General features: G+C 51.3%; 3 protein-coding genes across 4 annotated transcripts; 2 read left to right on the forward strand and 1 right to left on the reverse strand.

The window, feature by feature from the left end:
* The first annotated feature begins 5,114 nt into the window (after positions 1–5,114).
* LOC144949533 (homocysteine-responsive endoplasmic reticulum-resident ubiquitin-like domain member 1 protein) lies at positions 5,115–32,440 on the forward strand. Its single transcript, XM_078879459.1, has 7 exons — positions 5,115–5,337; positions 17,333–17,464; positions 19,261–19,338; positions 20,393–20,574; positions 22,856–22,978; positions 25,228–25,842; positions 26,428–32,440. The coding sequence occupies exons 2-7, from the start codon at positions 17,336–17,338 to the stop codon at positions 26,774–26,776; spliced, it is 1,476 nt and encodes a 491-aa protein (XP_078735585.1). The 5' UTR covers positions 5,115–5,337; positions 17,333–17,335; the 3' UTR covers positions 26,777–32,440.
* A 3,547-nt stretch (positions 32,441–35,987) lies between these two features.
* Positions 35,988–40,259, reverse strand: CFAP90 (cilia and flagella associated protein 90). The gene is made up of 3 exons (XM_078879423.1): positions 40,021–40,259; positions 37,068–37,184; positions 35,988–36,604 (listed from the first exon to the last, which is right to left on the reverse strand). The coding sequence occupies exons 1-3, from the start codon at positions 40,135–40,137 to the stop codon at positions 36,437–36,439; spliced, it is 402 nt and encodes a 133-aa protein (XP_078735549.1). The 5' UTR covers positions 40,138–40,259; the 3' UTR covers positions 35,988–36,436.
* Positions 40,260–42,694: 2,435 nt separating this feature from the next.
* Positions 42,695–107,680, forward strand: RSPRY1 (ring finger and SPRY domain containing 1). Of its 2 annotated transcripts, none has more exons than XM_078879690.1 (16): positions 42,695–42,889; positions 80,727–81,034; positions 82,053–82,321; positions 85,121–85,173; positions 85,898–86,010; positions 86,948–87,074; positions 89,089–89,147; positions 91,089–91,155; positions 92,290–92,421; positions 93,788–93,903; positions 95,473–95,616; positions 97,005–97,116; positions 97,416–97,518; positions 100,785–100,937; positions 101,754–101,858; positions 102,137–107,680. In XM_078879690.1, the coding sequence occupies exons 2-16, from the start codon at positions 80,939–80,941 to the stop codon at positions 102,231–102,233; spliced, it is 1,746 nt and encodes a 581-aa protein (XP_078735816.1). In that variant the 5' UTR covers positions 42,695–42,889; positions 80,727–80,938; the 3' UTR covers positions 102,234–107,680. The 2 variants fall into 2 exon arrangements, with proteins under 2 accessions (XP_078735816.1, XP_078735817.1); XM_078879691.1 differs by lacking the exon at positions 42,695–42,889 and adding an exon at positions 54,968–55,000.
* The last annotated feature ends 36,499 nt before the right edge of the window (positions 107,681–144,179 follow it).

Raw genomic sequence — 144,179 nt, forward strand, 5'->3', positions numbered from 1 at the left:
GACAATAGTTTAAAGCGATTTGAAGCATGTTTTCTTTGGGGGGGGGGCAGAGCTTTGTGACGTCATATTTTTTGGGGGGCTGACTTTTTGTGACGCCGTGTGACGAAGTGGGGGGGGGGGAGGGGGGTAAAAAATCTTCCAAAATCGCGTGACGTCATTTATGGACGGCCCCATAGTAATGTGGAATTTCCACCACTTGCTCAGTGTCTCCCAAGTACAGCACCGTACTACCCAATCGTTCGTCTGAGCGAACATCATCTGACTTTTTAGTTTGAGAACTTACACGAGGAAGTGCCTTCTACGAGGGGCTCTTTAGAGCTTCCTCGAGCAGAGGTCGTTCCGCCAGCAGTGACGGGGGCGAGCAATTGCAGGGCTGCGCCTTCATCATGCTCTTCACCTGTACCTTTACAATACCGTCCATCATACTCTTTACCCAGTGAGTCCGCGCACATCATGTCGCAATATATTGTGACAATTCCACGGCACAGGCCTCCAGGCTGAAAGTAAATCCATATTGTGACAATTCCACGGCACAGGCCTCCAGGCTGAAAGTAAATCCATATTTCTGACGACGGCGGCGGCGGCGGCGGCTAATAGACGAACCAAATGAAATCACGAACCCCCAAAAATGGCACTCGAATAATAATAATGATGGCGACTCTTTGGTTCGGGGCCGTTCATAAATGACGTCACGCGATTTTTGACCTCCCCCCCTCGTCACACGGCGTCACAAAAAGTAAGACCCCCACTCAAATATGACGTCACAAAGCTCTGCTCCCCCCCCCAAAAAAAAATATTAAGCATGCCTCAAATCGCTTTGAACTATTGTCATTGTAGTGCGTATTTAATGTGGCGCTGCACTCTGATGTTGTAGGAGAAAACATTTATTAAAAAGTCTATTTAATCAAGTAGAACGTGTCGTCTATATTTATTTAAAGTTGCGCATTTTGATGTGACGTCACATTTCTCACTCCCCCCCCCCTCGTCACACATCGTCACAAATGTCTGACCGCCCCCCCCCAGGTGCGTGACGTCATTTATGGACGGCCCCTTACATGTCAGCATTCGGGTGATTTCCTGTGGATGATTATTGTCGCGTGATGATGGCACACAAGCGATGCGGTTCCGGAGTTAAATGTCAATCAATTACCATGGCCTGCTGCTGGTCACGACGAGGGGGCTTCACGGGTGAAGAGTTGGTGAAGTTTCGCTGTTTCCCCTCCGTTAAAGGAGTGCAGACTACAGCGGCTTTGCGATGTGGTTCTTTCTTTCTTTTTTACCTACGTGACTTTACCGCAAAAACCAAAGGGTAATGGGACCCCTTGCAGTCACGAAAACTTAAAATCTAGAATTACAGCGGCTTTGCTATGTGGTCCACAGTTTGGGTTGGTTACACACCCACAGTATTGTAAATGGTCCATTTACAATACATGCGGTAAATGGACGTCAATAATTTGATATCGATATGAAATGGAAGTTTTAAAACGAGGATATGTTAAAGAATAGCAAATATTAAATTTCGATTTAAAGCTTTCGTGACTATAAAAATTCATCTTCTTGGTTATTTCGGTAAAGTCACGTAGAAGGGAAACAATAAAATAATAAAAATAAAACATAATAAAATACAATTCTCACGACGCTGTCTTTCCGACAGCCCTGTTCTTCACCTGAGGACGGCTGCTTGCGTTGTGGCCGAAACGTCGTGAGAATTGTATTTTATTATGTTTTATTTTTATTATTTTATTAATTCCCTTCTACGTGACTTTACTGAAAGAACCAAGAAGAATAGCAATTATTTTTTATTTTTGGTCTCTATTCGGATGGCGTAATGTGCAGTGGACACCTACGATGATGACGATGGCATTCGGGAAGTGTTTGTCAATAGACAGATGATTATACTGGGAGTTAGAAGATGTTACAAGTTGTGTCAATACCGGTGGGAGAGATGTGGAGGCTTTGAAATAAAACTAGTTGACTACTTTGCACTAATTATTTTAGCAGTGTACACATTATATAAATATGGATCCGCTTGTAATTTTAAAAGTGTATTTACTTTATCCAGTAAAACTTTACTGCTGAGTCTTAAGATTCCTCTTCTGAGAGATTGCACACGTTTGCATCAGTCGGTTTATTAAACTAGTGTACTGTACTGCGAATACACAAACACGTGTCGAACACGTGGCGCATTTCACATCACCGACTCGCGCGCTGCGTTATCATCCCGGATGTCCCGAGTTCGATTCTCGGTCACGGCCAAGGAGCCGTCCATGAATGACGTCACGCACGGGGGGAGAAGGGGGGGGGTGAGAAATGTGACGTCACATTGAAATGCGCAACTTGAAATAAATATAGACAACACGTTCTACTTAATTAAATAGACTTTTTAATAAATGTTTTCTCCTACAACATCAGAGTGCAGCGCCACATTAAATACGCACTACAATGACAATAGTTTAAAGCGATTTGAAGCATGTTTTATTTTTGGGGGAGGGGGCAGAGCTTTGTGATGTCATATTTGAGGGGGGGTCTGACTTTTTGTGACGCCGTGTGACGAAGGGGGGGGGGTCAAAATCGTCAAAAATCGCGTGACGTCATTTATGGACGGCCCCAAACATCAGAGTCGCGTGACATCTGAACCGGTCCTGCCCTCCCAATATCAATACCCGCCATTCGCCACTAAGTGGGGGCCTGTACCAGGGTAGGTGCGCTTTTGAGGCCACGCGAAGTGTCGAAGGCTCCGCTGCCACAGGTCACGGGACAGACCCAGCAGGTGCCGTGGGTTGACCGAGTGAGGTGACTGGCAGATGCATCAGCTGCGTCGCCTGCTGTGCCAACTCCCACCCTCTCACGAACGCCTGGCACTGACCGGCGTGGTGAAGTATGGTCAAACAGCCACAATGACCGGCAAAGGGGGCTGGTATTTATTTGATGCCAATTCGGGCTGAACATTATTGGCTGCCAAATTCAGATAACAGGAAGAATTAACCATATTTCGCGATCCACTACTGGATACAAATTAAAAAAACTTCACAATCTCACCAAATGTAACAGTTAAGAATATAAGAACAAGTTTTACCCTTTCTGGCAATAAAGCAGTTGTGTTAAGATGTTAAAACGCCAAACAGAAACCTTTTACATGGAATCATGTCTCCATTAACCACATTTACTTGTGAACATGCAAAAAAAATCATGCTCTGATACTACACAGCATTGTGTTTGAAACTGATTGGTCCACACCAGAGACAGCTTTCTTTAGAGCCTCGTCTCAAGCAGCGTCAGACCAGAGGTCAACGCCAAAAGGCGAACAGCACAAAGACAAAGATCCCCCGTGTAGCCTTAGCAGACTGTAGGGGCAAGTGCTGTTAGCGAGCACCTATGAAGGCCGGCACGGCACACAAGGGGGTGGGTGATCAACACCACGCCTGGCCGCCTTTGTCTCCCCAGTGGCGATGTTTATACATCGCACCAGGTACTCATTTGAGGCTGAGCCGACCTAGGGGAGGCCCAGGACCGGTTCAGATCATCGTCACTGGGTGTTACATCAACGGGAGTGGGGAGAAAACAGCGAGTGCGCGTTCACGCGTGTCAGTACGGCGCCCCCAGCGCCCACCAACATCAACGGGGCGAACCCCACCGTAAATACCCGAGGCGAGACGCACACCACACACACACACACCACCACTCCCACCACCACCAAACCACACACACACCACCACACCACACACAACACACCACCACACGCACCACCACACACACACACAACACACACCCACACAAACACACCACCACACCCACCACCACACACACACACACACAACACACACCACGACACCACACAAACACACCACCACACCCACCACCACACACACACACAACACACACCACGACACCACACACACACCACCACCCACACAACACACACAACACCACCACCACCACACACCACCACCACACACACAAACACACCACGACACCACACACACACAAACACCACACACACAAACACACCACCACTCCCACCACCACCAAACCACACACACACACCACCACACCCACCACCACACACACACACCACCACACACACACACAACACACACCACCACACACAAACACACCACCACCACACCACACCACACACACACAAACACACCACAACCACACCCACCACCACCACACCCCCACACACACAAACACACCACACACACCACCACCACACACACAAACACACCACCACACACAAACACACCACCACACACACACACCACGACATCACACAAACACACCACCACACACACACACAACACACACCACCACACACAAACACACCACCACACCCACCACCACCACACCACACAAACACACCATCACACACACAAACACACCACCACCACACACACCACCACCACACACACACAAACACACCACACACACACTACCACCACACACAAACACACCACCACCACACCACACACACCACCACCACTGACACAAAAACACTACACCACACACACACACAAACACCACCACCACACACACACCACCTCACCACACACACACCATCACCACTGACACAAAAACACCACCACACACACACAAACACCACCACACCACAAACACAAACACCACTACCACACACAAACACCACCACACACACACACAACACCACCACCACACACACCACCACACACACACACACAAACACCACTACACAACACCACCACCACCACACCAACACACACAAACACCACTACACCACACCACACACAAACACCACCAACACACACACACCAACACACACTCACACAACACCACCACCACACACACCACCACACACAAACACCACTACACAACACCACCACCAACACACCAACACACACAAACACCAATACACCACACCACACACAAACACCACCACCACCACCACACACAAACACCACCACCACCAACACACACACACCACCACCACACACACACACCAACACACACACACACCACCACCACGCCTCCCTCCCACCACCAACTTCCCCGTTGAGCAGCAGCAGCAGGAGCGCAGCCAATGGCCTCGCTCGACGTGGCTGGCTGCGCCCTCCCCGCCCCGGGCCACCACCACCCACCCCAGCCCCGCCCCCCCAGCCCTGCTGATGAGCACCGACACAGGCGGTGACAGCGCCGAGGGGTTCTCGCGATGAGAGCGCAGTGACTCGAGTCGGCTGCTTCGTTATTGCCCGACTCTGCCGTCTTTGGTGACGGCTCGACGGACCGACCGACCGATCCCCGTGTCAGCAGCAGCAGTAGCAGCAGCAGCAGCTGCGTCAATAAAGGACCCACGAAGAAGGGGTAAGGCCGTCTCGTTCACGTATTCCTCTCCTCCTACTCCTCTTCTTCTTCTTGTTTGTTCCACGGCGCTCGGTTCAATGTCACTTCGCCGGACGAAAGTCGTCGTCCTCGCTCGCTCGCTCACTCGCTCTCGGCGGCGTGCGGGGGGCTGCGGGGCGGGTTTGGCGGCACGACTCACTCCTCGACCGCGGCGCTCCACCGCCGTGGGGTTTTGTTCGACCGCGAGGAAAACTTGTCCTCCCCTCGGCCGGCACCGGCAGAGCTCCGACGCCGCCGATGTCGGCCCCTGGGCCGCGTTTCGGAGCGCGCTGCGCTAACCGCTGCGCCACCGCTCCCCCTCCCCCCGGGGAACCACATGGTGGGGTGGGTTTTAAATGAAAACTAACAGCGAGCCACGACTCGTCTCAACACCCGGGTGAGTAAATTGAGCCGCATCTCGAGGTTTACGCGGATGTTGCCTTGACCCCCCCGCCCCCCCCCCCACCGCGTCTCACGCGTGTGTCGTGAACGTCGTCATCGGCGGTGCTCGATCCACTGCTGGATGAAGGCCTCGACCCGAAGCTGCGGCCGCCGCCTCCTCTCACGATCCTGCGAGGCGACGATCCATCTCTAGGCGCGTTTCATTCCTTGGCTGCTACTCCGTCTCCATCCTTGACCATCGCCCAACATCCATCCATCCCCTCACCATCCATCCCTCCCATCCTACCCATCCATCACCATCCCTCCCATCCCTCACCATCCATTCCTCCCATCGCTCCCTTCCCTCACCATCCCTCCCATCGCTCACCATCCATCCCTCCCATCCCTCCCATCTCTCACTATCCCTCCCATCCCTCACCATCCATCCCTCCCATCCATCCCATCCCTCCCATCCCTCACCATCCATCGCTCACCATCCATCCCACCCATCCCTCCCATCGCTCACCATCCATCCCTCCCCTCACCATCCATCCCTTCCATCATCCATCCAGAATCTGAAGTTTGCTATCCGAGTAAATCGCCCATCGAGCCATGATGCAGCTCTCTTGTCCGAGGGCGACTCGACCAGCAGATCGACACGGCGGCAATATTTACAAATGAGCAAACGAACACGATCTGTAAAAAAAAACATGTAAATAACGTAGTTTAAACCAAACTATCTTGCACAAAACAACTATTGCGTACATTCGCATTTGTGTTGTTTCCACCGCAATAATGTCCGTTTTAAAGTGAGTGCAGAGATAGCGCAAGGGTTGGTGATCACCAGGGAATGAGAGACGGGGGTTGATTTCAAAACTATGGAGCACCAGCTCGACTTAGAACGCTGCTGAATCAAAGTTGCGCACGGAATCTTGGAATCGTCAACAAACGCTCGGGACGGCGCGTCGCAGATTTTTCTCTTCCCTTTTTGATGTTGTAATGGTGTTAATCAATGTGGTAGATAAAGTGCAGCAGATCTTTGGGTAATTCTCGCCCTTTGTAAATGAATGTTGCCCAATGACAACTTTATCTCATCGGCCCCCATCCATCATCCCGTCCCGTTCTGCCCAATTCCGCACTCACCTTCCTGGACAGTTCGGATGATGATGATGCTGATGATGATATCATTAAATGTTTTTTTGTGTGATTATTTTGGTGTCCTTCCGCCGCACCTCCGATTAGCCGTGGTTGGCCATGTACGTTGCGACAAAGTTTAACATACGTTGCATAAACTCGCACAGAGACCCATAGATACACACAGAGACCCATAGATACACACAGAGACCCATAGACTCGCACAGAGACCCATAGACTCGCACAGAGACCCACAGACTCACGCGGAGACCCACAGACTCACGCGGAGACCCACAGACTCACGCGGAGACCCACAGACTCACGCGGAGACCCACAGACTTACGCGGAGACCCACAGACTTACGCAGAGACCCACAGACTCACGCAGAGACCCACAGACTCACGCAGAGACCCACAGACTCACGCAGAGACCCACAGACTCACGCAGAGACCCACAGACTCACGCAGAGACCCACAGACTCACGCAGAGACCCACAGACTCACGCAGAGACCCACAGACTCACGCAGAGACCCACAGACTCACGCAGAGACCCACAGACTCACGCAGAGACCCACAGACTCACGCAGAGACCCACAGACTCACGCAGAGACCCACAGACTCACGCAGAGACCCACAGACTCACGCAGAGACCCACAGACTCACGCAGAGACCCACAGACTCACGCAGAGACCCACAGACTCACGCAGAGACCCACAGACTCACGCAGAGACCCACAGACTCACGCAGAGACCCACAGACTCACGCAGAGACCCACAGACTCACGCAGAGACCCACAGACTCACGCAGAGACCCACAGACTCACGCAGAGACCCACAGACTCACGCAGAGACCCACAGACTCACGCAGAGACCCACAGACTCACGCAGAGACCCACAGACTCACGCAGAGACCCACAGACTCACGCAGAGACCCACAGACTCACGCAGAGACCCACAGACTCACGCAGAGACCCACAGACTCACGCAGAGACCCACAGACTCACGCAGAGACCCACAGACTCACGCAGAGACCCACAGACTCACGCAGAGACCCACAGACTCACGCAGAGACCCACAGACTCACGCAGAGACCCACAGACTCACGCAGAGACCCACAGACTCACGCAGAGACCCACAGACTCACGCAGAGACCCACAGACTCACGCAGAGACCCACAGACTCACGCAGAGACCCACAGACTCACGCAGAGACCCACAGACTCACGCAGAGACCCACAGACTCACGCAGAGACCCACAGACTCACGCAGAGACCCACAGACTCACGCAGAGACCCACAGACTCACGCAGAGACCCACAGACTCACGCAGAGACCCACAGACTCACGCAGAGACCCACAGACTCACGCAGAGACCCACAGACTCACGCAGAGACCCACAGACTCACGCAGAGACCCACAGACTCACGCAGAGACCCACAGACTCACGCAGAGACCCACAGACTCACGCAGAGACCCACAGACTCACGCAGAGACCCACAGACTCACGCAGAGACCCACAGACTCACGCAGAGACCCACAGACTCACGCAGAGACCCACAGACTCACGCAGAGACCCACAGACTCACGCAGAGACCCACAGACTCACGCAGAGACCCACAGACTCACGCAGAGACCCACAGACTCACGCAGAGACCCACAGACTCACGCAGAGACCCACAGACTCACGCAGAGACCCACAGACTCACGCAGAGACCCACAGACTCACGCAGAGACCCACAGACTCACGCAGAGACCCACAGACTCACGCAGAGACCCACAGACTCACGCAGAGACCCACAGACTCACGCAGAGACCCACAGACTCACGCAGAGACCCACAGACTCACGCAGAGACCCACAGACTCACGCAGAGACCCACAGACTCACGCAGAGACCCACAGACTCACGCAGAGACCCACAGACTCACGCAGAGACCCACAGACTCACGCAGAGACCCACAGACTCACGCAGAGACCCACAGACTCACGCAGAGACCCACAGACTCACGCAGAGACCCACAGACTCACGCAGAGACCCACAGACTCACGCAGAGACCCACAGACTCACGCAGAGACCCACAGACTCACGCAGAGACCCACAGACTCACGCAGAGACCCACAGACTCACGCAGAGACCCACAGACTCACGCAGAGACCCACAGACTCACGCAGAGACCCACAGACTCACGCAGAGACCCACAGACTCACGCAGAGACCCACAGACTCACGCAGAGACCCACAGACTCACGCAGAGACCCACAGACTCACGCAGAGACCCACAGACTCACGCAGAGACCCACAGACTCACGCAGAGACCCACAGACTCACGCAGAGACCCACAGACTCACGCAGAGACCCACAGACTCACGCAGAGACCCACAGACTCACGCAGAGACCCACAGACTCACGCAGAGACCCACAGACTCACGCAGAGACCCACAGACTCACGCAGAGACCCACAGACTCACGCAGAGACCCACAGACTCACGCAGAGACCCACAGACTCACGCAGAGACCCACAGACTCACGCAGAGACCCACAGACTCACGCAGAGACCCACAGACTCACGCAGAGACCCACAGACTCACGCAGAGACCCACAGACTCACGCAGAGACCCACAGACTCACGCAGAGACCCACAGACTCACGCAGAGACCCACAGACTCACGCAGAGACCCACAGACTCACGCAGAGACCCACAGACTCACGCAGAGACCCACAGACTCACGCAGAGACCCACAGACTCACGCAGAGACCCACAGACTCACGCAGAGACCCACAGACTCACGCAGAGACCCACAGACTCACGCAGAGACCCACAGACTCACGCAGAGACCCACAGACTCACGCAGAGACCCACAGACTCACGCAGAGACCCACAGACTCACGCAGAGACCCACAGACTCACGCAGAGACCCACAGACTCACGCAGAGACCCACAGACTCACGCAGAGACCCACAGACTCACGCAGAGACCCACAGACTCACGCAGAGACCCACAGACTCACGCAGAGACCCACAGACTCACGCAGAGACCCACAGACTCACGCAGAGACCCACAGACTCACGCAGAGACCCACAGACTCACGCAGAGACCCACAGACTCACGCAGAGACCCACAGACTCACGCAGAGACCCACAGACTCACGCAGAGACCCACAGACTCACGCAGAGACCCACAGACTCACGCAGAGACCCACAGACTCACGCAGAGACCCACAGACTCACGCAGAGACCCACAGACTCACGCAGAGACCCACAGACTCACGCAGAGACCCACAGACTCACGCAGAGACCCACAGACTCACGCAGAGACCCACAGACTCACGCAGAGACCCACAGACTCACGCAGAGACCCACAGACTCACGCAGAGACCCACAGACTCACGCAGAGACCCACAGACTCACGCAGAGACCCACAGACTCACGCAGAGACCCACAGACTCACGCAGAGACCCACAGACTCACGCAGAGACCCACAGACTCACGCAGAGACCCACAGACTCACGCAGAGACCCACAGACTCACGCAGAGACCCACAGACTCACGCAGAGACCCACAGACTCACGCAGAGACCCACAGACTCACGCAGAGACCCACAGACTCACGCAGAGACCCACAGACTCACGCAGAGACCCACAGACTCACGCAGAGACCCACAGACTCACGCAGAGACCCACAGACTCACGCAGAGACCCACAGACTCACGCAGAGACCCACAGACTCACGCAGAGACCCACAGACTCACGCAGAGACCCACAGACTCACGCAGAGACCCACAGACTCACGCAGAGACCCACAGACTCACGCAGAGACCCACAGACTCACGCAGAGACCCACAGACTCACGCAGAGACCCACAGACTCACGCAGAGACCCACAGACTCACGCAGAGACCCACAGACTCACGCAGAGACCCACAGACTCACGCAGAGACCCACAGACTCACGCAGAGACCCACAGACTCACGCAGAGACCCACAGACTCACGCAGAGACCCACAGACTCACGCAGAGACCCACAGACTCACGCAGAGACCCACAGACTCACGCAGAGACCCACAGACTCACGCAGAGACCCACAGACTCACGCAGAGACCCACAGACTCACGCAGAGACCCACAGACTCACGCAGAGACCCACAGACTCACGCAGAGACCCACAGACTCACGCAGAGACCCACAGACTCACGCAGAGACCCACAGACTCACGCAGAGACCCACAGACTCACGCAGAGACCCACAGACTCACGCAGAGACCCACAGACTCACGCAGAGACCCACAGACTCACGCAGAGACCCACAGACTCACGCAGAGACCCACAGACTCACGCAGAGACCCACAGACTCACGCAGAGACCCACAGACTCACGCAGAGACCCATATTTTGTTGTGCTCCCCCCGCTCCTTAAGTTGCACTATGTAGCACAATTTTTGTTCCTGGGTAGTAAGTGTTATTTCGTAATTGCTTATGCTTAAAAAGTACAGAAAATGGCTATTATTCCCCGCAAACTTTGCTTTTGTGACCAGGACAGTGATATTTTGAAATGTACCTATTTTCAATGAGAAAACGGGTGCATTTGTGTCTTTTCGTTCACGTAAAGTCAGAAAAAAACAACATGAATCAAAATTAACATGTATTTATACTAAAGTAATACAAAAATGACTACAAAAGTTTTAGAAGTGAGTAGTTTTTCGAGATTTACGATTATACTGTAAATCACTTTCACGAATCAGCCCCCAAATGTAGTCTCCCATCATGTTCTTGTTATACTGTCCTTGGTAGCGGCGTTCAAAGTCCAGTATATCCCGGTGGAAGCACTCACCTTGCTCCTCCGAGTACGCTCCCATGTTCTCCTTGAATTTATCAAGATGAGCACCAAGGATATGGAATTTGAGGGACATCCTACAGCCCATTGTGCCGTAGTTCTTCACCAGTCTCAACCAGCTCCACATAATTTTCGACCTTGTGATTGCCTAGGAAGTCACGAACCACTGCGACAAAGTTGTTCCAAGCCGCTTTCTCCTTACTAGTGAGTTTCTTGGGGAATTCATTGTACTCCAGGATCTGCTTTATCTGTGGTCCGACGAAGACACCGGCTTTGACCTTTGCCTCAGACAGCTTAGGGAAGAAGTCTTGAAGGTACGTGAAGGCTGCCGACTCCTTATCTACAACTCTGACAAATTGTTTCATAAGGCCCAATTTGATGTGCAGTGGTGGCATCAGCACCTTCCGGGGGTCCACCAGTGGCTCCCACTTGACGTTGTTCCTTCCCACAGAGAACTTGGTCCGCTGTGGCCAGTCCCGCCTGTGGTAGTGCGCCTTGGTGTCTCTGCTGTCCCAAAGGCAAAGATAGCAGGGAGACTTCGTAAAACCGCCTTGGAGACCCATCAGGAATGCCACCATTTTGAAGTCTCCGATGACTTCCCAGCCGTACTCATCATACTTCAATGCATCTAGCAAGGTCTTGATGCTGTTGTAATCCTCTGAGGTGTAGTATGGGTTTCTCTCCTCAGCTCCACCTCTGAAATCTGGATTTACGTCTTCCTCACTCTCTGACTTACTGCTCTCTTCTAAAGACGGCTGCTCTCTCTTCGCCGGAGTGGGTACGGGGAGCTCATGGCAGTGTGGCACCGGGGCGATGGATAGCAGGTGCATTCTTGCCAGTCCGACGCTTGGAAGGGTCCACCATGCAGGAGGAGCAGTTGCTTGAGTGGTCAGTGGGTTCCCGCCAAATTCTTGGGATGGTGAACTTCATGGCTCTTTTCCCCTCTGTACCATCCTACAAAAATACATTTATTTCACCCATGACTAATGTGTAAGAGATTCTCGCAACATTTTTCATACATGATATATTTTTTCAATAACATTGAAAATTGTAAAACATTTAGAAATTTAAAAGTTTAACAAATTTTTTTTACAAATTTAATAACATAAAATTCTGAGCAACAATTGTCCATCTTGCCTTCCAGAGTTTTTTTTTGCATTGCTTGGAGGTGAAATGAGGTGCCCAGGGTTTGTCTTGATCCCCGACAGGCATGCTGAAATATGCCTTATAGGCCTCGCACATCTTAGCAGATGCTTCCACAGAGTACTTTTTTGCTCTTGTCTTGATAAATTGGCCGCAGACGTAGCAAAATGCATCTGCCGGATACTTGCAGCCTCTTGATACCATCTCAGAAAAATGCAGATATGTAACACTTAGGCAGCTGGAACTAAACTGAACTGGTGGGCCTAAGGCCCCTGCATTTATACTACTATTATATTACTGGAAAGTTCTCAAATGTTCTAGAAGTTACTCCAAGTTTACTCCGCACTGAATATATCTGGAATATTCTGGAAACTAGGTACATTTCAAAATATCACTGTCCTGGTCACAAAAGCCAAGTTTGTGGGGAATAATAGCCATTTTCTGTACTTTTTAGGCATAAGCAATTGGGCAATAACACTACCAGGAACAAAAAAAAAATTGTGACAGTCTTATCAGGGTTGGCTACGTATGGTGCGAAAGAAACTCAACATACGGTACATGCGTATATTGACCGTGTGGAACAGGTGTACGAGTGATTGAATGAAGGTGGATGAAGGAATGAATGAACCCAATGTAGTTGGTTGTCGTTCGGTCACCGTGTGGGTGCGGAGTGCGAAGCGTCGAAGAGGCCACGCGGAATCGGCATCTTTATTTTTCGCCGCCTCGCCTCCGATCAGCCCGCGGTTGGCTACGTCCGTAAGTGCGCGAAAGAGGATCAACGTGTACGTACGCGAAACTGCGCACCTTCTCTCATCCACGCCTACCCACCGAAACATCGGTGTCATTCCTACGACCACAGATAGACATCTCTTCCCGTGCGTCTTTTTTTTGCTCGCACTCCACTTTTGCTTCTTTGTTTCCATATTTTTTTTTATCGCGAAGTCAAACTTCTGATTTTGATTTGAAGCGACCGCGTGATTTTGTTTTTCTGAGAACATATGGTGAGCCCAGCGTTGGATGTTTTACTGGGTAGCTGGCACCAATTACAAACAACGCCCCTACCCTCCTCCCAAGCCAACACGTTGCACGCTGTCGTGTGCCTGTCCTTTTAATAGGTGCTCGCAAACAACGTGCTCTGTACGAGTCGAGATGCGCTTGGTTGGTGCTGCGCATGGGAATGTGCGGCTCTACCGTGCCCGTTGTGCGGTGTGGTTAAACGTCGGCACCGGGGAGACAAAGGCGGCCGGGCGTGGTGCTGGCCCACCCGCCCCCTCGTGTGTCGTACCGGCCTTCATAGGTGCTACTCGCTAACAGCACTTGCCCCCAGCAGTCTGTTAAGGCTATTCGGGGGATCTTTGTGCCAGGCTTGACTTGCGTACACACAGCTCGTGGCGATCGATGCTCAACCCGGATGGGGACCTCCTCTAGGTCACCTCGGACTGAAATGCGTGCACGCGGTCGTCGCGCTGATAGATAACAGCGCTTGGATAGTTTCTTGCAGGCATCCGCATGCCGTCACTGTGTAGATATTGTGTGACAGCGTGTGTGTTGTGTGGGTCGTGTAACCCGCATGCTTCTGTTTGGCCGGATGGAGGGGGCTAAACGGGCGCGGCACGAGCTAGAGAAGAGATGGAGTGATGTGGTACGGGAGGACGTGGAGCTGAGTGGACTTGCCGATGACCGGTACCAGCGGTGTCAAGATCGGCCTCTGTGGAGGAGGCTCTTGAAGGACGCTGCTACTGGGCAGTTGGAGGCAGTCGCCCTCCAGCAATAACGGAGGTCGGAGCGACGCTCACAACAACGAGCGGAGCGCCGGGTGGCTAAAGCACAGCAAGTTGGCACAGTAGGGGGGGGGGGCACAGGTGGTGCATCAGCCAGTCATCCCAGTCAGTCGACCCATGGCACCTGGGTCTGCCCCGTGACCTCCTGCCAGCGGGCGTTCGACACTTCACGTGGCTTCAAGGTGCACATGGCCTGGCACAAGCGTCGTGGTGACGTCACCGCCACTTAGTGGCGAATGGCGGTTGTTGTTGTGTGCCGGTACGTGTGTGTGTGTGTGTGCGCGTGCGTGCCGGTACGTGTGTGTGTGTGTGTGCGTGCGTGCCGGTACGTGTGTGTGTGTGTGTGCGTGCGTGCCGGTACGTGTGTGTGTGTGCGTGCGTGCCGGTACGTGTGTGTGTGTGTGTGCGTGCGTGCCGGTACGTGTGTGTGTGTGTGTGCGTGCGTGCCGGTACGTGTGTGTGTGTGTGTGTGCGTGCGTGCCGGTACGTGTGTGTGTGCGTGCGTGCCGGTACGTGTGTGTGTGTGTGTGCGTGCGTGCCGGTACGTGTGTGTGTGCGTGCGTGCCGGTACGTGTGTGTGTGTGTGCGTGCGTGCCGGTACGTGTGTGTTTGTGCGTGCGTGCCGGTACGTGTGTGTGTGTGTGTGCGTGCGTGCCGGTACGTGTGTGTGTGTGTGTGTGCGTGCGTGCCGGTACGTGTGTGTGTGTGTGCGTGCGTGCCGGTACGTGTGTGTGTGTGTGTGCGTGCGTGCCGGTACGTGTGTGTGTGTGTGTGTGCGTGCGTGCCGGTACGTGTGTGTGCGTGCCGGTACGTGTGTGTGTGTGCGTGTGTGCCGGTACGTGTGTGTGTGTGTGTGTGCGTGCGTGCCGGTACGTGTGTGTGTGTGTGCGTGTGCGTGCGTGCCGGTACGTGTGTGTGTGCGTGTGCGTGCGTGCCGGTACGTGTGTGTGTGTGTGTGTGCGTGCGTGCCGGTACGTGTGTGTGCGTGCCGGTACGTGTGTGTGTGCGTGTGTGCCGGTACGTGTGTGTGTGTGCGTGTGTGCCGGTACGTGTGCCGGTACGTGTGTGTGTGTGCGTGTGTGCCGGTACGTGTGCCGGTACGTGTGTGTGTGTGCGTGTGTGCCGGTACGTGTGCCGGTACGTGTGTGTGTGTGCGTGTGTGCCGGTACGTGTGTGTGTGTGTGTGTGCGTGCGTGCCGGTACGTGTGTGTGTGTGTACGAGCGTACTGGCATGTTCGTGTGCTGGCCGTGCCGGCCTTTAATAGGTGCTTGCTAAAAACACTCGTCCCAACAGTCTGTTAAGGCTATACGGGGGGGCTTTGTCTTTGTACATTGTGTTCAATTCCCAGTCAGGGACAACGGTGACAAGTTCTGTCCAAATCTTCTCCTGGACTTCCTCTAGGTCGACTCCGCCTTAAACGAACACCACGGTACAAATGCGTGGTTTACGTTGGCTGCGCCGACCTCAAATAGGTGCTCGCTGACGGCACTTTGCTCAACACGGCCTAGAATAAGGCTACGGGGGTTGGGGGCGGATCTGTGTGCCCTTCCAGATGAGCCGGAAGTGTGCGCCAATAATTATGAATGTGTGTCTGCCGTGCGATGTTCACGCGCTGTGACGTTCATGCACCACCGTGTTGGGGGCTGCCTTGTTCCCGTTCTTGGCACTGTACAAACGTGTGTGACGTTGTTACAGTACAATTAAGTGCTGTAGTCCAGACGTTTTTTTTTATCGTACAAGTGTAAAGACGACTTCGATGCACTTTTCTTGGGAAGGTTTTCTTTTTCTTGGTTCTTTCGGTAAAGTCACGTAGAAGGGAAATAATAAAATAATAAAAATACAACATAATAAAAAGGTATGTCGGAAAGACAGCGTCTGATTTCCGACAGACCTGTTCTTCACCTGAGGATGGCTGCTTGCGTTGTGGCCGAAACGTCGTGAGAATTATTTTATTATGTTTTATTTTTATTATTTTATTATTTCCCTTCTACGTGACTTTACCAAAATAACCAAGAAGATGAATCCCTGCAGTCACGAAAGCTTTAAATCGAACGGTTTTCTTTATTAAGGACCCACGTGCTCGCACTCGGACAGGCGGGGAGACCCCACTGCAACAGCCCCGAGTCTCCCGTGCATCTCCCTTTTATAGGGTCCGAGGCCACGCCCCCATTCCCGAACCTTCTCCCAGGTTCTAGTCGGCCCACTTCACCAGCAGACTCCACCGTCCTCTTCCGTCACCTGGCCACGCTCCTTTTCTCGATCATTCCCGTAGCCACCAGTCCATTCCTATTGCAAGCTGAATCCCCTGTCATTATTTCCCGTGGCCACTAATCCAGTCGCACCTTAGGTTTACTCTACTTTCATTACACATGTACAGCTGTAGATCTTGAATTGTTTGTGCGGGTGGCATTTACGCGTTTGCTATGCATGTGTCATTCCTCACCCGCCTGAGTGAAGCGTATGTATGTTGAACTTCTTTTGCTAGAGTCCAACACCAGTTACGATTATCTGAACTTGTGCTGGGCCTCCCCTAGGTCGACTCGGCCTAAAATGAAGACCTGGTGCGGTGTGTAAAAATATCACGGCCGGCCGTGGTGCTGGCCACCCAATCCCTTGACAGTGACGGCCTTCAAAGGTGCTACTCGCTAACAGCACTTGCCCCAACAGTCCGTTAAGGCTCTACGGGGGATCTTTGTCTTTGTGTCAACCCCACACAGAAGATGCAGGTGACCGTGGTGATACGCGATCCGGGGAGGAGGAGGGAAGATGTCCTCGTGATCTGCGACTCCGCGTGGACCATCTGGGACCTCAAGCAGTGCCTCCACTCGCACGCTACTCTGCACGCCACGGTGGTTATGTCTGTCCGCGTCTTTGCATCTTGTTAATCGATGATGAAACCCACCCTCCGTCGTCGTAACAGAATAATAGTACAGGCCAGGAAAGGTGCGCGAGTTTTTAAACGGCACAACAACACGTACGAAAACCACTCGGCACTTTGGTTTTTCCCTCCACATTTGGAATCCACGTCACGCGTTCAGAGTATTTGGCTGCTATAAATGTCCACGGGGTGAGCCACTTTGTTGAGCTATCATTTGTGACCAGGTCGCTTCCGAAAAAGAGCTGTACAGCTCAGCAGAGTGGGCCTTACCTGGTAAAGTAAAAGATTGTTGAATAGTTTAACAGCCTCAATGTTCCCGTGGAATAAGTCAGTCTCGCCACCTTGCTGGAGAACATGGAGTGGCACTCCCCTCCGTCGGTGGCCGTGACCCAGCAAATTTGGAACGTTGGGCCAACGTTGACCAACCACGTGTCCCAACCGTCGTGGGCACGACGTTGCGCGTTTCACTGTCGAGCCGGCGACAGGAATTCCGCGTTCGCCCAGCGGCGCCGGTTTCTCCGTGGGACGAGCGCTCTTGCTTTCGCGCAAAGTGGTGCTCGTTTTGGCGCCCCCCAGAGCGACGATGATGTGCCCGAGTCGACACCCGACTCTCGAGGCGATCCAGCTGTGGCCGAGGCGCCGTGCGTGGAATACGGCACGGTCCCGTGCGATAACGAGGGACGCAAATCGCGTCATCTCTTCTGTTTGCCTTGCCGTACGGCAAGAGCTTGTGTCAATAGCCCAGACAAACCGCAGCAACAACAGACCACGGAATCCGTTATGTCGCTGTGCGCGTGGCGATGTGCTCAGGAGCTAAATGCCAATGTGGGGATGTGCCGCTAAGCCATGAGAGGGCTGCTGGAGAGAGTTCGTGTAAGTTTTGCCATTCCTCCTCCGTTGAAATAACCCAGTGGATTACTGTTTGGTTTATAGTTTGGGTCGCACGGCTCCACTACTTTTTGCGTTTAGTTTGTTGTTCTTCCCCCGCACCTCCAATTGGGCTATGTACGCTGCAAATGAACTTCGGCATACGTACGTACACACTGTCACTTGTCTTCAGTATAGCTTCACGGGTCCCTGTGTGCGTCTATGGGTCTACCATATGGTCAATGGTTTGGGTTGCGTGGCCCCAATCACCCCGCTGTGGCTCGAGTCTTTAATTCTTCATTTGTAAAGGCGATGTGTCCATCGGCCTGCTGCTGAACCCACGACCTCCTGTATATGTGGCTGATGGTTACACCACCGGCGTCTTGGACGGTGAATGTCAAAGCCAGGAGATGTTGCGGGTCTCGAATGAGATGTTTATTCTGGACGGCCGAATGTCGTAAATAATATGATTTTATTTTTATTACTTACATTATTTTTTTTACCAGGTAAGGCTCACTGAGGTTAATAGCTCTTTTTCGTGAGCGTTGAGCTATCATTTGTGGCCAGGTCGCTTCCCAAAAAGAGCTGTTGAGCTCAGTGGGCCTTACCTGGTAAAATAAAAATTGTTTAGTTTAGAATCGGATTGCGTGTAGTATTTTCATGCTTGGTACACCCGCAGCATTAACCAGGGCTGCCCTGGCTTCGAACCGCAAATCTCTGCCACGTGGGGGGGGGGGGGTGAAGGCATTCCTGACATAGCCTCGTCGCCGGGGGTTGCAGTATCGAGATAAATGGTCAACGTCACGAGCGGTGAAATCATCATCTAGCTGCAGATTGAGAATGTCGGGCGCCTCATCGTTTGCTGCGTCGCACTGGAGCAATGTGACTTTCTGTCGACAGGTTCCCGCCTCTCAGAAGCTCGTTTACCGTGGGAACCTCTTGGGTAATCAACAGCTGCTCAGAGACGCCTTGGAAAAGGTGAGTGTGCTAATCTCTCTACGTGTTAACAGCACCTGTTTAAACTCAACTGTTTTTTGTTTTGCCAAACTTTTTCCACAGGAACATGAAGGCTTTTAAACTATTTTTTTTACTTTTACCAGGTAAGTCCCCACTGAGCTACAGAGCTTTTTGTTCAAAAATAACCTGACCACAAATGATGGCTAAACGAAGTGGCTTATCACGTGAACATTTATATTGGGCAAATGCTCTTAAACGCATGTTGATTCAAAATTTGGAGGGAAAAACCGGAGGACCTAGAGAAAAATCTACGTGACCACGGGGAGAACACGCAAACTCTAAATATACAACAGGTGTCAAGGTTGGGATCGAATCCACGACCTCCTGTATGCCAGGTAAGGTAGTTAACATCTCCTCGCCACCGTGGCGTTATTTGTTACAAAATAAGAGCAGCTCGGGTGGGTACCGCCGGGCGGTTGGAGGTCGGAGCGCTGAGCCGGTGCCACTGAGAGACCCGCGTTCACGTTCAGGCAGCAAACCGCCCGGGGACTTTTAAGCAGGACCTCAACAAGTGCAGCAAGTTCAATGCTTTTTCAGCATTTTAAGGCTTTCGGCTGCCGAATGACCGCACGACAAAAAGTCCCCATCCCAGCACCTTTGGTTGGTACGGTTGGCTACGTACGGTGCGAAAGAAGTTCAACATGCATACACACACACGTACGGCAAATGTGGTTCTCCACTTGATTTGATGTGCTGTATCTCCTGAAACACACCTGTGCCCAGCGGTGGCATTAAACCGGCCAAAGCGTAGGACGGGCGGCACCGCCGGCGCTCCTCGTCATGGCTGGTTAAATTTGTATTATTTAATTATTTAATTTATTAATTTTACACCTCAATGCGAGCCTGATACAAGGCACGAGTCGCCGAACGAAGGAGGGCGGGGACGGGGGGAACAGAAATTCGGCAAACAGCAGCCCCGAGTTTGACGCGACAGGGCCCAGGGGGCAGAGGAAAGGGGGCCTCCTTCACGGCTGTTTTAAGTGACGATGGCCGCGCTCTCTCCCCGCTTTCTCAGAACGAGGAGCGGCACGTTGTGTTCCTGGTGACGGCTGCCCGGGAAACCGGTGACGTCACCGCCGCCACCGCAGCCCCTCCCTCCGGACCCGTCCCACAATCCTGTGCTGCTCCCATGATGCCTCGGGGCGGGGGCGGCACAGCGAGTGCGGTGGCGCAGCAGGCGCCAACGACGACGCTCACGTAAGAAGACGAGCGGCGAAGGCGGCGGGAGTTGTCGCCACCGTGCACGCTCCGCTCGTGATTAACCGATTAACTGCAGGCGAATTATCTATTAAACTAAAACTTAAGCAAACTTATTTTTTAGTTTACCAGGTCAGGCCCACTGAGCTATGTAGTTCCTTTTCACAAGCGACCTGCCCATCACAAATGGTACCTCAACGAAGTGGTATATTACGTGAGAAAATATATATATACACATATATATATACACACGCTTTGTTGGTTCAAATGCAATACTAGACCACTGATAACTCCTCCAGTGAAATTTGGTAATTCGATCCGTAGCTTCTCACTATGTGCTACTACGAGTTACGTGCCAAACTCTAAATAGTTTTGTTCAAGATAGAATTAGCTGTACCATCCTATACGATATTTTCTAGACTATTTTTACTTTACCAGGTTAAGGCCCACTGAGCAGTTCAGCTCTTTTTCAGAAGCGAGCTGGCCACAATTGATAGCTCAACGCGAAGTGGCTTCTCATATGGACATTTACAGCAGCCAAATACTCTAAATGCATGATGTTGATTCTAAATCTGGAGGGAAAAACCGGAAGAACCAGAGAAAAATCAATGCGACCATGGGGGGGGGGGCGGAGAGAGAGAGACACGCAAACTCCAAATATACAGCAGGCGTCGGGGTCAAACCCACGACCTCCTGTATACCAAGCAAGGGAGTTAACATCTCATAGCCACCGTGATGATGATGATGAGAGAGAGAGAGAGAGACGCACACTCCAAATATACAGCAGACGTCAGAGTCGGGATCAAACTCACGACCTCCTGTATACCAGGCGAGGTAGTTAACATCTCGGCACCATGGCGCCTGAATTTATAATCAGGAATTTGCATATACGTTAATGCACATGTATCCCTCGATTTATGAACGGATTGCGATGTAAATCGTCACGGCTTGTCCCATTTAATCCAAAGAATTCGGGATGCGTTCCAACATGACGCCAAAAGGCGCACATCTGGTCCAACACCATGTGAGACTAGGCTCTAAAAAGAGCCGTCTCGGGTGTGAACCAATCAACTTCAAGGAAAGTGCATACATTATCAGAGCTATGTTTTTTGTTTGCATTATGACTGCAGGTATTGTGGTCTATGCAAACATGACTCCTCGTAAAAAAAGGTGTCAGTTTTGTTGCCAGATAAAAGGGTAAAAAAACAATTATCATATTTTTTTACTGGCGAATAAGGCACCAATGATGTTTTTCCCATGTTAAGGTCGCACACGAATAAGTTTGAGTGTTTATGTTCACTGTGCTTGTGCACCACTACCAACGAAGCAGCAGCAGCAGCGGCGGCGGCGTCACCAAATAACGTGTCCGGCGTATCACTTAACGAGGCTTTGGTAAATGGATATTTGGGTGAGACTCTTTAACTAGACACCCACATTAGAGGAAGTCGCGTGTGCAATGGCGGAGACGGTGTTCAGAATCAGGATGTTTTTTTTTGACTGGAGGAATCCGATGAGCTCTGAAGCTCTTTATCACAGATGTTGTTTTGTTGGCCGATATAACGCGAGATTCTTAACTTTGGTACGGTTTTTATGACTGATGGAAGGTTATGGATGTGGTCCTCCTGTAAGTGTATCGTAATATTCCTAACCCTCTCCCATTCCGATGACGCACGTGTACGTCATCGGTTTTTGTTCAGATTCTGTTCCGATGACGTACCTGTACGTATGTCATCGGAATGGAATCGGAAAAGGCCATGCGGGAGGGAATGTGGCACACTTTGGCGCCAGCTATCACAGTGCAGCGGTCGTGTTGCTATAGTTCTCTGCGGTGAGTACAGTGACTTTAAAAACAGCGGCGTTACGCCTTTCTAAATATAATTAACGCTAAACCACTCGCGCGTTCCGAAATTCGGCGGCGAACGGGACACCCATCCTGCAACTTATGGACGTCTCGGAGCGGGAAAGGGTTAAGAGGGAAATACCCAGCTGCATGTCAGCCGCACTAATTGGGGACTAGAGGGGGCTGTGTTCGACCTGCCAAACAACGCACTTTCTCATGTTTAGCGCCACGCTCGCTCGCTTCTCTCACTGCAAGGGCCTCGGCTCAGTCGACACACGTGATACTTTCCGCATCATTATTATTATTACTGGACGACGTCGGACTGCGTGCTACCCACGTGGTTGTCTGCTAGAGCCATGAGAAATGTTCGGCAAACTCTATTTTGTCCCGCCGAGCTTGACGACGTCGCGTTGGTGTCTCCCGTTGCCCCCCCTTGCGCAGGCCGCCGCAGAGTCCGTTCCGCGGGGTGGCCGGGACCGTGCCGGGTTTTGAGAACCACCCGGCATACAGGCAGCACCTGCACTGGCTGCAGCAGGTCTACGCGCGGCAGTACTACCTACGATAGTGAGCATTACCCCACCACGCCTGCCCCTACCACCACCATTAACACTACCACCGCCAACGACGTCGCTGCCACCACCACCACCGTCAGCACCAGCATCACCGTCACCACCACTGACATCAAAGACAAAGATCCCCCGTATAGCCTTAACAAGCTGTGGGGGGCAAGTGCTTGTAACAAGTACCTATTAAGGCCAGCATGGCACACGAGGGGGTGGGTGGCCAGCACCGCCTTTACCACCAAACAAAGACAAAGATCGCTTGTATAGCCTTGACAGGATTTTGGGGCAAATGCTGTTAGCGAGTAATTCCCACCCGTTACTACCACCGCCATCCAGAATCATAATCGGTCTTTATCCTGGAGATATCCGAAGAGCTATGAAGCCCCCTTCCACAGATGTCGACCGCCACCACCACCAACTGCATCACCACCTTCACCCACCACCACCACCACCAACTGCATCACCACCTTCACCCACCACCACCACCACCGTCTCCACTGCCACCTATACGGATTGTCTCTCGTGCTGTGTTCACGTGGTTGAGAGTGATTCGCCAGATTCGTGGGGACTTGTGCTGAACACCGTATCGCTTGCACGCAGTCGTCCCCCATACCAGTGGCTCTCAAAAGGGGGTACGCGGACCCCCGGGGGTAACGTTGCAATCTCCCAGGGGGGGGTAACGTGAGGTGATTTATTAATTGCGTGAAATTCTATCGTACATGAGAGTCATCGGTGAATAAATCGCGTTGTTTGAATCTGCCAATATAAAATAACTACGCTTAAATTAAAATCCATACGGCAACCTAGGACGATATAAAATAAATTTTTAAACGCATTGATCATAAACAATGCGGTTTCCAAGAGTAACCAGCGAGCAGGAACAAACTATGTCACGCGTGCAGAGCGTCCGTTGAACTTTTACATTCGCTCACAGCTACTTGGCTAGTTTTAGGATTTACCTCACAAAATAGACAATCGGTTACAATATTGATGTCCATTATTCATACATTGATTTCTCATAACCACGTTGGGTCAGGCAAGGGGGGGCGGTGGTACAATATTTAACAAGGGGGGATCACAGTACAGTAAAATCTTGGATTGCGAGCATAATTCGTTCCGGAAACATGTTTGCAATCCAAAGCACTCTTATATCAGTTGTGATCACGTGACGCTCGGCAGACAAAGCGTATACACGCGCTACTCGTATTGCAAGACCTCGCTCGTTTATCAAATTAATATTTATTTAAAATTTTTGCTCGTCTTGCAAAACACTCGCAGACCAAGTTACTCGCAATCCAAGGTTTTACTTTAGTAGCCAAACAAATGTTGAGAACCACTGTCCGAGACATCTATCACTGGATGAAGGCCTCCATATGCCGTGTCGTTCTTGGCGGATGTTTGACGATGCTGGGTCTGTGCCGGTTGGCTGGGGATCGAACTCGGGCCACTGGGTTTGCACCGTAGCGCGTGCCAAGCATTGTTCCACACCACCCCACCTCCAATCTTGATTATCTGAGGAAAATCTGAAATTGATGTCAATTCCTGACTGCCATTCCCCTACTCTATTTAAAACGAATTTTTTACATTTAAAATTATTTCTTTAGAACTGCTTGTTGTGTTTAGTTGGTTGTCCCCCCCCGCACCTCCGATTAGCGCCGTTAGCTACGTCCGGTGCGAAAGAAGTTCAACGTACAATCGTACATAATGTTTAAAAATGAATGAATTAATTCTAGATTTTAAGCTTTCGTGACTGCAAGGATTCATACTCTTTGGTTTTTTCGGTAAAGTCACGTAGGTAAAAAATAAAATAAAATAAATGAAAACAACTAAATTAAATCACGACGTTTCGGGCGCAACACAAGCATCCTTCTTCAGGTGGGGACAACGTAGCAAAGACACACTTAAGCGGTTGTGCTTTCGCTACGTTGTCCCCACATTTATTTTATTTTTTACCTACGTGACTTTACCGAAAAAACCAAAGAGAATGAATGAATTGGCTGAGAATATCTTAATATATATAGAGGACTGCAGAGCTAGGGCAATTGTTGGTCGCAAGGGCTCACCGCGTCACTGCTGCCTTCCCGCTCGTCCGTGGTTCCTGCTCTCGCCCCTCCGAGTCGTCCATCTCTCCCTTCGAGAGCGAGCGAATACTGTGCGCCTTACAAGTTGAAGTTCGCATTGTTCTTCTTACCGCACCACCGATGAGTTCGTGTGCGTTGGAGTGTCACTAACATGTGAGATGTTGTCCAGTGGCATGGTCCAGGGTTCATCGGCCGTCAGCCACGACCCCTCGGCCAATGGGGACGCGGGAGACGTTGCCGCCCCCGACAGGGCGGCCAATCGAAATGCGGTGGGCGGAGCCATGCTGGGAGGCATCGTCCAGGTGGGCGGAGTCGACGTGGGCCGGCCGGCCAATGGCAACGTGGCGGCTCGAGAGGGCGCCCAGGCGGCGGCCAATGAAAACGACGCGGCGGGGCGACCGGCCGATGTGGGCGGGGCCGACGTGGGAGGAGCCAATCGGATCGCCGCTGCGGAGGGAGCGCCGGTCGGCGGTGCCAACGCGCGCGGAGCATTGGTCGCGGGCGCCAACGTGGTGGGGGGGGCCAACGTGGTGGGAGGGGCCATTATTGGAGGGGCCATGGGGGGCGGGGCCATGGGGGGAGGAGGAGGAGGGGGAGGAGGGGCGGTGCTCGGGGGAGCTCTGGTGGGAGGAGCCATGGGCGAGGACGATGGAATGGGCCGTGCCGATTGGCTGGACTGGCTGCACTCGCTGGCATGCGGAGCGGCGCTCTTCGCGATCCTCTACCAGTACTCGTCGCTGGGCCGCATGCTCGTCGTCATGGTCACCGTGCTGCTGCTCTACCTGTGAGTGGTCACGTGACGTGCTCGCGTGGTCTGCCCTCCTCGGTGGATTTTCGTGAGGTCCTTGAACTTTCACGATTCTGCAGGTGTTTGCGATTCGATTAAATGTCTCCATTCTGATTCGTCGGTGGAAATTTGAGTGAACGATTCAGATTGTACGTAATTACTTTTGTCCCCATTGCACCATCTCATTTGTACTTAAATCCGTAACGAGAGAAACACCCACAATAACATGAAAAAAATAGTGTAGGGCGGAAGGCGGTGCAATTATTCTGGAAAGGCCGATGGATTTCTGCAAAACGCACCAAGGCCGAGTGTTTTTCACCCACGTTTGCGTGTTGCTTTGCAACTCGTTTACGCTGCATACACCCTGTCTGTTCGTACCACGCCATCTCGTTCGTGCTGTCCGCAGGCACATACAGTTAAACAAGCAAAAAAAGTGAAAATATATCGGGATAAAACATTTCCCTTGGTTGTCTTTACCTCCGATTTACGTATGGTGCCAAAGAAGTTCAACATACATACAGTAAATATAGATTTTTAAACGTATCGCAATTTTTAAAACGTCCCGTTTTTCACGATTTGCAGGCACCATGCTGCCATCTTCCCCTTCCGCCGTGCCGCCCCGGCCAACGTCCCCGCAAACCCAAGACACCAAATCGCCGCCGGCGCCGCCGACAATCGGAACGACGTCGTCGCTCGGCTGGCTCCCGCCGGCGCCGCCGCTGACGACGCCGCCGGCGGCCCTGCGGACGGAGCCAGAGAGACCCCCGCGGCCGTCGACGGCGGTGGGGCCGCAGCGCTGCCGCCACCGCCGCCGCCACCGGTGGGCGCACACGGCTGGACCCGCGCCATCTCCGTCTCCGTTTGCTCCTTCTTCTTCTCGTTTTTCGCGTCGCTGCTGCCCGAGGGCCCGCAGCAGGATGGTCGGAACTGAACGCCACCACCACCTCTTCCTCCTCCACCTCCTCCTCCAGCTCCTCTTGCTGCTGCTGCAGTAGCAAGTTGGGGGGGGTTGTTGCTGTTTTTGCGCGCTCACTTTTGAAGGGAAGAGCGGCCGCGCAATAACTTAAAATAATTTTTCCGCCCCCGATTTTTTTTTGTCGGACGTCTGCTTGTTTTCGTAGTTATCTCAAAATTAGGACGGAAAAAACCGAAAGGCCTGCGCGGGGGTAAGATGATCGCAGGAGTGGCCCAGTGTGTCACGCGTCCAGGTAACAATTAAGATCGCACAAAATGCGACACGTTTTGCGAATATACGCAGGTGACTTAACGATGCAATAATAGACGAGGACGTTTTTGTTGGCAAAAGTTGTTTTTGTTATTTATTTTTGGCGAATGCCCATGCAAATGTAATATCACCGGGGGTTATATTTAAAGGAAGACGCAACCCAGCAATGAACTGGGAAGCTACTAATGGTCATTATCGAAGCGATATTGATCCGGTGAAGTTTGACCGAACATGTGATTTTTTTGTTGTTGTAAAAATAGAACAAATTTGTAACACCCATACTTCCAGCGCGCCCCAGCTTCAGAAATACGCGCTGCCATTCTGGAGCTGACGGTTAACGCGATCAATTTTTTTTGTTATTTCGTCACCTTCGATTAACACGGTTGGCCATGTACGGTGCGAAAGAAGTTCAACATACGTACATCATTCGACCCGTGATGGCCGGTCTGCTACAAATGGCCTACGACGTGCATTGCTGTATAAAGAAAAACAGCGAAGAATTTGCCGTTATGCCTTCCTTTAGATTGTCGCCCGAGCTAGAACCATGGCTTTCATCCAATCGCGAGACAGAGAGATGCTTTCCAGCAGCGCCCACCCTGTTGGAGCCACACAACCACGGAGTGCGTCAAGCCACGATATTTTGCCGCGGCTCAATTCCGCGCTCTGCATCTTTTTTTGGCCGCCGGTCGTAGACTGCTGGTCGCTGACACGCGTCTGGGAAGCCACATCCATAGTAGCGAGGAGGCATCCTGGACGTGGTGTGCTCAGAGTTGATATATTTTCAAGAACTCGGTCCCGGGTCGTCTCCGGCCATAATTACAGGCCCCAGGTTGTGCGCCGCCAAAGGTGGGTGCGGGACGGCGAGAGCGAAATGCACCGAACGGGCCCCCGTGCCGAGGCTGTGCGGACGTAGAAACGCGGCTGACGGAAATCCAGAGATGACGCATCTTCCTTCGCGATGTCGGAATTATCGTCGTCGGCCGTGCCCTTTCACTCGCGAGCCGACGGCGCACAACAAGACGCAGCCACGGGGCTTCGGCTCGGTCGGCGCGCGTCGTACGAAACTTGCTTTTGTGTTTATTTTTGCGTCTTCCGTGTCGCGCACCCCAGGATTGCCAGGCTCGCGAACGTGGCCCTCGCGACACGCCGGGGTTTCCCCATTTGCTCGGTCGCGCGAATAACTCCCGCCATTGATACGAAAGGGAGAAAAATATTCATAGAATCGACGAGATCGATTATAAAATAACGGTTTTAGGTTGCTCCTTCCGCGATCGGAGCTTTGGGCGCTTGCTGGCTTACACTGCGCTCCTTTAACCCGGCACTTTGTAAGCGAGGGTTGGTGGATTGCACAGAGACACACTCGCACACAGTCGTGAAACTCCCTACCCGTGGGCATTGAGGTCGCCACCTTCCGGCTTGTATGTACATATGGTGAACTTCTTTCGCACAGTACGTAGCAAACCGCGCTAATCGGAGGTGCGGGGGAAGAACAACAAACTAAATGCAACATGAAGCGGTTCTAAAGAAATTCGTTTTCAATCTTGCTGTATTGCCATCATACCCTGGCTTTTGTAGCACTACAGCAAGTGGGTTGATTTCCATCTATACGTGGATTGAGTGTCACCACCCTCACACGCGCGGCTTTTTCGCCGCGTGCTCCGGTTTCCTCCCACGTGTATGAACTCTCGTTGATGCAGTTGGCCAAAACATCCCGATTTTATGACACCCCAGAACTTGGGGATATTGTGGACGCCCGTTTTGGCTGCCTTTTGGATCATTCTTGACCATTCCCGTCGTCTTTCTGAGAGCGAACTCCGACTGAGCGCATTGCAAATGATATTATTATCGTCACCAGGCGCAGGCGAATTAAAAAATAACACGTTCTTGGAAATATTTGAACGGTTGTAAAGAAAGTGTTTTCCCGACGTTTGGAGTGATGACGATGATGACGATGTTGTTGTTCCACTGGCCTTCGATATTTCCTGAAGAAAGTCGATTGGCTGACACAAGGGGATATTTATTTCCGAAAATTGACGGGATGAAAACGAGGTACCCCGAGAAATGTCATGGTTTTTTTGAGGCTCTCCAATATCCAAAGCCCCGCCCCAAGGTAAATATCTGCAGGAATTCGGCCACGAAAAAGTCTTATTGAAATTAATCCCTGATTTAAAAAAACACAAAATAACGGGTATTATTTTCAGCTAACCACTTAATAATAATAATTTACATGTATTTGTAAGGCGCCTTCCATTAATGTCTCAGGGCGCCTTTGTTCACGAGATAAAATAGACCACTTTTTCAAAATGACCAGGATATATATATGTATTATATACACATCTCTGCGTGCACGTGATTTGTTTTCGTCAAATTGTATAAACTTACAATGCAGGGAATGATTGGGATATGGGTGCCATGGTGGCTAGGAGATGTTAACTACTTCGCCTGGTATACAGGAGGTCGTCGTGGGTTCAATCCCGACCCTGACGCCTGCTGCTGTATATTTGGAGTTTGCGTGTCTCTCTCTCTCTCTCTCATCATCATCACGGTGGCTAGGAGATGTTAACTACTTCGCCTGGTATACAGGAGGTGGTGGGTTCAATCCCAACCCTGACGCCTGCTGCTGCTGTATATTTGGAGTTTGCGTATTCCCCCTGTGGATTTGTCTCCGGGCCCTCTGGGTTTTCCCTCCACATTTGGAATCGACGTGCGTTTACAGAGAGTATTTGGCTGCGAAAAAAGTCCACACGATAGGGCCACTCCGTTGAGCTATATCATTTGTGATTGCCAGGTCGCCTCTGAAAAACTATCTACATAGCTCGGTGGGCTTTACCTGGTTAAAAAGATATATATATAGTTGAATAATTTCCTTTAATTTAGTTTAACTTTGTTTTCCGAAGAATAATTTCTCCTCCTTGGAATGTATCATGGCCTAGATCCCTCAGATCCGAACCGCAGGGCCACCCTGAGGGTGTGGGGGGGTAAATGGCCTTCGCACAAAAGACGGCCACACAATAGACCTCCAGGAGCCTCTGGGTGGCCGTGCCTCGTTTGAAGTATAAATGGAAAAATATATCCATGAATTACAATTTCTAGCTGCTCCGATGAACTGAGATGGGAGGTCGGGAGGGTGGGCGCGCTCGTCCTTTCTGGCAGAACTAAGCCACTGACGGACATTCCACATTGCTCTGGCAGCTGCCAGTCCATCCACAGCATGCCTCCCGTTGACTTGCCACAGAGCGACGGGGTCTGCTCAAATGCAAAACCTCGTGGATAGCTCTACGTGAAGTCCGCGGCGGTGTTTTGTGTTCGAGTAATCATACTGGGCCTTGCCATAGGTGTGTGGAATGCATACGTAACTCGAGCAAATTGATCTCTCGGGTCGGGAGGTGAGGTACGGACGGTTTACTAAGTTTACAGGCACTTGCCCTTAACGTTGTGTTCTCTACATAAACAGTATATATACACGCCCTCATCCCTGTAAAAATATCAACGTGTTATGTTACAGCACTCCCGTAGCAACTATAATTTGTTAAAATCTAGTCTTGGCTTTAAGCTCCTACTTACAGTATACTTTGTAATTTTTGTAACCATTATATTTCCTTTTAATGTTCTGATTTAAGTTCAAATCATGCTGCTATTTTGCATCGTTTTCAGATTGAGACTTTTTTGTTTTGTTATTTGGAGTTCTAAGCATGGCAGGGCATCGTCACCCTTGCGTCAAAGGAAGTTGATGTACCAGAACTACTTCCAAGGCCCTGCACCATGCCTCTTGTCCTTACGTTCCTCTCGAAAATAGTGTTTGATACATGCCAATCAAATGTACAGTATATATTTTTAAATTCAGCCAAAGCTTAATTATAGTTTTTTCGTGTGTGTGTGGGGGGGGAGCGGTAGTGTAGCGGTAAGCGCGCTGCGCTACGAATCTGGCGACCCAAGTTCTATTCCCGCTCACGGCCAACAAAAGTGACGGGTGTCTGAACCGATCCTGGGCCTCCCCTAGGTCGACTCAGCCTTAAATGAGTACCTGGTGTGGTGTGTAAACATCGCCATTGTGGAGACAAAGGCCGGGCGTGGTGCTGGCCACCCACCCCCTCGTGCGCCATGCCGGCCTTCATAGGTGCTCGCGAACAGCACTTGCCCCTACAGTCTGTTACAGGATACACGGGGGAATCTTTGTCTTTGTCTCAGAAGGCTCTGTGACCGGCTCCAATGGGTTGTGTACAGACATTGCATGATGTGGAGGAGGAACACATTGTGGGTGGAGGGGGGGATAGGAGATGGCGTATTTTTGAAAGGAGGCGGCCGAAAATGATCTTACACTTGGTCTTTGTTTGTGTGCGGTCATTGATTTGGCTGAGAACAATTAACTCATTGCGCTTGAGAAACCCGGTATGATCACGGGCGGCTAAGTTGCATGTTGATTTTGTTGAACTGGGTGAGAGCGCTCGGTAGACCAGGATAGTCTCATCTACAACATTTTGACCTGGGCCACCAAAAATGGCAAAAACAAATTAAACGAACTGCGGCAATAAAAACAAAGGGAAAAAAAAACTTACCTGCGTCTCCATGAGGACTCTAAAATTAGCACGCAAAGTTAAATCGGCTCCAGAGACGTTATAACAGATATATGGGGTGGCTTTTGTACTAATGTGTAAACCGTCGTCAAGGATGGACGATTCGAAATGCAACTTATACAGAGTGAGCAGTTTAGATTCGAATCCAGGATCTCGGCAGCTCTGTCTCTTGACGGTGTTATCCCTCTGACTATGCCACGCGTCTACCGTGGGGATATTTGTCGTTTTCTGTGAATACGATTTACTGCAGAGAGCAGCAGCTTGGACCTGCACCACCACGATGCTTATCAGACGTTGTTTTAGACCGATAGAGGGTGAAGGTGCAGCCTTGAAATTGCTTTCTCGCGCCACTCCTGGCCAAAGGGCCTCGACTTGAAGGTGTTTGTGGCGCCACGGTGGCTAGGAGATGTTGACTCCCTCGCCTGGTATGCAGGAGGTCGTGGGTTCGATCCCGACCCTGACGTATGTTGTATAATTGGAGTTTGCGTGTGTCTCTCCCTGCAGTTGCGGCTGCTATAAATTTCCACGTGATAAGCCACTTCGTTGAGGTATCATTTGCGATTGCTTCTGAAAGAGAGCTATACAGCTCGGTGGGCTTTACCTGGTAAAGTAAAATAAAAAACAGTTTATTTTTAATAGTTTCTTTGGCCTACTCTTCAACATTGGCCGGTCATCGTCATACTTAACCCCACTGCACGTGACCGGCCTGCCGATCGACCGACCGACCGACTGTGATTCCAGTTATTGTTTTCATTTCTTCTTGAGAAGTTGAAGCAACAACAATATTTTTTCGGGGGGGTGGGGGGGAATTTTTGTTGGGTTTTATTTGTTGTCGTTGATTGTTGTTGTTGCACTTTTGCTTTGACTTTCTCCTTCTGATGAGCAAGTGGAGTTTCTGGTCTCGGTTGGGTTGAAGGGGCAACGGGGGAGGCTCCCAGAATGCGTTTTGCCCCATTTTTTTTTTTGCCACGATTTAAATTTTTCATTTTAAGTACGAAAATGGTAACGATGCTCATTTATGTCATGCGGCGGCTCACGCGGAAAGGTCAGGGAAGCGCCGTGCGATGCGTGTGAAAATGTGAACACACGCACAACAGGGATAAACCAGGGCAAACAAGATACTACAAAATATATATACAATTATAGTAAAGAAACACAATTGTGGGAAACAAAATGAGGATAATGTTGAGCTTCGTACATCTGATGTGTACAACAATAATAATAAAACTCACGCCCCGTGAAAAAGCCTCAAAAACAAATTGGCTAAACGACAGTTGTGAAGGGATTGTTATCTTCGAGTGAGAATATAGCCACAGCGCAAGCCTCGCCAACTCGGATATTGTATTTGGGAACGGGCGGAGGGGGGGGAAACTGAGGTGAAAATACAAAATAAAGTATCGCCGCTCAGTTTTTCGATGTCCGCGCGTGTCAAGACGGCGCGGGTCTCACCTCGCAAGCTCCGCGCAACTGCGGACAGTCACGTGTCAAATTCCTAAAATAATAATACCTTACTATAATGATAAACAGGTTTTTTGGGGTTTTTCAGAAGCGACCTGGTCACATAGCTCAAATAAGTGGCTTATCGCGTGGAAATTTACAGCAGCCAAAGACTCTAAACGCAGGTTTCTAAAATGTGGAGGGAGAGAGAGATACACGCAAACTCCAAATATACAGCAGGCGTCGGGGTTGGAATCGAACCCACGATCTCTGGGTTGTAAACAAGAGATGAGTACCACCTCCCAATGCTCATTTTGAGCAGGAAATAATGTGGAATTTACACGGCCAAAGCCATAGTTGGTCACCCTCCTGCGGAGAACACAACGATCACTGGGCTACAGTTGTAAAGTGAACATTTCAGTGGATTATAATATTCCATTAATCTGTTAACCTTGCTGTCCAATGAGCAGATCACCCAGAGAGTGCAGCGCCCTTTCTTATTAGAGCTCAGAAGCTCAGCAGGTTTTGACCCTGGATATAGTTCATGCGCCCAGACCAGAGATATTCACCTGTCGGAACCGCCTGAGGTGACGCCACTTTAGCGGTTTCAGTTTGCTTCACGCGGCCAATAACACTGAATTGTGTGATACCCATTTGATGTCAGACGGGTAATCGAGTAACTCGCTGCAGTGGCGAGATGTCCACTACCTCGCCTGGCATACAGGAGGTCGTGGGTTCTATCCTGACCCTGACGTCTTCCCGAGGTCGCGTGGATTTTTGTCGGGGGACTTCCGGTTTTTTTCCGCTCCACGTAGAATCAACATCATTTGGCTACTGCTATAACATCTCCACGTGATGATGACGATACGTCGCTTCGTTGGTCTAGCATTTGTGATAGCCAGGTCGCTTCTGAAAAAAAGCTGTATAGCCATTCGGTGAGCCTTACCTGGTAATTTTTTGTTATATATAGTTTAAATATTACAGGCAGTTCAACTGCACTGGGGCACACAGGCCAGAGGGGGTGGCAGGCGGGGGGGGGGGCACTGGGCTATGATGAGGGGAGTCATAAATGATGCATTGCCTCGCACCAGGACCCACCAGCGCCACAAACCCTGTAGCCGCGCGTAGGAAAAAAAAATAACGCGTGTTAAGATAAAAAAAAACGGTGAAAACACTTGTGGTTTAGAACAAACGTTTCCAGCTGGTTGCTGTTATTCAAGAAACAAAACGTGATTATTACGGTAGTGCAATGCCAAATTGTTTAAGAGTATATTTTGAAATGCATAATTTGCACACTGCTTGGCATTAATAAACAGATTTACGACGAACGTCTTGTGTCGTTTCATCGATGACTTTTGAGGGAGCCGTCGTACGGCTGTCGGAACGATAAAAAATCTCTTGGCGTGTTTTTAAAACATTTTTAGCGAGACCACATCGTGCATTCTACACGGATTTCAGAATTATTCGTTTTAATTTCTCGGTGGGTCGACTGCAAACTTAGTATTCGTAATTTACTTTTGGGTTAGACCGTGTAGGTACAATGCCAATTTTCAACGACGCTACTATATACCCTCCACAACCCAAACCCAATCAAATCAAGTAGTCACGTGGAGAAATATTCCTATCGATTTGGTTTTTTATTCTAATTTCGGATCATCGTGATCTCCGATGATCACGGTTGGCTACGTACGGTGGGAAAGATGTTCAACCGACTTGCGTACAGATGTAGGGGTTGTTACGGGGAGAAAGGCGGACAGAAACACAATGGTGTCTGCACCCACACACGGGTGTCTACATCCACGTCCGCAATGGTTAACCCTGGGGGGCCATGGGTGGTGCTGTGATCCCCCATAGCCCCACCCCTCGGAGAGGATTCCTATAAAAGGCGGGGAGCGAGAGGGCTCGAGGCCAGTGCTTGAAGCTTTACCAGTGAAGACTGAAGACCGGCAGGATAGGCCCTGGGACTCCCCTGGCTCGCTGTCCTTGTCAGGGCCGAGCAGGGCAAGCCAGTGGCGCGGCCCCAAGAGCTCCAGGACCGCTGCTCTTGTAAGAGCACGGCCTGGTTGGCTGGGTGCTGGATCCGTGCTTGACCAGGGCCGGATCAGATAGCCTCCCCTAGCACTCTTAGTGGAGGACTGGGAATAGGACAGTCAGGGAATAGTGCTAGGGGTGTTTCCCGTTTAGTACGGGTGAAGGGGCCGTTACCCCTTCAAGTGTTGTTACCGCCTTTGGTTAAATAAACGAGTGTGCCTCAACTACGTCGTCTGTCTCGCTGAGAACCCACTACACATACATCACAGCGGTCGTTTAAAGTGCAATATTAGCGAATACCGTGACGCAGGCAGTACTAACACCTTGTCTACGACGGAACTAGATGGGCCATACTAAAAGGTTTTATTTGGGTTACATCACGTGAATGTGTCGTTAAACCCACCACCACCACCACCCGACACGGCCGATTTAGTAAGGTTTGTCACGTAGACAAAACGTGACAATTAGTTACGACTACAACTTCAGCACACCGGTCTAAACCCACATTCCAATATTGATGCTGGTTGTAATCACCAGAGTCGTTAACTCATTGTAAATGGTGTGGGTTTACTCTCCAACTCACAACCGGTGTGTTGAAAGGATTAACGAATTGGCACGTTTTGCTTACGCGACAAACCTTACTAATTGGCTGTGTCTGGTGGTGGCGGGTTTAACGACATATATCTACGCGATCTAACCCAACAAAAATCTTTGGTATGGATGTTGGTTGCGAAAGCCTACTACGACTACTACTACGTGTTAAAACAACTAGATGGGGCACTCCACTGGTTAGGGCCCTTGGGACTCGGTGGCCTCGTTGGAGGCTGAGAGGGGAGGCAAGACTTAAGGGATATCCCGTAAATGAGAGACAATCGCAAGGTTAAGACGTTTTATTGCATCACCCATTGCATACGAGGGGGTGGGGTGGTGTGGGGGAGTAATCCAAATCAAAATCTTTGTTTATCCCGGACAAATCTGATGAGCTCTCAAGCTCTTTTCCACAGATGTGCAGGCAAGGTAGTTAACATCTCCTAGCCACCGCGGCACCCCCGTGTACTTTGTAACGTTAAAACTCCTGCACGTGCAGAGGACGACCGCACAAGCACCCTTCTTCTTTGTGTGTACGGAATTGAAGTCACCCGAGGTGTGTCGCAATCAAGCGTTGTGTATCATCAGGTACGGAGGTCATTGGAAGGAATCGAATAAACAAAGAAGGGGGCAGGTGGGGGGCTGCCCCCCCCCTGCCTCCCAAAACTATCACAGCCTTGGGCCTTTATGAATGAAGTGACAGCAGCTGTGGGAAGGCGGTGGGAGGGGGTGAGGTTCAGTTTTGGCAGGAGCCCGTGTGCTGGAGCGACGAGCCGTTGAGCCGGTAGAACTCGGCCCGCACGATGCCAACGCGGGCAAACTGCCGGTCGCTGGGGTCCACGAACACCCTCGGCTGCCGCCCGTACTCGGACGACGACAGCACGGGCACGTCTCGCGCCATCTCCTGCGCGACAAAGACAAAGGTGCCCCACCGTCGTGGCCCATGCAAAGTTTCGGGTCCGAGTGCTCTTCGCGAGCACCGACAAAGGCCGGCGCAGAGCACCAGGGGGCGACGTGGCCAGCAACCGCGCCCGGCCGCCCTTGTTTCCCAACGCGTCGGATCTTTACACGCTGTACCAGATAGTCGCTTAAGGCTGAGTCAACCTAGGGGAGGCCCAGTGTCGGCGGAGGTGGGTAGTGCCGATGGTGGCAGTAGTGGCGGCGATGGCGGTGCTGATGTTGATGTTGGTGGCGGCGGTGCTGGTGAAGTTGTCGATGGTGCTGATGGTTGTGGTCGCGGTGGTGATGGTGATGATGTTGGCTGTGGTAGTGGCAGTAGTGGTGGTGGTGATGGAGAATGTATTGATGAGATGTAGAATGTAGTGATGAGGTGGTGGAGGAGGAGGTGGCGGTGGCGGAGGCCCCACCTCGGCGTGCACGTTGAGGCCCCGCGACTTGGAATGCTGGCGGTCATCCCGGTGGAGGTGTGCGTCGTAGCCGCCCGGCTGGTGGAACAGCACGTCGTACATGCACACGGCCGGCCTCTGCGGACAACCAGGAGCCATGCGGAGCAGTCACACCACAGCAGACAGTCACACCACAGTGGTGAGATGTTAACGACCTCGCCTGGTATACAGGATGTCTTTGGTCCCATCCCGACACTGACGCCTGTATATTTGGAGTTTGCATGTCCCTCTTCCCGTGGTCGCGTGGATTTTTCTCCGAGTCCTCCGCTTTTTACCTCCACGCATTTAGAGTATTTGGCTGCTATAAATTTCCACGTGAAAAGCCACTTCGTTGCTCTATCATTTGTGGCCAGGTCGCTTCTGAAAAAGAGCCAAACAGCTCAGTGGGCCGTCCCTGGTAAAATAAAAGTTGTAGTTTTGGTTTAGTCACGTCCTAGGCATGTCCTTGCAAGACAGGCACGTACGTCATAGCAGTCACGCCACAGTTAAGTTAATAAGTCACGCGATAGTTTCATGTCAAGTTGGCTTTGTGTAGCGAGGTGCGAAATCGAGAGGCCAGGATGAGTCTCGGTTGCGAGAGTGAGCTGTGCGCGAAGACGTGGCACAGACCTGGGAAACTTTGGGTATTGGTCCGGCAGTCGGGAGCCGATGATTTGCTCTCGAGTAATTTGCTCTGTGATTTTCGAATTTGGCAAAATTCAAAAATGGTAAAGTAAAAAAATCGAATTTGGTAAAATTCGAATTCGGCAAAATTCGTACCCTGACGTCAGCACGCGATGGCACTACGCTTGAGGATGACATCAGGGGACCTTTAACGTCCACTGTAAAGCAATTTGCTACGCGGTGTTATCATCACGGTCGATACACACCGCAGTAGTATTCACCAGGGCGGCCGTTAGATTCCAACCGTGAACCTCTCTGCAACAAGCGGCGTAGGCGCTACAGCTGGTCGCACACATCACACACAAAGCGCTCGCCACAAATGAACCACAATGCCTCGCGCATCTCGTCAAGGGGATCAACCATCACGTGAACTCCGCTCATCCTCCCAGCAGTGGCGGCTTTTGGCTCACCATCGGTCTGGAAACGCTCCTCCTTCCGATATTAGGAAGCCACTGGAGCTATGCACGTTTTAAATCATCTGGATTGCAAGCTCATTTCTTGAGAACCGCTTTTGTGAGTGTTTAAGTGTTCTTTGTTCCTCCTCCCGCACCTCCGATTAGCACAGTGGGGGACGTACGGTGCGAAAGAAGTTCAACACGCAAACATACGCACAGCTGGGCCGTGTCACCGCTCAAGGTACCTCCATAGCGCAGAGCGACATCGTGGGAGACGACACAATGAGAGTTAAGGGGCCGTCCATAAATGACGTCACGCGATTTTGGCCGATTTTTTACCCCCCCTCCCCCCCTCGTCACACGGCGTCACAAAAAGTCAGACCCCCCTCAAATATGACGTCACAAAGCTCTGCCCCCCCCCAAACCATTACCATTTTGAAAATAAAACATGCTTGAAATCACTTTAAACTATTGTCATTGTCGTGCGTATTTAATGTGGCGATGCACTCTGATGTTGTAGGAAAAAACATTTATTAAAAAGGAGGCGTTGGAAAGTTGAAATGTAGCATAAAATTCACTTGAAAATATTCAACGTCTAACTAAAACTGCAGATGTTCAGAATATTATATTGAAATTCTCTTATAATTATAAAATATTAAAAGTAATTATAACTATAAAAAATACTTGAAACTTTGTAGCAGAACGAAGCAAAATGGAGAGTACAATTATAACAATCACACATTCATTCCACAGAATGAAAAGCCCTGGTAGAATCAAAATGTTTAATAACAATCATTAAAAAAATTCACAAAATGTATGCTTCTCCATTCTCCCATGGAGAAGAAAAATGCTCCTTCATTGAATAAATAAAAGGTGACCTTAGTAAATTTAAAGAATCAAATAGTTAATGGAAATTAATTAAAATTAGTGTTTTTATAACAATTATATTTGTTTAATATTTATTTAAAGTTGTGCATTTTGATGTGACGTCACATTGCTCACCCCCCCTCCCCCCTCGTCACAAATGTCTGACCCCCCTCCCCCCCTCGATGCGTGACGTCATTTATGGAGTCCCCTAACCAATAGCCACGGTCAGGGCGCTCACCACACCAGGGCAGCGGTGACAATTTCACAAATTTGTGATGATGACAGTAACTCTATTTTATTCTCGGTTCTTGGAGTAAAAATACATTAATTTCACCCCTGCGCCGCTTAATCACTGCGCCACCGCTCCAGACCCCGAATATTGCTGCTAATTAACCAAAGTCAGAGAAAACTAAATATTGACGTAAAGCTTTCGTGACTGCATTAATTCATATTATTTGGTTTTAGATAGGTTCAAAGGAAATAACAACGACGACGTTTCGATCACAACACAAGCGATCGCTGGTGTTGTGATCGAAACGTCGTTTTTTTGCTATTTTTGTTATTTTCTTTGAACCTATCGACGTGACTTTACCAAAAGACCCAAAGAATACAAAGTCAGAGACTTTAATTTCTCAGCAAATATTTCCCCGGTAACACCACCACCACCACGCACCCCATCACCCCGAGCCTCACCAACCCCGGACAAACTCCCTGCCCAGATGAATCCCTGACTCAACGTCACAGCAAAACTTCCCCGCGCCATCAATCATGAAGTGTCAGTTTCATACCATGTATTAGGAGGTATAACCCTCTTGACTCGGGTGCAACGGCAACGAACAAAACCATGGACAAGAAACATCTTAAAGTGATAGCACGCAACAGAAAAATCCAGAAAAACCACGGGGCCTCTAGCCCCCCCCCCCCACCAACTCCACCATCATCGTGGGTGGGGACTTTCCACGTTCCCGTGCCGGGACCGAGCAGCTCACCTCCTTGGCGGTGTTGAAGTAGCTGCTGCTGCTGCTGCTGCCCGGGTCTTCAATGTGCGTGGCCACGTTGCCCTGGGTGGTCGTCTGTGTCTGCGGAGCGGCCTTCACTGCCTCCATTACAACAACAACAGCAACAGCAGCCACGATGCTAACCAGTTGTTGTTGTGATCGTCGTCTTTGTTGTTGTTGTTGTTGTTTGCGATGTGCCCGCGGTTGTAAATTCTCTGCTGCGCACGCGGTCGCCAGGCAGTAGGCGGGGTTTGTTGTGCCGGAAGCGTTGCCTAGCGACCGCCACGCAGCGCCCTGATTGGCTCGCTCCAAATGACGCGCGAGCCTGCTGAGGAGTCGCTGCGTGTGGAAACCGGTTCGGAGTTTTGTTTGTGTTCAATGGCTCAAGCAAAGCCCGAGCCTGCTGATGAGCACTAAATGTGGAAACCGGTTCGGAGTTTTGTTTGTGTTCAATGGTTCAAGCAAAGCCCGAGCCTGCTGATGAGCACTAAATGTGGAAACCGGTTCGGAGTTTTGTTTGTGTTCAATGGCTCAAGCAAAGCCCGAGCCTGCTGATGAGCACTAAATGTGGAAACCGGTTCGGAGTTTTGTTTGTGTTCAATGGCTCAAGCAAAGCCCGACCATGCTGATGAGCACTAAATGTGGAAACCGGTTCGGAGTTTTGTTTGTGTTCAATGGTTCAAGCAAAGCCCGAGCCTGCTAATGAGCACTAAATGTGGAAACCGGTTCGGAGTTTTGTTTGTGTTCAATGGCTCAAGCAAAGCCCGAGCCTGCTGATGAGTCACTGAGTGTGGAAACCGGTTCGGAGTTTTGTTTGTGTTCAACGGTTCAAGCAAAGCCCGAGCCTGCTGAGGAGTCGCTGCGTGTGGAAACCGGTTCGGAGTTTTGTTTGTGTTCAATGGTTCAAGCAAAGCCCGACCATGCTGATGAGCACTAAATGTGGAAACCGGTTCGGAGTTTTGTTTGTGTTCAATGGTTCAAGCAAAGCCCGACCATGCTGATGAGCACTAAATGTGGAAACCGGTTCGGAGTTTTGTTTGTGTTCAATGGTTCAAGCAAAGCCCGACCATGCTGATGAGCACTAAATGTGGAAACCGGTTCGGAGTTTTGTTTGTGTTCAATGGTTCAAGCAAAGCCGAGCCTGCTGATGAGCACTAAATGTGAAAACCGGTTCGGAGTTTTGTTTGTGTTCAATGGTTCAAGCAAAGCCCGAGCCTGCTGATGAGCACTAAATGTGGAAACCGGTTCGGAGTTTTGTTTGTGTTCAATGGTTCAAGCAAAGCCCGAGCCTGCTGAGGAGTCGCCCAATGTAGAAACCGGTGTTGCAGTTGTCTCACGGATGAGACTCAACACCCCGCCATAGGAAACGTGGAATTTCCACCACTGGCCCGGGGCTGTGAAGCGATTCGCACTGCTGATCAATGCTCATTAGGGGCCGTCCATAAATGACGTCACGCACCTAGGGGGGGGGGGGGGGTCAGACATTTGTGACGATGTGTGACGAGGGGGCGGGGGCGTTTGAGAAATGTGACGTTACATCAAAATGCGCAACTTTAAATAAATACAGACAACACGTTCTACTTAATTAGACTTTTTAATAAATGTTTTCTCCTACATCAGAGTGCAGCGCCACATTAAATACGCACTACAATGACAATAGTTTAAAGCGATTTGAAATGGAAATATGGTTTGAAGGGGGGGGGGGGCAGAGCTTTGTGACGTCATATTCGAGGGGGGTCTGACTTGTGACGCCCTGTGACGAGAGGGGGGCGGGGTCAAAAATCGTCCAAAATCGCGTGACGTCATTTATGGCTATGGACGGCCCCTTAGACCTCCGTGACTTTACCGAAAGAACCAAAGAGAACGAGGAAATCAACTTCCTATTCCTGACTGCTTCTACCAATGATGGCAAGATTACATCACGTGCTCTGACGGTGGGCCATTTGTAAGGCCACAGTGTCATTAACAAATGTATTGAGATGTTTTGTGCTTTACTGGCAACGCAGCAGAATCGCCACATGAATTTGATAAATCGTCATAACGTATCATTAAAAAGATACAGCTATCGTGCTGTGACGGTTCCACCTGAAGACGGAAGCTTGTGTTGTCTCCGAAACGTCGTGATTTTTATTTTACTTTTATTAATTTTTTACCTACGTGACTTTACCGAAAAAACCTGAGAATAATTAAAAATAATATTATTTCCATTCTACGTGACTTTACCTAAAGAACCAAGAAGATGAATCCCTGCAGTCACGAAAGCTTTAAATCGAAAATTAAAAAGAAGTCAAAGCCGGAACTTAATACTTGCGGAACCTAACTTCTTAGGGTTGGGGGGGGGGAGTCGCATTGTTTCCAGCCGGATCTTTTTACTTTTGGCTTGGGGTTGTCGCGACGGACCCGTGGTGGGAGGGAGGGATGGGGGGGAGGGGTAATGGCGGGAGGGGTAATGGGGGGGAGGGGTAATGGGGGAGGGGGGCGGGGGTAATGGGGGGAGGGGTAATGGGGGAGGGGGGCGGGGGTAATGGGGGGAGGGAGGATGGGGGGAGGGGTAATGGGGAGAGGCGGGGCAAAGGGGGGAGGGGTAATGGGGGGAGATGGGGAAGGGGCGGTGACATCTGACGGCGTGCCGGCAGTGACGTCACGCGGCGCGCGACACGGCAGCGGCGCGCGCCGGGGCCCCTGCGAAGCGCGTTCTCCTCCTCGGTGCCCCCCCGCCCGCCCGCCAGCCCCGCCCCCCGCCGTGACCCCTCGTGACCCCGCTCGTCGCGATTCATCATCAAGACGGGCCGCGTCGTCGTCGTCTTCGTCGTCGTCTTCAAATCAAATAATCGCCGTCGTCACCGCCTCTGCAGGCAACGTGAGTTCACCCACGGGCCCTCACGCGCGCGTGCGTCGGAGTGCGTCGGAGCCGATCGTGATCTGGAACCGATTAATCGATTTGGGCCCTCGCTGAATCCGACGAATCGATCGTCGCGCCGTTCGTCCACGTTCGTGGACTCGCGCGGTCGGTAATCGATGAGGGTTGTGATCGATTATTGGAGCGGAAATCGCAATGAAAATATCGAATCCTGGAGAAATCCGATGAGCTACGAAGCTCTTTTATTGTTTTGTTGAAATGCTCAATAGGGGGGGGGGGGGGGCACGGGTATCAGAAAGTGAGCGAATCACCAAGTAATCGAAACATTGAATAGACGAACAGGCGAGGCAGAGCCGTACGAGTTTGTGGAGTGTTGTTGTTGTTTACTCGGGCGAGAACCCGCGATACGAGGATGGTGGTCATCAGCGGAGTTGGCCTGGTAACTTGAATCTAAATTGTCTTGTGGTTGTTAGTGTTTGACTTGCATCACACTGGGATTTTTGCACACAACGTTGTAATACGGTGGGGGGTTTTTCTCATGGGAGATGTGCTGGTTTATCCCAGGATGTTTCTGTTTGCGTGTCGTCTTCGCTTTAAGACGTTCTCTGTTAATATTTAGTTTCTTTGCGGTTGCACCCGACTCGAGAACCACATGGCTCACAGTGCTCACAGGGATCTACCTAATCAATGCAGCTTGAATCTACGGTTGCAAGAGTGAGACGAGACGGGCAGACGTGGTGGGTGCCTGCCACACGTCAGACAGAACACGCAGCGTTGGGAGTCACACCGGCACGGTTATTCTACGGGACACGCGGCAGACGAGAGGGGACAGATCGACACACACACACACGAGGTGGTAGGTAAACACACGAGGTGGTAGGTGATTGAGACGGTAGGAACTCGGCTCCAGACGAGACGGACAGTCCGTGCGCTACACACGTGACAGCAGGGCCCATCATCACGTGAAGCGGAACGTATGAAGTCGGAATATGAATGTAAACTGGAGGAATCCGATGAGCAAGTCAGCTCTTTTTAATCCCACATGCCCAGTAAGGGGGCACGGGGTCATAACGTCACAACAACAAACAAGACGGTTGAGCACAGACGATAATAAAGGCATTGTAGAGACAAGACGGAACTCACCAATCCAACAACAACAACAGACGAGACGCGGAAGAGTGTTCAGGATGTTACTCACGAGACAGGAAATAACAAGTGTCTACCTGAGTTGGTTACCTAGGACAAAGATAACAACAGTGCCTACCTGAGTTGGTTACCTACTACAAAGGTAACAACAGTGTCTACCTGAGTTGGTTACCAAGGAGAAAGTCTGAGAATAGGTGATGTAGTTTTCTGTTAGACACGACTCCGTCAGCCTAGGTTTTTTGGCACTCCCCAACACATTTATTTTCTCCTACATATCCGTCTGCGTTCAGGGTTGTTTTCCTTTCGGTTTTAATGTTCAAGGGGTTTTTTGTTGTTGTTGTTGCTGGGATTGTCTTGTAAAGGCGCTGCGAGGCCTCGGTGTGAATGGCGCCACGACCCACAACGTGTTAACGAGGGAGTCACACACCGCAGTCGCTAGCCACGATACGGACGGTGCAGACACCACGGGCCAGACAGAGCTAAACATCGATTGGACGGTACGGACGAGACGGGATCGATTGCACGAACGATTGAGCGGCGTAGTGGATACAATTAATATCGAAATGAAGGGACGCCTCGCACCCCACGGGCGCGACACGTGTGCGTGCTCACGCTTCTACGTTCGGTGGTCTCATCAGCAGCGAGACCATCCGGGCCGGAGGTTTGGTTGGCTTGCATCGAAGCAATGCTGCTGATTTAAAATGCGGCGCTTCCAGAAGGCTCCGAACTCGTAGCAGTGGTGAGCGCGGCGCGCTACGAACCCGGCGGGTCAGAGTTCGATTCCAGCTCACGGCTAACATCGGTGAGGGGCCGTCCATAAATGACGTCACGCACCTGGGGGAGGGGGGGGGTGGAGAAATGTGACGTCACATCAAAATGCGCAACTTTAAATAAATATAGACAACACGTTCTACTTAATTAAATAGACTTTTTAATACATGTTTTCTCCAACAACATCAGAGTGCAGCGCCACATTAAATACGCACTACAATGACAATAGTTAAAGCGATTTGAAGCGTGTTTTATTTTTTGAAGGGGAGGGGGCAGAGCTTTGTGACGTCATATTTGAGGGGGGGGGGTCTGACTTTTTGTGTGACGAGGGGGGAGGGGTTAAAAAATCGTCCAAAATCGCGTGACGTCATTTATGGACGGCCCCTGACGACCGGTGATGGGCCTCGCCTAGGTCGACTCAGCCTCATATGAGTACCTGGTGCGGTGTGTAAACATGATCAGCACTGGGGGAGACAAAGGTGGCTGGGCGTGGTTGCTGGTCACCCACCCCCTCGTGTGCAGTGCCCGGCCTTCTTAGGTGCTCGCTAACAGCACTTGCCCCAACAGTCTGTTAAGGCTATACGGGGGATATTTGTCTTTGTCCCAGAAGGCCCTGTGACCGTCCCCAATGGGTTGTGTACAAACATTGCATTATGTGTGGAGGAGGGACACATTGTGGATGGAGGAGGGACACATTGTGGATGGAGGAGGGACACATTGTGGATGGAGGAGGGACACATTGTGGATGGAGGAGGGACACATTGTGGGTGGAGGAGGGACACATTGTGGGTGGAGGAGGGACACTTTGTGGGTGGAGGAGGGACACATTGTGGGTGGAGGAGGGACACATTGTGGGTGGAGGAGGGACACATTGTGGGTGGAGGAGGGACACATTGTGGGTGGAGCAGGGACACATTGTGGGTGGAGGAGGGACACATTGTGGGTGGAGGAGGGACACATTGTGGGTGGAGCAGGGACACTTTGTGGGTGGAGGAGGGACACATTGTGGGTGGGGGAGGGACACTTTGTGGGTGGAGGAGGGACACTTTGTGGGTGGAGGAGGGACACATTGTGGGTGGAGGAGGGACACTTTGTGGGTGGAGGAGGGACACATTGTGGGTGGAGGAGGGACACATTGTGGATGGAGGAGGGACACATTGTGGGTGGAGCAGGGACACATTGTGGGTGGAGGAGGGACACATTGTGGGTGGAGCAGGGACACATTGTGGGTGGAGGAGGGACACATTGTGGGTGGAGGAGGGACACATTGTGGGTGGAGCAGGGACACATTGTGGGTGGAGGAGGGACACATTGTGGGTGGAGCAGGGACACTTTGTGGGTGGAGGAGGGACACATTGTGGGTGGGGGAGGGACACTTTGTGGGTGGAGGAGGGACACATTGTGGGTGGAGGAGGGACACATTGTGGGTGGAGGAGGGACACATTGTGGGTGGGGGAGGGACACTTTGTGGGTGGAGGAGGGACACATTGTGGGTGAAGGAGGGACACATTGTGGGTGGGGGAGGGACACTTTGTGGGTGGAGGAGGGACACATTGTGGGTGGAGGAGGGACACATTGTGGGTGGAGGAGGGACACATTGTGGGTGGAGGGGGGACACATTGTGGGTGGAGGGGGGACACATTGTGGGTGGAGGAGGGACACATTGTGAGTGGAGGAGGGACACATTGTGGGTGGGGGAGGGACACTTTGTGGGTGGAGGAGGGACACTTTGTGGGTGGAGGAGGGACACATTGTGGGTGGGGGAGGGACACTTTGTGGGTGGAGGAGGGACACTTTGTGGGTGGAAGAGGGACACATTGTGGGTGGAGGAGGGACACATTGTGGGTGGACGAGGGACACATTGTGGGTGGAGGAGGGACACATTGTGGGTGGAGGAGGGACACATTGTGGGTGGAGGAGGGACACATTGTGGGTGGAGGAGGGACACTTTGTGGGTGGAGGAGGGACACTTTGTGGGTGGAGGAGGGACACTTTGTGGGTGGAGGAGGGACACTTTGTGGGTGGAGGAGGGACACTTTGTGGGTGGAGGAGGGACACTTTGTGGGTGGAGGAGGGACACTTTGTGGGTGGAGGGACACTTTGTGGGTGGAGGAAGGACACATTGTGGGTGGAGGAGGGACACTTTGTGGATGGAGGAGGGACACTTTGTGGGTGGAGGAGGGACACATTGTGGGTGGAGGGGGGACACATGGTGGGTGGGGGAGGGACACATTGTGGGTGGAGGAGGGACACTTTGTGGGTGGAGGGGGGACACATTGTGGGTGGAGGAGGGACACATTGTGGGTGGAGGGGGGACACATGGTGGGTGGGGGAGGGACACATTGTGGGTGGAGGAGGGACACATTGTGGGTGGAGGGGGGACACATTGGTGGTGGGGGAGGGACACATTGTGGGTGGAGGGGGGACACATTGTGGGTGGAGGAGGGACACATTGTGGGTGGAGGAGGGACACATTGTGGGTGGAGGAGGGACACATTGTGGGTGGGGGAGGGACACATTGTGGGTGGAGGGGGGACACATTGTGGGTGGAGGAGGGACACATTGTGGGTGGGGGAGGGACACTTTGTGGGTGGAGGAGGGACACTTTGTGGGTGGAGGAGGGACACTTTGTGGGTGGAGGAGGGACACATTGTGGGTGGGGGAGGGACACATTGTGGGTGGGGGAGGGACACATTGTGGGTGGAGGGGGGACACATTGTGGGTGGAGGAGGGACACATTGTGGGTGGAGGAGGGACACATTGTGGGTGGGGGAGGGACACATTGTGGGTGGAGGGGGGACACATTGTGGGTGGGGGAGGGACACATTGTGGGTGGAGGGGGGACACATTGTGGGTGGAGGAGGGACACATTGTGGGTGGAGGAGGGACACATTGTGGGTGGAGGGGGGACACATTGTGGGTGGAGGAGGGTCACATTGTGGGTGGAGGAGGGACACATTGTGGGTGGAGGGGGGACACATTGTGGGTGGAGGAGGGACACATTGTGGGTGGAGGAGGGACACATTGTGGGTGGACGAGGGACACATTGTGGGTGGAGGAGGGACACATTGTGGGTGGAGGAGGGACACATTGTGGGTGGAGGAGGGACACATTGTGGGTGGAGGAGGGACACTTTGTGGGTGGAGGAGGGACACTTTGTGGGTGGAGGAGGGACACTTTGTGGGTGGAGGAGGGACACTTTGTGGGTGGAGGAGGGACACTTTGTGGGTGGAGGAGGGACACTTTGTGGGTGGAGGGACACTTTGTGGGTGGAGGAAGGACACATTGTGGGTGGAGGAGGGACACTTTGTGGATGGAGGAGGGACACTTTGTGGGTGGAGGAGGGACACATTGTGGGTGGAGGGGGGACACATGGTGGGTGGGGGAGGGACACATTGTGGGTGGAGGAGGGACACTTTGTGGGTGGAGGGGGGACACATTGTGGGTGGAGGAGGGACACATTGTGGGTGGAGGGGGGACACATGGTGGGTGGGGGAGGGACACATTGTGGGTGGAGGAGGGACACATTGTGGGTGGAGGGGGGACACATTGGTGGTGGGGGAGGGACACATTGTGGGTGGAGGGGGGACACATTGTGGGTGGAGGAGGGACACATTGTGGGTGGAGGAGGGACACATTGTGGGTGGAGGAGGGACACATTGTGGGTGGGGGAGGGACACATTGTGGGTGGAGGGGGGACACATTGTGGGTGGAGGAGGGACACATTGTGGGTGGGGGAGGGACACTTTGTGGGTGGAGGAGGGACACTTTGTGGGTGGAGGAGGGACACTTTGTGGGTGGAGGAGGGACACATTGTGGGTGGGGGAGGGACACATTGTGGGTGGGGGAGGGACACATTGTGGGTGGAGGGGGGACACATTGTGGGTGGAGGAGGGACACATTGTGGGTGGAGGAGGGACACATTGTGGGTGGGGGAGGGACACATTGTGGGTGGAGGGGGGACACATTGTGGGTGGGGGAGGGACACATTGTGGGTGGAGGGGGGACACATTGTGGGTGGAGGAGGGACACATTGTGGGTGGAGGAGGGACACATTGTGGGTGGAGGGGGGACACATTGTGGGTGGAGGAGGGTCACATTGTGGGTGGAGGAGGGACACATTGTGGGTGGAGGGGGGACACATTGTGGGTGGAGGAGGGACACATTGTGGGTGGAGGAGGGACACATTGTGGGTGGAGGAGGGACACATTGTGGGTGGAGGAGGGACACATTGTGGGTGGAGGAGGGACACATTGTGGGTGGAGGAGGGACACTTTGTGGTTGGAGGAGGGACACTTTGTGGGTGGAGGAGGGACACTTTGTGGGTGGAGGGACACATTGTGGGTGGAGGAGGGACACTTTGTGGGTGGAGGGACACTTTGTGGGTGGAGGAGGGACACTTTGTGGGTGGAGGAGGGACACTTTGTGGGTGGAGGGACACTTTGTGGGTGGAGGAGGGACACATTGTGGGTGGAGGGACACTTTGTGGGTGGAGGAGGGACACTTTGTGGGTGGAGGAGGGACACATTGTGGGTGGAGGGACACTTTGTGGGTGAAGGAGGGACACTTTGTGGGTGGAGGAGGGACACTTTGTGGGTGGAGGGACACTTTGTGGGTGGAGGAGGGACACTTTGTGGGTGGAGGGGGGACACATTGTGGGTGGAGGGACACATTGTGGGTGGAGGAGGGACACATTGTGGGTGGACGAGGGACACATTGTGGGTGGAGGAGGGACACATTGTGGGTGGAGGAGGGACACATTGTGGGTGGAGGAGGGACACATTGTGGGTGGAGGAGGGACACATTGTGGGTGGAGGAGGGACACTTTGTGGGTGGAGGAGGGACACTTTGTGGGTGGAGGAGGGACACTTTGTGGGTGGAGGAGGGACACTTTGTGGGTGGAGGAGGGACACTTTGTGGGTGGAGGGACACTTTGTGGGTGGAGGAGGGACACATTGTGGGTGGAGGAGGGACACATTGTGGGTGGAGGGGGGACACATTGTGGGTGGAGGGGGGACACATTGTGGGTGGAGGGGGGACACATTGTGGGTGGAGGGACACTGTGGGTGGAGGAGGGACACATTGTGGGTGGAGGGACACTTTGTGGGTGGAGGAGGGACACTTTGTGGGTGGAGGAGGGACACATTGTGGGTGGAGGGACACTTTGTGGGTGGAGGAGGGACACATTGTGGGTGGAGGGACACTTTGTGGGTGGAGGAGGGACACTTTGTGGGTGGAGGAGGGACACATTGTGGGTGGAGGGACACATTGTGGGTGGAGGAGGGACACTTTGTGGGTGGAGGGACACTTTGTGGGTGGAGGAGGGACACTTTGTGGGTGGAGGGACACTTTGTGGGTGGAGGAGGGACACTTTGTGGGTGGAGGGGGGACACATTGTGGGTGGAGGGACACATTGTGGGTGGAGGGACACATTGTGGGTGGAGGGACACATTGTGGGTGGAGGAGGGACACTTTGTGGGTGGAGGGGGGACACATTGTGGATGGAGGAGGGACACTTTGTGGATGGTGGGGGGGGTTTATTTGGAAGGAGGTGGCCGAAACGAATCTTACACTATTCCTTTAATCTGGCCACGGTGTGGGAAAAGAGCTTTTCAGCTCATCGGATTCCTCCAGGCAATAAACATACACATTCTGACATCGCACAGGCCGCTGAATGGTGCACAGAGGTTGGTGTTTTTCTCTCTCGCGACCTCGGCGGTGGAGCTGGTGGGTGGGGAGAGAATGGGGTACGAACTTGGCAAACCCGGGTTCGATTCCCGCTCACGGCCAACACGGGTGACGATTATCTGACCCGGTCTTGGGCCTGCCCTAGGTCGACTCGGCCTCAAATGAGTACCTGGTGCGTGTGCACTAAACATCGCCACTGGGGAGACAAAGGCGGCCGGGCGTGTTGTTGGCCACCAACCCCATCGTGTGCCGTGCCGGCTTTCACAGGTGCTACTCGCTAACAGCACTTGCCCCTACAGTCTGTCACAGGCTATACGGGGGATCTTTGTCTTTGGGGAGAGAGGCGAGAGTCGCGTGGCTTAGTGAAGATGGGAAGTTGGTTTGTGGGCAATCGCTGCCTCGCCGGTGATTTTTTTGGTCGCGATCTCAATCATCCTCCCTCCTCCTCCCGTCTCCGCCGTATCTCGCCGCGTGGTCGTGTCGTGTCACCCACTCGTGGCCACGTGCTTGTGGAATCGTCGCGAGCACGCCGCGCTTGTGGGCTTGAGCTGCTCACGGAGTGAAATCTTCTCGGGGGCGAACGCGGCGGTCACGGAGATTTCTGTGATCGCTCGCGGACGCGGAGCGACTGGAGGAGATTTTTTGCCGGTGGTGGTTGGTGGTGGTGGTGATCGTGGTGGTGGTGGTGATCGTGGTGATCGCAGGCTCGAGTGATTTACGGTAACGTGCAGCTCTCACAGCGGTAACGATACACGACTCGGGGGAGTTGAGGCCACCACATGTTGATGGTGATCGTCATGGTGGTGGAAATTCATTACAGCACACTTAATCATGATATTGTTAATACACGGTGTAGTAATCATACTAGCAACCGTGTAGTGTACACCACATGCCGACGATGATGCCAATTCAACACAGTACACTTAATCATCATTATATTATTTATACGTATGTTGAACTTCTTCTACACCGTACCGAGCCATCCGTGCCAATCGGTGTAACGATAATTTTCACAGCCATGTAGCAACACCACATCGTGACCTGGTAATGTAATAAATCATCACATTGTTTGAATGTGACATTGCTGCATCATGATAATGATCACAGTGCAATGCTCTTCGTTGTAATTATAACCCCGTGATGAACGTCGGGTTATTTACAAGAACAATGTAAGCAATACCGGCATATCATTTAACGCAGCAGCAGCAGCATCGATTGTATATATTTGTGTTACACATAATACAACATTACTAACAACAGCTGATAGTGCTGCAGTGCCTTACATTTAAATAACAAGTTGTGATCATCGTAGAGTCGCGAGAGAGCTGAGGATGGCTTTGGGAGTCATGTCCGCTGATGATGGGTTGGTGGTGGTGGTGGTTATATGGGGGCTAGTTTGTAATAAGTAACAATGGAGTACATCATCACAATGCCTACAACGGCGACAATTTGGTTTAACCGGCCGTCCATAAATGACGTCACGCACCTAGGGGGGGGGGGGTCAGACATTTGTGACGATGTGTGACGAGGGGTGGGGGGGGGGTTGAGAAATGTGACGTCACATCAAAATGGGCAACTTTAAATAAATATAGACAACACGTTCTACTTAATTAAATAGACTTTTTAAGACATGTTTTCTGCTACAACATCAGAGTGCAGCGCCACATTAAATACACACTACAATGACAATAGTTTAAAGCGATTTGAAGCGTGTTTTATATTTTTGGGGGGGGGGGGGTGGGCAAAGCTTTATGACGTCATATTTGAGGGGGGGGTCTGACTTTTTGTGACGCCGTGTGACGAGGGGGGTCAAAAATCGTCCAAAATCGCGTGACATCATTTATGGACGGCCCCTAACGCGTAGGCTTTGACAACCCTGGCTGTCGCCTGATGATGCTGGTTGTTGTTGTAATCACGGGCGAAACGTAACGGTATTCAAATTGTAATGTTGTAGTGGGTTTACTCTCCTACACACAAGCGGTGTGCTGAACTAGTAACGAATCGGCACGTTCTGTTTACGGGACAAACCTGAGTAATTGGCTGTGTCGGGTGGTGGCGGGGGTTAACGACACATTTATATTTCTGCGATCTAACCCCAAAAAAACCCTTTATTGATGGTGACAATGCAGTACGGTTTCTTATTTTATCATACGTGTCAACCCATACGGCTTACCCGTATTCTTGTACAGGGAAATTTAGTTTTTAGGTCCGTACGGCGTACAGTGGGACTTTGTATAGGACAGGGGTCGGCAACCTGCGGCTCCGGAGCCGCATGCGGCTCTTTTGAACCTTGACCGCGGCTCCGGGGCGGATGCTAGCGAGGGGAGGAGGCGCACTGTGACACCTGCTCTGGCGTTGCCGCTGCTGACAGGTCGCCGCTCCGCTCCACACTGCCCGCCCGGTGACAGGCAATAACGTTGCCGTTGCTTTGTCACATGTTTGGAAGAAGTAAAAACCTTCCTGGGCAGCAAAGAGCTCACCTTTGCTGAGCTGGAACAGCCAGAGTGGCTGGAAAAATTACATTTTATGGTAGACATGACAGCACATCTAAACACGCTAAATACAACCCTTCAGGGGAAAGGAGGCACAGCCCTGCACATGCTGGAGGAGGTTTTGGCATTCGAGCGCAAGTTGACAGTGTTTGTCAAAGATTTACAGAGAGGTACACTGTCTCACTTTCCCTCTTTGAGAGAGTTCAAACAAAGTCATGATACGATAAATTTGGAATATTTCAAGTCTGCAATCACCACAATGCAAAGTTCGTTTGGGAAACGATTCTGTGAGTTCAGAGAGGAAAAAACGACATTATCCTTCCCTGTCACTCCCCTGGCGATCGATCCATCCCTATTGAATATGACTGCATTTGCAGGTGTAAGTCAACCTGATCTTGAGATGGAACTGGCCGATATAGCCGACAAAGATATATGGGTATCCAAGTTCAAATGCTTGACCGCTACTCTTGAGGATGTTGCCCGTCAGAAGGCCATTCTGGCTCAGAATCATAAATGGAGTGATATTGAAAACCTTCCCAAACAGGACAAACTTGTATTCGAAACATGGAATGCCATCCCCAACACTTATATAAACATGAAAAAGTATGCATTTGGAGTCCTGTCGATCTTCGGCTCCACATATGTATGTGAGCAGGTCTTCTCCAACATGAACTATATTAAAAACAAACATCGATCACGCCTCACAGATGACAGCTTGCAAGCCTGTGTGAAAATGAAGGTGACGTCTTACAGCCCTGATGTGCAGACACTGTGCACTGAGGTTCAGGAGCAAAAATCCCATTAACCAGGTAATTTAGCTATTAATTTGCAAAAATATATTTTACATTGTTAAGTGAAAAAGTCCTTTTTTTATTCAGATTGACAGCTGACTGCACGATCCTGTATATAGCAATAAGGTAAGAAACAATATATGCAGTGTTATATTTGTTTTAAATGTTGCAATGGTTTTGCGGCTCCCAGTTTATTTTTTCCTTCGGAAACGGGTCCAAGTGGCTCTTTATGTCTTAAAGGTTGCAGACCCCTGGTATAGGATGAACGTTGAGATTAATAAGGTCGGAATTGGTCTGTAATCAAGTAGGCACTCATAAGGGGTTGACAGGTTTGCTTTATAATAGTAATAATATAACAGCGCTGATGATGCCCTATTTGGTAATGCTCCAATACACTAATTCGCAGTCACCATCGTCATCGCGTGGTTCCGCACGTGCCATTGATACACTTCCATCCACCTATAATCTTTAGCCGCCTTCTCTGCTGTTGCTATTGTTAGATCCCATTGTGCCAAGTCTCTGTTGATTCTCTCCCCATCTGGTTCTATGTCTTCACATCTGATCCTGTGTCTTCCCACCATGTCCTATGGCTTGCCTTCTGGCCGTGCGTCGTCCTGTGTAGTTGTATGTCTTCCCGTCTGGCCCTCGGTCTGATAACAATCATTAATTTGGGATTTGCAGTTCACGTTTTAATTCAAATAAGCGTCGTTAATGAGAATAAAAATTGTTTGGGAAATTGACGGGGCAAATAAAAAGTGCGTATGACCTTGCTCATGAGCATGATAAAAATAATGTCACGCATTTTTAACGTTGCATTTGAATGAATGCGTTTGCGTCGCAGTGAATTAGTTTTTGATTTCAACTTAGCCGCAACGTGGCGGTTTTTGTCCAGTCGCTTATAATCGGGAACAAACTGCTGCCCCATTCCGTAAACCGCAGCGCACGCAACCGCTCGCGGTTGTCTGTGCACGAGGAACGATTTGGGGAAGTGAAACAAAAGATAATAATGAAGTGGCATCGTGGAGGATGTTGGTAACAATAAATAACGTCTACATCCCATCTTTGTTTGCGCCACATCAAAAATAATTGGGTTATTTTTTTTGTGCAGCCTATTGGCCGCACGGCCTTCTTGGAGAGTGCATCTTATCAGCAACATTGCTTCAATACAAGCAAACTCTGGACCTGTCTTCGCCATTCAGTGTCTTCGTCAGGTTTGCTTGAAGGTAATGCTCTGTGAACTGCCTGACGTTTGTAGCAAAGGACTCTTTCTGTAGGAAATGGTTCCTATGTACGTATGTATGTTGATCTTCTTTCGAGCCGTACGTAGCCAACCGTGCTAATCGGAGGCGCAAGGATGACAAACTAAACACACAAAGCAGTTTTGAAGTTTGATACGCAGCGGTATAATACACAGCACAAAGATAAACAAATGGCAGGTGACCCAACTTGTACGAATGCAAATTGACGAGAACATTGCCGAGTTATTTCCCCTACTTCTCATTGGAAATTTATTGAGAGAGTAACGTGCATCAGAGGTCGCAAACGGGTTTTGATTCCTTACCCGTACCCGTACCCGGCCGCACCAAGGTCGCAAACGGGTACCCGTACCTGGCCGGGTACGGGTAGCCGGGTATCGGGTAGGGTACGGGTATCGGGTACCCGATTGCGACCTCTGGGATGAAGCTATGTTGCAGGCGCGGGTGGGTTGATTCTAGGAACTTGAATTGTGAGAAGAGACGACGTTGGGAAATGAGTGACAAACGGTTACTCACCAGTGACTCACGGCCTTCTCACTCATTGGTTGGGGTGAGTCACGTGCGGCTACCCGTACCCGGCCGCACCAGGGTCGCAAACGGGTACCCATACTCGTACCCGACTGGGTACGGGTAGCCTGGTATCGGGTAGGGTACGGGTATCGGGTACTCGATTGCGACCTCTGACGTGCATTCAATTTTATCTCGTCACTGTTTACATCACATCCGTTGAAAGCAAGTCGGTCGATGCGTGCAATTCAGCAGTGGATTGATCATGGATGATGATGTCGACGACATCTCATCCGGATGTTCTACCTGTGGTTAATTCCGATCCCACTCATCGATCCACTCGACATGAAATCCCTCCTCGGGTCAATGAATTCAAGTGTCGTCTGATAAGATTGGCCCTCCACCATACCGAGTGTGGAATTTGGACTGTTGGCCCCCCAAGGCCATAAAGCCCAAGGTGCTGCCTCACTGCTTGGTTGGGTACCGATAAACTTTGGCTTCTCACTCAACATTTATTGTTACCTAGAGGTATAATAAGATGCACATATTTAGTGTTTTTATGATATCCACTCTTGTTACTACACCTTGCTTAAACATCCAAAAGGTCAATCGAAATGTCAAATGTGCAAAGATTTTCCCCGCAACACGAATCATTTACTTTCCACAAAATGGTACCTAATGAATCGACCTTGCAAAGATGATGGGCCGAGACGACTTTTTGACTGGGATTTGAACTCTCAGATTTCTGATGTGGGGAGTCGTGTGCTCTTGTAACCTGAGCCCCCCAGCAGCAGTTAAAGTAAACACTGCTGGATCATCATCACGAGAACCTTACCGGTGTATTTTGCACGAGCTGGCATTCGGCCGTGAATTTGCGCGAACAAGTTGGGGAGAATCAAGATGTGCGAGTTTCAGTTCCATTATGCAGGACACGCTATGCGATGTTCACTACCTCGGCTGGTGTACAAGAGCTCGCGGGTTCGATCCCGACCCTGATGCCTGCTTTATATTTCGAGTTTGCGTGTTCTCCCCGTGGCCGCGTGGAATTTTCTCCACGTGCTCCGGTTTTTTCCTCCACTTTAGAAACGTGCTTCGAGTATTTGCCTCCTATAAATATCCACACGATAAGCCACTTCGTTGAGCTATCATTTGTGGCCAGGTCACATCTGACAAAGAGCTGTATAGCTCAGTGGGCCTTACCTTGTAAAATAAAAATTGTTTATAGTTTTAAAGAATTAAAAAAAATTCCCTTTGCATATCACGGCTCTTTCTCTCCTTTTATTATGTGATGGGAAGACTATTACGTTTCTAATACGGCAAGAAAAGGAACGTGCTCAAGAGGAAGTCCACCACAGGGATATGCAAATGCTCGTTATATTTGTAGGGGTGTTAGAGAGAGAGCCCGTTATGCATGGCAGCCTATGGTAAACAAACACAGTAGGCGGGGCTACATGTGTGCACAAGCAGGTGCCCTCTGCGACGTCCGCGCCAGACACCCTGGGGGGTCGATTCGGTCGTTATGATCCCCCGGGGCCCCACCCCTCAGGGAGGGGTTGGGTATAAAAGGGGATTGTATCGAAGGGCTCGGGAGGGATGTTTAGCTAAAGAAGAGGAGGCGGAAGACGTCTGAGATAGAGCCCTGGACTCCCCCTGGTACGCCGTCCTTATCAGGACCGCGCAGGCTCGAGCCAGTGGCGTGGTACCAGAGCCAGAGCCAGTGCTGGTCTGGACTCTGGGTACCGGGCCCGACTGACCAGTGTCGGGCCAAGATAGCCTCCCCTAGCCCATTAGTGGAGGACTCAGAGGCAGGCTAGGGTTAGCTAGAGAGGTGTGTCCTCAGATAGACGGGTGAGGGGGCCGATACCCCCTCAAATGTGTATGTCACAACGTTGGTGTTAAATAAACCAGTGTGCCTCCAACTCCGGTGTGAACGAGTCGTGAGCGTTACTACATCTGGCGTCAGAAGTGAAACAAAGTACGAACATGGATACACGCCGGACGACTCGAGTCGGAGTACCAGGGGCGGAGGACACCGCTGCAGTCGGAGGGCCCGAGATGGCTGAAGATGCCATCGAGCAGCCGGGGCTGGGTGCATCCACGCCACAGCAGCTGGAGGAAGGGGAGCCGTCGACGGAGGGGCTGAGGCAGGCGCACGCGAAGCTGGCCGAGCTGCTGTACGCCGCAGCCGCCATGCTCGACAACATCACGCGGCTGGGGGCTGCGGGACCGCCACGAGGCGACAGCAGCCAACGACCACAGCGCCTTCCCGCCATTTCAACGGAGCAACATTTTGAAACTCCCGCCATCGCCGCAGCTGCTGTTGAGGGCGTGGCCGCTCTAAGCATCGCGTCCAACGGCGGGAGTACAGTGCCTGCCGCGTCACCACGGGTGCGACCGGCGATGCCATCGCTGGTTCGTGCCGACGCTGAGTTGAGTGAGGCGGACGAGGGAGTGCGTTCTTCCTCTGCAGCCGCTGCCTTACATCAGCGGCTACCTCCACTCAAGGAATTTGTGGGCGAGGATGGCGACTGGGGCGGCTTCCAGCGGCGCTTCCTCGCTCACCAGGAGATGGCACAGTGGACAGACGCCGAGGCTCTCCGCGCGCTGCCAGCACTTCTCGACAGCGACGCCCTCGCCACTCTAACATCGGCTTCGAAGGAGAGGCGCTCCACGCTGCGGAAGGCGATGCAGGTGCTGTCGGCGGTATATGGTCCACCATCGGACTGTCGCCAACTCTTTTACGATCGCCAGCGGGGGACGAAGGAGTCGCCCCTGGCGTACCGCACAAGCCTCCTGGCACTGGCGAAGGAGGCCTTTCCACGAATGGATGACGAGGGTGTCGACGCCATGGTGACAGAGAAGATACTTTTGCTGGCGGACGACTTAGACATCGTCATTGTCGCACAGGACGATGCAGAGATGTGCTCCCTCCAAGCGGCCCGTCTCCTCCACGCAAACCTGTCCTCTCAACGACGGAAGGCCAGCAAGGCGGCGAGCGGGCGCGCCGTCGCTGCGGCCACCCTCCCGGCGGAAGAGGTTTGCGCCATCAACCATCAAAGGCAGCACGGAGCGGGAGCGCGGGAGGACCGGGCCGGTTCAAGCCGTCTACAACGTCCATCGTCGCCACCAGCGCTTCCACGCTGTTATAACTGCGGCATCCGGGGCCACGTCGCCTCGGGGTGCCGCTCTCCTCGGCAGCGCGGAACGACACCTCAACGGGACGCCGGCCCTCGTCACAAGCTCCACCATCATAATCCGGCGAGTCGCGGCACCCCTCATGTTTGGCCCACGCACACGCCCGTCACACACTCGAACACCGCAGCGAAGGGGGGGCAAATATCGCGTACCATGGCACCAACACGCACCGCTCTGGGTACTCACATTGAACCCAGCCAGTGGTCCGTGTTGGCCCATCGGGTTGTAGCCGCGTCATCGGGGTCGTCGGCCGTTGTGGGTCACATCGATGGGGTCGAGGTGCGCATCCTGGTCGATACAGGAGCATCGGCGACCATTATTTCGGAGTTGATTTATAACATTCTCCCTGCCCAGAGCCGTCCTTTGATGCCTGTTAATGTGCCATTCTTTGCTGCTAACGGGGGTTCACTTGGCATCATCGGACAAATTCGAGCCCAAATTTGTGTCGGGGATATTAAATTATCTGGGCCGATTTTTGTTTCCTCCTCGCTGGCGGTTCCGTGCCTGCTGGGGACGGATTTCCTGGCCAAAATGCCGATTAGGATATTAATCGACCAGGGATGCATTGAGCTCCCATCGGGCCGACGCATGGCGTTTTTGCCATCCCCCGCTACGAGCCGGACGGCGTTCGCGACGGTGCCGGCGTTCGTAGATAGAACGGTGCGCGTTCCTCCGGGGGCGCAAATGTTAATTCCTTTGAGACTTCGGCGGCCCTTCGCTAAGGGCATTGGGGCTCAAGGGGTTTTGCTGGGACCGTCTAGGGCCGGGGTCAGTGGACCTAATTTACTCCCGGCCCAGACCATAGTGAGAGGGGATGGAGAACCCTTCATCGCGGTCCTCAATGTGGGCTCGCAGACGGTGGTGGTCCCACAGGGGACCGTGCTTGCTCACGCAACGCCGGTGCCCTGTGAGGAACCCGTCGCGAGTCATGTCGGCGCTGCCCCTGCACCGCGACCACATTCAGACAGCGATGAAGGGTGGCTCGAGGCGCTTTGCGCGGGATCGACGGACCTGTCAAATTTAGAGCGCCAACGTCTTAAGACACTACTGAGGGAATTTTCCGACGTTTTCAGTCGGGATAAATACGATTTGGGCTGCACTCATCTGCTGCGTCACCATATTGATACGGGTGACAGCGCGCCAATACGCCAAAATCCTTTTCGGTTGAGTCCCGCCGAAAAGGACCATGTCAAATCGGCTGTTGATGACATGCTAGCCGCCGACATAATTTCTCCCTCCAACAGCCCTTGGGGAGCGCCGATCGTCCTGGTTAAGAAGCAGGACGGTTCGTTGCGGTTTTGCGTTGACTTTCGGCGCCTTAATAAAATTACGGTTGCCGACGCATACCCGCTCCCACGGATGGACGAATCGCTTGACGCCTTGGCGGGAGCGCGATTCTTCTCCACATTGGACTTACTTTCGGGATTCTGGCAGCTTCCTCTGGACGATGATTCAAAGCCTAAAACTGCTTTCCGTACTCCGCACGGCCTGTTTCAATTCAACCGGTTGCCGATGGGCTTACACTCAGCGCCGGCAACTTTCCAGCGGTTGATGGAATTGGTTTTGGCTGGATTGCAATGGGAGTCGTGCCTGATTTATTTGGATGACGTCATTGTCTTTGGCAAAACTTTTGAGGAACATCTCCAGAGGTTGCGGGCGGTTTTCCTAAAGATGCGGGCTGCTAATTTGAAATTTAAGCCCCAAAAATGCCATTTGTTACGCGAGTCGGTGCGTTATTTGGGGCACATCGTGGGGCGCTCAGGTATTTCTACCGATCCCGCCAAAACGCAGTGTGTAAGCTCCTGGCCGACTCCCACCTCAGTGGGAGAGGTTAGGAGTTTTATTGGGTTTGCGTCGTATTATAGACGCTTCGTCGCTAATTTTGCGACTATCGCCAAACCCCTACATGCTTTAACATCTAAAGGGGTTCGGTTTTGCTGGGGTCAGGAGGAGGAGGCTGCTTTTTGCTCCCTTCGGGATGCTTTGGTAAACGCTCCTCCCCTGATTTACCCTGATTTACCCTGATTTTTCAAAACCGTTCTTGCTCGACACCGATGCGAGCAACACGGGTATTGGGGGCGTGCTCTCCCAGGTGGTTGACGGCGTGGAACATGTGGTTGCGTACGGCAGTCGGGTGTTGTCTCCAGCGGAGCAACGGTATTGTGTCACCCGTAGGGAACTGTTGGCAATTGTCCATTTCGTCCAACAGTATCGCCCATATCTGTACGGTCGGCATTTCACCGTCCGCACAGATCATGCGGCACTGCAGTACGCCCTGAGGGTTCAACAGCCATCGGGACAATTGTCCCGATGGTTGGAGGTCCTCCAGGATTACGATTTCCAAACCACATACCGTAAGGGCGTTCGCCACACCAACGCGGACGCTCTGTCACGCTTGCCAACCACCTCCGAGTGTGCATGCCTCCTGGGGTCTGGACGTTGCAGGCCTCCAGGGGACACATCGGTACCTGTCTTGGCGGCCGCCAACGACGACGATGCAATGGTTCCTAATTCGATCGAACAGCAGGGCAAAGATTCCCTGTTGGGGTTGCCCGTCATTGAATGGGGGCGCCTCCAGATGGAGGATGTCTCCCTCCTCGGGTGGCGACGTCGCGTTGGCGGTGCGGCGGGGGGAAAAAGTGGTGGTTCCGACGCATGGGAAATGTGCCAAGGTCTGCTAATGCATTGGGACGGGAAGTCACGTCGACATCGGCTGGTTGTCCCTACTGGGTTGCGGGGTAGGGTGGTATGGGCCGCTCATGAGCGCCTCCTACACCTGGGGACCCAAAAGACTCTCGCCTTGCTGCAACTTGATTTTTACTGGCCTGGCATGACGAGGGATGTGGGGGATTTGTTGGGATCGTGCCCTCAATGTGCACAACGCAAACCGCCGGCACGGGAGTCTAACCCGCCCTTGCAATCGATCAAAGTGTCCAGGATAAACGAGCTGGTCGCTCTGGACATTTTGGGACCATTCCCCGCCACCCCCAGAGGGAATAGATATTTGTTGACGGGTGTCGAGTATTTTACACGTTGGCCTATGGCCTGGCCTTTGGCCAACCAGTCGGCAGCAGCCATCGTGGAGGCCTTTGTTCAGGGTTATGTCCTGGACAAAGGTGCTCCGGAGAGGCTGCTGACCGACCAGGGCAGAAATTTTTCCGGTAAACTACTCAGACAAGTCTGCGATCTCCTGGGCACAAAGAAAATTCGGACCTCCCCATATCACCCACAAACTGACGGGATGGTCGAACGTTTGCATCGCACCATCTCGTCCATGTTATCACAACAAGTTTCGGACTCGCAAACGGATTGGGACCTACAAATTCAGGGGGTCTTGGCGGCGTACCGGATGGCACCCCATGCGGCTACGGGGTTTTCTCCCTTTTACCTTATGTACGGCCGAGAACCAGACCCGCCTGTTCGTGCCCAGTTGCGGATCCCCGTGCCGCAGGGAAAAACTAATCTGGCTGACCACGTTAAATTTAATCTGGACAAATTGACCGAGGCACGGGATGCTGCAATGCAAAACTCTGACCTCCGTCAGAAGGCAAATGAGCGCCTCAGATTGAGTCGAGCGCACATGCTGCAGTGGAAGCCGGGGGACAAGGCATGGTTGCACTGCCCCCAGGTGCCACTGGCAACCTCCTCTAAACTTGTGCGGCCGTGGCGGGGCCCTGTGGAAGTGGTGGAGGTGTTACGTCCGCAGTGCGTGCGCATCAAGTGGGGGAAGCGGCGATGGTTCGTGCACCCCTCCAGATTAAAACCCTTCGCTGCGGTTCACAACCCCACTTCACACGCGCGTGGCCAAACATGTGGGGGGTCGGCCGACTTGCTGGGTCCGTCTCCGTCGCTCTCACCTAATGCCTTGCCGGCTGTGCCACCTTCAGGAGCATCAGGAGTGACGGGCTCACGCCCGATCACCCCTCCTGCGGATGCCGAGGGTCACGCGGAGTCAGAGGAATGCTCACCTCAAGACGGACAGTCGCCACCTGATTGTCCGCCACGCGGGGTTACCCCGTGTGAGGGGCCCGCTGCAAGGACGCGCGCTAAAATGCGCAAACTGTTGTGAGGCCGGAAAATGTGTACATAGCTGTTGTGTTTATTGGGTGTTGTGTGGATGGTGTGTTTCCCGCTCCTCGGATGTACATATGCTGGGTTCAACGTTTGTTGTGTGTGCGGGGTGGGTTCCCTGCTGGTTGTATATAAGCTGTTTTTTTTACGGAATTCGTATTTATTCGGGGGGGTGCGTCGGGTTGTTTCTCATCTTGCTGTTGCGTTCTTGTTCTGGTTCCTGTTATTGTTCAAAAATAGTGAGGCACACGCGCGGTCAGGGGGTGAAGGCACCTTTATTGTCAAATTTTTGTATGTTGGCAGCCGGGACGGCTGCATGCTATGCGGGGGGGAGTGATGTAGGGGTGTTAGAGAGAGAGCCCGTTATGCATGGCAGCCTATGGTAAACAAACACAGTAGGCGGGGCTACATGTGTGCACAAGCAGGTGCCCTCTGCGACGTCCGCGCCAGACACCCTGGGGGGTCGATTCGGTCGTTATGATCCCCCGGGGCCCCACCCCTCAGGGAGGGGTTGGGTATAAAAGGGGATTGTATCGAAGGGCTCGGGAGTGATGTTTAGCTAAAGAAGAGGAGGCGGAAGACGTCTGAGATAGAGCCCTGGACTCCCCCTGGTACGCCGTCCTTATCAGGACCGCGCAGGCTCGAGCCAGTGGCGTGGTACCAGAGCCAGAGCCAGTGCTGGTCTGGACTCTGGGTACCGGGCCCGACTGACCAGTGTCGGGCCAAGATAGCCTCCCCTAGCCCATTAGTGGAGGACTCAGAGGCAGGCTAGGGTTAGCTAGAGAGGTGTGTCCTCAGATAGACGGGTGAGGGGGCCGATACCCCCTCAAATGTGTATGTCACAACGTTGGTGTTAAATAAACCAGTGTGCCTCCAACTCCGGTGTGAACGAGTCGTGAGCGTTACTACATATTGTTAACATTGCAGTACCGTGAGATAAGGCGACAGCTTGGGGTAACCTTCGACGAGTAGTGGATTGATCATTTCTCGTGATAATAAAGAGAATTCACTACTTTAGGAATGTAATGATTAGAGGCCAGACCTGTTGAGTTCTCAGAGCTGAGGCTAACTGTCGCATTTGGGCCTGGAAGATTGCCGCGATTAATCGCACAAGTCATAGCGTCGCACGACACAAACTCACAATGGGGCTGAGCTCGCCTTCATCAGTAGCCTTGGTGGAAGTTCCACAGTTCCGTGGCAGGGAACTGACCCTCGATGGGGCTACCAACCACTGTTGACTGCCCGCAAAGTGTCGAACGCTTCCGTAACCCCTGAGGTCAATGACCCGGGGTGACCCTTAACCCGGGGAGACCCCCTCACCGGGATTTGAACTTGCCACCTGTGGGATTGCTCGTCTCGCGCCCTAACCGCAGCGACACTGGGTCGGGTTACCCGTGTTAAGAGCAAAAAAACTCGACACGTTCGTCAATATTATTAATAGAAGCGGTCAATTAGCCATGCTGCCTGACCGGGAGGCTGTGGGAGATTCGGTCAATACATTGAGGTGGCTTGGTTTGGCAGGCTGCACATTCACCGCAGGGCAACTGGCATGGGAGTCGATGCTTTGATGCTTACAAGCCATGTAGTGATATACTCTTTGGTTCTTTCGGTAAAGTCACGTAGGTATAAAATAAAATACATCACGACGTTTCGGGCGCAACACAAGCGTCCGTCATCAGGTGATCAGGTGATGACGGATGCTTGTGTTGCGCCCGAAACGTCGTGATTTATTTTATTTTCTACCTACGTGACTTTACCGAAAGAACAAAAGAGTATGATTCCTGCGGTCACGAAAGTTTCGAATTAAAATGTCGTGATATGTTTGGGGCGTTGTATCAGTATGTTCCATCTGCTGCATTGTGGATATTGAAGACGCTGTCATCAATAGCAGGAGCATGGCGTTGTGTTACAGCGTGGCCAAAGTTCAAACTCGGTAATGACAGGATAACCAAAAAATGTATTATATTTATTTAATGGGGAAATCCTCATCGAGTGCCAAGACTTATTCAGAAGGGCCTTGCAGTCGAATGTTTTGGCCAATTTTTTAAAAGTGTTTTTGCATTTGAGTGCCCAGAGGAAAGCAGCGCATATTGAGAGGATGGCATGCAAATGGGTTCATGAACCCGCTTGCCAGAGGTGGGACAAAGTCATTGTTATGCAAGTCACAAGTAAGTCTCAAGTCTTTGCTCTCGAGTCCCGAGTCAAGTCGAGTCAAAGATGAGGCAAGTCCAAGTCGAGTCTGAAGTCATCAAAATCATGACTCGAGTCTGACTCGAGTCCAAGTCGCATGACTCGAGTCCACACCTCTGAGGTGGGACAAAGTCATTGTTGTGCAAGTCACAAGTAAGTCTCAAGTCTTTGCTCTCGAGTCCCGAGTCAAGTCGAGTCAAAGATGAGGCAAGTCCAAGTCGAGTCTGAAGTCATCAAAATCATGACTCGAGTCTGACTCGAGTCCAAGTCGCATGACTCGAGTCCACACCTCTGCCGCTTGCTGTACTGCTAGCGTGCATCCATTTGGGGTTTAGAGAGTTTTACAAACTAACATATACTGGTGGTGCATCGGTGGTGCGTGGTATAACAACAACAAAAAGCAAATTTTTCTCCTTAATTATTTTTTCCCCACGATTCGCAACCCCGGTCAGAAAATCTTGCGGGGTTGTTGATGGTGCGTTAAAAATCAGTTCTCGTGATGTCGACGCAGTCGGATGACGAACGTTAATACGACCGGCTGAACACGGAGCTTCACACTGTTTGTTGCCGTACAGCAGCAACCCAGCCCCGATGACGATTGGCTGTCTCTGTGTTCCAAACTCATATTTGACTCCTCGTGCCCTGGATGTGGTCGGACGGTTCCTCGACTCGTTTCCAGGAATCATTTCTTGGCAGACGGTGGCATCAAAAGGTGACGAATCGTGGTGGTGTCACCGCCGTGGTGGTGTCACCGCCGTGGTGGTGTCACCGCCGTGGTGGTGTCACCGCCGCGCGGTCGATTGGGAAAGTGGATGCGGAATCGAAGGGCGACTTCTGATGGAGAAGTCTGCAGCTCTCTCAAGGGCAACATCGACATCGTCATCGTCAGACTTTTTTTTATGAGGACCAGGTGTGTTATGCTGCACCGGTGTGCCGCCAATACGTCCAAATGTTGCGTGAGCCCACTAACCCCGGTGGCTGCAGAGCGCTGGGTCGCAGCCGCGTGCTGCCACTACACCTGGTTCAATTGCATCTTGCTCAAACAAGACGCCGTCACTCAACTCCTTTATGCAGCCCTGAGCCAATAGTGGAAATTCCACATTCCTTTGGTGGGGAGGAGGGGTTGGTGGGGGGGTGAGTCGAGCCGCTGCATGAGACGGCCACTGTTGGGCTTCCCACGAAGCGCCGCCCGCTCATTTTGTAAACTCCCCAGGGGTTGTTTGTGAGACGCAATGATCTCGTGTGAATCGTGACGCTCATTTGATTTCCGCTCCTTAAGCAAAGTGCTATTTTCTTTGAATCGATTGGCGGAACGTTTTTTACACCCCCCCCCCCCCGAAATCACTGGACGTGAATGACACGGTAAGCGTAACAGTAGCGGTGAAATAGCGACCGGTTCTTGTGTCACTCGCCACTGATGGTCGGCCGACGGCTGGGTTATCCAACGCAGGTCGCCGGGTTCATAGTGCGGCGCGCTGACCGCTTGTGGTGACGCAAGCGGTTAGGTGCGGCGAGGTGCACCTCGAAGTTCCAGTGAAGCATTGAAGGCTCAAATAACCGTCTTGAAGCCGTTAGTTTTACCACGTTATTACACAGAAGCGAAAGAATATTAGCATCAAAATATTTACGTATGCTGGAGGAATCCGATGAGCTATGAAGCTATTTTTTTACAGATGTCCAGTGGGGGCACGGGGTTAAGAACGTTACAATGAAAAACAGTGCAAATACACGATAGGAGTGCAAAGTACAGGAAAGGTAAATAAATCACCCAAACACATACACAAATACAACACTAAACCACCCCCATCCTACCAGGCAAAGCCCACTGAGGTATTAACTTACTTTTCAGAAGCGACCTGGCCACAAATGATAATTATTGCCCCTGCAAAGAAAGAGGACAACACTGACCTAGTTTCGAAAATGCACGAGAACCCATCAGAAATTGCCAGGGTAGAGGATTACTCCCGCTCCGGGCAAAAGAAGTAGTCGGCCTGCGGCATTGTGGGATTTAGAATGACGTCATACGGGATAATCTTATACATCCTAAAGTGTCAGAACATTTACCCAGCAACTGCAGTCCTAGGCCGGTGTTTCTCAAAAGCAGTTCCCCCCACCCCCACCGGCCCCCCTGTGTATCTTTCCGCGATTATCAAGCATCGGGTGGTGAGTGCAGCGTGCGGCGGCTTGATTGTCGCGGCAATAGGAAAGATTCATAATCGCGGCAAGGCAGCGTGCGGTGTTGCCACGTGGGGTTGGGTGTGGTGCTCGCGAGGCTGCGAGTTGAGAAACGCCGCTCTACGTCCCTTGGTTACCGCACCGCGCCCGTGTGCGTAAGAAGAATACGGAGCCCGCTTTCATCGGCGTCAGCCGTTCCGCTCGCGGACGTGGAGGTGTTCGCCGACGAGCCAGACCAGAATTTCGGTACCAAATATGTCGTGTGCTTTGTTGCTGTATGTGGTTCATGAAAAAAAAAACGTTGATTACGTGGTAACTTACTTTTTCCATAACATCGCACATTTTGTTTAAGGTGTTGGTAAAACTCAAGTTTTGCCGTTGTAGATGTCACCAACAAGTGAAATATTTGGTCTGGGCCCATGGACAAAGATCCCCCGTATAGCCTTAAGAGACTTTTGGGGCAAGTGTTGTTAGCGAGTAGCACCTACGACGGCTGGCACGGCACACGAGGGGGGTGGGTGACCGACACCATGCCCGGCCGCCTTTGTCTCTCCAGTAGTGATGTTTACACACCGCGCCAGGCACTCATTTGAGGCCGAGTCGACCTAGGGGAGGCCCAGGACCGGTTCAGATAATCGTCACCGGTGTTGGCCGGGAGCAGGAATCGAACTCGGGTCGCCAGGTTTGTAGCGCAGCGCTCTAACCGTGACAACCACACTCGCCACTATGTACCACGAGACGGACATGAGCGGCTTCCTCCTGGCTGTAGCGGACCTTACTGATCTGCCACCGTGTAATAATATACTCGACGCAAGAATGCGGGAAGTCGGGTCAATCAATCAATCGGGCCTTTCTTTTCCGTGCCGATATCACCCTCAATAAAGTAGTTCATCGGTGCACATTACAGCAGAATGGGGAGCGCTACGGGGGTGGTGGGGGGGGGCACGGAACGACAGGGATGAGAAGGGGAACCCGCCACGACCTCGGCGGCTGACTCCGACCGAGCAGAGTAAATTGCAACCGCGCGCAAAATCGCCCTCAAACAGATCCGCGTAAGAGGTCGTGCTTGCGCCATGAAGCCACAAGAGTTCAACATGGACAACTGTGGCCACTGCTAGCGAAGGGATTTTTCTCCCCCCCCCCTTCCCGTAACTGTTGCCTATAAATCCGACCGCCGCCTTTCAAACATTAACGTTGTGCATTAATTGAAATCGTTGTCGCCTGCATTGATTTTCTGATCGAGTTTAACGGTCTGCGTGATTGGCTTTTGTTGAACAACAATAGAATTTGTTTTTGGTGAAGATTAACCCTTCAGCCTGCGGATGTGGGTGGGGCCTTGTTTTATCGCTACCATTCGCAGCGCAAAGTCGACAGGCGCCTTGCGGTTATTTTGCCAAGGTATTTGTTTCTGCCGTGATTGCCGGCATCGCGATCTCTTGCAGAGGTGTGGTCGATGAAATTGCGTTGGCGTCAACTGGGGCATTGTGAACGCGGCGATCAAACCTTCAGTTCTGAATGAGTTTGGTTCCAGTGGTTTGTTCTTAAGTCGATGTATTCATAAGTCCAACTTTACTCCTGTCGATTCCAAACATGGTGGACGGTATGTCCACTAAACACGGGGAATGGCTTTAAAAGTTGTATAATCTGCTGTAGATGTAGATGCCACTGGTGTTTCACATTCTGCAGATGTAGATGCCACCACCACCATCTATTGCACGTCCATTGAACTTACGGCTCTCTGTCCGAACAGGCAACTGCACATACGGACAGGTTTGTTCGTATCTCTGAAAGTTCGTAAGTCGAGTGTTCGTAAGTCGAGGCATCCCTGTATGCTCGTTTATAGGCTTGACCAAAAAAAACCTAGACGTCCACCCTGCCAACAACCACACACCCGCCTGCGCTCATTCAAAATGCCACTCTCTCGTCGTCGTCGTTATCATCATCATCACGACCCGTGGGCAGATAGCCCCGTAGGTGTCCACTGCAACATTTCGTCTTTTCGATTTAAAGCTTTCGTGACTGCAGGGATTCATCTTCTTGGTTCTTTCGGTAAAGTCACGTAGAAGGGAGATAATAAAATAATAAAAATAAACATAATAAAATAAACATTCAGACGCTGTCTTTCCGACAGACCTGTTCTTCACCTGAGGACGGTTGCTTGCGTTGTGGCCGAAACGTCGTGAGAATTGTATTATTTTATTATGTTTTATTTTTATTATTTTATTATCTCCCTTCTACGTGACTTTACCGAAAGAACCAAGAACATTTCGTCTTTTGTTTCCACTGTCTTGTAGTAGTGGCCACATGTTTCTGGCACCAATCTCTTATAATGTCTTTGTCAAGCCATTCTCTGTTAGGTCTTCCTTTCTTTGTGGTTCCTTCCATTTTTCCGAACAACACACTGTTGTCCATTATACACGTGTCCAAATAGTGGCAGTTTTATTCTCATCACTGCCTGCATCATGAGGTCGTCTTCCTCGATGTGCAACCATTTTTCTTACATCCACGTTGGTCACTCTTTGGATCCAGATTCGATGCGGCAGTAATCCTTCTGTAGCAATACATTTCTAGTGCCAATATCTTAGCTCTGTCAGTGTTTTTTTAATGTCCAAGTCTCGCAGGCATACAAAGCTGTCCTGAACACGCGTGTGTTCTTAAGACGTTCGGTTTGGTCTCGTCGCTGATTTTGCTTGCTTCTCCAGATGTTATTGAATCCTGCCGTTACTCCCTTTTGCCTTTGTGATCCCGGCTCTTGTGTCTTTCATGCAGTCGTTGTCCCATGGACACAAATCCCTTCACATTTCTATTTCCGTCCGTCTCATTCGTCGACGCTGCTGCTGCTAGTGCATCGGCAGTGGTGCACCAGCGTAATTAGCAACAACAACAACAAACAACAACACGGCCGTCGATAACCCACAGCTCACCGTGTGCTTTGAAGGCAGGGCATTGCCCAACACGTCGCCTCTTACATCACGTTGTTGTTTTTCTTCTGCTAATGCCGCACGGTGTCGGCGGCGAATGCATCGAGTTTATATTTGTAACCGTCGGCTTTCTTTCTTCGTGCTAAGATTTCAGCTCCGTCCCAAAAGCGCACATCAATCGGCTAAGTGCTTCAGAAGCTGCACAGCCTCTCCCCCCCCCCCCCATCGCTGGGGACTAGACACACGCAAAAAAACACGTACGCTCCCAAATCGACCTACATTTTTGGGTGCCACGGTGGCTATGAGATGTTAACTACCTCGCCTGGTATACAGGAGGTCATGGGTTCGATCCCGACCCTGACAATATCTGTATATTTGGAGTTTGCGTGTTCTCCCCATGGTCGCGTGGATTTTTCTCCGGGTCCTCCGGTTTTTTCCTCCGCATTTAGAATCAACATCACGTGAGTATTTGGCTGCTATAAATTTCCACACGATGATAAGCCACTTTGTTGAGCTATCGTTTGTGGCCAGGTCGCTTCTGAAAAAATTGTTATAGCTCAGTGGGCCTTATCTGGTCAAATAAAAATAGTAAAACAAAATTGCATAGCTCATAGGAGTAGTGGTAATACACAGTGAGACGCTTCGGATCTAATTGCTCAAATTGCACTATAGGATATATCATAGTGCATTTGAAGCAATATCACACATTCAGAGTACTTGGCTGCTATACATTTCCACACGACAAGCTGCTTCCATGAGCTATCATCTGTGGCCAGGTCGCTTCTGAAAAAGAGCTACGTAGCTCAGTGGGGCTTCACTTAGTAAAATAAAAGTTTGTTGAGTTTTTCATTTCAATAACGACCACGAGGAAACTCGCGCGCCATTCGAACTCTCTGGTGACGTCAGTCACGGGTTACTCGGTTGTATGTTTCGCGTCTTGTTCATTTCTCCTAAATGTAACTTTGTTCCTGTTTTTTCTTGTTGTTTCCATGTAATCGCCTCTTCCCCAATCTGGTGTTGCAATAAACACCCGCTCGGTTCATTCAGCCACGTGCTCTGTGCGTTGGATATAAAATAACGGTTTTGAGGTTGCTGCTTCTGTGACCGGAGCGTTTGGCGCTTGTTGGCTTACGCTGCGTTCCTGTAACCCGTCACTTTGTAAGCGAGGGTTGTTGGATCACAACAACAACCGCCATTCGCCACTAAGTGGCGGTGACGTCACCACGACGCTTGTGCGAGGCCATGTGCACCTTGAGGCCACGTGAATTGTCGAACGCCCGCCGGCAGGAGGTCACGGGGCAGACCCAGGTGCCACCGGTCGACCGACTGAGATGACCGAGATGACTGGCTGATGCACCACCTGTGCCCCCTACTGTGCCAACTTGCTGTGCTTTAGACACCCGGCACTCCGCTCGTTGTTGTGAGCGTCGCTCCTCCGCCCTCCGTTGTTGTTGGAGGGCGAGTGCCTCCAACTGCCCAGTAGCAGCGTCCTTCACGAGCCTCCACCACTGGTGGGTTGGTGGAACACACACACAGACACAGTCGTGAAATCTCCCTCCCTACCCGTGGGCCTTGAGGTCGCCACCTCCCCGGCTTGTACGTACGTTGAACTTCTTTTGCACTGTACCTAGCCAACCGTGCTAATTGGAGGTGCGGGGGAAGGGCGACAGACTAAATACAAAAAGCAGTTCTAAAGAAATTAGTTTGTCAATATAAATGATTTAAAAGTGCATAGCTCCGGTGGCTTCCTAATATCGGAAGGAAGAGCGTTCCAGATGGCCGCAGAAGTGCATCTGTAATCTCGCGATGCGGTGACCGTCTTTGTTCAATGGTGAGCCGAAAGTCTCTGCTACGAGGATGACCGGAGTTTGCGTGATGGTGGTTTATGCTCCTTGATGAGGTCGGCAAGGTATCGCGGTTCATTTGTGGCAAGCACTTGGTGTGTAAATGAGCACGACCTTGCAATGTATTCGTTCAGTAACTGGAAGCCAACGCAGCTTGGCGAGCACTGGGCAGTACGTGTAAGTATTGTACTCACGTCAGCACTGGGACAGTACGTGTAAGTACTTGACTCACGTCAGCACTGGGACAGTACGGGCAAGTACTTGACTCACGTGAGCACTGCCACCAGCAAGTGTTGTGCAGTGTGAATGCAGATCGGCTAACGAGTTGACATAAGCAATTGCCAACATTAAAAAGTCCCTTCGGTGCAAAAGTCTAATTTTTAATATCTTCTTAAAGTGTTAACAGCTACGTCATGTAGTTCTCAGTGCCTGTGGGTCATGCATTCTAGTCCAACCATGGATCGCGGAATGATTAACAAATGTGTTTATCCTGTTCGTGTTGCAAAAAGAATAATTTCGGTTCCGTTCCAGGTCTTTTTAATTTCACTCTGCTCCGGTCCAGCGTCTGCTTTTGTATTTTACCAGATAAGACCCACTGAGCTGTGTAGCTCTTGTTCAGAAGCGATCACAAATGATAGCTCAACCAAGTGGCTTAACGTGTAGAAATTCGTTGCAGCCAAACACTCTAAACGCATGATTCTAAATGTGGAGGGGAAAAACAAGAGGACGCGGAGAAAAATCCACGCGACCACGATTAGAACATGCAAACTCCAAATATACAGGCGTCAAGTGCCGAGATTGAACCCAAAACCTCCTGCATACCTGGCGAGGTAGTTGACATCTCACCACCATGGCACCTCGTTTAAAGCATACTTCACCTTTTCTTGTTCCAAACAGAATAATTATGTTCTGTTCCATCCCGGGTCTTTTAGAATGTCATTGTGCTCCAGTCGGGGGTCTACAGCATACTTCACGTATTATTGTTCTAAACGCAATTATTTAAATCTTGACTTAAAGCTTTCGTGGCTGCAGGAATTCATATTCTTTGGGTCTTATGGTAAAGTCACGTAGATAAGTTCAAAGAAAATAACAATTATTTAGCTCCGTCCCGGGTGTTTTTGAAAGTCATTCTGTTCTGATCGAGGGTCTAAAGCATACTTCACCTTATTCCAAACAGAATAATTATGTTTTGTTCCATTCCAGATCTGTTTGAATGTCATTCTGTTCTGGTCCCAGGGTCTCAAAGCATGTTCCGTAACATTCCTCCGAGTTACTCTTAGAGCGGCTCGAATGGGACGAAAATGATTGTTCTTTTACATATTTGTATGTAAATTGTAATTCAACAAGAGGCCGATACAGAGCATACACCACGACATAGCGAGCATGGCCGTCGACGGGCGGGAGGGCCCCGGTGACACTTGCCGACGGCCCGGGGACGTTTTCTGAAAGACGCGTGGTCACACCATTCCTCGGAGAAGTCGAGGACGGAAGCGAGAACGAGGATGAGCAATGTCCCCCGACAATCGGGGCCCCCCACGGTGGCTCGGAGGATGTTGACCACCTTCGCCTGGCATGCAGGAGGTCGTGCGTTCGATCCCGATCCACGACGCCTGCTGTATACAGTAACGTGTCAGACTACGCTGGACCCGCTCGTACGCGACCGACCGCGATCCATACTAAAACTTTGTGTGACTCAGTACTTTCGCTACACCCACGGGGCGGGAAGCGAGGGGTCAAATCACCCTCCGCCATCACGCGAACGTGGATTTGAGAGCGTGGAACCGTATAGCCCGCACAAGAAAGGAGTCCAAAACTATAGTGTTCTAATATATCGTTAATATAGTTTAGTGTTAATAATATAGTGTTAATAACACATTCCTGCGGAGGGAGCTGGTAGGAACGTTGGGTTGCTCGGTCAATGGCCAGGGTCAACGGCGGTGTGGTGTATTCCGCAATTATGGCCAATTGTGAGGACGGGCACAAGCCGGCGTGAGTAGGTTAAACGTTGAGTTTTATAAGGGCACCACGGGGTGACCAGCCCCTCCCCACCCAGCCCCACCCCTCCCACCTTCCACCCAGCCCCACCCTTCCCACCCAGCCCCTCCCCACCCAGCCCCACCCTCCCCACCCAGCCCCTTCCTGCACGACGGACTGATGGACACAATAATCCCCTGTGAGCTGGTGTAACCAGAGGTTCCTAACAGTAAGATAGTGTTACATTTTATATCTACACACGTATAGTATATAGCAGAGGTGGGACAAAGTCATTGTTATGCAAGTCACAAGTAAGTCTCAAGTCTTTGCTCTCGAGTCCCGAGTCAAGTCGAGTCAAAGATGAGGCAAGTCCAAGTCGAGTCTGAAGTCATCAAAATCATGACTCGAGTCTGACTCGAGTCCAAGTCGCATGACTCGAGTCCACACCTCTGGATAGTAATATAGTAGTTTCTAGTACTATATAGTTTCTAGTAATATATAGTAGCATATAGTAAAATAGTAAGATATGGTAGTGTATATAGTATTGTATATCTGGAAGATTTTATTGTTTTTGTAGGGGATGTTTCAATTTGCGTACAGTACATTTTAAATGTATCTTGTAATTTTTTTGTTTTTAGCGGTTGCACCCGAATCAAGAGCCAAATGGCTCGCAGGGTTATTCCAAATAAATGAAACCAAACCCCGAAATACGCGAATTCACACCGCGTACTCTGAGACCTCGCAGTCTTTGGAGTGTGAGCGTACTCTCTCCCCGTGGTCGCCTGGACCGTATGCTCAAAACCCGACCTTCATTTTGGGGTTCCACAGTGGCGAGATTTTAACTTCCTCGCCAAGTACACAGGAGGTCGTGGGTCCGATCCCGACCCTGACGCTTGTTGTATATTCGGAGTTTGCGGTGTCTCTCTCTCCCCGCGGTCGTGTGGATTTTTCTCCGGGTCCTCCCGTTTTTCCCCTCCACATTTAGAATCGACAACACGCGTTCAAAGTATTTGGCCGCTGCTATAAATGTCCACGCGATAAGCCACTTCGTTGAGCTATCATTTGCAATAGCCGGGTTGCTTCTGAAAAAGAGCTGTGTAGGGCTTAACCTGGTAAAATAAAAAAGAGCTTAGTTTGTCCGTTAAAGGAAATAGGGATTTTTAGCATGCGTAACGTGGCCAGGAGAGCGGGGAACGGAGCGAACGGATGTGTGACCACCAAACGCAACCGACGTTGGGGAAACGGATTTGTGTCAGAAGCTTTGGTATGATGTGAGAACAGCGGCAGGCGACGTGCGTACTCGTCGCGACGATGCGAAGCACCGGCAATCTTTGGTTCCAGCGCGACTTCAAGCCGATGCGGCGTTTTCTTATTTTGAAGGTACGCCTTCGTTAAACGTTACGATCCGGCGCTCGGGACGACGCGATTTCTTTTTAAATCTTTTATATTAAGTTCACTTGCTTGCTTGCTTGTGCGCTTACGACCGTGCAAATCTTTCGGTCTTTTTTTACCCCACTTCTCGTGATCCAATCGAGCTGACATTTTGCACACAGACTCGTTGTGCGTGACAATTTATTTTCGTGAAAATTTTTTTCCTAAATTTTCCACTTTTTAGGGAAAAAAAAAAAATCATATTTTATTTAAAATACCAATGTGATAAAAATGAAACTCTTACTCAAGAAAAACAGAAATGAATAATAAAATAAAACCGATGCCATGCATATAAAGGATTTTTTTTTTGGGTCGAACTCCGGTAAAATAAAAACTTCAACGCGTCGGCAACCGTGGCCCGTGAATTGTCGAGGGCGAGGTCGATCTTCTGACCCTCGCAACGCTGCCAGCCACCCGGGAGAGGAGGGGGGGTGCGGGGGAACTGTCGGCGTGGCACGAGTCGGGCGTTGGTGAGATCTCGTGGGTGGCAACAGCTGCCCAGCAGATGCCGTTGCCATCACGAGCAGCTGAGCATGCGATAGCGAGCTGTTTTTCCTCCCCCGCGTGGTTTAGTTTTCTTTTTCTCACCCCTCCCTCGTTTCTTACGCGATTGGCGTTAGACCTCCTGGCACGGTGCCCTTCCTCCTCCACCGCTTGCTCAGTAAGCCCATCCCCCCACCGCGCGCGTGCCCCCCCCTTCCCTCATTTGACTGATTAAAGTGGCTCTTTTAAAATTGAAGTCGTCACTTGCTCGGATTTTGATTTAAGCACCTGGACAGGAGGAGGAGTTCTATTGTTTACAGTTTGTGGAAGTGGACTGCGCTCCCCATTCAAGTGTGAGTCTATGGGTCTCTGTGTGAGTCTATGGGTCTCTGTGTGAGTCTATGGGTCTCTGTGTGAGTCTATGGGTCTCTGTGTGAGTCTATGGGTCTCTGTGTGAGTCTATGGGTCTCTGTGTGAGTTTATGGGTCTCTGTGTGAGTCTATGGGTCTCTGTGTGAGTCTATGGGTCTCTGTGTGAGTCTATGGGTCTCTGTGTGAGTCTGTGGCTTTCTGGGTGAGTCTATGGGTCTCTGTGTGAGTCTGTGGGTCTCTGTGTGAGTCTATGGGTCTCTGTGTGAGTCTATGGGTCTCTGTGTGAGTCTATGGGTCTCTGTGTGAGTCTGTTGGTCTCTGTGTGAGTCTATAGGTCTCTGTGTGAGTCTGTTGGTCTCTGTGTGAGTCTATGGGTCTCTGAGTCTGGGTCTGTGTGTGAGTCTATGGGTCTCTGTGTGAGTCTGGCTCTCTGTGTGAGTCTACGGGTCTCTGTGTGAGTCTACGGGTCTCTGTGTGAGTCTATGGGTCTCTGTGTGAGTCTATGGGTCTCTGTGCGAGTCTGGCTCTCTGTGAGTCTACTGGTCTCTGTGTGAGTCTATGTATTCATGTTGAACTTCTTTCGTACCGTACGTAGCCAATCGTGCTAATCGGAGGTGCGGTGGAAGGCCATCAGCTGTGGCATGGCGCTCGCCTCTTAGTAACACTGGTAGAGCTCGTGGATGGGGAGGGGGAATCTGTATTCCCATGACTGGGCCGAGTCTCTCCGTAGTCACTTAAAGAAGTATTGAGAAAAAAACACACAAACGCGTGGCAATTCAGCAAGTAAAGTATCGAATGTGTGACCGCGTTTCAACACTCGCTCTACCGCGTCCCCAGTCGTCGCTGCAATTAGTGCGGCTCTCCCCTCGCCGCGGCATCCTCTCCCGCCCCGAATGTATCCCTCGCCCGCAAATTCCACGCGATTCAACAATCCACGCCTACTCAACCGAGTTGCATGGCCACGTAACCAAGTTGTACTATCATGTAACCAAGTTGTGTGCAACTGAGTTGCGTGCAACCGAGTTGCGTGTAATCAAGTTGCACTGTCATGCAACCGAGTTGTTGTGTGCAACCGAGTTTCACGGCCACGTAACCAGGTTGGACCGGCGAGCGAGCGAGCTGCCCGGCACACTTGCCCCGGTGTGGGGGCGCGTCTCTGACGACGCGCGGGCGACCTCGCCGGCTCGACGTCGCCTGCCTCGGCGGTTGTCCTCGCCCCAGCGAGCATGAACTCGAGTCGGCGCGCAGAGCGGACGCGGCACGTGGGAGCGGTGTCGTGCACCCTCCCGCGCATCGCAGTTATCCCGGGGGCGTGCTCGGCCGATTATTAAAACGAATATTTTGACTTGGCTTTGTTTTTCCAATAAAATTCCAACAACTGTGTCTTGGTCATGAGACAAATATACGGCCGAGCAGTTTAACGCCGCGCCTGAAGCGTGGCTTCTGCGGGTGACGTCAGATTAACTTTGTGACGTCAACCACACGTGCTTCTGGTCCGCGTTCGGTGGTCTGGGAAGAGTGCTGCGGCAAAGCAACCAATTTTGATTTTCGATTTGAAGCTTTCGTGACTGCAGGGATTCATCTTCTTGGTTCTTTCGGTAAAGTCACGTAGAAGGGAAATAATAAAATAAAAAAAATAAAACATAATAAAATACAATTTTCACGACGTTTCGGCCACAACGCAAGCAGCCATCCTCAGGTGAAGAACAGGTCTCTCTGAAAGGCAGCGTCTGAATGAACACCACCAAGCTTGGCAGCGTATATATACGCGTATATATACGCTGCCAAGCTTTACCGAAAGAACCAAGAAGATCAACCAATTTTGGTTGAATCCTCGTAGCCGGATCGTGGCAATGGCAGCGAAGGCAGCGTTTACGCCGATGGATTTTTCAATCTCGTTATCATCGGGCGACAACGGTTGAAACCCTGCACTCTTGAGAACCTGGTTTAATCGTGGGTGGCAGAACCGTGGATTTGACCCGGCGTTCTCACACGAGGGCCCCGAATGAGCCACCCAGCCACCTGTGAGTGCTTTGTTTTCAACTGTTTGTTGTTGGCACGCAATCGGCAGCCGCGTACTCAAAGGCACGGAAGTCGGGGGGGGGCGGCAGCGGCGAGGGACGATGCACTGCAGCTGAGCGCTTGAGAACGCTGCCCCCAATAAAAATCCGTGCGGGTCGCCGCCGCCGCCGGCGTCTTCATCGTCGGTAGTATTTACATGTGCTGGGCTGGCACGCGGTGCCACCAGCCTGCTGCCCCCTGTGCCCACGAAACCCGACCTGATGAGTGAAGAGACTCACGGTGGGGGTGGAGGGGGGTGCTTCACGATTCCTTGTAATGCCGTCTTGCGCTCTCTCTCTCCCCTCGTAACCGCGGTCACATGTGCACGTGTTTCTGTGCGTGTTTGTGAGTCGGCCCGCTGGGGGAGCGTGCTGGTGTGTAGCGGTTAGCGCTACTCCTGCACCGCCAAGCCCGGCGGCCCGGGTTCGTTTCTCGCTCACGGCAAACACCAGTGAGCATAATCTGAACTGGTCCTGGGCCCTTTCCTTGGTCGACTCAGCCTCAAATGAGTACTTTTCGTTGTAAACATCGCCACTAGGGAGACAAAGGCGGCCGGGCGTGGTGCTGGCCACCCACCTCGTGTGCCGGTGCCGGTCTTCATAGGTGCTCGCTAACAGCACTTTCCCCAACAGCCTGTTACAGGCTATACGAGGGATCTTTGTTTTTGTCTTTTGTGTCAGCCCGCTGGGAGAACTTGCTGTCATCTGCATCCTTTGCCCCCTCTACATTCGGTTGGCACGCCGATTGGCACTGTGGTGAGCGGGGGCTTGACTCACGTTTGGAAGATTGTAAGTTTACATCTCAAGCAGGAAGCCGCAGTGGCCAGTCACCCTTCCTGGCTCGATAAAGTGATAGCAACGTGCCTGTAGCCTGACTGCATGTGGGCGTCGCGAGTTTTACTCTCCCTCTCTCTCTTGCCTCTGCTGGGGTGTACGAACGGGCCAGCGGCCATCAACTGTTCTCTAAATATTTTTTTTAATTTCATTCATATTTTTAACAACAACAGCAAGTACGGACGGGCAAAGACCCAGGATGATCGGCGTCCAAACGACCGCCGTAAAAATGCGCGTAGTTACTGGAGCCTTGAGTTACCATCTAAGGCGGGGGTCGGCAACCGGCGGCACCGGAGCCGCATGCGGCGGCTCTTCAAGGACTGCGCAGTGGCGGCTGTTGAAATGTTGAGGGGTGTTTTTTTTGTTACCAAATTCGAAAAAAATGTATCTTGTTGTTATTTTGGTTGCCGACTCCTGACCATGGGAGTCCAGTTCACAATGGAAGTCCAGTTTATTATGTGAGTGCTGTTCACCATGGAAGTCCAGTTTACCATGGAAGTCCAGTTTACCATGGAAGTCTAGTTTACCATGGCCGATAGATGTTCAGTTTACCATGGCCCATGGTCTCCGGAAGTGCATGCGGCTCTTTATAAGGGCTGCTCCGTGACGTTTATCAAGCGCCACCATCTCCTATTCGCATGAATTGCGGCTCTTGAAATATATATGTATTTTTTATTACCGATTAGAAAAAAAAATGTCTCATTCTTGTTATTTTGGTTGACGACCCCTGATCTAAGGGAGCGGTATAAGATAATAGCAAGGGGGATAAAGGGACGGATAGGGGAGAGAAAGAACATGGAAGAGAAAATCCTGCCTTAAAAGCAGCCTTTAATCAAATTATATTATTTTCTTCTGCAACTCCGATTTGCACGATTGGCTATGTACGGTGTGAAGGGAGTTCCACGTACATATGTACGTGATTGCAAAATGTTCAAGAACCAATTGCGAATGTCAAGGTCTGTTAGCCACGACGAGATGGCGTCAGGAGAGAGAACGTTGTGTGGTTCTTCTGTTCCTCCTCCTCCTACATTGAATGAGTGCAGACTTCGAGGTTTACTGTATGGTCCATCGTTTGGGTTGCATGGCCACAGTCGCACAAAGTGATTTAGCTCTTGGAGACATATTGCCGAGACACATTGTGTGGGTTTGTTTCGCAGGCTCTCTGGCACACAGTTGAATCTCCGTTAATGAGACTCAAGTACTCAAATGTGCCGCACTGCGATACGTTAACCATCAGCGGTGATTGATATCAGAATTGGACCTGGTCCCACCTTTCCACCAACCCACAGTGCCTGACCAACACGGTGTCGATTTGCAGGGGGGGGGGGCTGTAAATTTGGCATCGGGCGCGCACCTCGGCGGCAGTACGCGAGACGTGGCGCTGTGACGCTCTGATATCGTAACTGCATTGCCATCGTGTTGAAGGGTCGCCGCATCATCGTGTCTTAGCAGGCCCTGACCGTAACCGTCCGCTCATCTAATGTGAGTGCCAGACTTTGTTTTGGACAGCACCCAGCCTCAAAATACGCGTCTAAAATACAGGAGCGATTGAGTTTTATAGAATTGACGTTTTTTTTCTTCTTTTCTTTAAAATCGGTCCAAGCGGTGCTGACGTTATGTTTCCCTTCCGTTGACAGCGCGCGTAGGGAGAGAGGAGGACACAGAAGGGCCCTACTCCGGCCTCCCCACCCGGCGGCTGGCACGATGCCAGGCGCCGGGCGCAACCCGTCCACAGAAGCGCACGCCGAAAGCACCGAAGCCGCCGCCGCCGTCACGAGCAGCGGCGTCCCCGCGCCGCTGGCGCCGCGACCTCGCGCCGCCGGCACCCGCGCCGCTGCTACCGCGCCTTATGATCGTGCTGGCGTGGCTGTTTGTCAGTGAGGCGCTGCCGCTGGTGCTACGCTTGGCGTGCGCGCTCATGGGCAACTCGTGCGTTTGCCGCCAGGTAAGGCGACGCGCACGTGTGTGCGCGTGTGTGTGTGCAGGTGTGTGCAGGTGTGTGCGTGTGTGTGCGTTTTCGCTGCACGCCACCACCCACCGCCGATAGACCCAAAATACGGGCGGTCCCTTGACTTACGAACACAATTCGTTGCTGACGCCCGTTCGTGAGTCGAACCGTTCGTAAGTCGAAACACAATGATGCGCTCGTATGTAAGTGTCCATACGGCGGCGGTGTTATGAAATGTTATACATTGTGGTCACTCATTCACGCACCGTCCAGGCTCAAGCCCCCTGCTTAGCTCCTAACACCTGACAAGATCTGTGTGGGTTGAGGGTGATTTTGGCTCCGGGCACACCTGTGGACGCGCGTGGGTATCCGGCGAGTGCACCAAACGCACGACGGCGTTTGCAGTGGAGCATGGACGAGTAAAACAAAAACAACAATTATAAGAAAAAGGAACTCCCATTTTGCATTCTCTGGACGTATGAATAAATATACATTCAAGTTTCAAGTTGACGTTTACCCAGCTGAGAACTCAAGACGTTGGGACGAGTCTCAGGTCGTGGAAACAACAGGAGCTGTGACAACAAAGGGGAACAACTATGAAGCAAATAGAAATGAGACCCAAAAGCAAACCGACGGAGGAGTGCGTTTGTGTGCGTGCGTGTGTGCGTGTGTGCGTGTGTGCGTGTGTGTGCGTGTGTGTGCGCATGTTTTGTGTACGGGGAACTGTGGCGCCGTGGTTAGCGCGTTTCGCTGCGAAGCCCGGCGACCCGAGTTCGATTCCTGCTCACGGCCATCACCAGTGACGATTACCTGAACCGGTTCTGGGCCTCCTTTAGTTCGACGTAAACATCGCCACTGGGGAGACCGAGGCGGCTGGGCGTGGTGCTGGCCACCCACCCCCTCGTGTGCCGTGCCGGCCTTCATAGGTGCTCGCTAACAGCACTTGCCCCTAAAGTCTGTTCAGGCTATACGGGGGATCTTCGTCTTGGTTTTTTGTACGTGCGCGCGTATCCAGGAGGAGGGGGACGAGCAGGACGAGGGGAGCGGCCGTGACGGGGGCTCTCCGGGGGCCCGTGCCGGTGGCGGTGGGGGTGGTCGGGCGGCCCCTCCCTCCGCCGCTGCCGCCGGCGTCGCCAACGGGGGCGGGGTGACGCGCTCGCGCTCGCGGGACCTGAGCCGCCCGCCGCGTCGCGGCAGGGGGCCCGGCGACCCGCCGCGCAAGAAGCTCAACGTGGACGGCCTCGTGCTGGAGACGCTCAACCTCATCCGCACGCTCGTGGACAAGTGAGGGCAACCACACCCCCCCCACCTCCCCGCCAGACCACCGGCTCAACGGAACCGAATGTGCGGCCGTAATGTCGTCGTCGTCGTTCAGAACCGCCAACTCATCGCGCGGCGCTTCCCGCGGCCGTCTGGAACGCTCTTCTGTCCCATATTAGGACGCCACTGGGAGCTGTGCACTTTTACATCTTTTAGATTGACAAACTCTGTTTGTTTGGAACTGCCTTTTGTGTTTAGTTTGTCCTTCCCCCGCACCCCGATTAGCACGGTTGGCTACGTACGGTGCGAAAGAAGTTCAACATACTCGAGAAAACGTTGCTCTTCCGACGGGCAGCAGCGACACAAAGACACAACCGTAGACGGGTTTGATCCTCTTTAGGACTCATCAGAAGAGCACAGTGCAGTCGTCAACGTTCGCTGCTGCCACATGCCTCTGGGAGCCCTCTATATGGAGGGGGCTTTCACCTTCAGGCTAGGGCAGGGGTCGGCAACGAAAGTAACAAGAAGAGACATGTTCTTCTAATTCGGTAAAAACGACCCCTCGATATTTAAAGAGCCGCGATGCACTGTGGTGGCGAATACGAGACGGTGGGCCCTTGGTAAATAACGTCACGGAGCGGCGGTCCTTGAAGAGCCGTGAGCGGTTCCGGAGCTGCAGGTTGCTGACCCCGGGGCTATGTGGACACCCGCTCGCACTTGCCTGCTAATGAAAGAGAAAACCCATCACAGGGCCATTACATCTATTTGTTTTTGCACTAATGTTTCTGTTCCGATGGGTTTCCCGTCATTTACAGATTTGAATTATCGTTGCCTTTGGACAAGTAAGGGCGGGCGCAGCTGACGCGTGTCTTCTGTGTGTGTGCGCTTGTGTGTTTACAGGTGTGGGAGCGGGGGAAATAGTGTGTCTCTATGTGTATGTGTTTGGACGGAGCAGGAGTGTAGCGGTTAGCGTGCTGTACTACGAACCCGGTGACCCAAATTGGATTCCCGCTCGCGGCCAACACCAGTGACGATTATCCCCTAGGTCTACTTAGTCTCAAATCAGTACCTAGTGCGGTGTGTAAACATTACCTTTAGGGAGACAAAGGCGGTTGGGCATGGTGCTGGCCACCCACCCCCTCGTGTGCCGTGCCGTCCTTCATAGGTGTTCACTAACAGCACTTGCCCTAGCAGTCTCTTAAGGCTATACGGGGGATCTTTGTCCATGGGCCCAGACAAAATATTTAACTTGTTGGTGGCATCTAAGATGGCAAAACTTGGGTTTTCCCAACACCTTAAATATAATGTGCGATAAAAGTGAGTTACACGATAATGTTATGTAATAAGTAAGTCTTTGCATACGTGTTTGTGGGTTGTGGTGAATGGTGACATATCGTACTACGCTGCGCACTTGCTCTGCTTGCGGCCAACATCACTGACGTGTGTCTGGACCGATACTGGGCCCTCCCTTAGGTTGACTCAGCATTAAATGAATACTCTACCAATTCCGTGCACGTTTCTGCACCACTCCAGACGTGTGCCGTGCCAGCCTTAAAGCGGCTGCTCCCTAGTGGCGATGGCCCCGACACTTTACAGACTCGGATATTGCAACCGCTGCACCGTCACGTCGTTGACATTATACTCTCCTATAATGAGCCAATAATGTCTGTGTGTCCCGCACGTGACGTCACTCGACGTCGGCCAGCCCCCCTCATTAATAATCATGAGCGGGTGACGTCACTCCACATCGAACAGCCCCCTCATTAATAATCATGAGCGGGTGACGTCACTCCACATCGAACAGCCCCCTCATTAATAATCATGAGCGGGTGACGTCACTACATGCCGCACCCCTCCACAATAATCATGAGCGGGTGACGTCACTACATGCCGCATCCCTCCACAATAATCATGAGCGGGTGACGTCACTACATGCCGCATCCCTCCACAATAATCATGAGCGGGTGACGTCACTACATGCCGCACCCCTCCACAATAATCATGAGCGGGTGACGTCACTACATGCCGCATCCCTCCACAATAATCATGAGCGGGTGACGTCACTACATGCCGCACCCCTCCACAATAATCATGAGCGGGTGACGTCACTACATGCCGCATCCCTCCACAATAATCATGAGCGGGTGACGTCACTACATGCCGCATCCCTCCACAATAATCATGAGCGGGTGACGTCACTACATGCCGCATCCCTCCACAATAATCATGAGCGGGTGACGTCACTACATGCCGCATCCCTCCACAATAATCATGAGCGGGTGACGTCACTACATGCCGCATCCCTCCACAATAATCATGAGCGGGTGACGTCACTCCATGGGGCAACCCACCCCCCCCATTAATAATCATGAGCTGAACAATTTTTCTATTGAATATTTCAGATTGACTGCAATATACACACGTCCTTGGACGGGCAAAAAAGCTAGTCAATAATAATTAGCGGGTGACGTCACTCCACATGGGGCGGCGAGGCGCCTCCTCCCCCCTGCTCAGCATCAACTTACAACCCTCACTTCAAAGGCAGCACCCTCACTACAAAGGCGATTTCCGTAATGCTGTTGAAACATCGAAGTAAAAAGGATGTTATGATGAACAAGGGATTATAACCTTTAAATGAAATAGGTCTGTGTCACCGCGGCCTTACAATTTGCACACGAATTGATGCAATGAATATCACGTCGTGGTCTGCTTTTCGCTTGCAAGTTTCAGATTTACTGCAATACACCCGTCTTTGGACCGGCAAAAAGCTGGTTATGTTTTATAACCATGTTCGCCGCCGCTGTGCCATGTGCCATCTTGCAGTGACCAGGAGCCCCCGTACTCCATGATGGCCCTGCACGAGCTGGCGGAGCAAGGTGAGGTGTTTCCCCACCGTCCCTCTGTGCACCGTTTGTACTAAAATGCATCATTCTCAGACCAATAAAACGTATTGTTGGGTCGAAGCCCCCTCCATTGCAAACTCAATCCCTGTAGGTAAACATTAGCCTTACGGAATACCGTTATTTTATATATGAGGTGAAAGGTCATCGAGATTCGCCATGCGATTATTTGGGATCTATAAAATTAGACATAGGGGGATAATGAAAGAAATTGGAGGGTAAAAATACGGCTTCACTGTGCTCATTTTATCGAACCCTAACCAACAAATCTCCAACTGGGATTTGAACTGGTGGCATGCTTTATTCATAGCACCACTAAACTCCCCAGCCATTTAGCGAGTCTGTGGTGGTTTTCAACTCTAGAATTTGTATGGGTGCATGTTGAGCTTCTTGCACGCCGTACATGGCCAACCGTGTTAATCGGAGGTGCGAAATGGGAAGGTCCCGCAGGAAGACGCGGCCCCCAAAAAAAACCCTTCGACTCTGTACCTCGCAGATGTGACCCTCCCGGGGATGTGCTCGCTAACAGCACTTGCCCCAAAAGTCTGTTGAGGCTATAGGGAGGAAGCGATGTAGAGCCTGGATGGCTGGGGATCTCTTAGTCTTTGTGGGGCAGGGACGGCTGGGGATGTCTTAGTCTTTGTGTGACGTGGGGCAGGGATGGCTGGGGATCTCTTTGTCTGTGTGTTGCGTGACGTAGAGCCGGGATGGCTGGAGCTGGTGCAGTCGCTCATCCGCGTGATTCCTCTGGACGATCCCCTGGGCCCTGCCGTCATCACGCTCCTGCTGGACGAGTGCCCTCTCCCCACCAAGGTGTCAGCAGAGACAGTGACGCGATGTCCCCATCTACACATACGAAGGAGACGTCACAGAGATACTAAACTTTAAACTGAACTAAACTTTTATTTTATTTACTTTTACCATGTAAGGCCCCCCACTGAGCTATGTAGCTCTTTTTCATAACCGGAGACAATAACGAGTGGGGAGAGAGTCAAACTAAGAACCGAAACTAAACTCTTTTATTTACAAGATAAGGCCCCACGGAGATGCAGACTGTAGCTCGTTTTCAGAAGCAACTTGTCCACAAAAGATAGTTCCACGAAGTGGCTTATTACGTGCAAATTTATAGCAGCCAAATGCTCTAAATGCATGTTTACTAAATGTAGACGGAAAAACCGGAGGACCCGGAGAAAAATCCACGTGACCACAGGCATTAAGGGTCGAGATCGAATCCACGATCTCCTGCATACCAAGTGAGGTAGTTAACATCTCGCCACTATGACTCCTGATGCGGTTATCTGGGCTTGAGCACCGGAATGTGAGCTTGTAGCTTGTTGCTCTGCGTCTACATCAGCAACCTTACTGAAAGAAGACCAATGTGATCCGCCGCCCGGGGGTCCCATGCCTAATCCCTTGTTAGAGCGGAGAGCCACCACCGCCACCGAGGTCCCGGCTCGCGTTACGTGAAGGCCGCACGCGATCGAACTGGTTTAGCCGTCAGAAGTGCGGAGAGTCTACGACCCTCTCCCGTCAGTCACCACGGTCGACTCGGCCTCAAGTCATGAGTACCCGGTGCGGTGTGTAAACGTCGCCACTGGGGAGGCAAAGGCGAGCGGACGTGGCTTTCGGCCACCCACCCCCTTTGTGAAACCGTGCCTGCCGTCATGGGTGCTTCTACTCCCTAACAGCACTTTCACTTGCCCCGAAATGTCCGTTAAGACGATCGTGGGTGATCTTTGTCTTGGTGCAGGAGTCCCTGCTGCGCCTGTCTGAGATCCTGCAGCTGGACGAGCAGGTGGCACGCACGGACCTGTCCAACCCGGCGCGCCACCGCAACACCGCCGCCGTGCTGGGCTGCCTCGCCGAGAAGCTCGCCGGTAAGCGCCCGCCCCCTGCCCCCCCGCCCCCACCTGCCCCGCAACAGTGCAGCACCACGCGGGCACTACCACGCCCACCCTGCCCGCAGCCCTACGCGTCTAGGCCCGGTCGCCTTATAGCAACTGAAGCGGCAACATTCGCTCCACTCTTCCCCCCTTTAAATCGGTGTTGGTTGAGGGCGATTTGAAGACGTTTCACGCGACTGGTCACTGGCACTTTTTGAGGACTCTAACGGGTTCCTTGGACATTCCCGAGGCACGCAGAGGGGGGGAGTTGCTGTAAAGGCAACGAGGGTGGCAAGGCGGTCAACGCTCGCGCCTCGCATCAAGAGAGGGGGGGGTGCCTGGGTTTGATTCCCGACTTGGTCACCTTTCTATGTTGGAGTTTGTATGTCCTCCACTCCTTCCACTGCGTTCTCTGGTCTGTTGTAGCAACAACAAAAAAACATACAGTCATTGGTTTAAAGCTTTCGTGACTGCAGGGATTCATATTCATGGTTCTTTCGGTAAAGTCACGTAAAAGGGAAACAATAAAATAATAAAAATATGAAACAATACAATTTTCACGACGTTTCGACTGCAACACAAGCAATCATCATCCCTTCTACGTGACTTTACCGAAAGAACCAAGAATACAAAGTCATTGGTGTTTGGCCAAACATCCCAATGTAGCAGGATATCTGCTGCAAATCGTGTCTTTGGACTCAGCACGGCTCTTCTGGGCAAATAAATTATTACTACTGTAGTGTTGTAAAGGACGGACTTAATACACAGTCCCTATCACAAAAAAGGGGTATACGGTCCCGTTACCCTAAGGAGGTACAGCCTCCGGACCTTGTACAGCTCCACACTCACGCTTAGCTCCTATTCTAAGGAGGTACAGCCTCCAGACCTTGTACAGCTCCACACTCACGCTTAGCTCCTATTCTAAGGAGGTACAGCCTCCGGACTGGGCAGGCTATCTAATCTCCTTGCTAACCTAGCGTCCTCTGGCTGAACCTAGGGGAGGCACACTGACCCACCGCTGGCCCGGCGGGTCCTCGACCTCTGGTCGCTCAGGACCTTCGCCCTTATAAGGGCGGGAAGGCTGGGAGCCAGGGTCCTAGCTATCTAGGACCTAATCTCCCCCGACCACTGGTTACACTGAGCCCTAGCCCTGACAAGTCCTTCCCAATCTGGCGTTTGGATCCTACCTCACCCCATTTGACCCTGACCGTTTGATCGATGGGGAAACGTTGTTTACGATCCGCTCTCTCACAGCTTGCGAACAGCGAGTAGTTATCACCACTACACTACTACTATTATAATTATCATCGTAAAATGAGAAAGACACTGGTCTTCACACCGGATTGGCTCATAAGCGATGACATCACGTTTATCCCTCTTTAATACCGAAACAGGAGGATTTCTCCACAAATCTGGCTGTCGCATGATGAGGCCAGTTGTAATCACCGGCGAAATGTCACGGTACTGGAATTGTAAATGTTGTGGGTTTACTCTCCATCACACCGGTGTGCTGAACTAGCAACTAATTGGCACGTTTTGGTTACGTGACAAACCTTACCAATTGGCTGTGTCGGGTGGTTGTGGGTTTAACGACACATTTATATTTACGCGATCTAACCCACAAAAAACCTCATGTCTTGATTTCAAGCTTTCGTGACTGCAGGAATCCATGCTCTTTGGTTCTTTCGGTATAGTCACATAGGTAGAGAATAAAATAAATCACGACGTTTCGGGCGCAACACAAGCGTCCGTCAGCAGGTGGGTAAGCGCCCGAAACGTCGTGATTTATTTTATTTTCTACCTACGTGACTTTACCGAAAGAACCAAAGAGTATAAACCTCTTATGGATAATATTGGTCACGAAACCCTACGACTAACACGTGTGAACCCGACGACAAGGTTAGTTAAAGGAACGGTGTGTGGTAATGTGTGCCATCCTTTGGCAAGGCTTCCCTGGGTTTACAAGTGGAACATTAATTCTCTGTGTTTTATTCACATGTCCTTGCAGGTCCCACAAGCATCGCTCTGCTGTCTCCGGGAACACTCGGTTACCTGCTCGAGAGCCTGGTAAGCTCCGTATCGTTACGTTGATGCTCTGCAATTGTTAATGCTGCCCCGTTCAACATATAACTACGTATGTACCACAACCTGCCCCAATGCTGGTTTTCCCACCACCGATTTGATCGTTCGCGCAAAATGTATAGAGGTGCAGATCGCCGATCGCACCCCCCGTGGTTCGACCATTTGCGGTTGGCCGCGACGTTCGTTTCAGTTTTACGGATCGCGGATTTGCCAAGTTGCGGCTATTTTCTAGAACGCAAGCCCCTGCCTCGATGGGCAAGGTTTTGCCATGTATATATATAAATTTCAGCTTTTTAGCAGCACAAACAGTCACGTGATGGTCAGCGCACGAGTAGACATTCCGCTCTAGTCCCTGGCCGTGATGTAGCAAAATGAGGGGTGAGTTGAAGAGCCACAAATGATAGCTCAACGATATGGCTTCTGTGGAAATTTATAGCAGCCAAATACTCTTAAATGCATGGCGATTCTAAATGTGGAGGGAAAAACCGGAGGACCCGGAGAAAAATCCACGCAACTACGGTGAGAGAGACACGCAAACTCCAAATACATAGGCATCGTCAGGGTCGGGATCGAACTGACGACCTCCCGTATACCAGGTGAGGTAGTTAACATCTCGCCACCGTGGCGCCCCACAGCGTATGCACAGTGGAGGAGCGGCTCAGGTCGCGTACCGCCGCAGTGTTGGCTGTGACGCACTCACGCTGTCCTGCAAACATCATTCGGTGAACTCTTGGTGGTGACTCAATGGGCGTTCGCCCTGCTACGAGACGGCGTGTCTCCGTCTTCAACCAAGCATCTCTCTCTGTTGTGAAGGCCCCGAGCCATTTGGTCAACTTTCCCATGGTGGGTTCCAGGTCTATCTGTAGGAAAATCACTGTTGACCTCCCACAAAGTGGTACATTTTTATCCAGACGGATGATCGGCTGACTCCAACCCCCTGGGTGGGATTTGAACCTGTGACCGTGCGGGTTGGGACGACGTCAACTGAATCCACGCGTCGCCCTCGCAAACGAGACTCATCCTGGTCTCTACGAGTCCGCGCCTGGTTCGACAAAATCAACTTGACTCTCGAACTGTCCATGTCATTCTTCCCGAAAATCTGTGCCAACTCCCATCACCTGTGCGCGCGTCCTCATCATTCAACCCTCCGCTCTCCTCGAGCAGCTTGTTGAAGAGCTCGCCAGATCTACACCGTTCACAGCACACGCCTGCATCACGGCTACTTGTAGGAGGCGTGCTTAGCAAGCAGGAGTCAGCAGGCATCTCTAAAGTAGTCGTTCAGAGACCAGCACGCAAAGCCGTTCGAGTTTCCTGCTGCGTATTGTACCGCTGTTGGTAATTTCAAGCTGTAATGAGTGTCACTTGTTTAATAATTTAAGATGCTCCTGCCTACTTACATGAGTGGATATTTATTATTAATGGACTCGAGGTAGTTAAATGTTTTTTTTGAAAGACTAATGCTTATGTATTATTTTCATCGCGTTTGGAAAACGTGTGCTATCAAGTATCCAGTGGGGAGGGATTTTCTTGTGCATTCCGTTTTTTTTGCTGCACAGACAGGCGCCAGTCAGCTGTTGTGCTTTTCAAACGAGGAGGGGTTGGTGGACTGCTTTGGTTCCAAAACTCCCCAATGATTAGCACAACAATAACAATAACAACAACAATAACAACAACAATAACAACAACAATAACAACAACAAGAGTGCACGTTTGTAATGTGCCCCATACCAGAACAAATGCCTCGGAGCGCAGACTATTAGCTATGTTTTTTAAACTATAACATTTTTTAAATTTTACCAGGCAAGGCCCACAGGCTATGTAGTTATTTTTCAGAAGTGACCTGGCCGCAAAGGATCGCTCAACGAAGTGGCTTGGACATCTCTAGGAGCCAAACACTCTAAACACACGATGTTGTTATCTCCACAGAACCTGCAGTCCCATCCCACGGTGATGCTCTTCTCTCTCATCGCGCTGGAGAAATTCGCTCAAACGAGTGAGTTACCCTCAATTCACGATTAGCACATGTTCCTGGCATGTATATTGTATATATATATTTAGAACTTCTTTCGCACATTGAAGGTGCGGGAGGAGGACAACAACAACAAACTAAACACAAAAATGATTTCTAAAGAATTGCGTTTTCAATATAGATTTAAAAGTGTATCACTCAAGTGGCTTCCTAATATCGGAAGGAAGAGCGTTCCAGACGGCCGCAGAAGTGCATCTGCAATCTCGCGATGCGGTGACCGTCTTTGTTCGATGGTGAGCCAAAAGCCGCTGCGGCGAGGATGACCGGAGTTTGCGTGATGGTGGTTTATGCTCCCTGACGAGGTCGGCAAGGTCACGTGGCTCATTTGTGGCAAGCACTTGGTGTGTAAATGCGCACGACCTTGCAACGTATTTGTTCGGTAACCGGAAGCCAACGCAGCTCGGCGAGCATTGGGCAGTACGTGCAAGTACTTGACTCACGTGAGCACTGGGGCAGTACGTGTAAGTACTTGACTCACGTGAGCACACACTTTGTGTGTAATGAGTGCAACCTCATCGTGTGTTCGTTCAGAAAACGGAAGCCAATGCAGGTCAGCGAGCACTGTACCGGCATGGTCCGATCTTGCAGTACCCGTCACGACACTCGCAAAATGAAATCCCTGCCCTTGAAAAAACTAATTTTCAAAACGGCACCTCGTGGCGTTGGTAGTGGTCACGTTCGTCGAGTCTGTGTCTGATTCCAGATTCACTTGATTTCTGTCCCCGTGTTTGGTTGCCGAGTGGTGGCACTTCCATTGTACGTACGTATATGTACGTATATGTACGTACGTACGTATATGTACATGTACGTACGTTGAACTTCTTTCGCTTCGTATACGGATCCAACCGTGCCAGTCGGAGGTTGCTGTGGGGGGGCGGTGGCAGGAAAACAAACTAAACGCACAAAAAGCTTCTTAACTCGGCGCCTTGCTCGGGTGGGGAGGGGGACTTCCCCGTTTCTTTTTTAATGATGGCGCATTCACGTGCGGCACCCTCCCCCCCCCCCCCGGGCCTGTCCTGTTAGTGAAGCCTGTCCTGTTAGTGACCCGTGCCTGCGCGCTGTTGTCGCCCCCCCCTCCCCACCCCTCCCGACCGCCAGCGGAGAACAAGGTGACGGTGGGTCGCTCGCGGATCTCGGAGCAGCTCAAGGTCCTGGAGGCGTGGGTCAACAGCCCCGAGTTCGCGCGGCGCCAGGTCGGCTTCTGTGCCCAGTGGTGCCTCGACAATCTCTGTACGTACCAAGGCCCTCAACACTTCCCTGTCGGATCCTGATACACTTGGTCGATCATCGATTATCAACTTACGGAGTCGATAATCGATTATCAACTTACTGCCAATCATCGATTATCAGGCGGCTTCGGAGGGGGAAGGACGTGCCGGATTTTCAAAAATTATGTGGTCCTATGGAAGGCAAAACGTTAACTGAAAAACCGTGAACCAATGTCACTGTTAACCGAGCGAGTATTGTATCATAGGACTCACAAATACCTTTTTTACGGGGCCCCACGTTAACACGCACCTCGGCGGCGTCCAATAATAACGTGGAAACTTTATTGAGGCGAATATTTGTAACGTATACCGATGTAGACGCCCGGCTGACAGTCATCTGTGAAGAGTCACCGACTCTGCTCAGCTGTGAGGTGGCCATGTTCGTGTCCACGCGACGTCTGCGATTCCTGCGGTATAAATACAGATTTAGATTTTATGTCGCCTCCTCGACGCTTTGCACTCCGCACCCACGCAGCGACCAATTGACACCACCTACTTTGGGTTAATTCACTCATTCATTCGTTCGCTATCATTCAGTCACTCGTGCTCCTGTCCACAAGGTGAATATACGTATGTGTATTGAACTTTATTTTCACATCGCACGTGGCCAACCGTGCTAATCGGAGGTGCGGGGGGAAGGACAACAAACTTAACACAGAAAAGCAGTTCTGAAGAAATGAGTTTTAAATCTAGATCTAATGAGAAATAATAATCGTTAAAATGTATAAAGCGCATACTCTTTGGTTCTTTCGGTAACGTCACGTAGGTAGAAATAAAATAAAATAAATCACGACGTTTCGATAGCAACACAAGCCATCGCTGCCTTGTGAAAGGCAGCAGACATCGTGCTGCTCGCAGCAGACATTGCGGCTGTCGCGATTTTCACCTGAAGACGATGGCTTGTGTTGCTATCGAAACAACGTGATTTATTTTATTTCTACCTACGTGACTTTACCAAAAGAACCAAAGAGTATGGATTCCTGCAGTCACGAAAGCTTCAAAGCAAGATTTATGAAGCGCCCTTAAACAATTGCTCTCAGGGCATAGCTCCAGTGGCTTCCTAATATCGGAAGGAAGAGCGTTCCAGACGGCTACAGAAGCACAGCCGAAAGCGCCGCGCGATGCGTTGACCGTCTTTGTTTGATGGCTCGGCAAAATCCGCTGCGAGAACAACAGCTCCTTGACGAGATGAAACGCGGCCGGTATTAATTATCATCCTCGAGTAACCGATGAGTGCGGCGAAGATCCCCACACAGAAAGCTGACCTCCTCACTCCTGCCTTGCGCTTTGCGTTCCTTCCTTGGCCACGTCGCTGCGTGCGGACGCAGTCGTGAAGGAGGGGCGGCAGTTCACGTACGAGCAGGTGGACCTGAGTGGGATCAGCGCGATGCTCAACAGCAACGACGTGAGCGAGTACCTCAAGATATCGCCACACGGCCTCGAGGTAGGGTTCACTGGGATTCACTCAGCACACATGCAACGCAATGCCACGCACGCACGGACGCATATGGCGTACGCACACAACGCACGCACGCACGCACACAACGTGCGCACGCACGACCTCAAGGTAGGATTCGCTGGAGTTCACTCAGCACGCACAGAATGCACACACACAACGCGTGCACGCAACACAATGCACGTACAGAACGCACACAAACAACACAGTGCGCGCACACACACCGCATCGCACGCACACGATGCATGCGCACACGCAACGCATGCAACGCAGACAACGCACGCAACACGCATGAGCAAAATAATCAGAACCAGGAGTGTATTTCCCGAGTCAAGCCGTAGAGCTAAGCAGCTCTTTTTCAAGAGCGGCTCGGCAGGCAGACGACATCAAAGCGTTCCACAATAACAGATATATATATTTTTAATGAGAATAGCAATCATGTTATAAAATTACATTCACACTTAAACTTTAGTGGTTTAAATGAGAACAGAGTAGAGATGCCAAGAGACCAATCTGAGGTGGTTACATTAAATAACTATTTTTTATTTTATCAGGTAAGGCCCAGAATCGACCTGGCCACATATGATAGGTTAACAAAGTGGCTTATCACATGGAAACTTATCACAGCCAAATACTCTAAATTATTATGTAGAGGGAAAACCCGGAGGACCTGGAGAAAAATCCACACGACCACGGGGAGAGACACATGCAAACTCCAAATATTCAGCAGGCGTCGGGGTCAGGATTGAACCCACGACCTCTGTGCTAACCTCCGATTAGCACAGTTTTACTTCTTTCGCACCGTGCCAATCGGAGGTAGGGAAAATAAATGCTCAGTTTCACACGTGGCAGGCTTTTGCGACCAATATTATTAATAATAAAGGTTTTTTGGTTGGATTGCGTAAATAAATGTGTCGTAACTCTCCACGACCAGTCGCAGCCAGTCAGTAAGGGATTTGTCACGTAACCAAAACGCCACTTAGTTACTCCTTCAGCCTACCGGTGTGTTGCAGAGTAAATCCACAACATTTACAATTTGAGTACGACATTTCGCTGGTAATTACATGCAGCATCATCGGGCGATTTTTACGTGGCAATCCCTTATGTCTTGGTTCGGTTCGTCTCCAAATTTGGTCGGTAATAATAATGTATATATGTGTCTGTGATTACATGTAGGCCTCGCACAGGAAGCCTTTGCTTCCTCGGGAAACTTCCCTGGGTGTCTCCGGGCGGCGTGCCGTCTCTCCAGCTCTGTGCCGTGCTCCACGTGCGCACGCGTTGCCCTGTGGGGAGCGGCGGCGCGCTGCCTTGGCGCGCCGCGTTGCGAACCCGACGACCCGAGTTCGAAGCCCGCTCACGGCCACCGTCAGTGACAAATATCTGAGCAAGATCCTGGGCATCCGCTAGTTCGACTGGGCTTTAAATGAGTAAACGTCGGAGACAAAAGGCGGCCGGGCGTGGTTGTTGGCCACCAATCCACTCGTGTGCTACTCGCGAACGGCACTGGCCCCAAGAGTCAGTTTCAAGCTGTTCGGGGTGTATCTTTGTCTGTGGCAGGCGCGGTGCGACGCGTCGTCGTTTGAGAGCGTGCGCTGCACGTTCTGTGTGGACTCGGGCGTGTGGTACTACGAGGTGATGGTCGTGACGTGCGGCGTCATGCAGATCGGCTGGGCAACGAAGAACAGCAAGTTCCTCAACCACGTGAGCTGCGCACGCGCACACACACACGTAACGGCGGCGCGCACCCGCAGAACCTCTACGGAGTGTCTGTGAGAGTGTCTGTGAGAGTGTATGTGTGTGTGTGTGCATGAGTGTGGGGAGCGGTGGTGTAGCGGTTAGCGCCGCTGCGCTACAAACCCAGCGTCTCGAGTTCGATTCCCGCTCACGGCCAACACCGGTGACGATTATCTGAACCGGTCTCGGTCCCCCCCTAGGTCGACTCGGCCTCAAATGAGTACCTGGTGCGGTGTGTAAAAACATTGCCACTGGAGAGACAAAGGTGGCCAGGCGTAGTGTTGGCTACCCCCCATCCCTCGTGTGCCGTGCCGGCCTTCATAGGTGCTCGCTAACAGCACTTGCCCCAACAGTCTGTTGAGGCTATTGGGGGGGATCATTGTCTTTGTGTGCGACTTCACCGTTCCACACTTCTCCCATCTATTCACGGGACACGCCGGTGTCCCGCGTATAGCGAGTTCGATTCACGCTCACGGCCAACCACCAGTGACGATTATCTGAACCGGTCCTGGGCCTCCCCTAGGTCGACTCGGCCTCAAATGAGTACCCAGTGTGATGTGTAAACATCGCCACTAGGGAGACAAAGGCGGTCGGCGTGGTGTTAGCCACCCACCCCCTCGTGTGCCGTGCCTACCTTCATAGGTGCTCGCTAACAGCACTTGCCCCAACAGTCTGTTAAGGCTATACGGAGGATAGTTGTAATATATATTTATACATGTTCTGCTGTGTTTTTTGGTTGTGCCTCTCCAACAATCGTTATATCTTGATTACAAACGGTTTCGTACGTGACTCGAAATTGAGCTCAAGTCCCAACAGGAAGCGTTAACCATGACGCCGCCACGCCTTTTCTCCTTTGAGGCAGCATCATTGGAGGCAATAATACGGAATTGTTTGCCTTGAGCCCAGTGTCTCGCTGGCGAGCTGTTGATGAATCGCGGTCCTTGCTGTTGCTGCTGCTGTTGTTGCTGATGCTGCTGTTGTTGCTGCCGCTGCTGTTGTTACTGTTGTTGCTGCCGCTGCTGTTGTTACTGTTGTTGCTGCTGCTGCTGTTGTCGCTGCCGTTGCTCCTGCTGCTGTTGTTGTTGCTGCCACTGCTGTTGTTACTGCTACTGCTGCCGCTCCTGTCGCTGCTGTTGTTGTTGCTGCTGTTGCTGCCGCCGCTGTTGCTACTGCTGTCGCTGCTGTTGCTGCTGCTATTTCTGTTGTTGCTGCTGCTGTTGTTGCTGTTGTTGCTGTTGTTGCTGTTGCTGCCGCTGCTGTTTCTGCCGCCGCTGTTGCTAATGTCACTGTTGCTCCCATTGTTGTTGCTGCTGCTGCTGCCGCTGCTGCTGCTACTGCTACCGCTGCGCCTTCAGGAAGGTTACGGGATCGGAGATGACGAATACTCGTGTGCGTACGACGGGTGCCGTCGCCTCATCTGGTACAACGCCAAGAGCAAGCCCCACGCACACCCCTGCTGGAAGGAAGGTACTAAACTTCAACAAATGTTTTTATTAAAGAAAAATGTAACCAGGTTAAGGCCCACTGAGCTATATAGCTCTTTTTCAGAAGCGACCTGGCCACAATTGATAGCTCAACGAAGTGGCTTATCTTGAATTTTATCGCATCCAAATACTCTGAATGCACATTCAATCTAAATGTGGAGGGAAAAACCGGAGGACCCGGAGAAAATTCTGCGCCACCACGGGGAGAGAGACACGCAAACCTGCTGCGATATGGAGATGATGCCAGATGGGACCCATCGTGTGCCGCTGTTGTCATCGCAGGAGACACGGTCGGCTTTCTCCTGGACCTCAACAAGAAGCAAATGGTGTTCTCCCTCAACGGCACGCCGTTGCCGCCTGAGAAACAAGTCTTCGGATCGGCATCGTACGTTTACCAAGTGACGCACAACGCTTTGATATAACCGGGACGCAACCACAGAGAAGCAATTGTGGGCGTTCTGCGCAATCCGTGCCGGGGCTGTGCCAAGCCGGCGTGGCACGAAGCAAGGGTGGATTTTAGAGCCGGACCGATGCCAGATTTTTGGCTCCGATGCCGATACCGATTTTTTTTGGAGAGTTCTCGTCCACCGATTGCTGATATAGCGACCGATATTTTGTAAAAAAATGCAACATTTTCTAATCAATTTAAAACACTTATGTTTATTAAGCTTTCAATATTTGAGGAACAATTTGCTTAATTTTAAACACACATTTTTGCAAGGCTGGTTGTTGTAATTACCGGCGAAACATCGTACTAGAATTGTAAATGTCGTGGGTTTACTCTCCAACACACCGGTGTGCTGTACAAGTAACGAATTGGCACGTTTAGTTTACGTGAGAAACCTTCATAATTGGCTGTGTCGGATGGTGGCGGGTTTAATGACACATATTCACGCAATCTAACCCGAATAAACCTTTATTATAGAGCTCCCTCTCCCAGATCATTTAGCAAATAGCAATACCAACTTGTCAAACATAGATTTACAGGAGCAAGAATCGATTGTTTTGGTTCATGTTTAAAGCATCGGGACACATCAGTTGGCATAAATTCCGATACCGATATTTTTTTCAAAGCCGAATATCGGCCGATACATCGGTTTAACTTCAAATCAATACTGCCCGGTGAGCATAATGAGATCTTCCACCGAACGAATTATTTCTCCGGTTGATTTTTTTCCACCGCACGAGCCGTGCTGGCGCCGTGCCGAGCAGGTATGGCACGAAGCACGGGGTTTGTTTTTCTCCGAGACGCGCGTAGCTGACGCGGCGACACTGTGTTTGGCGCCTTTCAGGCTGACGTCAGACGCGTTACATACACTAGCACATACACTAGCACACATACACTAGCACACATACACTAGCACGCATACACTAGCACACTAGCACACACTAGCATATACACTAGCACACATACACTAGCACGCACACAACAACAACAACCGCCATTCGCCACTAAGTGGCGGTGACGTCACCGCGACGCTTGTGCCAGGCCATGTGCACGCACACACACACTAGCACACATACACTAACACGCTAGCACACACACACACACTAGCACACACACACTAGCACGCTAGCACACACACACACACTAGCACACACACACTATCACACATACACTAGCACGCACACACACACTAGCACACATACACTAGCACACACACACTAGCACACACACACACACACTAGCACACATACACTGGCACACATACACTAGCACACACACACACTAGCACACATACACTAGCACGCACACACACACTAGCACACATACACTAGCACACACACACACACACTAGCACACATACACTAGCACGCACACACACACTAGCACACATACACTAGCACACACACACACACACTAGCACACACACACTAGCACACATACACTAGCACACAAACTTCTTCTGGGATCCCTCGTAGTCGAGTGATGTCCCTCCAGGTGTAACTTGTTGTGAGGTGGACCTGGCTGGCCATGGGTTTGGAGATGGCTGAATCGGCCAATCCCTGACCTGCAGATCTTGGCACAGTGGGGGCACCAGGATGGTCCACCCTGGAGCTCACACTCGTTGTTGTCTCTGTCTCTGGTGTGTGTGTGCTTTGCGGCGTGCTCTTCTCCTGGCTATCAACTCTCTTCGTTCAGCCTCAAAATGCTGAGTTCCATTGTTGATTTTGGCCCTCCATGATGGTCTATCAAGAGCCATAGATTTCCCAGTTGTTTGGATCTATGTGACTTTGCTTGAGGTGCATTTTAAGGTTGTCCTGGAAACGCTTCCTTTGACCTCAGGCAGCACGTGATCCATCCCTGAGCTGGGAACAGAAGCTTTGCTTAAGTAGCCTCGAGTCATTCATCCCCACAAGGTGACCTGCCCTCTGAGTTGACACTTCATCATGATGAGTTGGATCGCTCTAGGACACTGATATTAGTTCGTCTTTCTTCCCAGGTGATGTTTAGTATTTCCTGAGACAGTGTCGATGAGAGATTTTACGTGTTTACGATAGGTGGTCCAGGTTTCTGCACCCATATAAGAGGTTTGGAATGATCACAGCATTATACACAACCACTTGGGTCTTGGCTGTAATGTCGTGGTCTTCAAGGGCCCTGTTCTTCAGTGTTCCAAAGGCAGCACTAATTCGGGCAATCCGATGTTGGATTTCATAATCGATGAAGACATTGCTAGAGAGATGGCTGCCTAAGTATGGGGAACTGGGAACAATTTCTAGAATTGCATTGTTGGTAGTGATTGTAGGGGGTGGGATCTGTCCTCCCGGAGCTTGTTGAAGAAGGATCTTTGTTTTGCTGGTATTCAATCCTGCTGTAAGCGTCTGTGAACATGTTGACGATGACCTGAATGTCAGCTTCTGAGCAGGTGCTGACTTGGGCATCATCAGCATATTTGAATTCAATAACGGATGTGATTGATGTTTTCGACTTGGCTTTGAAACGGTTGATGTTGAATATGTTCCCGTCTGTCCTAGATGTGATATTTATGCCTCTGGGAAGTCAAAGCACACAAACACACATTAGCACACAAACACACACTAGCACACGCACGCTAGGGCACACACAAAAAGACAAACATCCCCGTATAACCTTAACAGACTGTAGGGGCAAGTGCTGTTAGCGAGCACCTATAAAGGCCGGCACGGCACACGAGGGTGTAGGTGGCCAACACCACGCCCGGTCTCCCCAGTGGCGATGTTTACACGTCACACCAGTTACTCATTTGAGGCTGAGTCAACCTAGGGGAGGCCCAGGACCGGTACAGATAATAATCGTCACTGGTGTTTGCCGTGAGCGGGAATCGAACCCGGGTTGCCAGGTTCGTAGCGCAGCGCACTAACCGCTACACTACCACTCCCCATGCACACACATACACTCCTAGCACGCACACACACACACACTAGCACACACACACATACACACACCCCTAGCATAGACCTCCCCCCCCCCCCCCCCAGCCAGATTTGGATGTTGAAGGCCAGCTTCCGTTCCGGTTCAACTCGGTTAAATTGGCGCTGGCAAACCGCCTGTGCCGTGCTGGTACCCGTGCCGGTTTCTCCACCGTGCTCGGCGCAATCCGTCGTGCGTGCGTTCACGCGGCCGTGTCGCGTTCCCCCACCCCACCCCCACCCCGTGCCTCCCGACAGGTCGGGGTTCTTTGCGGCCGCGAGCTTCATGTCCTACCAGCAGTGCGAGTTCAACTTCGGCGCGCAGCCGTTCAAGCACCCGCCCGCCGTGCGCTTCTCCACCTTCAACGAGTGCGCCACGCTCAACAGCCAGGACAAACTCATCCTGCCCAGGCACGGCCAACAGGCTTGGCCTCTCGCGGAGGTCGTGTCCTTCATCGACCCGTTCGTCCGTCGCGCGGCCAGCCATGCTCTCGAGCGTACTTGTGGTGGTTGTTGCTGCTGCTGCTGCTGCGCCTGTTGACCCCAATCAGCCTCGCCGAGTTTCAAGACAATTTTTTGAGGAGGGTCCTGCCAAGTTTTAGTTTTTTTCCAGGCCCCACGGTGGCTAAGGAGATGTTAACTACCTCCGCCTGGTGTGCAGGAGGTCATGGGTTTGATCCCGGACCCCCGTGCCCACCGCCTCCTGTATATTTGGAGTTGCACGTCCCTCTCTCCGTGGTGGTCACGTGGATTTCTTTCCGGGTCCTCTGGTTTTCCCCTTCACATTTAGAATCAACATCGCGCGTATTTGGCTGCTGCTATAAATTTTCCTCGTGACGATAAGCCACTTCACTGAGCTATAATTTGTGGCAATATTGCATCTTGATACCGGTTAAAATAAAAATAGTAAAAGAGTGAAGTCACGGACACCGCTAAACAGTCTGGCGGCATCGCGGAGCATTGCACGTCGCCATCGGGAAGGCGCCGGCCGTTGCGCTAACCGGAGCATGCGGGCTTCTGCCGTGTCGGCGAGGGCTGCCTGCGGCGTTGTCACGACCCCCCCGTGAGCGGCGCTGGCGGTCGTTGATTTTGGCGCTTGCGGTCACTGACTTTGGCGCTTGCAGCCGTAGAATTTGGCGCTCGGAGTCGTAGATTTTGGCACCCGCGGTCGTTGATTTTGGCGCTCGCGGTTGTTGATTTTGTTGCGCGCGCCGCGTGTCCCGCCAGGCACATGAAGCTGGCCCTGCTGCGGCAGCTGAGCATCAAAGAGAACTCGTGCTCGCTGTGCTGCGACAACATGGCCGACACGGAACTCTTGCCGTGCGGACACCGGTGAGGACGATAGGGGGGTGGGGGAGAAGGTGGGGGGGGATCCGGGGAGGGGGGGGGGAACACGCGATCGCCAGCGTGTCCAACACCATCATCACCAGCAGCGACACCTTCACCGCGACCGTCATGGTTGTAACGATCATCATCATCATCACCAGCAGCGACACCGACACCTTCACCGTGGCCGTCACTGTCGTAAGTAGCACCGACACCATCACCGATGCGGCGATCAGGCCGGTGGCGTCACCGCGTGTGTGTTGTTCGCTTGGCCATGTGCGCAGGGACCTGTGCATGCCGTGCGCCCTGCAGCTCGAGGTGTGCCCGCTGTGCCGCAAGGACATCAAAATGCGCAACGCCGTGCAGCCCTGCTCCTCCTAGCGCCTTGCCTGTCCGGTCGGGGTGAGCGCTGGCACTCGTTCGCTCACGACCACCCGCACTGCCGCTCGCCCGATCACCCAAGCGAGGACCGGCCACTTGGTGCAAGCTTCGCGTGAAGGCTCCCTTGTGTGCCGGGAGGGGTCGGTGCGGAAACGGCTGAGCGATGCCTGAAGGACTCGACTGAAAGTGGCAGCTCCGGGCCGCCTCGTTTCTCAGTCGGCATTGGCGCAAGACGGAGCGGCGGGGCGAGGATGAGGACGCGGCACGCGGCACGCGGCACGCGGATGCGGGCGGTCGACGCACGTGGGGCCAGTTTTTCCCCCGGCGAGTTGCGTGGAATTGAGCGTTTTGTGCGTGCGCCGAGCGGCGGCTTTTCCGGCCGTTGGCCGATGTGACCCGGCGATCCGGTGGACCGCGTTGGCGCCCGGCAGGAATTGAAGCCAACGCAGGTGGCCCGTGTCGCACCGGTAGCCATCGCTTCCGGTTCCGTGGGACCTTCGTCAAACACACACACGTGATATACGTATATATTACAACAACAAAAACCAGTGCGATTATTTTCAAGCGGGTCTGCAACTTGTGGCCACCCGAACAGCTTTCCCTTTAGGACCAAATTTTCAAACGCCTGCTTCTCTTCTTCCGGGACACAGTGTGACCCCCCCGGGACCTTATCCGGTGGGTGCACGAGCACAGATGACGTTCGAATGATGGGCGCGGTGGACTCTTAATGAAGAAAGCCTTAAGTTGTAACTCCCTCCCCCGGTGGAAGCCTGCGTTCTAAAGATGTCACTTATATTTTTTGATGCAAATAAGCGGACGAGCGTCGTCACATCGGCGTCGCGTGTCTTCTCCGTGTCTCTCCGTATTTTGAGTTTTTGTAAACCCTTCGGCCTCTCGCCCGTGTCTTGCGCAATCTCTCAAGTGGTTTTCTGTTTTTTTTAAACACATCGTCTGTTCTCACCACTCGCTTGTTGCGTCGAAGATGTTCAAAGCCTCTCTGCGCTCACGCCAGTCTTCTTGTTTCATTCCAGCCAGTTCCGGCCACCGTCGCGCGCCACACAGCCACCAACCCATGTTTCCAATTGGCAGATTCCCCGTTTGCCTTCTCCGAGAATACAGGGTGCTTCAAAATGTCTTGACACTTCTGAGAATTTACAACAACGCCACAGGAAATGTGCTGCCTCCGGGCTCTGGAGACCACCTGGAGAAGATTCCAGGCAACGTGTTGACAATGATGGCGAACAAGTGGAGACTATTTGACTTTTTGAAGCTATTAACATTACATTTGTTATCATGTTACAGTGTATTATCCGTTATTTTATCATTAAAAACGATAGCCCCATATAAGTGTTAGCATTTTTCTGAAGCACCCTGTATTGCCGCAAGCGTTCACGTTCCAGTTTTGAAATGGCGAAAGATAAAAATGACCCGGTTTTATTTTTCATGTCGATACCCGTAAATTAATACTTGGCTTGCTTATTTTGTTTACTTTACACGAACAAAAGGTGAAAAAATATATACCGAAAAACTTTTCAAAATGTGGTTCACCTTTGTTCAGCGACCAGGGCAGATGCTAAACCCGATTTTGTTTAGCACACACGCCGGTGCTAGCTGGTGTCGCTCCAATTTAACCTCTCTAAAAGTTTTGTCTGGAAGGCCTGAAGAGGATTATTACGACGCTTGTTTACCCAGGAAGGAAGTCTTGCCAAGTTTTTTCGCAGTAGTAGGGTTTGGGCGGGGTGATGATTGTTCTGTATATTCCTTTTGAGTAATCTGCAGTGTGATTGTTTCACAATTCGGGCAAAATGTTTGACCGTGACTCCCGCCGGTGGCACGATGCGGCCCCCGACTCTTGCGAATTACATCGCGTGATGTTTTTCTTTACTGTTGTTAGTCCTGCCGTGAAGCGGACGTCACGTAGTATGTGTTTAGCGTTCATAATAACACCGCCCATGGGGTTACGATCGCTGGATTGGAGCCGTTAACCGAGCGGTGCGATGGGGTGGCGATAGGTGCTTGCCGCCACCGGGGCCACGTCCGCCACCGTCTCCCGATATCGGGAAGAAATGGGCTAAACAACCAGGCCTGAGCCAGCGTGTTAGTCGGTCGCGGAACTACGTTTTTAAATGTCGGTGTGCTTTGGCTTCGTCAAGCTGTGCCCGTGCAAGAACAACCACGGAGGGGGGGCGGGGGACTGCTGCTGCATGTAAAATGCGAAAGTGAACGCGCGTGCCATGGGTGTGCGTTTTGGTTTGTTCACAACAGCGCTCAGTCGTCAAGGGGGTCATCCGTACAGGGATCCTGATCGCTCCCAGCGGTCGCTCGGGGGTGAGCATTAGGTTATCTGGGTAGTGGGGGGTTAGGTGACCTCTGAGAGATGGAAACCCCTGGTTTACAAGACGCTCGGTTGGTACGCGAGTGTCCGTTGTGAACACAAGGTTTGGGGTTCAGTCGGGTAGCTTTCCTTTGAGTTTACAATAATTGTTTTTTACATTCGCTTTGGGAATTTGACTTTCGTTCGTTCCACAATGCCATAATTTTACACTGGATGTTAGCAGGCAGCGGTTTCCACGCCCGAGCTCATTTGCAAGACGGAGATGCCCGTTTGGTTCAAAAGTCAGCAGTCCCAACCCATCGGCAGCTTGCTGTAGCTGGGTAGATTTAGCTGAGAGCTGATGGCGTCACAACGTAATTGTTGGGGACATTTACACCTGAACCGTTAATTTAAGAATCCTCTTGTGTTGTTTACCAACTTAATCGATACCGTTGCACCAACGATCCCGTGTGAGGCCAGAGGTTAAAGCCGGTGTTTATAAGTACAACATTGCAATGATGTATAAACCGTACACGGAATGAACACCTCCCCGTGACGAAACGACGCTAGAGTGTGCAGCAAAATGCTAATTTTTGATTACGCCAATTTGAAATAATTTCGCAACAGAGATAATATTTCGCATTGGGCCCTCGCCTGGTTCGATACTGGACGTTGAATAGACTTGCTATCGTTTCTTTTTTACAAATGCGTATAACTGTAAATGCAGTCTAGTTGGACACGTGGGCTTTCGCGACCAATATCCATCAAAGGTTTTTTTTTTGTGTGGGTTACATCGCGTAAAATATAAATGTGTCGTTAAACCCACCACCACCCGACACAGCCAATTAGTAAGGTTTGTCACGTGAACAAAACGTGCCAATTACTTACCGGCACAGCACACCAGTGTGTCGGAGAGTAAGCCCACTACAACATTTACAATTCGGGTACAGTGATGTTTCCACTGGTGATTACAACAACCAGCTTCATCAGGCGATCAGCCAGAAAAAAAGTGAAGTCCTGTTTCGGTCTATAAGTACATTTAACGGCACATTTATGGTTCACACGATCTCAACCAAAACATCTTTATTATGGAAATGCAGCCTATTCAAAGGGATGGGATTGTACTTGTGAAATGAAAAAAAATGCATCTTAGCCTTATTTATACCGTAATCGTTATCAAAGCAGTGCTGTATTTGGTGTTGGTGTATTTGGCATATGTCCGGCTGTTCATAAATCCACACTAACTAATACGACAACACTTAATACCCGCGGGTTCGTTCTTGGAGTGGTCTTAAGGCCCCCCCCCAACCCCTCGTAACTTTCTGTAGCGTGCTTACTTACCTGCCTTTTTGCGGCCATACAAGTGTTGCCCCCTCTCTCTCTGCGGCAGCAGCAACAGCGGCCGGTGGTGTGCAGCAGCGGTATGCAGCAGCAGCAGCAGTAGGTCTGCTTGGCAGGCAGGACTCGCCGTTTTTGAGGCACAGCAATGGGAAGAATCGGAGCACGCGGCGGGAATACGACAGGAGCCGGCAACGTTAAATAATCCCGATTTCAAAGCAGTAAACAATTCCAGGACAACAAAATGCAGCTGGAAATTTCCACACCCACCAAACAAAAACTAAGAACCCCGCAGCGTGTTGCAGTTTAATGAACGCACTTTGGGATGCAAAACGCAGTTGGCGTTGCACCCCTAATGTTCTAAAGGCTGTAACTTGAATTCCCATTCGGAGCCCAAACTCATCTCGGGGACGCATCCACTTCATACGAATCGACGCGGCCGTTCGCTCCGCATCGCGCTGTGTCGCCTTGACAACCCAAACTTAATCTCTAGGCAGCAGCAGTAGCTGCAGTAGCTGCTGCCCCTCTTTTTCCGATTCTCCTGGGGAAAACGACCCTCGGCCAAATTTGAACGCGTGATTCACAACCCATTGCCGAGTGCTCGGCTGGCCCCGCGTCGTCGCTCCGCTTGAGTTGCACACGACTCGTGGTTTTAACGTCGCTCGCAACTTGTTGCGCCCATCGCTGCTGCCTCTGGGCCGATCCCGGTGGGAGCGATGACGACGATGATGCCACGTGTTTGTCAGCTGGAGATGTGAAGGTGGGAGTAGAGGAGCAGGCTAAACGTTGGTGGTGTGATGAGTTAAGGAAAACGGTGTTGTGTGTGTATATGTGTGTGTGTGTGTTTTAAGTTATTGATTATTGTCAATGCACAGCCTGCAAAACACAATTGCTCGATGTTGTGATGAGCCAATGCCCGTTCGACCGGTGACCTTAAAGTGTACCAGTGCGCAAAACAAAATGACCACATTTGTGAAGTGCTTTCGGGACAGTTTATCACATTTATGTACGTGAAGGTATTCCCATTGACGCTGTGCGGAACGTGAACGGGTGGCATATTTTATTTAGGTCGTTCGCTCGCCATCGCTTATGTGTTGTTTCCTCACTTTCTCGAGGGCTCGTTCAGCATCATTCGGATTTGCAAAAGAATCCACAGGGTCAATTTCCCCATGATTTGTCCCCTCCCCTCCGCCCCCACCCCGCCCCCTTAAAAATGAGAGTGCAGTAAAATGTTTGATTGTCAAGAAAGCGAGTTTAGACCGACGTTTTAAGTGATGCCGAGAATTCACTCCAGGTAGGGACTGCGCTTACCAAACCCGGTAATGTTGCGGTGAGTTTACGCTGGAGGGAGGGCGAGGGTGGAAAATAGGTCGTTGGATGGAGGGGGTGGGGGTCGGGGAAGTTTATCTTTGAACCAAACTCATCCACCAGTTCGTCGCTGGTTCGTCACCAAACGCGTGGAGCGTTTTCGCACGTGGCCCGGCACCCATTTTGTCGAGCGCCATGATCCTCTGCTCCGCCTTTCTAACGTCACTTCCTGTGACGTAAAAACCCGTGACCCTGTTTGAATCGTGCGGAGACCGCCCATGATGCTCCGTCTCTCCGCGTGGTTCAACTTCCATCCACGCCAGTTCCGCGTCTACTGTGACGTTGCATCGTGACGAGGAGGAGGTGAAGAAGCACTCCCTGGAGATGCGGAATAATTTTATTGTTTCACATGTGTGTAGCACAGCAGTGTTGTTTATGTACAACAAATACTGTAAGAAAAATTATTTGTGATATTAAAAAAACAATGACCAACTATTGTTTCTTGTTTTTTGTACTGCTGTTAATCTTTTACTATTGTACGTCAACACTTTGATTTTGCGTGCATGCGTTTGACGAAAGCGATAATTTTTTTTGACAATTGAAAACACCGCAAATATCCAGAGATTTTAACAGCACGCATACATTCTATGGAAATATATCGAAAAAAATCACATCTCCGGTAAACCACGTTTCAAGTGAGGCGGAGGAGCTTCCAGTGGTCAAACGAGAAGGTAACCACTGTCCTGCACACTGAACAAGTCTAAAAATCTAAAAGTCATGAAAGCCAGATCAGACGGCTGAGACCATGGGCTCGCTACAATGGGGGACCTGTACGCATGTCTGTTGAACTTCGTTTGCACCGTACGTAGCCAGCCGTGCTCAACTAAACACAAAATACAGTTCTAGAAAAATCTGTTTCAATCTCGATGATTTGAAAGCGCATAGCTCCCATTGGCTTCCTAATATCGGAAGGAAGAGCATTCCAGACGGCCGCAGAAGGGCATCCGAAAGCGCGCGATACTGGTGGCCGTCTTTGTTCGATGGCTCGCAGCCAAAAGCCGATGCTGCTGCTGCCGCGAGGATGACCATCGGAGTTCGCGTGATGGTGGTTTATGCTCCATGACGAGATTCAACGCAGCCGGTGTAAGTTTCCCTCTATTAACCGATCAGTGACCGACCTCTTGCGGTCAGTGTGGCGGCCGGTCTGTCCGGAGCCTTTGGCGTGCGGTGGGTTGGCGCCTTGGCATTAGAAATTGGTGCTCTGTGAAATGGGATGTGTCGTGGTGTGGGAAAACGATTAAATAGCTTAGGGGCCGTCCATAAATTACGTCATGCACCTAGGGGGGGGGGGGGGTCAGACATTTGTGACGATGTGTGACGAGGGGGGTTTGAAAAATGTGACGTCACATCAAAATGCGCAACTTTAAATATAGACAACACGTTCTAAATTTTCTCTATCATCAGAGTGCAACGTCACGTAAAATACGCACTACAATGACAATAGTTGAAAGCGATTTGAAGCATGTTTTATATTTGGGGGGGGGGGGGCAGAGCTTTGTGACGTCATATTTGAGGAGGGGGGGGGGTCTGACTTTTTGTGACGCCGTGTGACGATGGGGGGGGGGGGTCAAAAATCGTCCAAAATCGCGTGACGTCATTTATGAACGGCCCCTTAGCGCGAGGCTTCTCGCTCGCCACGGTGGGAGGCTGACGGACGCACGGGACACCGACTGACGACATTTGCACGTGGGTTTTATTGTCTCAGCACCTGACACTTGACAGCACGATTGGGAGACATTGGGGGTTGTGGGGATGTGGTGGGGGGCGAGGTGGGGGGGGAGAGACCCAAAGGAAGAGTGGGGGATGGGGGGGGGGTCATTGAAGAAAAGCGCACCCCACCAAATAATTCAATTTTCAACACCAGTTCAGGACCTCGCATGGAAATTATCAAATGACCATCGACTGCCCACGACTTCTAATTTTGGCTTGATGCAACAAACTCATAAATACATCGTGGGGAACCAAAAACAAAGCGTGAATACTGATATAAAATGATGGGTACAATACGGGGACGCGTCAACCAATGCACTCTCAAAGCCGCAGCAGGGTTCTATATACGGTCATCGCACACAGCGGGGTGGAGAGAAGTCCTGTCTTGGGGTACGTCAACAGGGCTTGTGCTGTGTGTGCCATGGCCTCGAAGGCATCAATGAACAGGGGACCGACCCTGCCAGCGTGACCACCCCAAGGCGACACGATAGGTGCCCTCGAGGCGCGCTGGGCTTTGGGCTGAGTCGACCGAGAACAGGGATCGGTCACCAAAATAACAAGAAGAGACATTTTTTTAAAATCGAATTTTTTGGTCGATAAGCTCAACACTTCAAGAGGTGCGGTAAATAGGAGACGGTGGGGCCTTTACAAAGTAACGTCACGAAGCGAGTTGTCTTGTTTAGATAAAACCAGCCTAGAGCCCGTCCAAGGACAAGTGGTTTGCAGATAATCTGAAATCAATCGAAAATAATGACCCGCTCTTGATTATTAATGAAGGGGTGGGGGCGGGGTCCACGAGTGACGTTATCCGCTCATGATTATTGAGGGGGAGCTCCACGTGAGTGACGTCACCCGCGGAGTTCGCGTGACATCGGTGTTCTGGCTTTTAATATATTGTAGCCGTGCGTCTATTCCACATCCTCACGTCATCATCCATTGCAACATCCCGACGTTCTGGCCGGCATTGCCAGGGGCATCGACGATATCGGTCAAAAAACAACGGACGAATCAGAGCAGGCGGATGGGGCTTTGGGGGTTGTGACGAAGCATCAAGGCCTTCAAGAGCCGCCGCATGCAGGGCCGGATTATCCTCGTAGCGAAAGTAGCTACACAAGTAGCTACATTTACCACGGGCCCCGCACTTTCAAGGGCCCCGCGCTAAATGCTTTCAAGCTATCAATTTCGGTTCAGTGAATCTGCACTTGCTCTATTACTATAGTACTCTTCTTGGTTCTTTCGGTAAAGTCACGTATAAGGGAAGTAATACAATAATAAAAATAAAACATAATAAAATAATTCTCACGACGTTTCGGCCACAACGCAAGCAGCCGTCCTCAGGTGAAACCAGGTCTGTCGAGGCGACAGCGTCTGAATGAAACAGCACACGTGCTTGGAGCATGTGTATAAGCTGGGTTGGAAGGGGGAGTCGCGGCATCTCTTCAGAAAGGTGAGAGACTCGATTATTATGTTTTATTTTTATTATTTTATTATGTTTTATTTTTATTATTTTATTACTTCCCTTCTACGTGACTTTACCGAAAGAACCAAGAAGATGAATCCCTGCAGTCACGAAAGCTACTATAGTACTATACCGCCTTCGACTTTTACGAACGACTGGGTGTTTAAGGTTAGCGATTTGTCGTATTTTCTGGCTGCATAGCCAATTTAAAAAAAATCAAATTCCTTTACTGTGCAAGTAAAACATGTGTCTGTCCTAATATTTACGTGTTTTTTTATTTAGGGCCCCTTCATAGCATCGTGCTACAGGCCCCGCACCATACCAGCTTCATCCGGTACTTGCCGCATACTTCTCCGGAGCAAGCCGCAGATTGCCGACCCCTGACCCGAGAGAACATCGCGCTCAGACCCCAGCGACACCTCGCGGACGCCGAAGGGCACATGACTGTGAACACGCGGTCGTGGTGGGTGGGGGCAGGGTTGGAGACAAAAACGTCACTGAAGCCCCGTGGAACGCGTCACACCGCGCGTCACTGCGCGTCACCCACGCGTCACACCACGCGTCACACAGCGCGTCACACCACGTGTCACCCACGCGTCACACCACCTGTCACACCGCGCTCGTGGAAACGTCTCGGGCGAGATCAAGGACGCGGAAAACGTCGACGCGAGTGGCGAGTTTGAACAACGCACCGCTTGCGATGTTCAGTTGTGGGGTTTATGTTGTCGTTGTTGTAGTTGCAGAGAGCCGCCGGGGTGATTTATACACTACACTATAAACTACTTTTTAGTATTTTACCAGGTAAGCCCACTGAGCTACGCAGCTCTTTTTCAGAAGCGACCCGGCAACAAACGATAGCTCAACGAAGTGATGGCTTATCATCACGTGGAAATTCATAGTCGCCAAGCACTCTAAACGCGTGATGTTGATTCTAAATGTGGAGGAAAAAACCGAACGACCCAGGGAGAAATCCACGCGACCACGGAGAGAGACACTGCAAAATCTAAATATACAGCAGCAGGCATCGTCAGGGTCGGGAATGAACCCACTACCTCCTGCATACCAGGCGAGGTAGTTAACATCTCCTTGACACCGTGGCGCCCAACTGACACCGTATTCTACCCTAGGCTTGCGTTATGACGGCGGCAGCAGTAGCGATGTAGTTCAGGCGCTCGGTAGCAATGTCGAAGTCTGCTGCTGCCACGACGAGAGGGGGCGTCAGCAGAGAGAGAGACTGTGTCGTCCTCTGTTGAAGGAGCCGCGAAACCGGTTTATAGTTTGTGTTGCATGGCCACAGTGGCTCGTCTGTAATGTATCTCAATGGGTCTCTACAGTGAGGGAAAAAAGTATTTGATTCCCTGCTGATTTTGTACTTTTGCCCACTGACAAAGAAATGATCAGTCTATAATTTTAATGGTAGGTTTATTTGAACAGTGAGAGACAGAATAACAACAAAGAAATCCAGAAAAACGCATGTCAAAATGTTATAAATTGATTTTCATTTTAATGAGGGAAATAAACCTACCATTAAAATTATAGACTGAGCATTTCTTTGTCAGTGGGCAAACGTACAAAATCAGCAGGAAATCAAATAATTGTTTCCCTTACTGTATGTATCTGTATGAGTCTCTATAGGTTCCTGTGAGTTTATATGGGTCTCCATTTACCTCTGTGAGTCTCTGTGTATCTATGAGTATCTGGGTCTATATGTATCTCTATGTATCCCCATGAGTCTCTATGGGTCTCTGTGTATCTCTATCGGTCTCTTTATCCCGATGAGTCTCTATGTATCTCTATGGGTCCCTACGTATCTGTACGAGTCTCTGTGGATCTCCATCATATCTCTATGGGTTTCTATATGTCTATATATATATCTCTATGGCAGTGGTGGCTCCTCAGGGGGGGCAAATGTCTGGATGATTGATAAGGATAAGGTCCACCCATGCAATGAATAAATTAACAGCTTAAGCATGTAAAGGCAACTTCACTTCTTTAATATTAATGAAAAATAAAGTGACTCTAACAATACATCTTGTTTGTTTATATACTCACTATTAAAACAAACCACTCACGTTTATTTTATTAAAGATTCCACTAGGTGGCGATAAATTATATTGTTGGATGAAACGTGCTTACGTATGATGACGTTAGCACGTATGATGACGTAAGCACGTTAGGGCGAGCCCTCCCGGAAGCCATAGAGAATGCATTGCAGCGCCCCCGTTCGAAAAAAAGCATCTTTGAATGTAAGTCTATGGGGCCACTCGGGGCGATTCTCAGCCGGAGTGAAATCGCCCAAAAAGAGGCGGTACTCCACAGAACGTGACATGACGCTGATTGGACTATATCCAGAGGCTGACAGTGACGGCTTGCGTGACTCTGTGGTTGAATGACATTGGTGGTGCGTCGCCCAATCGCCCTAATGAAGAAACCGCCCCTGCTCTATGGGTATCTATATGAGTCTCTGAATCTGTGCCATCTCTATGGGTTCTCTCCGTTGGAGATTTCTGCCGAGTTTTACGCAGGAGGCGGCGATGCTGATGCGGGCGCTGCTGGTGCTGTGTGATCCCATTTGAGTTTCAGTTTTCAGTTTCATTTATTTGGAATAACCCTGCGAGCCATTCGGCTCTTGATTCGGGTGCAACCGCAACAAACAATAAAATTACAAGATACATGAAAAATTTGCTGTACGCAAATTTAAACATCCCCTACAAAAACAATAAAATATTCCAAAAAAGGCACCGTTTGTTTATGCTGCGTACAAAATGTGCAAAAAAAATCCCATTTTGATGTTAGATCACAATAACAATCATAATACAATGTAGATTAAAATGTTTAAGTATAACTCTATACTACATAAAAAAAATCGGGCTAAACTAAACCTTTCTAGAAATTACTAAAACAATGCTATAAAAACAATGTAACAGTGATCATAAGAAATGTGATTTAAAGTTTACAATAGCGTCATACATAACACATATTAGTAAACCTAGCATCCTTCGCTAGCGGCATGAGTCAATCCATAATAGCATGAGTAACAACAGTAGTGGCAGCACACTATCATAAAAATACATGATAATTTATCGCATTGGTCATCTATAGCTATAGATTTGATTTCAGGCCACTGGATAGCATTGGCAGCTCTGGTTGTACGACTCCTCTAGAGCAGTTTTGAGTGATGGTCTTGTAGGTAATCATCCAAGCTGGAGTTGTCAGCAGCATTGGGATGTTGTTTGGTTTAATTGTGCGTCGTTTTGGAGGAAACCCACGAAGAACAGGGAGATAGATCGCACAAACCCTACACAGGAATTCATAATAAATATTTTTGGGTTAGATCGCGTAAGTATAAATGTGTCGTAACCCTCCGCCACCCGACACGGCCAATTAGTAAGGGATTTGTCACGTGAACAAAACGCCAATTAGTTACCACTTCAGCCCACCGGTGTGTTGGAGAGTAAATCCACAACAATTACAATTTGAGTAGTGCGACGTTTCGCTGGTAATTACATCCAGGGCGATTTGCCAGAATAGAGACTCATACTATTATGAATAATATTGGTCGTGAAAGCCTTCTACGTGTTAAACTCTACACAGAAATATCGGGAATCGAACCCAGGGGCTTCTTGTTGTGAGGCACGAGTGGTGAAATATGGACAAATATATTGTAACTAGAACATCATGTATTGTAACTATAACATCATCATCTTCAGCCACGGTCGATCTCCAGCTGGATGGATGCACACCTCCCCGATCCATGCAAGTAAACAATCCACCCAGCACCCGCTGGACACGATCTCATTTCATCGCTCCATCTCCAGCTGGGACGCGGCCGTGACGTAACTCCAATAATCCACGACCGTTTTTGTCTCACCAAACCCGCGACTCCAGGGGGGGGGGGCACGTTGGGGGGGGGCACGTGGGGGGGCACGTGGGGGGGGGCATGTGGGGGGGGGCACGTGGGGGGGGGCACGTGGGGGGGGGCACGTGGGGGGGGCACGTGGGGGGGAGGATCTCGGAACTTCCCAAAAGGGGGGCTGGGAGGAGGGGGCCGGTCCCGAGATGTCAAACTTTACAATAGGGCCCCCTACATTCAGAATCTTTTAGATTGGAGGAATCCGATGAGCTCTAAAGCTTTTTTTCACAATGTCCAGTAGTTCAGAGATATCAGTAGTTTTCACAGGCGGCCAGTAGACAAGTAGAACGTTCAGTGCACATCGCCCGGCAAGTATCAACAGTCGCCACCTGGCACTGTACGTCGCATGTACATCAAACTTGTGTCGCAGCGAACGTCGCCCGCCCGTGCGAATTGTAGTGGAGTAAGACCCCAGCAGGAGGAGGATCCCAGCAGGAGGAGGGAGACCCCAGGAGGACGAAGACCCTAGGCGGTCTTCCACGGCTTGCTGGAGGAGATGTCTCGGGTGGGGAAGGGGGGTGGGCGTGGAGGGGGCGCTAGGTGGCGACCCCGCACATGAGTGCCAGCCTCTCGAGCGCGAGGTTCCTCGCCGCGGCCGCCGGCCCCCAGCACGCCGGGCAACGCGGGGAAGGCCCCGCGGCGGCGGTGCAGGGGGTGCACGCGAGGTGGCCCCGGGGGCACTGGCGGATCGGGGGCCGCACGCGGCCGGAGCACCCGGCGCAGGCCAGCAGGCCGGCCACGTCCAGGGACGGCGCGCCCGGCCTCACCGCGTCAAGCGACTCCTGCTGCCGGGGGGAGGGGGGAGGGGGGTGGAGAAGCAAGGCTGAGTCGACCTCGGGGAGGTCCAGGAGCGGTTCAGATATAATCGCCACCGGTGTTGGTCACTGAGCGGGAATCGAACTCGGGTCGGCGAGTTCGTAGTGCGGCGTCGTTAACCGTTGTGCTACCGCTCCCCGCACATGTACACACACACACTCTCACACACTCACACACGCTCACACATGCTCACACACACACTCACACACTCTCACACTCTCACACTCACACACTCTCACACACACTCTCACACACACTCACACGTACACACTCTCACACTCACACACTCACATACTCTGCAGAGCAGAGGGAGACCATGCAAATGGATAGCACTGTCAGATGCGCTTCTGCGGCCGTCTGGAACGCTTTTCCTTCCGATATCAGGAAGCCACCGGCACTTTAAAATCATCATCTAGCTTGACAAACTCATTTTTTTAGAACCGCTTGTGTGTGTGTTAGTTTGTCGTCATTCTCCCGCACCTCCGATTAGCGTGGTTGGCTACGTACGGTGCGAAAGAAGTTCAACATGCAGGTCTCATGAGGGTCGGGATCGAACCCACGACCTTCCGGTTTGTTTAGGCACAGCACGGACCTCACCGAATCTCAACCCCCTTTCAAGGGAGGGGTTTTGTGAAAACAGCTTCATATGTCATCGGATTCCTCTCGTCGAAATCGAGATTCTGATGCTGACCCTCGTTATGAGCGTTTCCCAATTGAGCAGTGGCGCGCGCGTGGGAAAATGTTCAAGCAATTTGGACCAAAAATGAAACTCGCTGCCATCGGTGGCGAATGCAAACGCGACTTTTTGAATCGAATGCCGCAAACATCGGCGGAGTGACGACGCTGTCAGTTCAGCGGGGTGCGACGATGGGTCAAGTGAGGCCCCGATGTTCGACTCGTCACTTTGCACGGTCGCGACTCGCATCGTCATTCCGCTCACGGCCTCGAACATTTGTAGTGACGACGGGGACGGTCGACTTGAGGCCACACCCGTGTAGTAACACTTGCGTAGCCACAGCGTATAACTGAACAGGTAGTGGCCTCTCCACGCGTGTATTAACACTTGCGTAGCCACAGCGTATAACTGAAGAGGTAGCGGCCTCTTCACCCGTGTATTAGCAGTAAGCACTCCCAGGCGAGCTGCCACCTGTCCTCTCAAGGAGACGAGCTGATCTGGCCCTGGCTAGGCACAGATCCCGACCACCAGCCACACGAAGCCGGCCCTTAGAAGGACAGCGACCAGAGAGCGTTCCAGGTCTAGCTGGCTGGCCTTCGATCTTCACTGGTTCTTCATCTTGACCCGTTCCCAACGTCTGGCTCGAGCTCTCTGGCTCTGCGCCTTTTATACCAACTTGCCACCGAGGGGCGGGGCTGTGTGGGATCACAGCATCCCCCCACAGCCCCCCAGGGTCCGTTTTCCTCCCGTAACACCCCTACACATTCAACGGTGTCGGGGCGCTCCGTTTTAAATCAGTGTTCGTTGTTCTCTTGACACTGTTGTTGAAAACAAATCTCATGGTGGATGTCAAGGGGTGGGGGGGGGCAAGGTACCCCCTGGCTGCCCCCCCCCCCGCTAGCTACGCGACTGGCGGCCGAAAGACAACATCCACCGATGGTCGACTCACCCGCGAGTGCGGTGCCGGGTGAGAGCTCTGGTGGTGCTGCTGCTGCTGGAGGTGGTGGAGGTGGTGGTGGTGGAGGTGGTTGTGGTGGAGGTGGTGGAGGTGGTTGTGGTGGAGGTGGTGGAGGTCTCTCCCATCCGTGCCGTCCTCTTGGCTTGAGCCTTCAAGAGAGCAAACACGGCGGCCTTTGTAGACAAAGACAAAGATCCCTCCCCACTCCGTGTAACCTTAAGAGACTGTTGGGGCAAGTGCTGTTAGCGAGTAGCCACCTATGAAGGCCGGCACGGTGCACGAAGAGGTGGGGTGGTCAGCACCACGCCCGACCGCCTTTGTCTCCCTAGTGGCGATGTTTACACACCGCACCGGGTACCAATTTTAGGCTGAGTCGACCTAGGAGAGGCCCAGGACCGGTTCAGATAATCGTCACCGGGGTTGGCCGTGAGCGGGTCTCGAACTCGTGTCGCCGGGTTCGTAGCGCAGCGTAGCGCTGATCGCTACACTACCGCTCCCCACCCACACACGCAGACACACGCACACGCAGACACACGCACACACACACACGCAGACACACACACGCAGACACACACACGCAGACACACACACGCAGACACACACACGCAGACACGTAGACACATACACACGCAGACACGCAGACACACACGCATTTAAAACAGCGCCCGAGATTCATACAACGCAGACACACGCACACACACACACGCAGACACACACACGCAGACACACACACACGCAGACACACACACGCAGACACACACACGTAGACACATACACACGCAGACACGCAGACACACACGCATTTAAAACAGCGCCCGAGATTCATACAAAGCATCTGGTCAATATCAATGGAACGTCAATTGTGTTGCCATTGGGTAACATCGGTACACGGGGTAACATCGGTAAACAGAGTCACATCGAGGGTAACATCGGTACACAAGTCCAGATGATTATTTTTTTTCAAATAAACTAAAATCCTGAAAAGTTTGAATCCACAATTGGAGTCGTGTTGGCAAGAGGCGGGGGGGGGGGCTCTGTGATCGCGACTGTCGCAGCGACCCCACCGGCGCGCCTGAGTGGTTTGGGTGGCGCTGTGCGGGATGAGTGGAGGTGACCCCCTCCTGCCCGCCAGATGTCCACACGCGGCTGCGAGGAGTAATTAGATAAGATGCCATGTGGCCCGCATGTGTGTGTCTGTGTGTGTCTGTGTGTGTGTCTGTGTGTGTGTCTGTGTGTGCGTGTGTCTGTGCGTGTGTCTGTGCGTGTGTCTGTGTGTGTGTCTGTGTGTGCGTGTGTCTGTGCGTGTGTCTGTGTGTGTGTCTGTGTGTGCGTGTGTCTGTGTGTGTGTCTGTGTGTGTGTCTGTGTGTGCGTGTGTCTGTGTGTGTGTCTGTGCGTGTGTCTGTGCGTGTGTCTGTGCGTGTGTCTGTGTGTGTGTCTGTGTGTGTGTCTGTGTGTGTGTCTGTGTGTGCGTGTGTCTGTGCGTGTGTCTGTGTGTGTGTCTGTGTGTGCGTGTGTCTGTGTGTGTGTCTGTGTGTGTGTCTGTGTGTGTGTGTCTGTGTGTGTGTCTGTGTGTGTGTCTGTGTGTGTGTCTGTGTGTGCGTGTGTCTGTGCGTGTGTCTGTGTGTGTGTCTGTGTGTGTGTCTGTGTGTGTGTCTGTGTGCGTGTGTCTGTGCGTGTGTCTGTGTGTGTGTCTGTGTGCGTGTGTCTGTGCGTGTGTCTGTGTGTGTGTGTGTCTGTGTGTGTGTGTGTCTGTGTGTGTGTCTGTGTGTGTGTGTCTGTGTGTGTGTCTGTGTGTGTATGTCTGTGTGTGTGTGTCTGTCTGTGTGTCTGTGTGTGTGTGTATGTCTGTGTGTGTGTGTCTGTATGTCTGTGTGTGTGTCTGTCTGTGTGTCTGTGTGTTTGTCTGTGTGTGTGTATGTGTCTGTGTGTGTCTCTGTGTGTGTGTCTGTGTGTGTGTGTGTCTGTGTGTGTGTCTCTGTGTGTCCTGTGTGTGTGTCCGTGTGTGTGTCTGTGTGTGTGTCTCTGTGTGTGTGTATGTGTGTGTGTCTATGTCTGTGTGTGTCTCTGTGTGTGTGTCTGTGTGTGTGTGTCTGTGTGTGTGTCTCTGTGTGTCCTGTGTGTGTGTCTGTGTGACTAGCTGTGTGTGTGTCTGTGTGTCTCTGTGTGTGTCTCTGTGTGTCCTGTGTGTGTGTCTGTGTGACTAGCTGTGTGTGTGTGTCTGTGTGTGTGTCTCTGTGTGTGTGTGTGTCTGTGTAGCTTTGTGTGTGTCTCTGTGTGTCCTGTGTGTGTGTCTGTGTCTGTGTGTGTGTCTGTGTCTGTGTGTGTGTCCGTGTGTGTGTCTGTGTGTGTGTCTCTGTGTGTGTGTATGTGTGTGTGTCTATGTCTGTGTGTGTCTCTGTGTGTGTGTCTGTGTGTGTGTCTCTGTGTGTCCTGTGTGTGTGTCTGTGTGACTAGCTGTGTGTGTGTGTCTGTGTGTGTGTCTCTGTGTGTGTGTGTCTGTGTGTCTTTGTGTGTGTCTCTGTGTGTCCTGTGTGTGTGTCTGTGTGTGTGTGTGTGTCTGTGTGTGTGTGTGTCTGTGTGTGTGTGTGTGTCTGTGTGTGTGTGTCTGTGTGTATGTCTGTGTGTGTGTGTCTGTCTGTATGTCTGTGTGTGTGTGTCTGTCTGTGTGTCTGTGTGTGTGTGTATGTCTGTGTGTGTGTGTCTGTATGTCTGTATGTGTGTCTGTCTGTGTGTCTGTGTGTTTGTCTGTGTGTGTGTATGTGTCTGTGTGTGTCTCTGTGTGTGTGTCTGTGTGTGTGTGTGTCTGTGTGTGTGTCTCTGTGTGTCCTGTGTGTGTGTCCGTGTGTGTGTCTGTGTGTGTGTCTCTGTGTGTGTGTATGTGTGTGTGTCTATGTCTGTGTGTGTCTCTGTGTGTGTGTCTGTGTGTGTGTGTCTGTGTGTGTGTCTCTGTGTGTCCTGTGTGTGTGTCTGTGTGACTAGCTGTGTGTGTGTGTCTGTGTGTCTCTGTGTGTGTCTCTGTGTGTCCTGTGTGTGTGTCTGTGTGACTAGCTGTGTGTGTGTGTGTGTCTGTGTGTCTCTGTGTGTGTCTCTGTGTGTCCTGTGTGTGTGTCTGTGTCTGTGTGTGTGTCTGTGTCTGTGTGTGTGTCCGTGTGTGTGTCTGTGTGTGTGTCTCTGTGTGTGTGTATGTGTGTGTGTCTATGTCTGTGTGTGTCTCTGTGTGTGTGTCTGTGTGTGTGTCTCTGTGTGTCCTGTGTGTGTGTCTGTGTGACTAGCTGTGTGTGTGTGTCTGTGTGTGTGTCTCTGTGTGTGTGTGTGTGTCTGTGTGTCTTTGTGTGTGTCTCTGTGTGTCCTGTGTGTGTGTCTGTGTGTGTGTGTGTCTGTGTGTGTGTGTCTGTGTGTGTGTGTGGGGAAGCGGTCGTGTAGTTGTTAGCGCGCTGCGCTACGAACCCGGAGCCCCGAGTTCGATTCCAGCTCACAGCCAACACCGGTGACGATTATTTAAACCGGTCATGGGCCCGCCCCTAGGTCGACTCAGCCTCAAATGAGTACCTTGCGTGGTGTGTAAACGTGAGCTGGGCATGGTCCTGGTCACCTACCGCCTTGTGCGCCTGTTCGGCCTTCGTAATAACAGAACTTTGCCCCGACAGCTTGGTGAAGGCTACACGGGGGACCTTTGTCTCTATCTGTGTGTGTTGGTATTCCCGCAGGCGACACCGCTGCCGTTCCGGCCACGGTGTGAGAGCACGAGTCTGCGGCGGGCGTGATCCCGTGTGAAGATTAAGAGTGGACACCACATGGACACCACATGCTGAGACCCCAGACAGTCACGTCTCTGTGTCTGTGTGTGTCTGTGGGTGTGTATGTCTGTGGTTCTGTGGGTGTGTGGGTGGGTGTGTGTGTCTGTAGTTTAGTGGTGGTTAATTGAAGGTGGATGGGTTACCAGCCCCTCGCACCCGTCCAGAGCCCCCGTTTAGCCACTGTGGTGGTCACAGACGCCATGAGGGGAGAGGCCAATGGGCATTGGCCCTCCCCCCACAGCACTGCCCACGACAGTGTTGCCCGTCCGGCACCGCGAGGAGGTAGGAGGTTGTTTTGCCGGAGGAGGCTCGTGAAGGACGCTACTGGGCGTGGTGTTGGCCACCCAACCCCTCGTGTGCCGTGCCGATCTTCATAGGTGCTACTCGCTAACAGCACTTGCCCCAACAATCTGTCCCAGGCTACACGGGGGGAGTGGTGGCATAGTGATTAGCGCACTGCGCTATTAACCCGGCAAACTGGGTTCAGCATCCATCCGCGGATGCAAACAGCAGTGGCGAATGGGGCCCTGGGTGAACCCAGCCTGAAGTTGAGTACCCGGTGCAGTGTGGAATCAAAGTCAGAATCGTGTATTAATCCCGGAAGAATCCGATGAGCTGTGAAGCGCTTTTGTCGTTGTTGAAGTTGTCCAGTAGGGGGCCGGTTCAGCGAATTGCATCAACAAACAATGCAAACGGTCACGCGAGTGGAGGTGAGAAAGTCGCTCAATGGTAATCAATGAGTGCACATTTTAAAACATCGGAACTGGGGGAGACAAAGGCGGCCGCTGCCTTTGCCTCGACAGTCTTCGCATCTCAAGTATTGACACGCACACACTGAGACAAAGATCCCCCGTATAACCTTAACAGACTGTTGGGGCAAGTGCTGTTAGCGAGTAGCAGCTATCAAGAAAGCCGGCACGGCACACGAGGGATTGGTTGGCCAACACCACGCCCGGCCGCCTTTGTCTCCCCAGTAGCGATGTTTACCACATCGCACCGGGTACTCATTCGAGGCTGAGTCGACCTAGGGGAGGCTCAGCGCCAGTTCAGATCATCGTCACCGGTGTTGACCGTGAGCGGGAATCGAACCCGGCTCGGCCGGTTTGTAGCGCAGCGCTAACAAAATGCTCTACCACCGTCTGTACACACAAAGACAAACACACAAACTACACACAACGACACACACACACGCACTGGCCAGATGGTCCAAACATCCACTCCCCTCCACTTCACACCTCCAGACCCCATCGCTCTTCGCGGCCGCGTTATTGCGGTGGCACTTCCCAGTCACACGCCATCCTGGGACCTTTTATTTAACCAGGTGACGTTCGTCGCTGCGTGCTGCACACAGAGTGGATATAACTCTACCCCCCCCTCTCTATCTCTATATGCCCCCCCCCCTCTCTCCCCTCTCCCTCTGCCCCCCCCCTCTCTCCCTCTCCCCCCCTCTTTTTTTACGATCAGAGGAAACAAGAAGATGCTCGCTGTAGTCGGCACTTTGCTTCGTTCATCATTTTTTTTTCAATGCTTTGCTTTATGTGCCCCCCCCCCCCCTGTTTAAAGGAAAGATTGAACCAAAGATTTCAAGCTCTGCTCCTTCTTGCCCCAACCCTCTCTCTCTACCCCCTCTCTCTCTCTATCCCCTCTCTCTACCACCTCTCTCTACCCCCTCTCTCTACCCCCCCTCTCTCTCTACCCCCCCTCTCTCTCTACCCCCCCTCTCTCTCTACCCCCCCTCTCTCTCTACCCCCCCTCTCTCTCTACCCCCCCCCCCCTCTCTCTCTACCCCCCTCCCTCTCTCTACCCCCCTCTCTCTCAACCCTCTCTCTCTACCCCCCCTCTCTCTACCCCCCTCTCTCTCAACCCTCTCTCTCTACCCCCCTCTCTCTCTACCCCCTCTCTTTCTACCCCCTCTCTCCCTACTCTATGTCTATGCCCCCCCTCCCCTCTATCGCGATGTAGACGCGCGGCTGTGAAGGGTCACCAAGACTCTGCTGAGCTGTGAGGCGGCTCTGTCCGTGCTCACGGGACGCCTGGGCGCGAGAGAGAAACTAAAGAGCTTTGCAGCTCATCGGATTCCTGCGGCACGGACGCAGTTCGCGACCCCGCGTCGCCTCGTCGACGTTCCGCACTCCGCGCCAAGCGAACGACCCAGACCGACAACCGCCTCCATTGGGTTCGTTCGCCTTCATTCAGTCCCTCGTGCACCTGTGTGTGCGTGCGTGCGTGTGCGTGTGTGCATGTGTGTGTGTGCGTGTGTGTGCGTGTGTGCGTGCGTGCGTGTGCGTGTGTGCATGTGTGTGTGTGCGTGTGTGTGCGTGTGTGCGTATGTGTGCGTGTGTGTGTGCGCGTGTGTGTGTGCGTGTGTGTGTGCGTGTGTGTGCGTGTGTGCGTGGGGAGCGGTAGTGTAGCGGTTAGCGCTACGCTGCACTACGAACCTGGCGACCCAGGTTCGATTCCTGCTCACGACCAACACCAATGATGATTATCTGAACCGGTCCTGGGCCTCCCCTAGGTCGACTCAGCCTCAAATGAGTACCTGGTGCGATGTTTAAACATCTCCACTGGGGAGATAAAGGCGGCCGGGCGTGGTGTTGGCCACCCACCCCCTTGTGTACCGTTCCGGCCTTCATAGGTGCTCGCTAACAGCACTTGCCCCTACAGTCTGTTAAGGCTATACCGGAGGATCTTTGTTTATCTTTGTCTTTGTGTGTACGTGCGTGTGTGTGTGTACGTGTGTGTGTACGTGTGTGTGTGTGTGCGCCGGCCGTTTGACTTCAATTACGTGCACACTTATTGACATTCCTGAATCCATTCATTCACCGATGAATGAGTTCATTCATCATCATCATCACGTTCCGTCGAGAGCCCTCCGGCCACGTGGCCGCGCGGGCCAAGGCTGCGACGACGCCTCTCGTCTCACCGTCGAAAGTGTCGCGGGGGGCTCTCAACTCCCCGTCAGGGCCCCCCCGACTCGTCCCACAAACTCCGCCGGGGTCGTCGCTACAACGAGCGCCGTTCTGTGGGGGGTGGACAACAGCGGCCGCTCACCGCCGTCTCACTCCATCGAAGAGCCGAACCCCCCGCTGGGAATCGAACTCGCGCGGTTCCTCCTCATTGTGAGCCGAACTCTGCACACCGCTCGGTTCCTATCGACCTTCACTGGAGCACTGCAACCCATCTGCTTCTCAATCGCTAAAAACAAACGAATAATGTCAGGAACCGCGTCGGGGTTTCATGACACGAAGTAAGTTGTAACTTACGTGGCCGTGTGCTTAATTTGTGTTTTCGATGATTAACCTTCTAAACAAGATGTGGCCGTGGCTCGCACCCCCACAGAGGGCATCTCGAGATGCGCCCCAGGTTAAGAAGAAGAAGAAGAACGGCTGCTCTATATCATAGCTCGACTCCATGGGCCCTCTCCTCGCTGAGCAGCAACACAACAATAAAGCACGTGTTCAATACCTAGCCCACGCTTAGCACCGAGCCCGTCAAGTTGTTGTAATGATCAATGATGTTGGTTGTTGTAATGATCAATGATGTTGGTTGTTGTAATGATCAATGATGTTGGTTGTTGTAATGATCAATGATGTTGGTTGTTGTAATGATCAATGATGTTGGCCATTCAAAGATGCTGGTCGGTGCAAGTGCCCCGATCTCACGCGTCACCAGCACGCAAAATTCTCGGTCTGAGGCCACGTGGAACTCCCTTAGCAGGCACGAGTCACACACACACACACGTCACACACACACGTGACACACACACACACCGACACGCACACACACGTCACACACACACACACGTCACACACACATCACACACACGCCACACGTCACACACACGCACACGTCACACACACGTCACACATCGTCTCCCTCGTTATTCGCGAGGACGACTTCCTGGAGGATGCTCGTGAACTGCGAATGTCGCGGGCGACGACGTTGGCTCTCGAAGAAGACGGTGCACGCGCAGCGTCTGCAGATGCGTCGGAAGCTTCGAAAAGTGATGTCGCTATCTCCCGTATCTTTATCTATTTATCTCTCATCACTTTATCTCTCATCTCTTTTTATCTCATCACTTTATCTCTCGTAAATTGATCTCTCGTCACTGTATCTCTCATCACTTTATCTCTCATCGCTTTATCTCTCATCGCTTTATCTCTCATCACTTTATCTCTCGTCACTGTATCTCTCATCACTTTATCTCTCATCGCTTTATCTCTCATCACTTTATCTCTCATCACTTTATCTCTCACCACTTTATCTCTCATCGCTTTATCTCTCATCACTTTATCTCTCATCACTTTATCTCTCACCACTTTATCTCTCATCGCTTTATCTCTCGTCACTTTATCTCTCATCACTTTATCTGTCATCACTTTATCTCTCATCTCTTTATCTCTCATCTCTTTATCTCTCATCACTTTATCTCTCATCTCTTTATCTCTCATCACTTTATCTCTCATCACTTTATCTCTCATCGCTTTATCTCTCATCACTTTGTCTCTCATCACTTTATCTCTCATCACTTTATCTCTCATCACTTTATCTCTCATCACTTTATCTCTAATCACTTTATCTCTCATCTCTTTATCTCTCATCTCTTTATCTCTCATCACTTTATCTCTCATCTCTTTATCTCTCATCTCTTTATCTCTCATCACTTTATCTCTCATCTCTTTATCTCTCATCACTTTATCTGTCATCACTTTATCTCTCATCTCTTTATCTCTCATCTCTTTATCTCTCATCACTTTATCTCTCATCTCTTTATTTCTCACCACTTTATCTCTCATCACTTTATCTCTCACCACTTTATCTCTAATCACTTTATCTCTCATCACTTTGTCTCTCATCACTTTATCTCTAATCACTTTATCTCTCATCACTTTATCTCTAATCACTTTATCTCTCATCACTTTGTCTCTCATCACTTTATCTCTCATCAATTTATCTCTCATCACTTTATCTCTCATCACTTTGTCTCTCATCACTTTATCTCTCATCAATTTATCTCTCATCACTTTATCTCTCATCACTTTGTCTCTCATCACTTTATCTCTCATCACTTTATCTCTCATCACTTTGTCTCTCATCACTTTGTCTCTCATCACTTTATCTCTCATCACTTTATCTCTCATCACTTTGTCTCTCATCACTTTGTCTCTCATCACTTTGTCTCTCATCACTTTATCTCTCATCACTTTATCTCTCATCAATTTATCTCTCATCACTTTATCTCTCATCACTTTGTCTCTCATCACTTTATCTCTCATCACTTTATCTCTCATCACTTTATCTCTCATCACTTTGTCTCTCATCACTTTATCTCTCATCACTTTATCTCTCATCAATTTATTTCTAATCACTTTATCTCTCATCACTTTGTCTCTCATCACTTTATCTCTCATCAATTTATCTCTCATCACTTTATCTCTCATCACTTTGTCTCTCATCACTTTATCTCTCATCACTTTATCTCTAATCACTTTATCTCTCATCACGTTATCTCTCATCACTTTATCTCTCACCACTTTATCTCTCGTCACTTTATCTCTCATCACTTTATCTCTCATCACTTTATCTCTCGTCACTTTATCTCTCACCACTTTATCTCTCGTAACTTTATCTCTCATCACTTTATCTCTCATCACTTTATCTCTCACCACTTTATCTCTCATCACTTTATCTCTCATCACTTTGTCTCTCATCACTTTATCTCTCATCACTTTATCTCTCACCACTTTATCTCTCATCACTTTATCTCTCATCGCTTTATCTCTCATCACTTTGTCTCTCATCACTTTATCTCTCATCACTTTATCTCTCATCAATTTATTTCTAATCACTTTATCTCTCATCACTTTGTCTCTCATCACTTTATCTCTCATCAATTTATCTCTCATCACTTTATCTCTCATCACTTTGTCTCTCATCACTTTATCTCTCATCACTTTATCTCTAATCACTTTATCTCTCATCACGTTATCTCTAATCGCTTTATCTTTCATCACTTTATCTCTCACCACTTTATCTCTCGTCACTTTATCTCTCATCACTTTATCTCTCATCACTTTATCTCTCGTCACTTTATCTCTCACCACTTTATCTCTCGTAACTTTATCTCTCATCACTTTATCTCTCATCACTTTATCTCTCACCACTTTATCTCTCATCACTTTATCTCTCATCACTTTGTCTCTCATCACTTTATCTCTCATCACTTTATCTCTCACCACTTTATCTCTCATCGCTTTATCTCTCATCACTTTATCTCTCGTCACTTTATCTCTCATCACTTTATCTCTCACCACTTTATCTCTCATCACTTTATCTCTCATCGCTTTATCTCTCATCACTTTATCTCTCATCACTTTATCTCTCACCACTTTATCTCTCATCGCTTTATCTCTCATCACTTTGTCTCTCATCACTTTATCTCTCATCACTTTATCTCTCATCACTTTATCTCTCATCAATTTATTTCTAATCACTTTATCTCTCATCACTTTGTCTCTCATCACTTTATCTCTCATCAATTTATCTCTCATCACTTTATCTCTCATCACTTTGTCTCTCATCACTTTATCTCTCATCACTTTATCTCTAATCACTTTATCTCTCATCACGTTATCTCTAATCGCTTTATCTTTCATCACTTTATCTCTCACCACTTTATCTCTCGTCACTTTATCTCTCATCACTTTATCTCTCATCACTTTATCTCTCGTCACTTTATCTCTCACCACTTTATCTCTCGTAACTTTATCTCTCATCACTTTATCTCTCATCACTTTATCTCTCACCACTTTATCTCTCATCACTTTATCTCTCATCACTTTGTCTCTCATCACTTTATCTCTCATCACTTTATCTCTCACCACTTTATCTCTCATCGCTTTATCTCTCATCACTTTATCTCTCGTCACTTTATCTCTCATCACTTTATCTCTCACCACTTTATCTCTCATCACTTTATCTCTCATCGCTTTATCTCTCATCACTTTATCTCTCATCACTTTATCTCTCACCACTTTATCTCTCATCGCTTTATCTCTCATCACTTTGTCTCTCATCACTTTATCTCTCATCGCTTTATCTCTCATCACTTTGTCTCTCATCACTTTATCTCTCATCACTTTATCTCTCATCACTTTGTCTCTCATCACTTTATCTCTCATCACTTTATCTCTCACCACTTTATCTCTCATCGCTTTATCTCTCATCACTTTGTCTCTCATCACTTTATCTCTCATCACTTTATCTCTCACCACTTTATCTCTCATCACTTTATCTCTCATCGCTTTATCTCTCATCACTTTATCTCTCGTCACTTTATCTCTCATCACTTTATCTCTCGTCACTTTATCTCTCACCACTTTATCTCTCGTAACTTTATCTCTAATCGCTGTATCTCTCGTCTCTTTTTATCTCATCACGTTCTCTCTCTCTCTCCCGAGATGCAGCAGTCGTGTCGAGCTCCAGATGCGATAGCCAGAATCGCGGATAGCAAGCTCGTGATAACGAGAAAAAACCATCGCCAAGTAATTTCGACAGGAAAACTTCTCAATTACCAAGGGTGTCCCTGGTGGAGATGGACACGTCCACAGATAGCGAGGTCAAAATACAAAGATCCCCCGTATGGCCTTTAACAGACTCTTGCGGCAAGAGTGATGTTAGCGAGCGCCTATAACACGAGGAAGGGGGGGCGGGGGTGGCCAGCACCGACCAGGCACAGGTACTCATTTGAGGCTGAGTCAACCTAGAGGGAGTTGCAGGACCGGATCAGACATTCGTCACCGACGCTGGCCGTGAGCAGGAGTCGAACTCGGGTTGAGTGCAGCGCCGACCACCACACTACCAACTCCCCATGGATACTGTAGCAAAGATAAAAGATGCCCCCGTATAGCCTTCAAAGACTGTTGGGGCAAGTGCTGTTAGCGAGGGGGTGGGTGGCCAACACCACGCCCCGGCCGCCTTTGTCTCCCCAGAAACGATGATGCTTACACACCACTGCACCAGGTACTCATTTGAGGCTGAGTCGACCTAGGAGAGGCCCAGGACCGGTTCAGATAATCGTCACTGGTGTTCGCCGTGAGCGGGAATCGAACTCGGGTCGCTGGGTTCGTAGCGCAGCGCACTAACCGCTACACTACCGCTCCCCACACCGACACACACAACAAGACACACAACCACACACACACACCGACACACACACACACACCGACACACACACACACACACCGACACACTGACACACACACTGACACGCACAACAAGACACACACACACCGACACTGACACGCACAACAAGACACACCGACACACAAGACACCGACACACACACACACACCGACACACACCCACCGACACACACCGACACACACCTACCGACACACACACAACAACACACACACCGACACACACACACACGCACGTTTAAAACAAAGTCTGTTGCGCGCGAGAGATTCTGGTCCCTTACCGCCCACGGCGCTCCGCTTGCTCCGCTTGCTCCGGCAGCTGTGGACGAGTCTCTGGCTCGGGGAGGCGGCGGCCAGGTCGCCGCGCTTCGCCAGGCGACAGCGCTCAGAATCCATTCTGATGCTGATGATGATGCTGCTGATGATGATGCTGCTGATGATGATGCTGCTACTGCTTATGATGCTGCTGATGCTGCTGATGATGCTGCTGATGATGCTTCTGCTGATGATGCTTCTGATGCTGCTGCTGATGCTGCTGCTGATGCTGCTGCTGATGCTGCTGCTGGTGCTGCTGCTGGTGCTGTTGATACTGCTACTGCTGATGCTGCTGATGCTGCTGATGATGATGATGCTTCTGATGCTGCTGATGCTGCTGCTACTGCTGATGCTGCTGCTGATGATACTGCTGATGCTGCTACTGCTGATGCTGCTGATGCTGCTACTGCTGATGCTGCTGATGCTGATGATTGCCGAGTATGACAGAGCCCAGCACCCTAACGTTGGAATGTATTGCTGATGTTGTCGCTGATGCTGTTGGTGATGTTGCACTGCGGCCCCGAGTTGCGTGTTGCGCGATGTGCGTACGGTGAACTTCTTTCGCGCCGTACGCAGCCGACCGTGCCGGCAGAAGCGTCAGGGGCTGACGACTGTCCGCTGGGAGCCAGACGAGCGGGCGGCTTTAAGGGGATCGCTCAGTGGGGGGTGTCAGCAGCTCCCCCCTCCCTCCCCTCCCTCCCTCCCTCTCTCTCAGACGATTCCTCACCGGGGTACCACAACTCGTTCTGGTGACTCCACCACCACCCACCACCACCACCCACCACCAACTACCACCACCCACCACCAACCACCCACCACCACCAACTACCACCACCCACCACCACCAACCACCACCCACAGCCAACTACCACCACCACCAACTACCACCACCACCAACTACCACCACCACCACCCACCACCAACTACCACCACCACCCACCACCACCACCCACTAACTACCACCACCACCCACCACCACCACCTACCACCAATTACCACCACCCACCGACCCACCAACTACCACCACCACCACCAACTACCACCACCACCCACACACCATCCACCACCACCAACTACCACCACCCACCCACCACCACCACCCACCACCAACTACCACCACCACCACCCACCACTACCCACCACCACCACCCACCACCCACAGCGCGAATGGGCGATGTGGCGGCTTCTTCTCGTTCGCTGCACCCCACGGGAGCAAACTGAGGTTCAAACGAGCGAAGGGCGCGAGTCGTCACGTGGGCAGTGTTTCCTGTCACTCGATGTGATCACGATGCGGAAATTAACACTCGAATGTTGGAGTTGGAATTTGTCCCTCGAACCCAGTTGTGAATTTAGTTTTTTTTTCAGATCCGCGATATGTTAGCGCGGAAAAAATGCTTAAATCGGACGATTCCTCATCTATCTCATCACCGAATGTGTGTGTGCGACACAAACACAAACTGGTGAAACTGCCCAAGCAAGACGCTAATCGATAATCATCAGCAACCCCGTGAGGCTCGGTGAGGATTTTGAGAGTAACCTCCCGATATTTATCCCGAAATCTCGACAGGCCCCGAGCTTCCGCACTTTCGCCAACGACTCCAAGTGGAACTCCCCGCGTGTCGTGCTCAAGTCACAAACTCGTGGCCAACGCAGCTTTGCGGCTGATTAACAAACAAACTAAAATGCCAACGGTGGAGGCGAGCGACAATCGGCGCAGCAAGGCCACGCACAGAACGAATCCGTGGGTCGAACGCGGAGCGGAGTTTAAATACCCGCGGCCGATGGGTGGAGGTGGATGAGGATGATGATGAGGGAGGAGGAGGAGGGGGGGTCCATCCCGTCGTTCCGTGACCCCACCGGAGTTTGCCGTGCTTATGAGTGGCGATGAGATGTCATCTCCCTCGCCTGGTATGCAGGAGGACGTGGGTTCGGTCCCGACCCTGACGACCCCCGTGTTTGGAACACGTGGAGTTTGCGTGGTTTTCTGCCGTGCGGAATTTTTTTCTCCGCGTTTTTTTCTCCCCCCCCCCTCCCCCTCCGCATTTGCGTTCAGGGCATTTGGTCTGCGATAAAATGCCACGCGATGATGAGCCACGCCGTTGAGTTGTCATCGAGTACATGGCCCAGGTCCATTCTGAAAAAGAGCCGCGTAGTTCGGTGACATTTTTCCTGGTAACATATAAAAAACAACGGGCCTTCATGTGAGTGTTTTTTTGTTTTTAACCCGGGAAAACCACCTAACAACCCGTGGCTTCACGGGGAGGAGTCTTCCAAGCGATGCGTTTAGAGTAGCGCATTTGGCTGTCATTAATTTCCAAGCCACTTCGTTGAGCCATCTATCATTTGTGATGGCGGCTTCTGGTCGCTTCTGAATAAAATAAAGACTCTTCCAAGGCGGAGAGGGCCACGTGGTCTGTGGAAATCCGGGGGCGGCTGCGATGCAACGGCGAGCGGCTTTGCGTTTGGTTTGGCAATTTATTTGCTTGTCGCTGTCCCAGACAAAAATCGGTGAGGCATTTGTTTTGTTCACAGAGACAGTCAAAGCAGTGGAAGATTATCCCAGTAGCGAAAGTCGCTACAAATGTAGCTACTACTACATGTGTAGTAGCTACTACTACTATATGTGTAGTAGCTATGGGCCCCGCACTTTGAAGGGCCCCGCGCTAAACGCTTTCAAGCTCTCAATTCCGGTTCAGTGATTCTGCACTTGCTCTATTACTATAGTACTATACCGCCTTCAACTTTCACGAACGACTGGGTGTTTAAGGTTAGCGATTTGTCGTATTATCTGGCTGTATAGCAAATGAAGAAATACAATTACTTTACTATGCAAGTTAAAAATGCGTGTGTTTTAATATTTATGTGTTTTTTATTTTTATTTAGGGCCCCTTTATAACATACTAGCGGTAAGTACCCGGCGTTGCCCGGGCGTAAAAGGCAGACACACACTTGGACTTACACACAGACATCGACTTTAGACACACATAGAAACACATCGACTGACACGCACACACACACACATGAACTTACGCACAGACATCGACTTTAGACACACACATGTAGGGGAGCCCGTAACGTGGGCGAATGGAGCGCAGTTTGCCCAGAGAGAGCAGAGCCCCCAGGTGTGCAGGGAATCCCCGAATCGACGGGAACCAACAGACGTCCAGAAAACCCAATGACCGACTCCAGCCCTTTGTGAGTGCTTCCACTGCGTGTGGAACGGGGAGCAGCGCACTTGTGAACTTCCAGAATCCAGAAGGTCGCACGAAAACAACGGTGCAAACTTCCTACGCATTTTCGGGCCGAGTTGACCTAGGCGTTGCGTTTCACCACCACCACCCCATGTGGGTTGAGACATCAATTCCCACGTGCAGGGCTCCCTCTCTACCCACACTCGTGTTGTTGTTGTTGTTGTTTCCACAGGGCCCAGCGTTCCGAACCTTTGTTTTGAACACGATCATTGCAAGATGAGGCGGCTGTGTTTGCCGACAGCTCGGTGTCATGAAGGACAATCGAAACGGTGGGGAGCGGTCGTGTAGCGGTCAGCGCGCTGCGCTATGAACCCAGCGACACGGGTTCATATCGCGCTCACGGCCAACACCTGTGACGATTATCTGAACCGGTACCAGGCCTCCCCTAGGTCGACTCAGCCTCAAATGAGTACCTGGTGCGGTGTGTAGTAAACATCGCCACTAGGGAGACAAAGGCGGCCGGGCGTAGTGTTGGCCACCCACCCCCTCGCTTGCCGTTCCGGCCTTCATAGGTGCTCGCTAACAGCACTTTCCCCTACAGTCTGTTAAGGCTATATGGGGGATCTTTGTCTTTGTGTGGGAAGCGGTAGTGTAGTTGCGGTGAGCGCCGCTGCGCTAACAACCCGGTCGAGCCGGGTTCGATTCCCGCTCACGGCCAACACCGGTGACGATGATCTATACCGGTCCTGGGCCTCCCCTAGGTCGACTCGGCCTCAAATAGGTACCCGGTGCGGTGTGCAGTAAACATCGCCACTGGGGAGACAAAGGCGGCCGGGCGTGGTGCTGGACACCCACCCCTTCGTGTGCCGTGCCGGCCTTCGTAGGTGTCCGCTAACAGCACTTGCCCCAACAGTCTGTTGAGGCTGTACGGGGAACCTTTGTCTTCGTGTTAGAATAATTTAGTTCCGTCATGTTTTAAATTTAAATTAACAAGTTAGTTTGGCCAGTTTTCATGCATATTTAATGTATATTTAATTTGATGCTAAATTGAATTAGGACCGAAGGCTGATGCCAAGTTGTGAATATTTGACTTATTTTACTACAACCGCATTCACTTCATGTAATAAAACGTAAAGGCGCAGCTCTGCAATTGCTCGCTCGCGTCGCTGCTGGCGGAAGGGCCTCCACTGGCGACCCCTTCTAGGAAGAGGGCATTTGGCCTACTCCTCCAGGCTGGCCAAATATCTTGAAAAATTGAACGTTATTTAATAATTAGCACAGTTCGCTACGTACGGTGCAAAAGAAGTTCAACACACATACATACACGTAATTGTTGGTAAATTAAAACTACTATAAACTTATTTTCTTTTTACCAGGTGAGCCCCACTGAGTTATACAACTCTTTTTCACAAGCGACCTGGGGGCCGTCCATAAATGACGTCACGCACCTAGGGGGGTGGGGGGGGGTCAGACATATGTGACGATGTGTGACGAGGGGGGGGGGGGAGAAATGTGACGTCACATCAAAATGCGCAACTTTAAATAAATATAGACAACACGTTCTACTTAATTAAATAGACTTTTAAATAAATGTTTTCTCCTACAACATCAGAGTGCAGCGCCACATTAAATACGCACTACAATGACAATAGTTTAAAGCGATTTGAAGCATGTTTTATTTTTTTGTGACGTCATATTTGAGGGGGGGGGGGTCTGACTTTTTGTGACGCCGTGTGACGAAGGGGGGGGGGGTCAAAAAGCGTCCAAAATCGCGTGACGTCATTTATGGACGGCCTCCTGGCCACAAATGATAGCTCAACGGAGTTCGTGGCTCATCATCACGCGGAGATGTACAGCAGCTAAATACTCTAAACGCGTGTTTCTAAATGTGAGGGGAAAAACTGGAGGAGCCGGAGCAAAATTCACTCGACCATGAGAGAGAGAGACACGCAAACTCCAAATATACAGCAGCAGCAGCAGGCGTCAGGGTCGGGATCGAACCCACGACCTGCATACCGACCCTGACGCCTGCTGCTGTATATTTGGAGTTTGCGTGTCTCTCTCCCCATGGTCGCGTGAATTTTGCTCCGGGTCCTCCGGTTTCCCCTTCACATTTAGAATGAACATCACGCGTATTTGGCTGCTGCTATAAATTTCCACATGACGATACAAAAAAAACTTCACTGAGCTTTCATTTGCGGCAATGTAGCTTCTGAAAAAGAGCTACATGGCTCAGTGGGCCTTCATATCTGGTAGAATAAAAATAGTAAAAGATTTAAAGCTTTCGTGACTGCAGGGATTCATCTTCTTGGTTCTTTCGGTAAAGTCACGTAGAAGGGAAATAATAAAATGAAAACATAATAAAATAATTATCACGACGTTTCAGACAGCTGTCTTCCCGACAGACCTGTTCTTCACCTGAGGACGGCTGCTTGCGTTATGGCCGAAACGTCGTGAGAATTATTTTGTTTTATTTGTATTATTTTATTATTTCCCTTCTACGTGACTTTACCGAAAGAACCAAGCAGAATAGTAAAAGAGTTAAGTCACGGACACCACTAAACAGTCTGGCTGCTATAGATTACCACGTGATAGGCATCTTCGTTGAGAGCAGTGGCGGCTCCTGCAAAATCTCTCAGGGGGGGCAAATGTCTGGATGATTGATAAGGATAAGGTCCACCCATGCAAAGGATAAATTAACAGCTTAAGCATGTAAAGGCAACTTCACTTCTTTAATATTAATGAAAAATAAAGTGACTCTTACAATACATCTTGTTTGTTTCTATACTCACTATTAAAACAAACCACTCATGTTTCTTTTATTAAAGATTCCACTAGGTGGCGACAAATAATTTTGTTGGATGAAACGTGCTTACGTATGATGACGTAAGCACGTATGATGACGTAAGCACGTTAGGGCGAGCCCTCCCGGAAGCCATAGAGAATGCATTGCAGCGCCCCCGTTCGAAAAAAAACATCTTTGAATGTAAGTCTATGGGACCACTCGGGGCGATTCTCAGCTGGAGGGAAATCGCCCAAAAAGAGGCGGTACTCCACAGAACGTAGCATGACGCTGATTGGACTATATCCAGCGGCACAGTGACGGCTAGCGTGACTCTGTGGTTGAATGACATTGGTGGTGCGTCGCCCAATCGCCCTAATGAAGAAACCGCCCCTGGTTGAGAGGTCATTTGTGATTGCCAGGTCGCTTCTGAAAAAGAGCTACATAGTTCAGTGGTCCTTACCTGGTAAAATAACAAAAAAGTTTATTTTTGTTAGATTTGTTTTACTCGGGGGACCACCTAACAGCCCCTAGCCATACGGGGAGTCTTCCAAGCAATGCGTTGAGGTTATTGTATTTGGCTGCTGTATATTTCCAAGCCACTTCCTTGAGCTGTCATTTGTGGCCAGGTCGCTTCTGAAAAAAAAGCTGTTTCGCCCAGTGGGGCATTACCTGGTAAAATAAAATGAACAAAACATTGTTGCATCACCGTATCTTGCTGCTCTGATGTATTTCCATGTCGCCTTGCTGTGTGCGGTGCATTTAGCGCCACAGCGCGTGGATTTAGAGCGTTTGTCTATTTGTTTGCTGGTGACTTTGTGTGGTTCATATCGGAATCGCCTCCAGTGCTGCTGCTGCTGGCGGCAATAAAAGTTGTTTAAAAGTCAAAAAGTCTACGTCGCCTTCTCGCTCTCGGCGTTCTCAATCTCTGCGACCTCTCTCTGTTCCTCATTGATGCCTCTCTCTCTCTCTCTCACTTCTCGCCCCCTGTCACTGGAACAAACTTCCCCCTCCACATTCAGCGGTCATCTTCGCTCACTAAGTTTCCACTCCTCACTCACAACTCACTCATTGTTACCCCTAGCTCCCCCCACGACCGCCTTAATCTCCCCCTCATCACCGCCACCGTTCCCTCTTCATGTTCTCGTGACACGGCTCTCACTCATTCACCCCGTTCGTTCATCATCATTCACGGTCATCATATTCACCGAATTCACGCAGCGTCACAGTTTCTCCCCCATCGCTTCCTCTCATCGATTGCATTCACCTCATCTCCACCATCACACCCACACGCGTCATCGTCGTTGTTGTGCCGTAGTTCATTCTTTGTTAAGCGCCTCGGTTCAGGCGCGATATGATTTCCGTTAAGATGGTCAGGTGTAATAGGATTTCTCCGCAAATCTGTCTGTCCGCCCGATGATGCTCGTTATAATTACTGGCGAAACGTCGTACTCGAATTCTGAATGTTGTATTGGGGTTTACTCTCCAACATACATTGTGTGCTGAACTAGTAACGAATCGGCACGTTTGCTCTACGTGACAAACCTGACTGATTGGTCGTGTCGGTTGGCGGCAGCTTTAACGACATTCACATTTCCGCGATCCAACCCAAAGCACCTCTCTTATTACAGACTAGCTTCACTACCCGGCTTCGCCCGAGACTTGGATTCTTGTCTTGGATTAATACACGGCCGACGCGGAGGGTGAGGGGGGGATGCGTGACGTCAGCAGGCACACTGCGTGACGCTGCCGCATGCGGGTGACATCACAGATGTGACGTCACCGCTCACTTGCCGTGCAAAATATAGCCATTATTGCGCCCCCCCCCCCAAAAAACACAAAAGTATATTTTTATACTTTTTGCATTGTATACAGTCTGGAAGCTACCCACATGCCAAATTTCAAGTTTGTTGCATGTCGGTAAGTATTGCTAAACAGACACACATATTCACAAATTTCCCTTGTATATTTCTAGATGTAATAATTCTGGTTTGGTTTGAAGGCGTCGAGGGGTGGAGGGAGGGCTCCACACGGTGGGATTTGTCCCGAGGCCCCCTAGGCCACACTCATCGGACACTTGGCAGACTTGTTAAGAGCGCTCGGGCACCGACGTCACCGCGCGGGCCTCTCCGCCCAGAGGCCACGCGGTCCAAGTCAGCGCTTGAGCGGGGAGGCTGCCCAATGGATAAAACTGTCACCGATTTCGGGATGTGGAATTTCCACCGCTGGTGCAGGGGTTCATCAACACACACAGGGAGGAGTGGTGTCACCCCCAAAGGCGGTGTTAATGAGCGAGGAACTTTGACTGGACCATTCCAGTTGCCAATCTCGTTTCACTGTTGCACGCGTTAGCCCAGGAGTCTCGGCATTATTTTCACAGGAGGTTCCCTGCAAAGTTTTCGCTGCAGGGGATGGTGACCATTTCTGCTCTGTGTGTGTATGTGTGATATCCCAATGCAGTTGTTTGTTGCAAATTTGGCTCGATGACTCCGGCACGCCCTACTCTCCGGCGACCCTGAAACGTCCAGGAGCAAAACCAAGACGGCCACGTAGCGTCATCTTCACGGTCGGCGTGCACCGCGGGATTAACCGGGGGCGGCCACCGATTTCGAACTGCCGAAGGATCGGCGACAAGCGGTGAACCGCGCCGCCGCTGGTGACGGCGCCACCGCCCAAAACAACCCGTCCGGTGGGAAGAAGTGACAACGACGAGTGAGCACGCGCGGTTTTCTAACACAGCTGTACTCGGCAACATCGATGAGACCGCGTTACAGAGAGTGTCACACGTTTTATTCACCTATATACACACACATAATCAGTTACGATGTTTAATTGGACCGCGTAAGATGAGGGGGGAAGTAACAGGGGGGGGGGGGGGGTCCCACCAGGTACGTTTCACGCACGGTTCAGAGAAGAGATTCCCACTTGGGCGGTGGACACATCTCACCGTCACCGCGGAATGGCACAGAACGGGAAATGGTAATTAAATCGCAAAAACAAATAGTCGTGCTTGACCAATTCCTGGGTGTTTCAATGAAGTAGGAGAAACAAGTCTGACGGTCTGGTATCCGAACGAAAACGCGCTTGTTGCGCAGGTGGAGGAAATTGTTTGAGCTCTGAGAATCAATGGTTGTGGTTGTTGTTGTTTACATAACGGATCGTCTCAAGGGTTGTTTTAAGCAGGGAGGACGGCTCACGCTGGCAGGGCCTTATCTCCCACCACCACCACGGGGACTCCCTCGCCAGCTCCAGCACTCAACACGGCAGCCTCGAACTACAGCAGCAGCAGCGGCGCTTCTTATCCCCTCGCAGGCTGCGGCACGGACATGGCGTGGACACCGTGCAGGAGAAACTTGTTCGAATGTTGTCCCCCTTCCCCCACCGGTGCCACTTTCTTTTTGCGGTGACGAAACGCACGGAGAGACACAGCGAGAACCACGCGTCGAACACAAATGAACACGAATACAGCGATGTAAAAACACATACCTTACTAACACGAAACTAGCACTGATACGCAAGGCTAGGGGGGGGGCCTTGCTAACGAACGCCGCGTTGACTGGAGGCATAGACATTTGACCTCCCTCGATCGTGGCCTTCGTCGCCTGAGTCGTGGTTTTTGGGCTAGGAGGTGGGCGGTGGGGGAACAGGAACCATGAGGTCTTGCTTAGTGAGGGGGGGGGGGGTGAGAACCACTGCCCCACAGCGCCACCTCCAGCAGGCCACGCGGCGGAGCGTCGCCGTTGGTGACGTCGTGCCCTGCGCCACCTTGCGCCGACCTCCATTTCAATGTAGATGATTTAAAAGCTGTGTGCTTTTAAGTCGTCTAGATTGAAAACTCACTTCTTTAGAGCTGATTTTCTTCTCTTTACTTGTTGTCCTTCTCCCGCACCTCCGATTAGCACGGTTGGCTACGTACGGTGTGAAAGAAGTTCAACATACATCGACTCACAAACATCCATAGGCTTACCACACACAGACCCAGCGTACGTGTAGCTTTAGCCGTGCACGACAACTGGACCTTTAAGCCGTGGCCCACGCGTACATTGCTCACAGCACCAAACCAAGACTCAAATGCATCCGTTTATAACAATGTGACCTGAAAAGAAAAAAAATATATAATGGGCAACGTTTTGGGCAATGGACCTTATCCATAGCACACAAACAAGCCAGAGAGACCGAGCGAATGTGACCTGAAGACACGGGACCCTGCCAAGAAATCACATTTTTAAGAATGTTTCAAGTATGACCAGTCTCAAATTGGCACACGATCGGTTGCCCATTCGTAGATAGCGAGTGACAAGTGAAGAATGTAAAATGATCAAATGGAATACGTTCATCTATTCAAGGCCACAGTGTTGTTGAGGAATGTGTCCGAGTTTTGATTTGTGCTGCAACATCACAAACTATGCGTTGAATATAATGTTTAGATCGTTGACAGTCGATCAGTTATACTGGTAGGAACGAAGTGGACCAGACCACCAATAGATTATATCGTCCGTCCGTCCGCCCGTGTATCAACATCGCCCCCTACTGCAAACACTTGGCAGGACCTTACAAAAACCTTTTGACTCAGTGGGGCTTTCCTGGCTTAACAAGTGTAATAATACATTATGTTTATATTCTTTGGTTATTCGTTCCTACCAGCCCACCCCGCAGGGTCCTGTTTACTCATTGTACAAAGCTGCACATTGTTCCTCGGAAATGTCTGACCCCATACCCCGACTGGACACCTGTGGAAAAAGAGCTTCATAGCTCATCGGATTTATCCAGGATAAACAAAGACTCTCATTCTGAAGTGACCGTCCACGTGTATGGGAGCGAAAGGCAGTGCGGCGACAATGTAAACCCATCGCCTCCGTGTTTAGCGCGGTTGGCTACGTAGGGCGTGAAAATAGTTCAACATATGTACGTACGTACGTGTGTGTCAGCACCTGAGTTTCCGTCAGACGCTCGTGAGAAGGAAGACCCAGCCCCCTGAAAACAGCGAACGGTTTTGTGTTTGAAAATGCAGCTCCAGGCTACGTTTCTCGTCGCGAATGAGAAATCAGCGTGAAAAGGCTCGCCGGTGGATTGCCATTCTGCCCTCTAGTGACATCGTCGGGGTCAGGTCGCGTCAAAGGGTGACCTTCCCGCTCGAATGAGCGTCGAGGCGTTGGTGCCCGCAGCTCCTGTTCACAGTCCTGCAGGGCCGCTGTTGACTTCCCAACAAAGTTGCCCGAATGTTATCGATCCCCGAAGGTATGATGGGCTGTGGCAACCCCCAAGCAGGATTTGAACTCGTAACCTTTTTTTTATTGCGAGCCCGCTCGCAATCGCCAGAATGCACATCGTCATCCCCCAGCGCCGTGTCGCTGCACGGCGACATACGACGGTCGGTCCAAAACTAGTTCCGGGACTACTTTCGGTTTGAGACAAAACTAAAGGACGAACGCTGTGCTCGGCCAGAGATTTCTGCATGGACGGTGCTCGATGCGACGGCGCGATGTCCCGATGCAAAAGATCCACGTGCCCGACTCCCATTGTTCCGGCCGTTTTCGTCTAACTGCGTCCCTTCGGCGCATTCGGAACGGCCAAATAAAACAACCCGATTCGCTGCCTTGACCCCCGTGGAATGACCAACTCACGGTGCAACAACACCTTGACTGTCAGAGGAGACCAGTCGACATCGTCTTGACATTCGAGCGCGCCTGTATTGGCTATCGTCGATGGGACGAAAGGATCCTCCGCCGAGATGACCCCACGGTCTGCCTCGTCTTGGGATCATAGAAATTAACCCAAACCTCATCACCTCACCCACTCACTCACCTACTCGGTCACTCGCTCACCCACTCAGTCACTCGCTCGATCACTCACCCACACACTTACTCGCTCACCCAGTCACTCGTTCACCCACTCCCTCGCTCACCCACTCGCTCACTCAACCACTCACTCACTTACTTGCTCACAACTCGCTCACCCACTCACTCGCTCGCTCACCCACTCACTCACTTACTAACTCACTCACTCGCTCGCTCGCTCACCCAGTCACTTGCTCATTCAGTCACTCGTTCACCCAGTCACCCGCTCACCCACTCACTCGCTTACCCACTCACTTGCTCACCCACTCACTCACTCTCTCACCCACTTGCTCATTCAACCACTCACTCAAGTCACTCGCTCACCCACTCAAACACTCGCTGTCCTGCTTTCTTTGATCGAGGTGACGACATCGTCGTCCACGGAGATGACACGACGCTGTCTCGGGATAGAAGCCATGAACCCAAGTCTCATCACCTCACCCATTCACTCACTCGCTCACCCACTCGCTCACTCACTCACCCACTCGCTTACCCACTCACTCACTCGCTCACCCACTCACTCGCTCACTCACTCACCAACTCGCTCACCCACTCACTCGCTCACCCACTCACTCACTCGCTCACTCACCCACTCACTCGCTCACTCACTCACCCACCCACTCACTCACTCACTCGCTCACTCACTCACTCGCCCACCCACTCGCTCACCCACTCACTCGCTCACCCACTCACTCGCTCACCCACTCACTCGCTCACCCACTCACTTGCTCGCTCACTCGCTCGCTCACTCACTCACCCACTCGCTCACCCACTCACTCGCTCACTCACCCACGCGCTGTCCTACTTTCTTTGGTCGAGATGACAATGACGTCCTCCACCTAGATGACCGTTTCGGGATAGAAGCCATGAACCCAAGCCTCATCGCCTGGTTCCTCATCCCACCGTATTCACCAGATTTGGCACCAAATTACTTTTTTTCCCTGTTCCCTAGATTGAAACGCACACCCTAAACGGAAAGCACATTTCAGGACGTTCCCAACCAGTCATCCAAAATGTAACTGGGGAACTGAAAGCCATCGCCCGTACCAGGGATGCATCGACACATAGCAGGACCGCTGGAATCACCGTGCTCGATCAGGAGGAGACTGATTTGAAGGAGATCAATTTGGTTCGGTATGTCGTCCTTTAGTTTTGTCTGAACAAAAGTAGTCCTGGTACTTCTTCATCAAACCTCGTATGCTGTCGTACAAGGCACACGCAGACGATTTCAGTCAAGAGCAGTCTAAGCAAGTTGGATGCACTGCAAATTGTCAATACGTCTACGAGCGCTTACAAGTTGCCGGCATCCTCGCGATCCGCAGTGGCGCGTGGATGCCAACCAGCAGATCCACGCTTAAGATAATCCAACACAAACGAAAGCTTTAAATCTATAAGTGCGTTGCTATTAGGGACTTTTACCCTGTAGGAAACTGGTCAAGTCCAAAGGGTTGGCCAAAAACTTGGCAAGGAAAAAAAAACGGCGCTTCGAATGTAACGTGGTGAGCTTGTAATCGCCAGTTATAAAACCTCCCATGAGAAAAAGCGTGCTGGAAAATATTACGGAATCCGTGCACGCGTGATTTTTCTCCCTTGCCTATTTACTTCATTGTATGTAAAATTGCCACGAATCCACGGCCCCTTTGAAATTGCCGGGCCGAGTCTTGCCATGAGCGTGAACCTGCACCTCCGATTAGCACGATTGGCTACGTACGGTGCAAAAGAAGTTCAACATACATAGACAGAGCATGACGAGAGGATCCGAGCAGTCTGACATGAAATATATCAGTTGAACTGCATACATATTGTTTCAAAACTACATAAAGACGTATGAGAGGGATTATGGGTTTTTTTTTGTATAAAGATATAATTTCAACTTGGCGTTAGATGGATCACATAGTAAACCACTGGAGTTTGCGCTCCTTCAACGGAGGAGGAAGAGCGAAACAACACAAACTCTTAACTCCTGAAGCCCTCTCGCCGTGACCAGCACGACAATGGCATCGAGCTCCTGAAACGCATCGCCGCTGCCATCGCAACGCGCAAGACTGGAATAAATAGAATTTACACGCACGGGTTTAGTGACGTCGGCGGTGTTATTCTACCGTAAAAGAACGAGCGAATCAAGGTCGGGCAGTCTCGTCTGCGGCAGAGCCCAAGTCATCAAACTCATCGCCGACGAGTGCACCAACCCGTCATCGCAGCAATCCACACAGCGTCTACTGCCGCCTCGGATCGCTCGAGGGACCTCAACGTTCAACGATGACATCATCTGCACAAACTGTCGCCGACGTGCCATCTGGAAATAAAGAAGAAGCCTCGTCCGGCGCTCTCGCGAAATGCGCTGGACGTCGACGGGGCCGCGTTGGCGGCAGAGGGAGGCGGCTCGCAACCGTAAGGTCGAGAGTTCAAATGCTGGCTGGGCAGGGTTGACCCGGCCCATCCTACCCCCCCCACCCCCGAAGATCGATAACGCCGTGTCTATTCACGAGGCAACGGCGGATATGGACTTGCCTTCGCCGTAGAAATGTGTGTACGCATTTCCACCACCGCCGTCTCGGCGCTGTAAATGGGAGATTAGCACCATTTTCATCGCTCGTTCAGAGCAGGAATCCTCTACGTTTTTATTTTTTTGGAGCGTACAAAACACAAAAAGGGCCCTTGGGTGATTTTGAATTTCGTTTTTCTTTCGTGGAGCTGTGCGCCTGCGCTAGGCAGGCTGGGACATCTCAGGCAGCGCGTGTAAACCATAAACAATTTTTTTTATTTATCAGGTAAGGCCCACTGAGCTATACAGCTCTTTTTTGGAAGCGACCTGGCTATCACAAATAATAGGTCAACGAAGTGGCCTACTCTGATAAACGCGTGACGTTTGATTCCAAATGTGGAGGGAAAAACCGGAGGACCTGGAGAAAAATCCACACGGCCACGGGGAGAACGTGCAGGCGTCGTCGGGGTCGGGATTGAACCCACGACCTCCTGCACGTTTAACACGTAGGCTTTTGTGACCGGTATTATTCATACGGTTTCTTGGGTTAGATGGTGTAATGTGTCGTGAACCCACCACCATCCGATACAGCCAATTAGCAAGGTTCTTCACGTAAACAAAACATGCCAATTATAATTACTAGTTAAGCACACCGGTGTGTAGGAGAGTAAACCCACAACATTTACAATTTGAGTACTACGTATCGCTGGTGATTACACCAGGCGATTTTCCAGGGTAAGGTGATGTCGAGTGGTGGTGGGGTTAACGATGCATTTATACTTGCG

The sequence above is a fragment of the Lampetra fluviatilis genome, chromosome 54 (assembly GCF_964198595.1).
Source record: "Lampetra fluviatilis chromosome 54, kcLamFluv1.1, whole genome shotgun sequence".
In the NCBI taxonomy this organism is placed as follows: Eukaryota; Metazoa; Chordata; class Hyperoartia; order Petromyzontiformes; family Petromyzontidae; genus Lampetra; species Lampetra fluviatilis.

Bases quoted from the DNA above. Each gene is read 5' to 3' on its own strand.
- LOC144949533 (XM_078879459.1), top strand. From the start codon at position 17,336: ATGCAGGTGACCGTGGTGATACGCGATCCGGGGAGGAGGAGGGAAGAT. The intron at 17,465-19,260 runs GTGGTTATGTCT...TTCTGTCGACAG, and splicing joins ACGCTACTCTGCACGCCACG to GTTCCCGCCTCTCAGAAGCT. The intron at 25,843-26,427 runs GTGAGTGGTCAC...CACGATTTGCAG, and splicing joins ACCGTGCTGCTGCTCTACCT to GCACCATGCTGCCATCTTCC.
- CFAP90 (XM_078879423.1), bottom strand. From the start codon at position 40,137: ATGGAGGCAGTGAAGGCCGCTCCGCAGACACAGACGACCACCCAGGGC. The intron at 37,185-40,020 runs GTGAGCTGCTCG...GGTTGTCCGCAG, and splicing joins ACTTCAACACCGCCAAGGAG to AGGCCGGCCGTGTGCATGTA. The intron at 36,605-37,067 runs GTGGGGCCTCCG...TTTGTCGCGCAG, and splicing joins GCCTCAACGTGCACGCCGAG to GAGATGGCGCGAGACGTGCC.
- RSPRY1 (XM_078879690.1), top strand. From the start codon at position 80,939: ATGATCGTGCTGGCGTGGCTGTTTGTCAGTGAGGCGCTGCCGCTGGTG. The intron at 97,519-100,784 runs GTACGTTTACCA...GCCTCCCGACAG, and splicing joins CAAGTCTTCGGATCGGCATC to GTCGGGGTTCTTTGCGGCCG. The intron at 100,938-101,753 runs GCACGGCCAACA...GTGTCCCGCCAG, and splicing joins GACAAACTCATCCTGCCCAG to GCACATGAAGCTGGCCCTGC.